Source organism: Eretmochelys imbricata, chromosome 5 (genome assembly GCF_965152235.1).
Source record: "Eretmochelys imbricata isolate rEreImb1 chromosome 5, rEreImb1.hap1, whole genome shotgun sequence".
Classification (NCBI taxonomy): Eukaryota; Metazoa; Chordata; order Testudines; family Cheloniidae; genus Eretmochelys; species Eretmochelys imbricata.
In genome coordinates this window covers 126486585-126630763 of record NC_135576.1, presented here as the reverse complement: position 1 = coordinate 126630763, position 144179 = coordinate 126486585, and the positions used below count along the sequence as shown (strand labels likewise).

At 45.3% G+C, this 144179-nt stretch overlaps 2 protein-coding genes and 1 long non-coding RNA gene across 6 annotated transcripts; 1 reads left to right on the top strand and 2 right to left on the bottom strand.

Moving 5' to 3' along the window:
* Nucleotides 1-66116: 66116 nt before the first annotated feature.
* Nucleotides 66117-67492, bottom strand: LOC144265314 (uncharacterized). The gene is made up of 2 exons (XR_013346244.1): nucleotides 67039-67492; nucleotides 66117-66395 (listed from the first exon to the last, which is right to left on the bottom strand). It is a non-coding gene; the product is annotated as an uncharacterized LOC144265314 (long non-coding RNA).
* On the top strand, nucleotides 67389-113540 carry GNE (glucosamine (UDP-N-acetyl)-2-epimerase/N-acetylmannosamine kinase). 4 transcript variants are annotated; one of them, XM_077817848.1, is made up of 13 exons: nucleotides 67433-67479; nucleotides 74897-75107; nucleotides 77182-77384; nucleotides 82481-82932; nucleotides 84615-84767; nucleotides 85473-85685; nucleotides 86515-86602; nucleotides 87182-87392; nucleotides 90147-90276; nucleotides 96135-96356; nucleotides 98172-98354; nucleotides 99356-99472; nucleotides 106525-113540. In XM_077817848.1, exons 3-13 carry the CDS (start codon nucleotides 77221-77223, stop codon nucleotides 106758-106760), a joined length of 2169 nt encoding a protein of 722 aa, XP_077673974.1. In that variant the 5' UTR covers nucleotides 67433-67479; nucleotides 74897-75107; nucleotides 77182-77220; the 3' UTR covers nucleotides 106761-113540. The 4 variants fall into 4 exon arrangements, with proteins under 4 accessions (XP_077673975.1, XP_077673974.1, XP_077673973.1 ...); XM_077817847.1 differs by having other exon boundaries at nucleotides 74897-75421; XM_077817849.1 differs by lacking the exon at nucleotides 74897-75107 and having other exon boundaries at nucleotides 67389-67479.
* Nucleotides 113534-143616, bottom strand: CLTA (clathrin light chain A). The gene is made up of 5 exons (XM_077817851.1): nucleotides 143306-143616; nucleotides 129896-129933; nucleotides 127612-127729; nucleotides 124729-124840; nucleotides 113534-113990 (listed from the first exon to the last, which is right to left on the bottom strand). Exons 1-5 carry the CDS (start codon nucleotides 143529-143531, stop codon nucleotides 113819-113821), a joined length of 666 nt encoding a protein of 221 aa, XP_077673977.1. The 5' UTR covers nucleotides 143532-143616; the 3' UTR covers nucleotides 113534-113818.
* Between the last annotated feature and the right edge of the window lie 563 nt (nucleotides 143617-144179).

The following is a 144179-nucleotide window of genomic DNA, read 5'->3' as shown; positions in this document are numbered from 1 at the left end:
ACCACCTGTGGGTGTCTCCTGGCGAGACATGGCTCCGCACTGCCATGCAAAGTGACGCAGGAGAGGGGAGAGGAAGTGTGGGCATGGAGAGCGTGCTCCAGGAAACCCCCGCAAGGTTACTGCCCCATGAAGAGGGGCCATGTTATGTTAAGCAAGGCTAAGAGGTGGAAGAGAGCCAGAGCAGGAATTAACCCTAACCCAGAAGAATAACCAAGGCCCCTGAAGTATTAAATAGCAGCTGAGGTTTTCAGCCTGAAAGTGAGGCTCCTAAGTTCACATTTAGGTTCCTAAGTAAGTGGCCTGATTTTCAAAAGCACCCAGCAGCTCTCATTGGAGCGTGTGAGCCTTCTGCTGGTGATGGGGGGGCATTGCAGAAGTGCTCAGCATTGGCCTAACTCTGCTCCTATTTTGAAGCTGATGGGTGTTTAACCCAGGCTGTCAAGCTTATGCTCAGATAAATTGGTTAGTCTCTAAAGGTGCCACAAGTACTCTTTCTTTTTGCGAATACAGACTAACACGGCTGCTACTCTGAAACAGGAGAAGAGCTATGGTCAGCACGAATCCCCTTGTAAAGCTCTGAATTGCCTGTAGGAAACAGGCATGTTTCCTGATACAGTGTCAGGCATGGAGCATCTTCCTGGATCAGACCTTCCCCAGGCTAACCTCTCCATGGGATCTGGCCCAAGTTGGGACCATTGTCAAGAGCTAACTATGTAGACTGCTATTCACAGTGCTATTCACTCTAATCCTTTTCACATGCAGCACCGTGGAACAGCCTAATACAGGGTATCTGCTGCTGAGTGTCAGTTATAAATTGCAATTGTAAGCAAAGGGCCAAAATTCTAGCCTTCACATTACAAAATAAGGCTAACAAGCTAGTACACTCAGATGAAGTCAGATTTGTGAAGGGGGCATCTTCTAGAAGACAGCAAGCCAAAGCATAAAGGTACCTCAATAGCCTGCGGAACTCACCGTCACAAGATATTGCAGAGGCCAAAAGGTCAGCAAGATTAAAAAACTTTGTACTGGGCAAAAATCCTGTGGAAGTTTGGAGTGAAAATTTAATATAAGTCTCAGCATCTTTGCTCAGTGTAAGGAAAATGCTGAATATCACACAGCAGGCAAAATAGAGCACCAGCCTTTGTGGTGGTGCATCAAAGGAAGAGACGGTCCTAAGTCAAGAAGTTCAGATGCAAATTTCAAACACCTCATGATTCAGGGTGGGGGTGAATCAGGCGTCTTTAGTCTCTGTTTGAATTTCAAACACCCTCCTAAGTTCAAGGGTGTTCAGCCCTGAGGTTTTTGTTTGGGATCTTCTCAACCAGAAAGCAAGAGCCAAGATTAATGGCACTATCCAAACACAGTTGTAAAAACTGTAGAATCAGTGAGTTGTGTGACATTCACATTATCCTGATCCTCGTCTGATCCTTTTTTGAATCTCACTAAATTTTTGGCCTGGGTGATGTCCTGCAGCAATGAGTTCCCCAGATTAGCTATGCATTGTTCAATAACCTATTTCTTTTCATTGCTTTTAAATGTATTGCCTTTCAATTTTATTGGCTGTCTTGTATTAGGAAAAAGGAGCTAGTTGCTCATCAGATTCATTCGTAGCTCTCCTAATCTCCATCACACGTTTCACCTGCCATAATTTATGCTTCTTACTCTTAAGTTCAGTTGGGCTGTATCTCCATGTTTCTGAAGGATCTGGGCATGGCTGATGTCTTTGAACCTGCCATTCAACTAAACTTATTGTTTCTTGGTTCCCTAATTCCTTCTGAGTTTTGAATGAGCATGCCTTCTGTGACTGTTAGAACATACTTAAGCACTCTGTACTGAGTGTAAGGATTTTGTGGCAGATACCAAGCTGGGAGGGGTTGCAAGTGCTTTGGAGGATAGGATTATAATTCAAAATGATCTGGACAAACTGGAGAAATGATTTGAAGTAAATAGGATGAAATTCGGTAAGGACACATGCAAAGTACTCCACTTAGGAAGGAACACGCAGTTGCACACATACAGAATGGGAAATGACTGCCTAGGAAGGAGTACTGCAGAAAAGGATTAGGGGTCATAGTGGACCACAAGCTAAATATGAGTCAACTGTGTAACACGGGCGCAAAAAAAGCAAATATCATTCTGGGATGTATTAGCAGGAGTGCTGTAAGCAAGACACGAGAAGTAATTCTTCTGCTCTACTCTGCGCTGATTAGGCCTTAACTGAAGTATTGTTTCCAGTTCTGAGTGCCACATTTCGGGAAAGATGTGGACAAATTGGAGAAAGTCCAAAGAACAGAAATGATTAAAGGTCTAGAAAACATGACCTATGAGCGAAGATTGAAAAAAAAAAATTGGGTTTGTTTAGTCTGGAAAAAAGACAGGGGACAGGATAACAGTTCTCAAGTACATAAAAAGTTGTTACAAGAAGGAAGGAGAAAAATTGTTCTCCTTAACCTCTGAGGACAGGACAAGAAGCAATGGGCTTAAATTGCAGCAAGGGTGTTTTAGGTTGGATATTAAAATTCCTGTCAGGGTGGTTAAGCTCTGGAATAAGTTGCTTAGGGAGGTTGTGGAGTCTCCATCAATGGAGATTTTTAAGAGCAGGTTAGACAAACCCCCGTCAGGGATGGTCTAGATAATACTTAGTCCTGCCATGAGTTCCGGGGACTGGACTACATGACCTCTCAAGCTCCCTTCCAGTCCTATGATTCTATTTTAATTTTCTCCCTTTAGACTTTAAAGCGTCCCTTTTTACTGCATTCCTCACTTTTGAAATCAAGTACGCTATACCACTGGAAATTCTTGCTATGTTGCTTAGTTACATAAGTCACCCACTCAGGAAACAGAAAAAAGTCCCATGGGACTTATGTAATTAACCAACACGAGTTGTTGAATACCTTCAGTGAAATCACCAGCTGAAGAAATTCACAAATGTTTCCTAGTAAACGTGAGGGTCTCATTACCTTTTCCACACACAGTTCACGAACCAGGAGCAAACAAGGTGAATTTTGTTAAATAAATTATTCATTGCAAATTATTTACTCAGCCCAGAAGCCATAACTCAAGCAGGGAGAGCCAGTAGGCAGATGTTAAAGTACTTTAGGAAGGAAGGCAGCTCCCTCTGTAGAGCTGAGTGAATAATTCACAGCAGATAATAAAGATGATGGATCTAGCTTCTTTCTCTGTTTGCAAATTTTCTCTGAGCTACTTACCGTTTTATTGAATTTAGGGACGCAGATTCTGCCAGTTCCACTCAGGTGTAGTGCCTTCCTCTTACCAAGACGTTTCAGGTGAAAGGTTTTTTTCGTCAGAACACATGGTTTAGTTGAAAACATTTTTGGACTATGTTTTTCTGAAATATTTCAAACTGAACAATTGGGGGTGGGGGGTGAGGCAGTAGGAAGTAAGTTATTTTTTTCAAAAAAGAAATTTCAAAATACTGGCACAGTCCCCCACTTTCTCCTGCTTTTCACCTGCTCGGCGACTGGAGAAGTTGTGAAATAGTAAGAAAGTGTGAAAATGGGGCCAGGGGAGTTCTTCATCCAAAAAAAAAAAAAAAAAAGTGGTTGGGAATTTTTTTCCATGAAACTTCTCGCAGGACAAAGGCCCATTTTCCACCTGCTCTCCTTAGCCTACAAGCACTCCCCTTGATTTCAAGGGGGCTACTTACAGAGAGGCTTCTGTTCAGGAAAACCTCTCTGTTCACTCCAGCAATTCAGCAGATGCTTTGGTTTAAGCATGTCTTCATTGAACTCCATGAGACTTGAGCATACATTTAAGTGCTTTCCTGAATCTGTGTGAGAGAGGAAAAACTTGTCTATATTTCTAAATCATTGCAGTGAAAGGTTCTTGGGGCCTGTAAGGGAGCGGACTCACCCCCGTGGCACCTCCTGCTGGTCTTAGTCAGGAATTAGCTCATCAGGCTCCAGAGCGCCCTCTGCAGGTCAATGATCTGCCTGTCCACTGGCCCCACATTCCTCCCAGACCCTTGTTTCCTGGATGGCTGCACCCTGGCAGTACACCCAGTGTCCCCACACACACACCCAGGGGAACCCCCACCCACTATCCCCACCTTACCTCAGTGTAAGGCTACTGGCAGTCACCCACTAGCCCCTTGTATTGGGACAGACAGCAGTGTAAAAGCCACGCATCACCGGCAAGGAGGGGTTTGGACCTGCTGCCTCAGCCTACCCATGGGCTGCCCCCTTTGCAACCCCAGTACCTGCCTGGCCTTCTTCTAGGCTGCAAGCCTGGGATTTTCCAGGCCAGAGCTGCCCAGCTCCCTTAGCCTTTCCCCAGCCCTGCTCCAATCTAGGTACTCTCTGCAGTCAGGTCCCTCCCTCTCCAAAAGCAAGTGAGTGTCAGCTCCTGGCTCACTGCCTACTTCTAAGGCCAGCTGAGCCCTAATTGGGGCGTGGCCCCAGCTGAGCCTACTTCCCTTCTCAGCCTGGGCTGCTTGCCCCAGCCTCAGCCCCAGCCCTCCCCTGGGCTGTTCTAAGCCCCTCAGGGCAGGAGCAGGTGTCTACCCCGCTACAGGGCCGATCTGCAATTAGACTGGGCAAGGGCTGGTCTAGTGGCTAAGACATTCGAACGTGGCCCAAGTGACTGACGTTCAGCTCCTGGCTCTACCACAAATTTCTGGCATGACCTTGGGCTAGGTACTTAGCGCTGAGGTTTCAAAAGTAACTAGTGATTTTGGGTGTCCAACTTAAGTTTGAAGAGGCACAATTTCCAGAGAATAGGTGCTCAGTGCTTTCTGAAAATCGGGTCCCTTTAAGATGTACCAAGCCGGGTGCACAAAACCCAGGTACTCAAAATCACTAGATGCTTTGGAAATGTAGGCCTCCAGCCCTCTGTGCCTCAGTTCCCCAATGTGTTTAAGCCCACTCCAGGGATTCTTTGAGATCTGTATGTACAGAACCTTTCCTGCATCTGCTAATAGAAAAGCCATGAACTAAGCTAGATCTCTACAAGAAAATGTTCTTGAGATGCTAAAGTTGAGACTCAAAGGCACATTGGTTTCCTGCCCCTCACAATTAGAGAACATGCATTTAAAGAAGGGAATGATACATGTGTTTGCTTCCTCTTTTCCGCATGCTAAACATCTATATTTGGCTATAATTAAACACAAGTTATTACAGAAGCATTGGCTGTGACTCCATAATTAAGGCCAAGTTGAATTTTATAAATAACAGAGGAGTGCCCGTTGGTAACAAATAATGCAGGAGCAAATTCACGCTTTATTACTGATTTGTTGTAACTGTTGAATGCCAAAATCCTGTACACACAGTTCAGAAAGATTGCAGTTGGTCAAAATTCTAATACAAATCTGATCAGCGCAATTACAACCGGCCCAGATACAATTACTCACTAAATGGGAGTTCACATGAACAATGACCTTTCTTAATATCGCCCATTAGCTTGGAGTGAATGTGCAAAGATTAGATGCCAGGGCCAGTTCCCCAACTGATGTTAATCAATTGTAGCTCCCTTGAAGTCAGTGGTGCTGGCCCTTAGTTTAAGTCAGTTGCTCTGCTGAGGTTTATTCTGGGGGTTCTAATCAGAGCTGGGTGCTAAATGGTTTTCCCACCTTGCAAAAGTGTTTGAGATTTCCCATTCCACCCTTGGGGTTTAGCTGGAACATCAAGTTAACCCGTTTCTTTCTCCTTTCCTCCCCCTTCAGCCTTTCGCCGCCTGTAAAGAAACCTTTTGTTCCGCATTCATACCTTTAACCCTTCCCAGAATTCTTTCTAATACATACAACAGCATTAGCAATATATGAGGCTGGTGTTTACTCAGGGGACCCCCCGGGCGGGGGGGGGGGGGCAGCCATCTTGTGACAGTCCCCCCCTTTGACCCCGAATCAACACTTTATTATGGGGGGGGTCACCATTTAGGTTTCCACCCTGCCTCTGGCACGGTGGCTAGTGTCACCATTGCCCTTCTACACAAGCAGCAATATAGCACAAACAGAATTGTTAGGGTGAGAACAATCGCATACCCTAGCCAGTAGTGGCTTCTGGCTTCATTAGTAACATCACATAACTCGTCCCCCTGTTGGCATAGATACCCCAGCCGGATGGCTGTGGCAAAGGCAGCTTTCTCCAGATTAAATGTGTGCTGCAACATGGTAAAGGAGGAGGCATCTGTCTGGAATACAGTCAGTTGTTCCCGGGTATGCGTCAAGGGCAGGAAAACATTGGGTGCAATCCGTGAAAAATTAAACACAACATAGTTAGAGATATTCACCATACTTTTCATAACTGCGGGCCAATGCACCGAAAAATCTTGTGCCTGAGAGTGTAACAGCAAATTAAGGGGCACCCTGGGGTAGGTGGTCCTCCAAACACATGCAGAGGTATTGGTAAACAGATGGGCCTTAGTGGAGGCATATCCCGATGCCTCCCCTTCCCAGCAGATGCGTTGACCCACCTCGTAAAATCGGCCTGGCATTGCCTTTTCTTTACATATCATTTGAGGGGGCTCCATAGATCGTAATTGCCAGGTGTTGCCCTCTGCAATCCATATATGCTGATAGTCAGAAGATGTAGTCAGCACATACCACTTAGCCATGTCATTGGGGGGAGCCACCTCCCACATGTTGCGATGGACCACCCAATCCCAGATAATATGTGATGCCACATTCCCAGGATGCTAAGCCAGAATTGCCGCCCCTGTCAATGGATAATTGACCTTTTCTTCCACCATGGCCAATTCTAAACAGCGGTAAAATTAACAAAGGAGGACAAAAGCATCGGACACCCAAGGATTCCCATAGATATGTGCCACCATACATACATTGTATCACACTAACAAATTCTGCAGGCCCAAAGCAGCAAGAGCGGTCCCACCACTCCTGTTCAGGGTGTCCCTGGGCTCTCGCTATTACTGCCTTGTCCTGTTAACAAAGCAAGAGGGAAAGAAAGAGAACAACACAAATGCGCCTATTGCGGAAACTGAGGCATGGATGAAAAACTCCCTAAATTATTAGTTGTCCCATTACAGCCCTCCCTGGCTTTTGTCATGGATGTTGTTTGCCTCGTTTAGGAGGTTACAACAACAATATTACGACCCAAGATCAGTAATTGCTATTGCTTGCCAAAGAGCTTCCTATTCCACTTCCACTCCAGGCCACCACAGGAGGAACAGGGTTCATCCCCATGGGATCCAGGGGAGGTTCGGGGCAACCCACCAAGTATTTTGCTGTGGCCCTGCTGTGTCTATTCGGACTATGCACTGTTTTCAAGGCACTTTCCCTTTAACCTTCCATCACACTACGGCTCAGGCCCCATCAGCAGCTCGAGCCAGGGAGAGCCTTTGGAGGTATTTTCCATCCTCAGCATTATAATCATCCAGATAATCCCATGGACAGCTGGAAACCCGGATGGTCCAGGCAGGTGGCTGGTCCACAACTGAGGCCCACGATGCCATGACCAGAAATCTAGGGAGAAACATATGTTTTGAGCTGATTGGCATGTGCCAATTTTAGTTTACTGGGTAGCTGAAGCTGCTGCACTACCGGGGAGATGTGATTCCCAATGGGGTACGGACCCACCCACTTGATGTCTAGGGTGTGGGCCACCTTCCCCAGCTTTTGCAACATTATCGTATCTTCAATTTGCCATCCCTGGATGTCTTTAACAACGATTCCCTTACACTTGGCCTTTTCCTTATCTAAAGCGGCCTCTATGGCTTTGCGGGTTTCACATAGCTCCTCCCTCATCTGGACAAAGCTGAGACTTTTTTGGTTGTGGCAAACAGTAAATGTGATTATTGGTAAACACAGTACTTACATTACATTTACATTTGTCTACTAGCGGGTTGCTAACACTTCCATCCTCCCAAAACACTTCTTCCCAGGAATTAACACATACACATTGTCCATTATACAGTACTTTGGTCTCATTATCCAATTCATCCCACATACAGGATCCTAGTGAAATGTCTTTACTACAGGGATCTGGAGCAACAGGCAAGGACAAGCACACCCACTTTTGAGAAGTCCCTTGGTACAACCTCTGGTGTTTAATAGCTTCCCTTCCTCCCCAGCCCACTGGCTCAAGGTCTGGGGTAGCCAGAAGGATTCCATGTGCCATATGAGGAGTGGGCTAACTTTCCATATCCTTGTTTCCAGAGCTTGTTGGTGTGCGTTTTTAACAACAATTTCCCCAATTAAAAAGTCTGGCCTTATTATGCCAGAAGCATACTGCATCCATTCGTATTGATAAGTATCAAACAGTGATCTTTTGCTTTGCTTTAGCAAGTGCATCCAAAACCTTAGTGTTTCCTGATATTACCCAAAACATTTTGTGTTCCAAGGTGGACAAAGCAAGTGTCTGCATTTCAGTACATCCCATGTGCAATAGCAGTATGATTTTTCATTTCCATTTGTTTTTGTATTCGGCTGTCCTGTAGCTGGGACAGAGAGCTTAATTTATTCTTAGTCACCTCCAGGTCTACAGTATTTATCATCCCTGCTCCAAAACCAATTTCTCTTAATATGGTGTCTGCTACCTGAGGAGGTTTCCCTGCAGCATTTGATACACAATAGTGCTAGCAACAAGACAAACAAATCAAGACAAAACATAGAACACAGAACACAATTTCTATTGTAACAGTAGATTCATGGTATTCTGGGTTGCTTTTCAGCTGGTAGTAGCTTTTCCTGTTTTTCTGAAAAACGAAAAGACCGTGTTTCTACCCCTTTTGGGGGTGGCAGATTATTGCTTACAATATTCCTTTCTTTTACAAATATCCTTGCTGATTGCAGGCAAAACAGAGGCATTGCCCCATATTTTCCTGTGTTTGTTCTATAGGCAGGCCAGATTTCAATGGCTTCTACCTTTATCAGTTAGGTAATTTGCATTAACACAAATGCTTTCTGAGGTATTGTTTCATATTCTCTGTGTATATATAAAGTCTGCTGCAGTTTCCACGGTATGCATCCGATGAAGTGAGCTGTAGCTCACGAAAGCTTATGCTCAAATAAATTGGTTAGTCTCTAAGGTGCCACAAGTACTCCTTTTCTTTTTGCGAATACAGACTAACACGGCTGTTACTCTGTAGCTTGCTTTTGGGATCCAAAGCCATCAGCAGCTCAGAGACTCTGTCTTAAAAGAGACACAATCAACTTTCACCAGAGTTTTGATTACTTTTAACTTTTAACTCCTGCTTCCAAAACACACAGTGATCTAAAAGAAAACACAGCCTATTGTGGCTCTCTTTGGAACCCTAATAGGATTTTAATTAAGTAGTATGGTATGTTTTTGCATTTCTTTTACCCCTTTTACAATATACACTGGGGGAAATACACATTCCTTCCATAATTTAATTTCTATAACATTAGCCATATCAATTTTTATGTAAGGAGTAACTGTTTCTTCTGTGCTCACAGAATTTTTATGTACCCTTAGCAAAGTGACAGTTTGATTACACAGAGCCACCTTAAGGCTCAGTGTGGGGCAATGTCTTTCTCTCTTTTCCTAGAGCTCTTATCTGCTATTTTGTCACCAAAAAACAAATTCAAAATCTTTTCCCATTCTCCTGGCTTTGACTCCCCTGCTGCAGCCACGACTTTGGTCTTTATTTAAAAATATTTTAAATTTTGTAAAGCATTGAGTTACCTTAAGGGTTAAATGCTAAATACCACAGTTAAACAACACTAGTTACCTGTGTCTGGCAAAAAGTGTTTCTCGATCTTGCAACTTTGAATGGAAGATTCAAATGGCTTTTAGTGTTATTATTTAAAACAACACCAATTCATCTTAAACCTACAAAACAAAGATTATACACACCAGGAGTGTTCTTTTAGCAAATTTGACTGACTTGTTCATAGTCAAATGGTTTCACTTAGATAGTCTCTTTGCCTGGATTATTTACAGACATTCCTTTGGGAAAAGGGCCCATTTTTCCTTCAGAATGACTGCACAGAAACCAAGGATTCTCTTTTTATAACACTTTTCCTTTTTAACACTTTTACAACGTTCAACTGCTTAATTTCCTCCAGCCTCTGCAGAGTTAACATCTCACTCTTTCCTTAAATCACTTGCTTATCTTTCCAAATCACACCTTAATCAACTCAGATTTTACCATTCCAAATACTATTTCAGGGGTCTGAATTCCCCATGTTTGCACTTACTCCTGCCACTATGCCCTCAGAGCTTCCAACCTGTTTTCCAATTTCTTTATCTGTTGCCTGCCTGCTTGTCTGGGCCCAATCCTTTTTTTTCTCACTGCACCGTCCCTTTCCACAGATACAGGCTTTGTTCCACTACAAATTTAGCAAGGAAGGTGGGCTCCTTAATTAGCCCCCGCCCCTCCTGATCCCTTTCCTTAAACAATATCACTCACAAGGGTCACCCGAGTTGTCCCCCATGAGGCTTGCCACCTGGGCAGAACGCACAGCCAATTAGTGTTTTAACTGTTTAATTTCCTTTTCATGGTGGACACACTGCAGTTGGGGCTTATTCTGGGTACAAATGGTCAAATCTTTGAGTCCCTGAAGGACTGGTACTTGCTTAGCCAGTGTTTCCAGGTGGGTGCATTCCGCCTTTTCCGCCTGGAAGTCTTGTCTCAACACCTGCAACTTATCCTGGGCATAGGCTTGGGTTGCCGCCTGGTTAGTAATTTGCACTTTCAGTTGCTCAATTTCCACTAGCTGTCGGTACACACCTCTTCCCTTCTCCCTAATTCCTCTTTCTGCCCCGACAACATATGATACCACATGGCCACCGCAGTCCATATCAATCCCATAGCTGGCCCTAGATTTTTACCCTTCTGCTTCTCATACTCAGCATACAGGTCTAACAAATCCTGCCAAGTATGCATGCTTCTCTGGAGCTCCGCCACAGAACCCCAGGGATTGTATCCCACTTTGGTGAGAGGCCTCTCCAACCGGGAGAGGTCCTCACCACACTTTGAAAGAGGCAACAGGGTCCTGTCCCTTTTTGCTGCCTCCCCCATGGCACGTGCATCCAGTCCCCCAGCCTCCCGGGACTCCACCATTGATGCCATCACCCACGACTGAGGGACTCCCGAGTCCGCAGCTGTACTCTTCTGTTTCCTGAACCTATTATCACAAACCGTTAGTACCACTCTGAAGGGCTTTTCATCACTTGAGATTTCACGCTGCCCACACTGGCACCTGGGCTTACAATGCTGACCCCCTCCTGGGCCGGAGGGAGAGACACTAAGCCTCCCTCCGTATTACTCGGTCCTCTACCACCAAGGGTCCATACACCAAATCCAAAGCCCCATCCCTGGCAGAGCGAGAAACCCTAAGTTCTCCTCCTATGCTCAGTCATACTACGACTGAGAGTGTAGGCACCGAGGATTATTCCTTCCGCTTGGAGTTAGGGTCTCTAAGCCCTCCTCCGATTACCTGGTACTTCTATGGCTGGAGGCCCACCTGCACCCTTCCTCCAGTGACTGGGGTGGAGAGAGGAATGCTAAACCTCTCTCCGGTTCTCTGTCATGCTATGTTTACCCCAGGCTCTGTGTACCAGTTCAAACCGGCCGGCCATGGCTTCCTCAACTTTCCCAAAACACACCAGCTTCAGGGCCATGAGATGCTTATTTTTCTCTCACTGACCTTGTGGGGGGGGGCAGCCTTCTTGTAAAAAGAAACCCAGGTTCAAGCCTCTACCCTGCCATTCTCCAGCCTCTGAGGGGAGTGCCCCAACCGCCAGCCTATTGCCCGTTCAGGAGTGGGGCTCTCTCAATTCTCTGAAGTCAGAGAATTTCAGCCCCACACTCCAAGATGTTGCCTGCACTGTGGGGTGGAACATCTCTTGGCTGAAGACCAAGGTCTAGAACCTTGGAGCTGGACCACCAGAACCCACAGTGCAGGTGGGGTTGAGTACCATCGAGAGCGCTGGCACGTTCTCCTGCCTAGGCCGCAAGCAGCGTTCAAACAGTCAAAGCGAACCAGGTGTCCTCTGAGGTCTCACCGCCTCGCGCGTGAAGTCCGTGTCTCGCTTATGGGCAAAAAAACATCTTTGCACTGAGACAAAGTTCAGGATCTCTCAGCGCTGTGGACTTCCTGTATTGCTCTATGGGTCAGAATCCTGAACCCTCCCACGGGCAGACATGGAGTGCCTAGAGGCACTCCATATGTGATTTGACCGTGTGAAATGTCACACTCTCACACAGCTCTGGTCTCCCATCAATCGCTCATTGCGTTCCAAAGCAGAGTTGCAGTCTCTCCAGCCATGTCACCACCCTGGACAAAATCACCCAGCACCCGGTGCTCTCAAACGCTCCATGGACACGTAAGATGGTGCATGCCCTGACCCTCCCAGGCACCACCATAGAGATTCTAGGGTTCGCAGGATTGAGCCAGATCTGGGAACTGCAAGGCCAGCACCTGTAGTCACTCTGGCTGGTGCAGTAATCCTCCATAGACTATGGGGGTGTGATGATGATCTCTTTAATCTCTCCTGTTCCACTTAGTATTCATAATTAGTCATTGGAGCTTGGTTCAGGCAGCGATGTGAGAGGCCCAGAGTCAAGCCCTGGCTCTGAATCAGGGACTTGGGTCTCCCACATCCCCCTAAGCCCAAGGCTGTTCCGGGCTCAATCTCTCTCATAGAATCATAGAATAGAATCATAGAATACCAGGGTTGGAAGGGACCTCAGGAGGTCATCTAGTCCAACCCCCTGCTCAGAGCAGGACCAATCCCCAATTTTTGCCCTGATCCCAAATGGCCCCTTCAAGGATTGAACTCACAACCCTAGGTTTAGCAGGCCAATGCTCAAACCACTGAGCTATCCCTCCCCCCCCCTCTCTCTCTGGTGTCCTGACAGAAAGTCCACCCTCAGAGAGCTTCCTGGGGGAAGTTTTGACTAAACTGATACTTCCTGCAAAAAGTTTCCTTTCAACAAGTTGGGGTTTTTTCCAACTGTATAAGGGGGTCCTGGCCCTTTAAGACCAGAGAAGGTAGGTACCCTGTTCCATGGGTTCAGGGGAAGCGGATAAAAGCAGTGGGCCCTGTCACTGGGAGGGAGGAATTTGATGACCGGGAGCAGTCGGTGCCTGGGACAGGCATGGTACAGACCATTGCTCTTTCAAGGGCCTGGGGCCAGGAGCCTTGTAGGGTGGGCACGGCAGGGCTCTCCTCTTTCCCAGCCAGCGTAGGCACATGTTTAGGGTTATTAGAGTCACCGTGAGAAGATCAAGAGATTGACTGACTGGTGGCTAGTCGTGTGAGTCAGAAGGAGGCTCCAAGGCCAGGCCAGCGAAGGGGAGCTGCTACTGAGGGAGCAACTGAGAGCCCAGAGCCCCAGGGTGTGACATGCAGCCCACAACCTGAGGGGAGAGTCTATGGCAGCTGAAGGATATTTAATAAACTAGCCATGAGAGCAGGGAAGCATTGTTTTAAGGACTCTGAGTGTGCATTATTTTTGGAGCCTCTGAGGAAAGCTAAGGCAGGGTGACTGCAGGGCCATGTCAGGCCATGACGGGGGCACCCTGGGATGACACCTGTCCACACCAACAAAAAAACATTTGGTTGAAAATTTCTCAACTAACTCTAGTCTAACAGCAGAAATACAGCTGTTAATGGTTAGAGACTCCTGGAAGGTGTCAAGGTGGTGGAGAGGATGGAGGAAAATGGACAGTTAGAGAGAGTTGGAACTGGAAAAGTGGTGAATATTTTTGTCAACTTTTTTGTTGTCATTTTTCATCACAATTTGAAATTTTAATGAAAAACTTCAGCCCCATTTGACAACGTTCACCCAGCTCTATGGCTGGACCCTAAAAAAACACAATACATCACGAAAATGTCAATTCTTTTCTTTTTTTTTTTTTCATTTAAAGTCAATATTTCAATGACATTTTTCATGGACATTTTGGAATTTTAAAATCTGAGCTGCTCAGAAAAGATTTTGCAAAAGAGAGAATAAAGTGTGTCCTAATTGCTGAAAAGTGTTTTTGTGAGAGAGTCTCAGTCACTTAGCCCATGGCTGCTTCACGGTCAGACTTTTCAGCTCACAGGTGGGACGTGCCGATAGCCGGCAGTATCAACAAACCTGCCCCATTAACAGCCAGTGGGAGTGCTGATACTGAGGAGAGCAGAAGTTGGCCCCATCCTGGAAATGTATCAGCCAATCCTAGCAGAGGAACCGACTTTCTAATGTGCCGGGGAGGTGCTCCCTGCCCCCGGCTCCGCCCGGGCCCTGCCCCCACTCTACTCCTTCCCCCAAGACTGCACCTCTGCCCCACCTCTTCCCTCCCCATTCTTCCCCCTTCCCCTCAGCGCCCCCCGCACACTGTGGAACAGCTGATCGCCGTGGGCGGGAGGCGCTGGGAGGGAGAGGGAAGAGCTGATAATGGGGGTTGCAGGTGGGTGCTCAACACCCACCATTTTTTCCCCTGGAGTACCCCCGGCGTCGGCGCGTATGCGTCCTGGCACAAAACCCTGCTTGCCTTGTTCCCCGAGCAGAGTTTGGCCCTTATAACATTGTGGCTATGTCTACACCATAAATGCAGGGTGACTGCAGTGCAGGTAGGCACACTCTGCAAGCTTTCATCTGGTTAGTGTGGGTAACAACAGCAGGGAAGAGTTTGAAGGAGAAGGTGTTCATTTTGCAGCTGTTGATGGGGAACCTCTCAAGTGCGGGAGCTAGCCCAGGAGAAAGCACAAAGGCATTTGTTTGAAAACATAACAAGCAGGCGATGGAGGCCTGACATCGTGGGCTGATTGGAGGCTGGAGCTGACATCTCGGTGGTGAATGGGATGAGAGGAAGGGTGGGGTTTGACTGTGTAGGGCCTTGAAAGTGAAGATGTGTTTGCAATAGAGGAGGGGGACCTCATGAAGGGACGCAAAGAGAGGTGTGTCCGTGGTCAAAGCAAGGGGCTAGGGAAATGATCTGAATGGGGGCAGGGTTGCATTAGTCAAGGCTAGAAAGAAGGATGCTGCAGTAGTTGAGATATGAAATGACGAGAGCCGGGACAAGAGTTTTAGCTATGTGGACGGAGAGGAAAGGCCATATCTCAGACATGGTGCAGAAAGAATTGGAAAGACTTAGACGTAGCTTGGATTTGAGAACCTAGAGAGAGGTCTAGTCCCACGCTGCCTGCGTGGGACATGCACGTGTCTCACAGAGAAATAAACAGAACACTATCTGCAGCTGCCACTACTAACTACATGGTTAATGGTCACTCTGCCACAGCCCGGACAAACTGAACTATGTTATGGCAGCAGTAAGCACTTGGCTTGAACCACTTTCCCCGTGGAGGTTTGCAAAGCAACCATGATTTACAGCTCTGACTGCATCATTACAAACTGCAGTTGCTTTAGCATCCTGTCACATGCTCGGGACTCTAAATTTGGCTTGGCTTATCTTAATAGAGCCATTTCCTAGATACGTGCCCTGGTCACATCCTCAGGTCACATCCCCCAGACTAGCTCTTTTTTTGTGTTTGGTTTTGGGGGTTTTTTGGTACAGTGACATGCTGGGCGGGGGCTCCGGTGTTTGTTTGTCTCTCTGCCTGGTGACCACCAAGGCTCACTGCCAAGCTGTATTCTCAAAATTTTATCTTTGGAGGGCGCCAGCTAGGGAAAGATTGAGTTATTGCTCAGCGTGGTTTGGGGATACTTTGAATGCGGTGTTTGGTACATCAGTGTTTTTGAAATACTGTAGTAAACATGCCAAGAGAAAGGGATGGGTCAATTGTATAAACCAAAAGGAAAAAAACAACATGAGACTCCGGCAGCTCAGGGATCATACCCTTGTTGGATATTAGGATATAGATGCTGTACTTCCACTAAAGGCCATTGGGGGTCAGTGCTGCTCCACAGAACTAGGTACCAGCACATTAATCTGGCTGTAAATAAGGTGATTTAAAGGTTGAAGGCTCACGGTGGGTAGTTTGGAATATTAGGGCAGCAAACATACGCTTCTGCAGCTAGCAGAATTAGAGGGTTTTCAATGGAGGCTGCACTGTGCTTGGCGCTGTACAAACACACTGATAATGGTCCCTGCCCCAAGCAGCTTACAGTCTAAATGAACAAGACAGAGGGAAGTGACTTGTCCAAGGACACATCTGGCAGGTCAGTGTCAGAGCCAGGAATAGCATCCCGGTGTCCTGAGTGCTAGCACAGTGCCCTAGTCACTAGACCATGCGGCCATAACGATTGTCGTTGTTCAGCTTTAACAAGGTAGACTTAAGTGTCTTCTATTGTTAGTTCATTCTGTCACTATTAGTAAAAAGCCATCACTCTGTGTGTTTGTTTCCTCGGTTCATTGTTTCTTATCATGGGCACCATAGTATTATTCAACAATCTCTTGTCACCTTCCTTTAAATAAAATATGGTACCTCCTGAATCCGACCTTTTGCAAAATGTTTCCACCCAACACATGCAGTCCTGCACCATACCACCCCAAACACAGTAATCAGCAGTGGGATGAACGCCCTGCATCTTCTCCCAGGGGACTGTGAGAGGTTAGAGTTAATGGGAACATATCGTGGCACAGATTGCATGGATGCTGAAAACAATGCAACTCACATGATCTAACCAAGGCAGATCAGCAGCATCCCCAGTGGGGCTGCCATTCTCTCCGTCCAACTAGTGAGCACGACCCTGTGGGTGTAAGGCCAGTTCATTAACTAGGGCAAATGCACGTTACGGACACAACTGTGTAACATACACTAGGGGGAAAAATCGCAAAGCCCTCCAAATTAATAGATTGGGTAACTTCAATAGAGCAGAACAGTAATAAAGTTTATAATGAATCATTAGCCAGCCAAACAAGTCTGTGGGGAAGCTTGTTTAGAGCAGAAGTGCTCAACGTGATTTTAACCAAAAGGTGGGGGGCAGGGGTTTCTTGAAATCTGCAGGTTTATCAAAAATCAACACCCTGACCAACCTGCCCCACACCCCCCCCAAAAAAAAATCAAAACAATACTTTGTTCCCTTTTTAAACTGGAGTTTCTCCTTCAGCTTGGTCTTCAAAAACCAAAACGAGACAAAAGTTTCATTTTGAATTTTTAGTTTAAAAAAAAAGTTAAATGAAAAATTTTAATTAAAATTTGCCGCAGCAATAAAGTTGGATTTCTCAGCCAGCTCCAGTGTTGAGATTTAGTTTCGCCACCTCTGACTTGCTCGTGAATCATCAGCCCATCCACCTCTACTCTCAGCAGATACCAGTAGAACATGGCTGGGTCTCTTCTGCCATGTTCCTCTGTACCAGACATGGACTGCTCACAGAGCTTGCTGTGTTCATCAGAACGTCTCTTAAGCTCTGCCAGGTATGGCTAAGGATATCGTAAATAGGGTATTTTATACACTGCCACCTGTATCTCAATCTGCCATCTGTAGAGTTTGCCCTCTTGATTCCTCTTTCTGAGGAACAATCTGTAGATGCTGATGGTTTTATGTTGATCTTCTTCACTGTCTGTCTCAATCACTTACAATCTGGGCACAGAATTCTTTTTCTTTGACAGCTGGAGTTGTCCATCTGTTTTCTCCATCTAATTGGATGTGAACACGGTCACCAGGTTCTAGACCTGGCAGTTCTCTTACATCTGTTGCAAAAGTGTTCATAAGCTATTTTAGCCTTGTTATCTGAGTTGGCTACTTTCTTCATTTCTGGCCACATTGGAAATAGGTTATTTTCCAAAGCTGGAACAGTAGTTCTGAGTTGTCTTCTCATCAGGAGTTGTACTGGACTATATCCAGTAGCTGCTATTGGTGTTGATCTGTAACTCAGAAGAGCAAAGAATGGATCTTCCTGCTGTAGGATTTTCTTGGCATTCTGTACAGCTCCCTCAGCCTCTTCATTTGTTTGTGGGTAATGTGGGCTGCTAGTAATATGATCAAAATCATATTTCGTTCAGAAGGACTTAAATTCTGCAGCAGTGAATTGTGGTCCGTGGTCCATCACTAGTTGTTCTAGAACACCAAACTGAGCAAAAGCGCATTTCAGTTTCTCAGCAACACTCTGACGTTTTATGTCTTTCAAGTACATTTTTGAGCTTTCAGGAAATTGAATGCGATGCTGGGCTCCATGACAGAGTGTCTGCTACTACCAGATTTTTCCCAGGATCATATTTAGCAATTGCGTTAAATTGCACTAAGCATAGCCAGAAATGTTGGCATCTCAGAGGTGCTTGATCCAAGTTTTCAAGTGGCTTATAGCCTGTTAACAGTGTAAACAAACCCAGTTGACTCAGACATCTCTAAAAGTTCTCACACGCCCATGCACTTACCAGGCACTCCTTTTCAATCTGTGCATATCATTTGTCTGCTTCTGCGAGTGTGTGAGAACAAAATGCAACTGGCTTCCACTCAGAGCCATGTTGTTGCGACGATGCACCACCAAGGCCATAGCTGCTTGCATATGCACTGATCATTGTGGGTTTGTTCACATCCTGATTCTTGAGAACTGGAGCTGTTGCGATCATTTATTTTATCTTTTTTAAAGGCAATTTCTTGATGTGGCCGCAATTCAGTGGTTTTGTCACTGTAGAAAGATGTTTTAGGTGTCGACCAAGGTAATTTACCATTCCCCACTCTGTCTCAGTTCTGGTACACTAATTGGTGCCTTCAATTATCTAATTGCCTTTACTTTCTCAAGGCTAGGACTGACTCCAACTTTGTTTGTCTGTCAGAAAAATTCAATTTGGGGGAGGCAGAAAATGCATTTTTCCTTGTTTAGCTTCAGACCAGACTGATTGACTCGGCTTAGGACTTCACTGAAAGTTTTGATGCGTTCTTCCATCGAAGATTCATATATCAGAATATCATTCATGACAAGTATAACTCCATTTGTGTTTAACAGTTTTAAGTTAAAAGTTTGCCATCAGTTAAAAGTTTGCCATCTTTCTTTGGAAAATTTCAGGTGCACTGGTAATCCCAAAAGGTAACCTTCAAAAGCAAAATCTCCCAAAGGGTGTGATCAGTGTAGTCAGTTTAGCACTTCCTTTGGCTAAAGGAATTTGCCAGAATCCACCTGAGGCATCCAGTTTGGGCAAAATTGTCACTCCTTTCACTTTGTGGAGGAAGTCATCCAGTGTTGGGAGGATAGATTTTTCTCTCCCAACTGCTTCACTGAGTCTTTTAAGATCCACACAGATTTTCTTGATGATGCCAAGCCATTCCATTCCCTTTAATTCCTTTTCCACTTTATGAAGAAACTGATAGGAATCCCACCACAGGCACAGACTTTTCAAACTGCCGGGAGGTGCTCGACCCCTGGCTCTGCCCCAGGCCCCACCCCCACTCCACCCCAAGGCCCCACCCCTGCACCGCCTCTTCCTGCCCAGTTCCGCTCCCTCCCTTGAGCACGGTGTCCCCGCTTCTCCCTCTCCCTCCCAGCCTCCCTGTATGCCACAAAACAGCTGTTCGCGGCAGGCAGGAGGCGCTGATCCACAGGGCCACTGACGGGCAGGAGGCGCCCGGGAGGTGGCAGAAGCTGATGGGGAGGCACGGGTCTGCCGGTGGGATTTTTTCCCCCTGGGTTCTCCAGCCCCAAAGCACCCACAGAGTTGGCACCTATGAATCCTGCAATGTGTATATACACGATATGGTTCAGCATTGTCTCTTAAGGTTATTTGTACTGGGTTTCCCTTCAAAAGTCCATCGAGTTCTTCCACCTTTCTCACTCGGCCCATCACGGTTGCCACAATGTGGCAAACAGGGTTGGTGGTCTTTGATCCTTTGATTGCATGCACTCTGAATGCAAAGCTTTTGCCTTTGTAAGTGGTTTCTGTGGTGAACTGGCCCATGCAGTGCAGAATCCCTCCAGTGCTAGTCACAGGTGTGTCATGTGACTTCAGCTTTGGGAGGAGTGATGGTGATTTGTAAATCCCTTCTGAGATGACTGTGTCATCAGCTCCTGAGTCAATTTTAAAGTCAATAGTCTTGCAAGAAATATTCAATTTCACTCTCCCAGGCAGGCTCTGCGTCATCACAAGTGAGAGATCCCAGAAACAGTAGCTCTTGGTTGTCTGTAATATGAGTTGACTGCTTTGGCATGGCAAACAGCTGCAAAATGTCCAGATTTCATGCATGTATTACACATGTGCCTCTGGCTGGACATGTGTCCTATCTTGGGATGTGACTTTTTCCACACCTTGAGCATGTAGGTTGGAATTTGTCTCTCTGAGTTTGGGAGTTCTCTCTTCTCACCTCGGGGGTTTTACGATATTGATTTTTAACATTGGTTATAGCTTCAAAGCTAGTTTCAGGTTTTTCGACTTGTCCCTACCTTTTGTTCTGTCATTTGATGAATGCTGATTGCTTTGCGCTCTGCATAACGGTGGCTAGGGTTAAATCTCTCATCCGTGGTAGCTGCTGTTAATCCAATAACCAGACTGTCTCTGATATTTTCCTGTTTTGCTTCCCAAAATCAGTTTTCAGCCGATGTATGCAGAGCTCTTATAAAACATTCAACACTTTCCCCTGGTTCTTGAAGTCTCTGGTTCCATGGCTCCTCTTATACATAAGCACCTCCATGGCAGCTCTGTGTACTCCTGTCCTCCCCATGGCCCCCCTCCTTTCCTCTGTATGTGGAACACAGGCCTGGGCTAATTGGGTTAAGCTTGCACTTGGGCATCCATTCATGCTGCACACAGAAGGCCAGCAGCACACTGAGAAATCATTGGTTTGGTGCCGTGCAGGAGTATCTGCTTCCTTTTTCTTCTGGGCCTGACGTCCCTTTGCCAGACCTTTCAGTCGGATATGGGTGACAGTAGCTCCACCCTCTTCACTTCTTATGGCCAGAGCATTGGTTTTGGTGGGCTGGGGTCCTGTGGATGGCCTCTTTCTGGTCCCAGTCATATCCAGCCTGGCATGGAGATAGCACGTAGCAATTTCTATACAACCCTTCACCAGCATCCTACAAACACATCTCAAGGACCACATCCATTGCCTTTAAACTCCCGGATGAGCAGAGCTGAACATTTGTCCCCTCTAGTATCAGCCCAGTGATTAATCCATCACGTATATTTTTATTGCAATAACTGTGTGTTGCTTATCATGCTCCTCTTTGCTCAGAAACAGCTCCCCAGTTTATCGGCAGTAAGTCTCTCATGATTTATTTTAGCCATCGAGTGTGATACAGCTACAGTAACCCTGGGCTGACATGTCTGCTGGGGCCCACTCAGCCTGGTGTTGGGGATGTATAAACCCTACATGGTAACACTCCCTAAGAGATTAATAAACAGAGACACTCTCCCCGACCTGTGCCGGTCAACTGACCAGCAAAAAGTTGGGCTGAAAGGCTGCAGCTGGGGGAAGGAGGAAGATGCCTCAGCAGTGGGCTGGCAAAGAGCAGCCCAGAGATTAGAACCACAGGGCCCCTGGGGTGAAATTGCAAAGAAGAGCAAAGCAGGTAAGTCCTGCTGCAAGAGTGGGTGGGGAGGAGAACTGGACTTCCCAGGGCCTCTGGAAGATTACAGCATAGACGTTAAAGACTAGCCAGCATAGTACAGCAAGCTCTAAGTGTACCATCAGTGGGGCTGGGACAAATCCCGTGCACAAGCCTGACCCCACATAGAACAGGATGGGATCACACCACTGCTCCCTTTAACTGTCACCTTCCAGGGTCATTTTAACCACCGTGGCCTCCTAGCGATATGACCAGTTAGCCAGAGGATTCACCCCTCAAGAGCCTCATCAAGCTACTTCAAGGGGAGGTTTGGGCAGAGACAAGGAGCACTGCGGGCACAGCATCTGTGACTGTGAAGGGAAGCAGACACCGTGTGTCTTGGGTGGCCCTTTCTGGAGTGGGGAGGACGGGCTCCAGAGCAGCATTTTTTTCCACCCAGGGGTACGACCCAAAAGTGGGTCCCACGAGTGTCGGAAAGTCCATGAACAAACTTTCAACATAGATCACATTTTGCATGCAATTATTTTTAAATAGATGCCGCTTTTGCTTCACCGCATGTGTGTAACCCCCATGGTCCCTGGGGCTAGGTCCCTGGGGCTCTGTGTGCAGGTAGCTCAGGGAGGGGCACTGTCCCTGGTACGAAGGGGGAGCCAAGGACAGACTCAGAGTCTATTCGGTAGGGTGACCAGATGTCCCAATTTTATAGGGACAGTCCCGATATTCAGGGCTTTTTCTTTTATAGGCTCCAATTCCCCCACCCCCACCCCTCTGTCCTGTTTTTTCATACTTGCTATTGTGTCACCCTAAAGGGCCAGAGGAGAGACACTCTGCAGAACCACAGGGAGCCACTGAGCAGGGAGGATCTTTGGTCCTTTCCCCCTTGCAAGTCCAGGGAAAGGAGCACTGGAAGGAGCTGCAGCTGAGCAATGGGATGCCCTCTGGGCCCCTTGAAGGAGAGCCCCATGGGGAGCAGTGACCATGGAGCAGCCCTTTCCCACGCTGAGGTCTGGCACCTGACTGAGGTACCCTGACTTGTGTCAGAAAGGGGCCCTCACCCTCCCCATGAAGTCTAAGGAGGAGAGCCCCAGGAGGAGCTGCAGTCGGTGGGGAGGGAGAACCTGGGATTCTGGTTGTGAGATGGTGTGATCTCGTTGACCAGCAGCCGGGCTGAGTGGGTGGAGTCATCAATGGGGTGTCATAATGCTGATGACCTCATCTCTCCACGACCAATCCCAGCCACTCAGTATCAGGGCATGGCAAAGAAATGGGTGGCCAAGGGCAACTCAGTATTTTTCACACCATAGAGAAGCCCCTTTCCCAGCAATGGCCAGGCTTCCCCAGCCAGAACCTATTGGTAGGGATTTATATAGCTGTGTTGGTAAGACAGCAAGGAGAATTACTCTCATCCTCTGCGGTTTTACCCAGTTGCTACAGGGGTCAGGAAGGACTTTTTTCCCCCATGCATAATTGGACTGGTGCATTATTGGTGTTCCCCCCTCCCCTGCTTTTGAAGCACTGGGCCACGTGGACAATGCCACTTGGACTGTAACCTGAGGTGCCTCACAATGCTTTGCTGCTGTAGCTCCTAGCCTGGGCTCCTTAGAAACAGCATGCAGGTGACACCCTGAGTGTCTGGGTGTAGCTACAGTCCTGGGATCGCAGCAGCCTGTCAGCAGCACACCAGCCATCCTCTGGCTTCCTCCAGCCTTGGTTCTCACTTGCAGGGTGACCTCAACACACTCCCCATCCCAGATTTCCCCAAACAAACAGATGTTCTGCGCTGTCCAGCCCATGCCTCAACAGTCCAGCTATATTAGGTCTGTTGCACATCTAAGGGGATCAATATACAACAGCCTGCTACCTTAAATAGAATTGCCCAAACAATTCATAACACTGGATTAGTTTTAATTAAAGAATAAAATAAGTGTATTTACTTACAAAGAGATAGATGTTGAGTAGAAATAATGTGGCATTAAAGTCAGAAATGGTTACAAGAAAAATAAAGATAAATGGCTTTCTAAACTTAACAAGCTAGACTGAGTTCACTGTAAAGTTCCTTACCACATGTTTCCAGTAACATTGCTGACCAAACTCTCAAGCCAGGATCTGCTCCCAAAGTCCAACAGCTGTTTCCTTTTTCTTCATGGGTGAAAAGAGAGAGATGGGTAGGGGAGAGAGAACCTGGGGTGTTTTTGCCCCTCACTTTTTTAGTCCAGTCCCCTTTTGAGATGCATTTTCCCTGAAGGTTACCCCTCAAAGCAAGTTTATTCAAACAGTAAAGATGGCCATGTGGTGTCTAGTCATGAAAGAGGCTGCATGCTGTTTCTTCTCACTGCTGTTTGCTGACATGCAGATTTTCCTTGGCTCCTATCTGCCCCCTCTCGCTATCTGAGGACTCTGTTTACAACGTATATGCAAATTGAAATAAGCACAGATTCCTTTGTTTAAGACCTTCTTCACCAGTTCTGCCTAACTGGGGCTACATGGGTTTGAACATGTGCCACCAACATCATCTGGGGAATATATAAGTTTATAACTTTGCATATAATGTTGCTACAAATATTTCCTCTCCCCTCCCCACCCCCGATATTATTGACCAGCAAGTTATTAGTTTTCAGATGACTCCTCACAATGCGTATTATGCACAAAGATTATTACAATGGTGTGTAGGGTGTGAATACAGGGGGGCATTCGGTCACAGCATTTTAGTCACCATCCCTGAAAAGGGCTCATGGCGTTTCCTCTGCACAAACGGTAGAAAGCGTGAGGATTTATTATTATTTAACACTTATATTGTGGTCATGCCTAGAAGCTGGCTAGACCAAGGCCCCATTGTGCTAGGCACTGTATAATCATACAGCAGGATGGCCCCTAACGCAAAGCACTTATAACCTCCCAGGAAAGCACTGGTCCCTGAACAGAGGAGTGAAACATAGAGCCTCAGATTGAAAGTCTGATGTTCTACCCACAGGGTCCTAATTAAAGGGGGTGTTGCACAGCAATGTTGTGGGGAAACTATAGGCTGTTAAATACAGAGCAGTTTGTGAGGATGGTGGGGATCTAAGCGTGCATCTACCAAGGGGCTGACCAGCTGGCAGAGTGGTACAAGCAGCAATTGGGTCCTGGAAGGCATGAAGAACATAGGGGCAAACAGGGGCAGCAATATGCCAGTAGGGGCAGCAATATGCCGACACAGGGGCAGCAATATGCGAATAGGGCCACAGCCCAGACCATGAGCTACCCCATGAACATTTAGCAGAGATCAGACATGGGCAAATACTTGCCCAGCCCAGAAGCAAAGGGGCAGCCGGCAAGGTCTCAAATGGGCCTTGCAGGGAATTCAGAGCCTTCCATACCCCCAACCCCAAACCAAGGAACATCTGTAGCTGGTACCTGCTAACAGGAATGGAGCACCTCCTGGTGCTCCAGTGCTTCTAGCCCACTGCAGCACACCAGCATGGAGTGTAGCTTGCTGCCAGTGCCTCGTGGAAGCTGAGCCACGGTCCCACTTCTCCCCGTCTCTTTTTGGGGAAGCAGCTAGGGAGCAGTCCCTGCAACCCACTGAAGGCAGGGCTGGAATTCTGACGGGCTCTCACATGGGCCAAGTAACCGGGTGGGCGCCCCATGGCCTTCCACACCGTGGACAGCCAGGAAAAGCCAGGCAAAATCTCACCAAGGACCAGATCTGAAACCCCTTGAAATCAACAAGCCTTTCCCAACTGGCTTCAATGGGCTTTGGATCATGCCAAGACAAATAAAAGCAAAGATGTGTTTTTAAAACATCCCCACCCATTGCAAACAGACGCCATCTATGTTTACAGGGATTGGCAATCCAGGACAGGGCAATTTCTCATTCTCTGTGTTAACGTCTAAACAAATATTTGCACAAGGACAATAACCTTTGAATAGCAGCAGGTTTATGGCCATTAGGAGGAAATTTGCATCTCTGGGATTGCAGGAAAGGAAAAGCTATCTCTGAATCATTCACTATTTTTAATTCATCGGGTTAAATAGTACACTGGTCTGTGCCATCGCCTAAGGGAGCAGGAATCCATATTAGTAACAGCAATCACAGTCATTAGCAGCAGCAGCTCAGAGTGGTGATATGAGCTTGTGACTAGCTTGGGACTCAGAGGACCCAAGGTCTGTTCCCAGCTGCTTGCTGTATGTGACCTTGAGCAAGTCTGAAAGCTCTTTGATGCAGGGACTGTTTCCACAGTGCATTTGATGGTCTGCAGATGCTATTTTAACCCAATTAATTGCCTACAAGTCATTACTGTCTTATACAGATAAGATGAGATGTCCATTTTTCTGCCAGTTGCCTCACCTTCCAGCACCCTCTTTGCCTATCAGACAGGCCACAACAGGTGCAAAAGACACTGAAACTGGAAACTGTCTAGGGCAGGAATTGTCATCTTTGTTATTGCTAGTGGAGCACCTAGCCCAATACGACACTGAGTGAGTGAGTGAGTGGCACCCCTGTAATACAAATATATAAGAATAATACACAGGACTGACGATGCACAAAACATTTAGCTTTGTGCGAGAGATGGAGTGCAGGGAAAAAAACAGTGCAGAAAAAAATGCAGACAACTCGCTATCACAAAAGCAGTAATAAAAATAAGCTTTGTAAAGTGGGTAAAGATTAAGGCTGCAATCCAGCAACACCGTTAAGCACATGCATAATTTCAGACATGTGACTAGATGCATTGATTTCAAGGAGAATAGTTGAATACGTAAGCATGTGCTGAATTTTAAGTGTTTTGCAGGATCTGGGCCTAAATGCAAATGTTCCATTCTTTAAAGATAAACAAATTCTCATTCCTACATAAAAAAAGCCATTTTTACTGGCACTATCTGCAGAGAAATAATAGTAGCAGTCATGCAGGCAGCCTGCTAGGCCTACCCTGATCCATTGCTAGATTTCTTCCTATATTTAGCCTCTTTGGGGAGCATATATTTTGTGTCCTTTCCATTTCCTTCTCAGATACTTTTAAGGGTGCATTTATTACCCTTTCCTGGGTGTAGGATGACATTTCTGTCATACAATTAGAGCCCAAACCCTTTGCCCAGCTCTAAAGTGGTATGCATTTAGAATGACTAGCTACAGACTAAATTAGCTTGGGAGTCAATATGAAATTAAAGCCACTTTCCCAGTAAAAAATGGGATTGAATTTTGGACTCCTGAAACATACCAGCTTGAGGACTTTCACCCTCTTATCTACCTGCAGAACAAATGCACCAGCTGTGATGCAGGTGGGTTCCCTGATATGGAAATCTGGCCTTTAGGAACAGGACTGTGACCAATAATTCATTTTCCATGGGCCAGTGATTTTCAGCCATGACGGACCCAAACCCAATCAGTGACCTAGAGGTGAAAGGAAGCTGTATTGTCATTCCAGACATGAATTCCCTGAGCCCCTGAGTTCTGAAAATTAACCTGTTCTAAGAGATTTGGAACTTCAGGCTGGAATTTGTGTAAGTTACCAAAACAGCACAATGACTCATTCTGTTGCCATTGAATCTTTTCCATGTGACTAATACAGATTTATACTAGGAAAATCAAACAGCATTTGCATGAGATTCTTGAGAAGAAAAGTTTCAAGCCGAGGTGGAGCCCTAAAAGACTGCTTCCTTGAAGTCTATGAAGAGTACCTGCAGGGAAGGACTAACTACAATGTGTGGGTGAGGAACTCCTTAGCAATCAAAACTATTTAGACCCAGTGCTAAAATAGGAATGTGACTGCAGAGGCAATGCTATGGCCAGGGCCATATAGACAGTCCAACTGCGGTCCTTACCCCTGTAAGCAGTGTCAGGATGAGCTCCACCCCAACATCTGGTGGTGAGGTATGGCAAGTTGTGGAAAAGAACTTCAGGGGCTGATCTCATTTGCATAGGCACACCCACCCCTCCTAGAATGAAGCCATAGCTGCCCAAATGGTCACTTTGGCTCCTGTGGGATCCCCAGTGTCTCTGTTATTGGGGCAGGAAGAATAAATTGTTATTACCCTGATTATGGGAACTGTGCTTGGAACTGTACTTGGCCTTTTGTTATGATGGAGGGACTCACCATCAACTAAGTAGCACTCGCTAGGCAAGGGTCATGGGTTCCAAAACTGTGTGAATGGATAAAGGCTGGGGACAAGTAGTAATACTTGGTGGTATGGGCCCCCTGGTGAGGGCCTTACATGCTAATTGCACTTCTTCCTCTCTCTATTGTGGAATATCAGAGCTAATTTTGATTTCATTAGAAGTCTAATTACAGGCTGCTGAGCTCACCTTGGGCTAATAGTGCACCAGCACTGAGGCTCCCTTACTACAAGCTGAATTCACCAAAGAGCTGAACTGACTAAGAGCTGAAATCACTGAGTGTTGTGTTAAGTAGTGGGGGAGCCTGAAGATATATTGTGGAGTAGTTTGCGGGAGGCTGGAGTGCCTTGTGGACAGGCTGTGGAACAGTTCATAGGATGGTGGGAGCTGCTGGTGGGATGTGGAGCAGTTTGTGGACTGGCTGGTGGAGCAGTTCGTGGGACGGTGGGAGCTGCTTGTGGGCCACGGAGCTGAGCAAAGCAGTTTGTGGAGCGGCTGGCGGAGCGGAGCAGAGCGAAGGCCTAGGGAGCTGTGGGGCGATCAGCTTCAGATCATGTAAGGTGCCTCTTACCTCCGCCCCCATCTCCACCCAGGTTGGGAGGTAAAGCTCTGTAGATAAACTTTTGAACTCTGGGGCTGCCCTGACCAGGGACAGAGACTTTTGGGTCATTGGACTTTTGGGACTTTGGGTGATTTGGGGTTGCTGGACTCAAGAACCAAAGGGAAAAGGGCATGCCCCAATTTGCTTGGGGTGGGTTTTTTGCTCATGGGTTGTGTTATGAATCCTGTTGGTGGTGTTTCCCCAACATAATGCCACATTGTTTCTCTCTGTTATTAAAAGGCCTTTTGCTACACTCAGACTCTCTGCATGCGAGAGGGGAAGTATTGCCTCTTGGAGGTGCCCAGCGGGGGTGGTATATATTTGTCCCAGGTCACTGGGTGGGGGCTCCAGCCGGTTTGCATTGTGTTATTGGAATGGATCCCCTAGATATTGAACCCGGCCCTTGTTGCTGCCAACTCTGACGGGCAGAAGAGTTACACCCCTTTACTGACTTCCTGGGTAATCTTCCTGCTGCAGTCCTTCTCTGTGCAGAGATGAGCAATAAGGGCCCCGATTCTGAATGGCACTTAAGCACATTCTTAAAACCAAGCACGTGCGTAACTCCAATTTACACCTAATGAAGTGCTTTCTTCAATTGGAGCCTTAGACTACAAGCATCTTGGGGTGGGGCCTGCCTGTGATGGTCTGTTTGCACCAAGGCTCTGGTCCTGACTGGAATCCCAATACTGCTGGCAAGAACTCAGCTGGCGGGAGTTCCTGTCATCTAGTCCACGCTGCACAACAGGTAGAGGAAGATGCTCCTTGGAGGAAGGAGATCCTCTTGCTGCCCTCTATTTCCGGGAGAACAGTGCTCTAAAAGCTAACAGACCATGGGTCAGAGCTGAGCTGAGGGGCCCACTGGTCTTCAAAACCCTGCGCAGCCTGAGGGAACTGCATGCTCGATCACTGCCGTGGGAGATCCTATGCCACTGCGCTGGTAGAAACCATGGGCGGGGGTGGGGAGGTGGGAATACTGTGGAAAAACAATCCAGACTCCAGACTCGGCAGCTCCCTTCAGTCCTATTTACAATTCACTCCATGCCCGTCCAGGAATCTCCCCTAGCCCCTGAGCAGAGCCCCCTGCAAGACACCATTAGCTTGCATCTGTTCCTATTGTACAGATGTAGCAGCGTGAGGTGGGTGAAAGCCGCTGGGCAGGCAGATAAAGGGAATGGTCTCAGAACAATGCGCCTTCCGTCAATTTTTAGCAAGCCACACCTTTGTTTAATTTAATAAACAGGTTTTAAATAGCTTCCTGACAACCAGTGCTTCTTGTTACACTAGAAACCAATCCCTGGTATCTGAGGTTGGAGTTGGCCTGTGAGCTGTTCTTGTTGGTTTCTGGACTAGACTGGGTTTTGTAGGATTCCTTTCATAGCTGAGATGTCTATCTCAGAGCCCTGAAGGGGAAAGGCTGTGCAGGTAAATGGCCCAGTGATTTGCACTTTTCAATAGCTCCCACTTCTCCTTGGACATTAGTACTTGCTTTATTGGCCAGGGGATGGGCGCTTGGCCTAGGGATGGCGTTGCCAACCCCAGGCATTCAAAAATGAGTCAGGTTTCAGAGTAACAACCGTGTTAGTCTGTATTCGCAAAAAGAAAAGGAGTACTTGTGGCACCTTAGAGACTAACCAATTTATTTGCGCATAAGCTTTCTTGAGCTACAGCTCACTTCACTGTAGCTCACGAAAGCTTATGCTCAAATAAATTGGTTAGTCTCTAAGGTGCCACAAGTACTCCTTTTCTTTTTGCGAAAAATGAGTCAGGCTCCCAAAAATTAAGACATTGGTATAAAAATTGTGAAACGTTCTAAAGTGGCTTTTGGAGCTCTTAATTTATCTCCTGGTGTGAGAGCACAACATGTACTTTTAATTTTAAAAAATCAAAGCCGAGAGTCTCACTTAATCACAGCATTCCATAAGAACGGCCATACTGGGTCAGATCAATGGTCCATCTAGCCCAGTATCCTGTCTTCCAACAGTGGCCAATGCCAGGTGCTTCAGAGGAAATGAACAGAACAGGGCAATTGCTGAGTGATCAATCTCCTGTCACCCATTCCCAGCTTCTGGCAGTCAGAGGTTTAGGGACACCCAGAACATGAGGTTGCGTCCCTGACCATTTTAGCTAATAGCCATTATGGACCTATGCTCCCTCAACTTATCTAATTCCTTTTTGAACCTAGTTATATTTTTGCCCTTCACAACATCCCCTGGCAATGAGTTCCACAGCTTGATTGTATGTTGTGTGAAGAAGTACTTCTTTTGGTTTATTTGAAACCTGCTGCCTACTAATTTCATCAGGTCATGTATTCGTGTATTATGTGACAGGGTAAATAACACTCCCTTATTTACTTTCTCCACACCAGTCATGATTTTATAGACCTCTCTCATAATCCGCCTCAGTCATCTCTTTTCCAAACTGAAAAGTCCCAGTCATTTTAATCTTTCCTCATATGCAAGCTGTTCCATTCCCCTTATCATTTTTGTTGCCTTTCTCTGTGCCTTTTCCATTTCTAATCTATCTTTTTTGAGATGGGGCGACCAGAACTGCATGCAGTATTCAAGCTGTCGACATACTATGGATTTACATAATGGCATTATGATATTTACTGTCTTTTATCTATCCCTTTCCGAATGGTTCCTAACATATTGTTTGCTTTTTTGACCGCTGCTGCACATCGAGCAGATGTTTTAAGAGAACTATCCACAAAGATTCCAAGATCTCTTTCTTGAGTGATAACAGCTAATGTAGACCCCCATCATTTTGTCTGTATAGTTAGGATTATGCTTTCCAATGTACATTACTTTACATTTATCAACACTGAATTTCATCTGCCATTTTGTTTCCCAGTCACCCAGTTTTGTGAGATCCCATTGTGTTAAAATGTGATTGTGTGTTATTGTGGAATTGTGTGTAACCCCTCTAGAGGGAGGCGGGTGGTAATGTAATGCATCCAGTTATCAGTCCTGTGAAGTCACCCCCTGGAGAGGTTTGCATATACTAATTGAAATTGGATTCACCAGGGCCCAACTGACAAAGAAAGGATATTTGGATAAATAGCCTGTTTTTAAACAGGCTCAGAGCCTTCTTCCTGATCCAGAAAATTGACAGGACCTCTGGGTCCACGGAAGGCCCCAATCGTTAGGGAAGGGTTGGAAGGACTGGGCCCATAAGACTATGTGCTAGTTCTGAGACGAAGCTGTGAAGAACTTGAAACCACAAGGAAACCCTTATGGTGGGGTATGTAAAGATGGCTCCTGCCAGAGCCTATGTTAGGGTAGGGGTGATCTCTGGTAAGCTTATTAGCACGTGTGTAGGTTCTTTTATTTTAATATGTTTTTTCTATAGTGCTTTTACCTCAAGAAAAACACAGGCTTGCATGAAAACAGCTGTGTGGTGTCTGTCACTGGGGGCAGGCGCACTGTTAACTGTCCCTGAAGAGAAAGCAAGCCGGTATGCTTGGGCAGCCTGTCTCTGCTGAGAATAACACAGGGAGCTGTGCAGCCTCGAGATGCCCCAGTCGGGGGGGAGTGGGAATCTCCACCCAAGAAAGTAAATGGCTGGGGAGCTGGAAGACTGACCTTGGGTGCCTTTGCTGGACCACCGAGGGGAAATACAGGTGCAACTGCCCTGAACTTTGATGAACAGTTCCCTGCTTTCTTAGCAAGCTGGCCCCGCAATAGCATATTACACCTTTGCCCTGAATTCACCACTGGCTGCCAGTCACCTTCTCGGTGAAATCCCAGGTGTTCATGGCTGTCTACAAAGCTCACAACAGACCTAGATCCTGGGTACTCCAGAGACGATCTCTCTCCCTGTAACCCAGCATGCCGTTTGTCTAAAACCAACCAGTTTCAGTGACCCAGCTCCTGGGAGCAGATGGCAGGGTATTCCCACTTCCTCCCTTCACTCCCCTCGCTCAGAAATATAATAATCCAAAGCCTGGCCCAGTTCAGGAAATGCTGTAAGAATAGATCTCTTTAACCAGGTGTTTAGCTACAGGCTAGATGGGGAATTCTGCTGTGTACATTTTCAGTCTAGGTCCTCAGATTATGGAGTATTTGCTCCCTATGTTTGGGGAAACTTTTTTTTTAACACATGTCCAGCTATTATTAATAGGATGGGCACATTATGAATGAGGGGGAGAGAAAGGAAGGAGAAGGAAATAAGAGGAGGAAAGTCATTTTATCTCTTTTTCTCGACAGAGGGTAGGGAGGGTTGTGACAAGTAAATTTTAGGGGTTTTTTTCTAGAGAAAATCCTTCCCACACTATAGAAGAGGGCAGAACATTAGGATGTTTCCTCGTTAAGGCTGCGGGAGTAACAATCAAGCTAGTGTAATAGACAAGAGTCAAAAAACCCACACAAAGCAGGATTGTAGGTGTCATAATAAATGTTACTAACTGAAAACAACAGTGAGAGAAAAGTGGATCTCTGCTGCGGAAGAAAACTAAGCCTTCCTCTGTTAATTCCTGTGGAGCTAACACAGGTTTGGGATCTGGAAATCAGGAGACGGAAAAAACAAACGGAAGATGTGTTTCTCTATTATCTGCTTCTGTTGAAACAGAGAGTGATGAATCTTACAAACGCCAAAACACAAAAATCCAGTGAAGGTTGAACCCTTTTCCGGCCCAATGTCTTCAATGGGAGTTTAGCCTGTTGAAATACAGCAGGTTTGGGCCCTGTATAGTTAAATAATTTGGAACTATAAAATAGATAGAATTGTATACTCTGTACCTGACACTGCCATAAACTGAGGTTAGCAATTTCACAGAATTATATTCCTCTTCTATACAAAGATAAAACTTTGTGACCACAGGAGATGAATGATTTACCTCCCGCTTTGTACCATGTGCCTGTGTGTTCTTTCTGACAATCATCAAAAGGTTCTGATTAGATAATGTTTATGGTGCTAGGCAACCTGGAGAAGATGGCAGTTAGGATGCAGGTCCAGGATTACCCCCCTCCCCCGCCTTTTCTCATGGGGCTGTGAAAATAAAAAAATATACAGGAGAATGAACAGGGCTGAGAAATAGCTCAGGTTAGGCTCATAAGCATTAAGGCACATGCTTTAGCCCCATTGATTTCAACTGGACTTAAGTGCCTGCTTAAAGTTAACCATGTGCTTACGTGCCTTGTTGAATCAGGGTGTAATGGGGATGTTCACCCCAACCCACCCCTGCAGGGGTTAAAATGGCCCGAATGGGTGACACCTGGGTGAGGTGGCTATCCAGCCCTAATTGAATGTGAAGCCCAGATGGGCTTGTATAAAGCCAGGGAGAGGCACCCAGAGGGGGGGCTGCTGCAGGGGGAGAGTGTTGGCCATCCCTGGATTGAGAGATGGGGGTAGGAACAAGCCTAGGCAAAACAGCAGCCAGGGTGAGACCCCCTGGACCTTGGCTGCTGATTGTAGGGTCCCTAGGCTGGAACCCGGTGTAGCAGGCAGGCCTGGGTTCCCCTTCCAGCCACCGGGCAAGTGGCACGCACAGGGCAGTGGACTTAGCAGGCTGCCTGAGGCAGGGTGTTTGATACCCTGATGGGAGGGAGGCCGGGGGGCCAAGCCACAAAGAAGAAGCGCTGCACAGCTCATGGAGTGTGAGAGAGGCCACCAAGTGAAAGATTGGGGCAAGGGGCAGAGAAACCACAGGAGGAGGCAGCCAATTAGCAGCAAGCTAATCCCCAGATGAGCCACCAGGAGAAGCCACAGCAGTGAGTGAAGCCCCTGACACAGGCCCTAGTACTAAGGCAGAGTTATTTGTGTGTGTTAAGTTGGGTCCTTTGCGTTTGCTCTGTGTCTATTTTGCTTGACTGGGGGCAGGGGGAGGCTAGCAGTGTTTTGCTAAAAACTGCAGTATATGCCAATGGCCTAAGCAGTTAGCTGGTATTTTCATTGCATGCTATGAAAGATCCCACCCTGACACGAGCTCAGCCCCCTGGCTTGCACGCAAGCCAAGACAGACGGTCACTACCCCACCACACAGTGCCACAATCCAAAATGCTGCAGCCACGGTTCTGGCAGAAGGGGTCAGGCTGGAGGCTGTGCTGTGTCCTCTGAGAGGTGCAGCCCAAGTCAGAGGATGTGGAAATGGTGGCTCCCTGTCGTCATGCATGTTCCTGACAAGATGCTGGGTTGCTCCAGGGCTGCCCGTGACCTACACCAGAACCGAGACCCCCCTGTAGCACTCAGGGTGACATACCTGCCTGTTCTCACCAGCAGCCTGCTCTCAGCTCAACCCCTGCTTATGTTGGCCCTATGGTGGTTCTTTACTGAAGGGAAATCTTCCCCCGGGCCTTGCAAGCCCCCATGTGGTCCCTACACGCCACCACAGTCGCATATAAGGGTCAGAAGCAATATTTTCACTTCTTTCCACTTCTGGTATTGGCCAAATAGCATGCACTGGTTGTTTGCTCAATGTCATGCAATCAGGTACTGTGTTGTAATCGTTTGCGCAAGAGGGTGGGCAGAATTAGGGTCGCTATGGGAACCTTAACTCTTCATAAAAACAGCTGCATGCTGGGGTCTCTGTACTAAGCCTGGAGCACTATCGCTTCAAATGCTCCACAACCCTGGCCCTGCCCGCAGGCTCCGGGGCTATGCGGAGAAGCGGGTGAGCAGTCAGGTGGCAACAGCTGTGCCTCTCTGTCTTAGGGAGCAGCCTGCTTTGTTGCTGTTTGATCTGCTGAGCTCTAAGGAGTAAAGTAACGCCAAGCTTCAACCTTCTAGCAAGAACATTTTATGTTCTTATCTAACATCTCTGTGTATGCTGTGAACATGCGCTGAAGAGAAGAGAAAGAAACAAGGGAAGAGAAATTAAATAAACTCCATCGCAGCTGCTCTTTTGGTTTGCATCCCTCCCCTATTCCTCTTAGGAAGTGGAGGCCACAGCAGGTATCCCCCATGGTGCTGGGTCCCACAGTCCTGTTCACCACTGATGTTTGTGAACATCTGCCTCTCCTTCAGCGGCAGCCCCAGGCAGTTCTGAATGACTCGAAAGTCAACTTAGTTCATCAAAAGGGGCAGAATAATTAGTTTAAGTAATTACCTCTTGGGATTGTCCAAGGCTCCTCCAGGAATTGGGCATCTAGGACCGGATTTGCAAAGTATTAGGCACCTCTAAATAGATGCCTAGTGAGATAGGTACCCAGCGTTTTGGTACAAGCTAGCTGACTTGAGTTAACTAGCAATCAACTTAAGTGAAAAACCCAGTGTAGGCAAGCCCAGAGTGTATGACATTTACAGATGAGAGAATAAGGAAGCCTACCTCTGTGCTCAAGCCTAGGAGGTAGAGCTGGGGGGAAATGGCTGTCCTGGTCTGTAGCTCAGACCTCTGGGGCGGGGTTGATGGAAAGCCCAAAAGAGAGATGCACTTGGGAATCTGGATTCAAGTTCCTGCTCCAGATTCAGGACTCAAACCTTGGCCTCCCACCTCCCAGTGAGTGCCCTACCACTTGGCTATCAGTTCTAACCACGCTGTCTCCTCTTCATCTCAGACCAGAGACCTCTCCTGATGAATGGTTTGTCAAAAAAGGCACATTTCTGTGAACATGTTTGGTTTCACTAAACTCACAACCAGCTGGAGCTAGGAGACCTGAGTTCCATTCCAGACTATACCACAACCCCCTGTGTGTACCATGGGGCAGATCCTTCAGCGTCTATGGCCCTGGCCTTTTCCATCCCTTACATGGGAATAATACTTTGCTACCTCACATAGGTTTGATCCATCAGTGTTTGTAAAGCACTTTAGAAAAATCAGCTCGAAGGAGCTAGACACATGAAAGTCTAACTTAGAAGATTACATTCTGACACCCCAAAACCAAACCAAGTTGGCTACAGGAATTGAACCCTGGACTTAAAAGCAGGAGCATATATTACTTGAGTTGAAGGACAAGGCCTGTTAGCTTGGAGGTTCTGCCAGACTCAGACCTCTACCCATGGTCTAGACCTATGGTTCTCAACCTTTTCAGATTACTGTACCCCTTTCAGAAGTCTGAAGCCTGAGCCCCACTTCCCAGAGCTGAGACATGTAATTTAGCTACGTAAGCTCCCGCTGTGGCATGGGGGCCCAGGCAGTTGCCCTGCTTGCCACTCTCTAACAACAGCCCTGCACTTGTGCCCCACCCCCCTCAAAACCTTTCCTGTGACACACACATACACACCAGGGTTGGTGACCCACAGTTTGAGAAATACTGATCTAGATGAGTTGATGTACCCCCTGGAAGACCTCTGCGTATACCCAGAGGTACATGTACCTCTGGTTGAGAACCACGGACCTAGACACTAGCGGGAATCTACCCTATGCTACTGTAGATTACAATACTCATCCCACTGCTCTTTTCCAAAGGGGCTCATGCTGCAGATGACCAGAACACTGCAGATGCCCCAAATGGCCCTAAATCCTAGTGCTCCAGGTGCTGTCAGTCTTATACTAACAAATCAGGGCTATTATTTGCTTCTTTACGGGGCTTCCTGACTCCAGGAGTGAAGCAAAGCTGGAGCTGCCTCAGGGTCCTGTCTACATTAGAGAAATCGGCAGCAGTGTAAAACTGTACTGTCATGCTGTCTGGAGTGGCTCATGACTGTGAGTGCCTACCTCAGGGCAGACACCCCCAGTTTGGGTGTGTTCTATATGACGGAGGCAACCTAGTGACAGAGGATGTGGAAAAAGCTAATGTACTCAATGCTTTTTTTGCCTCTGTCTTCACAAACAAGGTCAGCTCCCAGACTACTGCACTGGGCAGCACAGCATGGGGAGGAGGTGACCAGCCCTCTGTGGAGAAAGAAGTGGTTCGGGACTATTTAGAAAAGCTGGACATGCACAAGTCCATGGGGCCGGATGCGCTGCATCCGAGAGTGCTAAAGGAGTTGGCGAATGTGATTGCAGAGCCATTGGCCATTATCTCTGAAAACTCATGGCGATCGGGGGAAGTCCCGGACAGCTGGAAAAAGGCTAATGTAGTGCCCATCTTTAAAAAAGGGAAGAAGAAGGATCCTGGGAACTACAGGCCAGTCAGCCTCACCTCAGTCCCGGGAAAAATCATGGAGCAGGTCCTCAAGGGATCAATTCTGAAGCACTTAGAAGAGAGGAAAGTGATCAGGAACAGTCAGCATGGATTCACCAACGGCAAGTCATGCCTGACTAATCTAATTGCCTTCTATGACAAGATAACTGGCTCTGTGGATGAGAGGAAAGCAGTGGATGTATTATTCCTTGACTTTCGCAAAGCTTTTGACACAGTCTCCCACAGTATTCTTGCCAGCAAGTTAAAGAAGTATGGGCTGGATGAATGGATTATAAAGTGGATAGAAAGCTGGCTAGATTGTCGGGCTCAACAGGTAGTGATCAATGGCGCCATGTCTAGTTGGCAGCCGGTATCAAGTGGAGTGCCCTAAGGGTTGGTTCTGGGGCTGGTTTTCTTCAATATCTTCATTAATGATCTGGAGGATGGCGTGGATTGCACCATCAGCAAGTTTGCAGATGACACTAAAGCGGGAGGAGAGGTAGATACGCTGGAGGGTAGGGATAGGATACAGAGGGCCCTAGACAAATTAGAGGATTGGGCCAAAAGAAATCTGCTTGAGGTTCAACAAGGACAAGTGCAGAGTCCTGCACTTAGGACGGAAGAATCCAATGCACTGCTACAGACTAGGGACCGAATGGCTCGGCAGCAGTTCTGCAGAAAAGGACCTAGGGGTTACAGTGGACGAGAAGCTGGATATGAGTCAACAGTGTGCCCTTGTTGCGAGGAAGGCCAATGGCATTTTGGGAAGTATAAGTAGGGGCATTGCCAGCAGATCGAGGGATGTGATCGTTCCCCTCTATTTGACATTGGTGAGGCCTCACCTGGAGTACTGAGTCCAGTTTTGGGCCCCACACTATAAGAGGGATGTGAAAAAATTGGAAAACGTCCAGTGGAGGGCAACAAAAATTTTTTGGGGACTGGAACACATGACTTATGAGGAGAGGCTGAGGGAATTGGGATTGTTTAGTCTGTGGAAGAGAAGAATGAGGGGGGATTTGATAGCTACTTTCAACTACCTGAAAGGGGGTTCCAAAGAGGATGGATCTAGACTGTTCTCAGTGGTAGCAGATGACAGAACAAGGAGTAATGGTCTCAAGTTGCAGTGGGGGAGATTTAGGTTGGATATTAGGAAAAACTTTTTCACTAGGAGGGTGGTGAAGCACTGGAATGCGTTACCTAGGGAGGTGGTAGAATCTCCTTCCTTTGAAGTTTTTAAGATCAGGCTTGACAAAGCCCTGGCTGGGATGATTTAACTGGGGATTGGTCCTGCTTTGAGCAGGGGGTTCGACTAGATGACCTCCTGAGGTCCCTTCCAACCCTGATATTCTATGATTCTATGATTCTGTAATTACATTTCACCAAGCCAGTGACAAGTACACACTCATGGATCACTGTAACATCTTACCATGGCATCACAGACAGTCCCCTTGGACTCTCCAATCTATCTTGCCACCCAGATAAGATGGACTTAGTGACAAAGGGTGACTTACACCAAAAATCACAATATTCAGGTTGCTTCCAGTCCCAAGAGACCAGTCACTTACCCCAGATCAACTGGTACCCTAGATCTCACACCAAGGACAACGCCTGTAGCCAGTCCTGTAATAAACTAACTGTTTATTAGCTAGGAAAAAGACATAAGAGTTATTTACAGATTAAAGCAAGCAAACACATATACACATGAGTTGCAATCTACAGACTAAGAGTGAAAGAGTTGTAGAGATCTGTCAATTCAAAATGTCTTTCAGGGCAGACCCAGGGGTAACCACTGGGGATCTCTGGCTTCAGTTTAGTGCCTCTGGCCCTTTGAGAGTTCAAACAGCAAAGAGATGACAAATTTTCCTGTTTCTTTGTTTTTATTTCCTTCATTCAGCCTCCAGGTCCATAGGACAAGCTTCCTTGCACATAGCATTTCCAAGGTCTAACAGGGCCATTCACCAATTCTTTGTACTGTGATGGTCTTTGATGGCCCATCTGATTTTGATAGTTCTTCTGGATGGTTGCATGGGGGCTGGGGGAGACACACTCTTCCCATCTGAGTTCACAAGTTCAGAGCAAACATTTTCAAAGTTATAAAACAAACCTTACATATTGCCTTATAGCCTGGAATGCAGACATGACAAATAAGATTAGTGCCTATAGCAACTTACAGACGTACATTAGAAACTAAACACTAAATACATTCTTATAAGAGTAATACCTATTTTGAGCAACACTAAGACATAAGTGAACTAGCCTGCTCTCCAGCTATGAGTTTGTCAGTTCCTAGCTAATGCCTGCAGCCTTGACCAGAGCCAGCATCACACACATCAACCACAGCAAACCCCTAATGCAGACATGTTACACCTGTGTAAGGCAGTCTTCATACCCGGGAAGCTCACTCCCATAGAGTGACACCAGTCCAGCATCTCCCGTGGAGATGGGGCCTAAAAAAAGACATCACAAGCTGTGTTTCCCTCAGCAAAGATACTTCTTCCTCGTGAAACACACACCTCTTACTTCATTGCCATGCCATTCGTAACTCTTAGTGTGATTGAAAAGCTGGGTCTGGCTCTGCAGAGCCCGTGGGCTCAGAAAAGAGAGCAAACAGAAGAAAACAGTCACTTTTTCTGGAAGAATAGAGGGGACCTGGCACCTCTGAGCAGCCTGCCACATGGCCCCTGAAGAATCCTGATCCTACAACAATACTGGCTCTTCCAGAAAGCTATAAAGGGCTCTGTTCTGGGCAAGCATGTGCCCCCCCCCAGGTGGAAGGGGATCCACCTAGATCGCATGTGCTCTATTCCCTTCAGGGCCCTAATCCTAGATCTGTTGCTGACTTGCCTTCTGACCATAAGCAATCCCTATAAGGCTGACATTTGCAAACCTGGGCACCTAAAGTTAGGCTCCTCGATCGGTAATTTGGCAACCTACGTAGAAATGGTCTGATTTTCAGAAGTGTTGAGAGAACCCACAAATCCCATTGAAGTTATCAGACCTCTTGAAAAATCACACCCCTTCTATTCAGATGCCTACAAATAGTTCAGAGTCAAAGCATAGGCGGCTGGCTTTGAAGTAACTGACCATCCCCTCGGTGCCTTCATTTACCCTGTAAAATGCATAATACTGATTACCTAGCTCTGAGGAGTGTGTGAGGTTTAATAACTCCTTGTAGAAAGCTCAGAGTCGTCCTGATAACAGAGCCTCTTGAAGTTCAAGGCGTTATTGTGATATGGCAAGTGTACATGCGTTGTGACAGGCTGCAGTAGTAATATAGCTGCTATGCTGCATATCAAGACTCTTGCACAAAGTTTTTAGTTTTTCGTGGGCATGTAAATTTCCCCCCCACTTGCCAGGTATTTTCAGGAGTGGAAACAGTCACAGACTTCCCCTCAAAACAGAGGCGAGAGCAGGATTGGTATGTGGGCATCAAAGCGGTAGGATAGAATCTTCTCCTGCTGGAGCTTATCAAAGCCAGATATCACAAGTGACCTTCAAAGCCAGACTGTGTCCTGCCAGTGTCAGGTAAGGACTTCCGGCATTGCCTTTTGGCCCTAGCTAAGGTGAAAGGAGCTGATAACTTGAGAGCAATAGGAATTTGTGCTGTTTCGCCCTGACTTCTGCAGTCGCATCTAAAGAACTGAAAAGATCACGAATCTGAGGTGGCTGGAGTGAGCAATAAGACCTTGGTTGGATCCTCTGCTGTGTCAGAACAGCATCCAGCACAGGTGATGTAGGGATGGGGTGCAGAAGTTGCTGTATGTTACCTTCCTTCCCTGCACCAGGCCTGATTTTGGAATTAGCTGAGGCCCCGTTAAAATTACCTTGCGCCATCTTGGTTGCAGCTGAAAGTTATAAGAGCTCTTACTATTCTGCAGGCTCTTTAAACGATCACTTGCAAGTGTGTCTGATTGTCTGACTTACCTGACAGTACTGGGTTGGTCAGACCTCATGATTGCTGCATGCAGTCACATGCTCTCGGAGAGCGCTTTACCACTGGCATTATTTTCTTTGGGCTAAGCACTTATCTCTACCCACATATTTCTCATTCCTGTTTGCCTTTATCTAGCATCAAAGAAACAGCATAGCTGTAAGATACTGTCTATTGGAGTTATGCTGTGTTCAAAAGTACTATTTTTCAATAAACAAATGATGGGTTTTTTTAATAAAGCACAGAACTCTATTGAATCCTGTGAAGATAACTCCTGTGCCATCCTCTCATCCATGCTGCTTCCTTACTATAATATATATGTACAAATGCAGCATTTTTCACGTCCTTGCTGCTTTGGTATATGCGATGAAGTCCAGCTCAGGCTGTGTAAGCCCTGGAAACCCCTTGTGAACGCGGTTTACTCAGGTACCTCTAGGTATCCTGCAAGTTCAGATAGGGCCTAAAGCTTTTCAAATTAGTCACACAAGTTTAACGACTCCTCTTTCTGGCACCACGCAACTTGTGTGGTAAACTAGCAGTATACATCGCTCTGGCAAAAATAATTGTGTATACACATTACCAGGGCCTGATCCAAAGCCCATGTGAGTCAGTGGTAGGATTCAACTTCTGTGGGCTTTGGATCAGTGCCTGTAGAATGCCTAGCTATTCTCAGTAGATCTAAAAGCGCTTTACAAAGGAGGCCAGTGTCATTCTCCCCATTTTACAAATGGGGAAACTGAGGCGCAGGGCAGTGACTTGGCCAAGGTCACCTAGCAGGCCAGTGGTAAAGCTGGGAACAGACTCCAGGTCTCCCAAGACCTAGTCCACGACCCAAATAATCTGATTCATGGTGTAACCTGAGGGCGATTTCTCATTTTGACACAGATGTTTGTTAGCCAGGCTAATCTGTCCTGTCAGCAGTTAGAGGTTCTTAAGTATTTATTCTGAGACCTAAAAATCCTAGCGTTTCTTCAGCTGTTTGAGGCCAACACAAGGCAAAAATGGGGTTGTAATCGGGTGTAAGCCAGGGCACAACTGAGCCCCACAGACCTTTCAGTCCCTTTACACTGAGTGACTAAGGTCTGGCCATAGGCACCAGGGAGAACACCTCTAAAACACAGCAGCTTTCAAAGTAGGACCACAGAATGTGGGCTGTACTTACAGGACTCTACTCTGGGAAGCAGTGACTCGGAAAAAGATTTGGGGGGTAGATAATCTGTGGAACAGGAGCTCCCAGTTTGAGGCTGTGACCAGTCCTGGGGTGCACAAACAGGGGAATCTGGAGTAGGAGCGGAGAGGTTATTTTACCTCTGGATTTGGCCCTGGTGAGACCGCTGCTGATCGGTTCTGGTGCCCACAATTCAAGACGGATGTTGATAAGTTGGAGAGGGTTCAAAGAAGAGAATGATTAAAGGATTAGAAAACCTGCCTTATTGAGAGACTCAAGGAGCTCAATCCATTTAGTTTACCAAAACGAAGGTTAAGGGGTGACTTAATTAGTCTGTATGCACCTACATGGGGAACAAATATTTAATAATGGGCTCTTCAATCTAGCAGAGAAAGGTGTAACATGGTACAATGGCTGGAAGTTTAACTCAGACAAATTCAGACTGGAAATAAGGTGTAAATTTGCAACAGTGATAGGAAATAACCATTGGCAGAACTTTCCAAGGGTCAGTGATGGAGAATCCTCCACAACAATTTTAAAACCAAGATTGGATGTTTTATCTAATAGATCTGCCCTAGGAATTGTTTTTGGGCAGTTCTCTGGCCAGTGTTATACAGGAGGTCAGACTAGATCAAAATGGTCCCTTCTGGCCTGGGTATCTATGAATCTAAGTAGGGGGGATTACTCAAATGAGTACAGGGCAAAACTAGAATGACTTGGGTCGGTCTTCACTGCAGCGCTAACTTGAGTTATCTTCACTCAAGTTACTCCTCTTGAGTTAGCCTAGCTCAAGTGAGAGTGGTCACACTTTAAATTATACTCAAGCTGCTGTGTTCACTCTGGGGCTACACTCACGCAGATGCAGTGCTAAGACTTCAGAGGTGTACAGCCCCCGGTTCTTTGTGTCCCACTAAGCTGCACCACTCTAATTCTTTCTCGGTGAATTGTGGGAGAACTTGCCTGGGCACACTGCAGTGTGGACCCAGGCTACATCCACAACTCCCCTGAGTGGTCATTTTAAAAGAGCTCCTTACGTAGCTGTAGAACAGGGGTGGGGAACCTACGGTCCACAGGCCAGATCTGGCCCGCTGCTTCATTTAATCTGACCCGCAGCAAGTCTCTGTGCACTGCAGGCCAAAAGCCCCAAGTCTCGGCTTCCCCTCCCCCCCAAACCCGCTGCGGGGCTGGAGCCGTGAGTGCTGGCTCGCCCCACTGCAGGGGGAAACTAGGGTTGCCAGGCCATTAAAAGTCCAGTCAGTTCTGCGCAGCTCCTGGAAGCGACCGGAATGTCTCTGCGGCCCCTAGGAGCAGGAGTGATTGGGGAAGCGCTGCACGCTGTCCCTGCCCCCAGTGCCAGCTCCACAGCTCCCATTGGCCAGGAACTGTAGCCAATGGGAGATGCAGGGGCAGCACCTGTGGGTGTGGGCAGCGCACACTGCACAGAGCCCCCTGGCCCCTCCGCCTAAGGGCCAGACATGCTTGCCGCTTCCGGGAGCTGCACGGATGCCAGGGCAGGCAGGGAGCCTGCCTTAGCCCCGCTGTGCCGCTGACTGGGAGCCGCCTGAGGTAAGCACCGCCAGTCCGGAGCCAGCACCCTGAACGCCCTGCCCCAGGTCGGACCCCCTTCTGCACCCTAACTCCCTCCGAGACCGCGCACCCTCACCCCCACCCCAAACCTCTGCCCCAGCCCTGAGCCCCCTCCCACGCCCAAACTCCCTCCCGGAGCCCGCCCCCCGAACCTCCTCCTGCACTCCAAACCCCTTGGCCCCAGCCCTGAGCCCACTCCCACACTCCAAACCCCTTGGCCCCAGCCCGGAGCCCCTTCCTGCACTCCAAACCCCTCATCCCCAGCCCCACCCCAGAACCCACACCCCCAGCCGGAGCCCTCACCCCCTCCTGCATCCCAACCCCCTGCCCCAGCCTGGAGCCCCCTCCCATACCCTGAACCCCTCATTTCTGGCCCCATCCCAGAGCCAAAGAGAAGCCCCAAGCCTCCATGCCCTCTTCTCCCCCCACCCTGCCCTGTGTGGAGCTGTGTGTAGCCCGAGACTGATTTTTTTCTGTGAGTCAATGGCCCCTGATAGAAAAAGTTCCCCACCCCTGCTGTAGAACATCTCTGGGGGGTTACACCCAGGCTGGTCTAACAAATGGCTTGAAGTAAATGGACAGGCCTCCTGATTCAAATTACCGCAGTTGTATAAAAGAGAAAAGAACATAAGAATGGCCATACTGGGTCAGACCAAAAGTCCATCCAGCCCAGGATTCTGACTACCGACAGTGGCCAATGCCAGGTGCCCCAGAGGGAGTGAACCTAACAGGTAATGATCAAGTGATCTCTCTCCTGCCATCCAGCTCCACCCTCTGACAAACAGAGGCTAGGGACACCATTCATTACCCATCCTGGCTAATAGCCATTAATGGACTTAACCTCCATGAATTTATCCAGTTCTCTTTTAAACCCTGTTACAGTCCTAGCCTTCACAACATCCTCAGGCAAGGAGTTCCACAGGTTGACTGTGTGCTGAGTGAAGAAGAACTTCCTTTTATTTGTTTTAACCCTGCTACCCATTAATTTCATTTGGTGGCCCCTAGTTCCTATATTATGGGAACAAGTAAATAACTTTTCCTTATTCACTTCCTCCACACCACTCATGATTTTATATACCTCTATCATATCCCCCCTCCGCCCCCTTAGTCTCCTCTTTTCCAAGCTGAAAAGAAGGAGCTGGTCAGAATCCAAATGAGCGACAAGAGTCAACCACAGCTTAGTGTCAGAGCAACAGAATCTGATTGAATCCAGTGCTTGGATATTTTTCAGTTGTATTAGTACAGTGGCCACTATTAAAAGGTGAACATTTACAAACAGCTTTCCCCACAGAGGTCTTGGAATCTCCTATTTTACATACAGGAGAAAACCTATGGCATTCCACATACCACCTTGTATGGGAACTGATTGCAAATGTTGGCTTTTAATGTCCTCACGGACTAAAGTCATTATTACAAATGTCTAAATTGTTCTCTTCAATAAACTCGTTGGGTTTTTTTTTCTCTATTAAAATATATTCCAAGCATAAAGGACCAAATGTAACTGCACTTCAGCTCATGGATCAGAAAAAGGCAAATGTCAAAATAATTTAAACAAATTGTCCTACAGTGGCAGTGACTATTAGCTTAGAACTTACTAAACTTTTGTTAAAAATGCCTGAGTCATTTTAAAATGCAGTGTCACGGACCAAGAGAAATCATAGAATCATAGAATATCAGGGTTGGAAGGGACCTCAGGAGGTCATCTAGTCCAACCCCATGCTCAAAGCAGGACTGATCCCCAATTAAATCATCCCAGCCAGGGCTTTGTCAAGCCTGACCTTAAAAACTTCTAAGGAAGGAGATTCGACCACCTCCCTAGGTAACACATTCCAGTGTTTCACCACCCTCCTAGTGAAAAAGTTTTTCCTAATATCCAACCTAAATCTACCCCACTGCAACTTGAGACCATTACTCCTTGTCCTGTCCTCTTCTACCACTGAGAATAGTCTAGATCCATCCTCTTTGGAACCACCTTTCAAGTAGTTGAAAGCAGCTTTCAAATCCCCCCTCATTCTTCTCTTCTGCAGACTAAACAACCCCAGTTCCCTCAGCCTCTCCTCATAAGTCATGTATTCCAGTCCCCTAATCATTTTTGTTGCCCTCCGCTGGACTCTCTCCAATTTTTCCACATCCTTCTTCTAGAGTGGGGCCCAAAACTGGACACAGTACTCCAGATGAAGCCTCACCAATGTCGAATAGAGGGGAATGATCATGTCCCTCGATCTGCTGGCAATGCCCCTACTTATACATCCCAAAATGCCATTGGCCTTCTTGGCAACAAGGGCACACTCTTGACTCATATCCAGCTTCTCATCCACTGTAACCCATAGGTCCTTTTCTGCAGAACTGCTGCCGAGCCATTCGGTCCCTAGTCTGTAGCGGTGCATTGGATTCCTCCGTCCTAAGTGCAGGACTCTGCACTTGTCCTTGTTGAACCTCATCAGATTTCTTTTGGCCCAATCCTCCAATTTGTCAAGGTCTCTCTGTATCCTATCCCTACCCTCCAGCATATCTACCTCTCCTCCCAGTTTAGTGTTGTCTGCAAACTTGCTGATGGTGCAATCCACACCATCCTCCAGATCTGGGCTCTCACAGGCCAGAGTGTGGGAGGAAGACAGGAAGAGAGAGCAAGGTTAATCGCAGACAGGACAAACTGGTGTTACAAGAAATGTGCTATCAACCACTCACCTCTGATGTATATGCATAGTGAGTCAATGGAAAAGCAGGTTCTGGTGCTTCTTGCCCCAAAGCAAAGAGATCTATATTGCAGCAAAGGTCATGCAAAGTTAAAATTAACAGTTAGCTTCCTGCCCCGCTGGCTGTGGGTTGGAAGAGCCTTCATGTGAGTATCAGCACTTAGTCACAAGAGTAAACTTCTGATAAAGCCAGGGCCCGATCTAGGTCCCATTGAACTCAGTGCTAAAATTCCTATTGTCCCCCATGGGACTTGAGACTCTAGTAACACAAACAGGGTGATTAAACAGGAGAAACAACGCAGGCTTAAAGGGGACAAAATGCAGGGGATGGACCACAAAAATGAAGTTAACTGGAGGAGAGCAGAAACAAAGCTGGGCTCCAGACAAGGAGTCTCCAAAGCAGGTGATCCAGGAGCCCCAAGGTCATCTGGATTCGTTTAAAGTAGGTGACCATTCCCTCCTAAAACAATTCTATCGGGCTGCTTGTCCCCATGTCATCTGCCCCGTGCCAGGGGCAGAGCTGTGCCGCTCCAGGAGCAAGGCAGGGAGAGAAGGTGGCTCTCCGAGGGTTCATCTGGGAGGTGTGATTCCCAGCAGGGGCAGATGTACCCACTAGCTCTGATCGAGCTAGAGCCGGTCAGCATGGGCGGTGGCTCATGTTAGCTCTCCCACAGGCTCTCAGCAGCTAGCCCATGCCGCTGCACCCACATTGCTATTTTTAGGCACTAGTAGTGGTCGAGCTAGCGCATGTATGTCTACCCAAGCTGGGAATCACACCTCCCAGCTGCTGTGTAGACATACCCGCATTCGCTGTTCTCTTCCGTGGCTCCCCTCCTGCACCAGGAGGCAAGTATCCTGCGCCTGATCCATACCAACAGCTGATTTCTCCCCGTCTCCCTCAGTCGTGCTGGCCTGGCCGATGCCTGGCTCCGCCATTCCCCACCCCTTGCATATCCACTCCCCAGCCGCCTGTGCAGGACGGGGAGTAGCAGCCCTATAGAATCTGCTGTCTTCCCTGCACTGGGAGCCACTGGGTGCCTAGCCCTTAAATTGGAGGGAAATACGAGGGCAGCCTTCTGCTTCTTTATTTCCCTCCATGGAGCCAGTGTGATGGACCATCCTGCTGGTAAGTGGGAGTTATTTTTTCCCAAATGACAGTGAAATCTGGCTCCCGGATGCAGCCCACTGATGAGTATGTGTGACAGGTCCCCCTCTGCCATTCCATGGAGATAGGCAGGCCCCAGTTACAGAGCCTTGGTGCTAGCTCTGGAGGTCACCCGTCCAAACCCTGGTGGACAGTTGTTACACCAAGCCTGTTACCATCCCATGGCCGGTAGGCTGTCATGCTGAAGGGACAAAGTGGATGTGTGGGGAGAAGGAACTTTCATCGTGATAGGTGGTGACCTCTGAGTCTGTGGGTGGGACGGTGTGGGGAAGCTGGCCCTGGGTGCTCACACTGCACCATTTGCTGGCTAAATAGAAGGCTACATTCTCCAGGCCCACTCATCTAACACCATTCATGGGCAGTAAATATACACCATGTGTGTCCCTTAAAGAGCAACACTGATATAACTATGGCATGTGTGACGCTAAGGAAAGGAACACTGAAAAGCAACAGCCCAGCTGTTGCACTGAAAACAAGAAAAGACACAGAACAGATGCTGTGGCAGGTAGGCATCACCTGCAGACACACAGATTTGCTTTGGGTCACTGAATTGTGCCTCCAACGTTTGTGGGTACTTATCTTTGTGTGCACAACAGGGGGCACTGCATGGGTAAACAGGTATTAAAGTGTGCGATTACCCAATCTGCATATACCAAGACGAAGCTGGTGCATAGACACACATGGCTGTGCCTAGTATGTTTTGCAAAAGCATTTTTTTATGCCTGTTCGAAACGCTGTTTGATTGTTTTTGTTTGATGTAAACCTGAGCACATTGAGAAAGAGACTCAAACCATGACCCTTTGAGTTTCCTTCCCTTGAGTTCTGCCTTTCTTGGATCTTTGCACAGTCATTCCTCTGACTCAAAGAACAGGAGGAGGCCTTCTCCAGGTGAGCTCAGGCTAATATGGCACTACTCCAAGGATCAAGGGCTGGGTCCCTGGCAGACTTACAGGGCAGTGTACATGAAACAAGCATTCGAGACAGATGAAAGAATTTACATCGAGGTAGTAACTTGAGACTGACGTAAAACTCCTGTAGGAGACAAATCATTGGAATGGCTGGAACTGCAGTTCCCATTATGTCAGATGAACTCTCAGTGGCCTTTGGAGAATAAGAGTCTTAACTCTGAGCCAGAGTGGGAAAGTATGTTGGTAAATTAGAGAGAATGGGTTTGTTTGTTCCTGTAATTCTCTGCTGGAAAACCTTAGCTTCAGAAGTCCTGCAGTTACTAGACAGATTAAATCATCCTCATGGTCGAACTGCAAAGGAAAATTTTTGCCAAAAATCCACACTTTTTAATAGACTGTTTATTATGAGTATGGGTCCAAATGCAGCTCTAAGTCTATTACATTCAAAAAAACATTTTTAAACTACATAAACGTCAAAATACACATGTGCCTATGTATATGTGATGGGAGGAAAAAAACAGGGGTTCTGTACTTGGAGGTGGTGACCCCTAGGAGGGTTGCAGACAGGTGACGGGGGTCATGAACCCCCTGCCCTTCCCATATTGCTAAATGGGAGGGCACTCCTGGCTACATCCAGATAGGAAAGGGTCCTGTTATAGAAAAGGGGTTTGTGGTATAGAATAAACTGAGAACCACTAAACCTCCCCCAAACATTGGTGCTGGAACTAGGGGTACTGGGGGTGCTGCTGCACCCCCTGGCATGAAGTGGTTTCCATTATATCCAGTGTTTACAGTTTGATTCAATGGCTCTCAGTACCCCCACGAGACAAACTGTTCCAGAGCCCCTGCCTCCAAATCATCCTCCTACAAATCAAAAACTTTCTCTCTTTATGCTGGAGATCCTGGCTGCTAGGTGCAGTTTTACAAAGGCTGTTCTACTCAGGGCCAAACTAGCTTTCGCTCATAGGTGAAAGAAGTCTTGGGCCCCCATTGAAATAAAGGGGAGTTTTGCCATTGACTTCAATAGGGCCAGGATTTCACTGAGTGTCGGCAAGAGATCCCCATTGCCTGTTGGTTGGTGGTTGTTTTTTGAGGAACATATTTAAGGATGCTGAGCAAAGTACATTTTTTAATGTACGCAGTATATTATCTGCCTTCTTAATCTACATAATTAGGTGTGGATTAGTAGGTATTCTTCATATGGGGTGAAATTCACTGGGCAGAGAGCCCATTCATGTGCACTTAAGTCCCTTTTTTGTGTGGGCTTTAGTATTTAAATGGTGCACTGTATGTAGTATTCACTGCACTACTGACCTTTTCATGATACGTATTTGTTCACATAGTATGAATGATTGTGTCTGTGTTTTATTAAGACCATTAAAAATAAGTGAACAAAGTTAAAGTTTCTCTCTAGCACTTCTTATGAATCCAGATCCTTCCGAGAGGTGGGGAACAGGGTTTGTGACATTGGAGCAGATCACTCGACCAGTAAATCTGGGATCCTGCCTGGCCTGGTACATTGATACCTCAAAGGAAGAAGATTAAAAAGTAATTAACAAGATCCCAACTCTCACTCAGGTGCATAGTGAGGGAAGGTGATTTCCTATTCATTAGCCTGTGCCACAAGGGCTTGCCAAGGTAACAGCTGGAAGGACACGTGTAGTTCACATAAGTACAAGTTATTTCTTCTTTACCACAAGAAAGGAAATCAGTATGCTCTGCACTATGGCAATGAAGATGTCGAGATTGTCAAATGGTCGAACGTTCTGTGACCGGAAATGTAACCAGGTTGTAAGGGGCCTAACCTGGGTTGCTCCAGTTGAAGACAAGTTGAGTGAGGCTAGGCTGTGCTGGTATGAGCATATCCAGTGGAGACCGGAGAGTTCTATCAGTAGGATGGTTCTTGCAATGACTCAACAGAAGATGAGCAGGGGGACACTAAAGACTTGGTACATGGACTGGATATCCAATGTGCACGACAGCCTGACATATGAGCATGAGTTTTGGAAGAAGGCTATAAAAGTCCCTGACCTCGACTGGGGAAGTGGCAAGAAAGAAGAAGACATGTATTGTAGCGTCTAGGAGCTGTAACCATGGACCTGTACTATGCGCTGTACAAACACAGAACAAAAAGTCCATGTGATTAATAGTCATAAAAATAACCCAGAGACAGAAGTAATAAAGTCCCAGCAAACTGTTCCGTTAGACTTGGACTGACTCAAAAGGCCCTAGAACAGCCAATCCAATTCCAGTTCAAAGCTCTCTCTAGTCCACAACAATAACTATTGTTGTCTATCTCCTGTCAGCGCACAGATCCAAATCCTGGTCCTTCACACAAAGCTCTGAGTAGCACAAATGGGACCATAGCAAGGCATGGGATTGGGAATGGGTCTGAGCCCAGACTTATCAAAATGACTGTCAATCCACCCATTTAAGAAGTGTTTGAACACATACAGCATCTCAAAACTGTCCAGTTTAGAAGCTCTTAGGAAGAGGAAACAGCTCAGACAGTGATACCAAAAATACCATTTAGACCCTGATAAATGGCAATTTGAATTCCTTTTAATAAAGGAAAGAGGAAGCAAGACTAGTGCCCTGTGTTATGATCTCACAATCCTGTCTGATACTATGGGAGTTGGGAGCCTGGGTGTCTCTGTCATTCTGAGCATAGTGCCCTGTCTAGAGCAGCTCTAATCAGCAGTTATTGAGAACCGTGGTAGAGCTGAACTGCTAACAATGCTGGGCATGTCTCATAAAATTTTCCGCCAGGTGCATGTGGTCAAAAACATCCTGGATTTCCCTTCACAACTCCTTCAGCTTTTCCTGTCACACCAGAACCAGTGAGCTGGTCTCTGCATTCATTGAAAATGTTTGCACAATGTTTGTAGCTTCAGGTGACTCTACATCCCGTTTTGGCCTGGGCAGTCCCTTTTTTAAGCTCTGCCCCGGCTGTCCCGACTTTTTTTGGCAAAAGTGGGCCTTTGTCCCTTTTGCTCTTGCTGATTTGATCCATTGATCCACTTTGGTAAAAAAAAAAAAAAAAAAGAAAGAAAGGTGGTGTGAGGTGCGGGCGAGCAGAGACACCAACTCCTTGAAGGGGGGAGGCCGGGCTCTGGTGCGGGGGAGGCAGGGTTCCAGTGACAGCTTCTTGCAGAGGGCAGGCAGAGTTCCAGCCACCCCAGCCACGCGTGGAGTGGGGGGGGCCTCAGACAGGCCACAGGGCAGGTTTGGGCCAGCCACATCTGGTGTCCCATTTTCCCTTTGGGAAATATGGTCACCCTATAGCTGTGTGCACACAGGGTAGCTGTGCATTCAAATGGCCAGTTAAACATCTAGGTGCCCCTTTCCTGCATTTGCCTGGTTGGCGCACCGTTCCTGGCTCTGAAGGCACAAGTGTGGTCATGTACCTACATGTGGAGTGTTGTCTGCAGACCTGCACGCACACATCCTCCATTTTTGAAAATGGGGCATTTCAGATTTCATTGTCCTCTCCTAAGACAGCCTTGCCTCAAAGGGAGACACTGTTGCCTAGTGGATAGTGCACTGGACTGAGACTCGGGAAACCTGGGTTCTGTTACTAAGCCACTACGGTGTGACCTTGGATCACTTGCTGATTCCCTGTTCTGTTCATTCCCTTTGGGGCACCTGGCACTGGCCACTGTTGGAAGACAGGAGACTGGGCTAGATGGAACTTGGTCTGACCCAGTAGGGCCATTCTTACGTTGAGGGAGTCACTTCACCTCCCTGGGCCTCAGTTACCCATCTGTAAAATGGGGACAGTGACCTCTCCTTTGTAAAGTGCTTTGAGATCAATGGATAAAAAGTGCTCTATAAGAACTAGGTGGTATTATGGTGTCCTGATGCCCAGCAGAGTATTGTTTTCTCTAGGTTTTTAGACGACTGGAAGCATGTGTAACAACTGCTGGAGGTTCAACAGGCCAAGGAAAAGCTCTGGCCCCGAGAGGGCAGATGGGGCTGAGAATCTACAAACCAGGCTTTCTCAGCCAGCCAGCTCTCAGGAGAAGGCAGCCTGGCATTCGCTGCTCCTTGGCAGATCCAGGCAGCTGAAGAGACTGCAATGACTTTAGTGGAAAAGTAAACGTGGTGTGTGTGTGTGTGTGTGTGTTTCCTCCCTCCCCAGGACTGGAAGGGGGAAGAAGAGAGTTAGCCGCTGGCCGGCAGGCATCTGGGCATGACTCAGAGCCCCGGTCTGACTGGCCGAGGGGTGGGGCGTCTGGGTCGGGGTGGAATTCAGGTGCCTCGCTCCAGCTCCACGGTGGCAGCTGACGCCGGGGAGCCCGCAGCGGCTCTGCTCGTCCAGCGCGGCAGGATGGGCTCGAACCTGCACCCTCGCAGGCAGCGGGGCGTCGGAGGGCCGCATGTAAGTGAGAGCCCGCAGGAGCAGAGCGAGCCCACAGGCGAAGGGGGGAGGGAGGGACACAGGATAACTGAACGTCTGCTTTAAACGTGGCTTCTCTGGCTTGCATGGGCGGCGGAGCATCCTGCCTTTCTCAGCTGGTGCGGGGAAGCAAGGGCTGGTATTTGCATTTCTCCAGTGGAGGCGGAAAATGCATGAAGGGTTTGTGGTTTTTTCCTTCTGTTTGCCGCTACAGTGGCAAGCCATGAATGGAGCGGGGCTTTGTCTTCCTCCCTTTCCTCTTCTCGGCCATGTGAGGCAGGTCTATTTCCAAACAAAGGAGCAATGGCCAGGAATATATATATCTATATACTAAAGGAGTGCATCTGAAGAAGTGGGTTTTTTACCCACGAAAGCTTATGCCCAAATAAATCTGTTAGCCTTTAAGGTACCACCGGACTCCTCGTGGCTGCAGACTAACAGGGCTACCCCTCTGATACTTAAAGTAGTGAGGTCGCTTTTAAAAAAAATACAGTCTAATTTGACTTGCTTGTTAAGTGATGTGGCTGCTTTAAGACCCTGCTGTCCTTGCTTCTTTAACTGAGCAAATCTGACACAGGTCACTGGAGTAAATTAATCCCCAGGCTGCAGAAAGAGGAAGCTCTGCCTTGTGCTGATTTGTGCTGGGAGTTGTTGTGGGTTCGGTTGTTTTGTTTTGTTTTTTTATGAGTTTTATTATAATCTGTGGAAAGCAGGCGACTTGTGAAAGTCGCCTGTCTTTGTTACAAGCCATTTCCATGCAGCAACCACAACAAAGTCGCAAGCACGAAAAATGCAGTGTTGCTGTTGTGTGATCTGTCACTCAGGGAGATAAATCTTGTGAAAATATTAGAGGAGGAAGGATGGTCCTGTGTTTAAAACACAGGCCTGAGAGCCAGAGGAAATACCAGCCCTGCTGAATTCAGTGAGTGTTCCCATTGACTTCCATAGGGCCAGGATTCTCTCTCTCGCCGCCCCCACCCCCGCCCCGGTTCCTATCAGACTTCATGTGTCACCTTGGACAAGTCACTTAGCTTTCTTGTGCCTCAGTTTCTTCATTTGTCAAATGGTGACAGTGATTAGCAGCTGTGAGGTTTGGTTTGTAAAGCACATTGAAATTCTTGGACGAAAGGCACTGTACATATGCAAAGTAGTATTCTTTTTATACAGCATCTATTTCCATCCGTTTTCGTCTATAGCCAGATGTTGGGACATCTGGCAACTTCCTAAAGCTGACGTTTTATTTCTTATCAAGTTATTTCCCCACCCCCACTCCCCCACCTCTGTACTCCTTGGGTGGAAAAGATTTCAGTTATGCTGCTCTGTTGATAGCACTTGGAGTTTAGGAGACTCCGATTCCAAGCGTGGTGTTAATAATAATAATAAATAATAAATAGTAATGATGTTTGTTATGACAGTGCCTGAGGCAGAATGGGACCCCATTGTGCTAGGCGCTGTACAATAGTAGATGGTCCCTGCCTGGAAAGTTTACAATCAAATTCAACCAGACAGCCAGGGTGGGGAAGGGGTAGACAAATAGTGTAAGCTATATTAATTCCACAGTTTTTTTGGGGGGAGGGTTAGTTAGGAGGAGATCAGTTAAATGGGAAGGGAAGCAGGGTGAAGGGGACAGAGGAGAGGAGAAGAAGGTAAGAGAGGCAGGAGTGAAGTCAGGCTGAGATGAAGAGACTGGGGGAAGGAATAGTTGGAGTTGGAGCCAATAGCCAGTCAGCAGAGGGCAGGAGTCTAGGCTGTTCAAGACCCCAGGAGGCATTGCTGTGCCTTCCCTGGGTTGGAGATGCTAGCTGTAATACCCGGATACTGCTCTGTGCCACGTTGTGAACTGTACTGTCCTACTGAACAGACACTGATGGGCCCATGCTCAGCATACTGAGGATGATGTTCCCTCCACCCATGTAAAGTCTGTGGGCCAGATCCTCAGCTGGTGTAAACTGGCATAGCTTCTCTGACACATCAGTGAAGCTACACCAATTTATACCAGCTGAGGATCTGACCCTGATTATTCAGGATCTGTGATTTGACATTCACCCCCCCCCCCCGTCCTCCCAGAATCTGAATGTTTTGTCACTTAACCTGGAATCACCCCTCTCCATTCCCCAGTGATTCCCGCAGAAACATGCTTTGCTGCCTCCCCCCCTAGCCTGGCCAGGTTTGACCTCAGCTCTAGCATCCACTGGGTTAGCAATGTACAGTTGTGTCGCAAAATGCAGATTCTGGAGGCTCCTTCTCCACTGGTGTTTGTTCACAGCCGCTCCCTTAAGTGACACTGGCATTGATTAGCCTCGGAGGAGATCATGGCTACAGATTCACCCCAGGTGTCCAGTCTGAGGAGAGTGCAATCTAAAAGAGGTTTTAGAGGTTCAGGAGAGGAAGATGTTTTTTCTAGCATGAATGCACAGGGAACCCGACAGACCGACCTTGGTGCCACAGCTCCAGCAACAATGGCCTTTGTATTCAATAAACGCCTTGATCCCACAGCTGGATCCATGTAAGCAGCCAGAGAACCACTTCCAAGATGCAGGCCTTAATTTATACCCCAAATTAGGGTTTGCAGAAAAAGCCTTCTAATGTCAGTGAAACTATTTCTGTGACACTTATTTTTTTTAAACAATAATTCCAATGAAAACAGCATGAAGTGCGAGTGGTAGCTTATATGATCTTCCCCGGTGTAGCCACTGTGGATGAAACTCAAGCCTAGCCTCTGCTCCATTGCATTAAGAGCATTTTCAGCTCCTATAGTGTCTGGCAGTAGCATTGGGGATTTAAGCTAAGACAGCTCATTTGATTTAGGTGTTATATGTCAGCCTCTGGCTACTGCTTGGAGCAATATTTAGGCCCTCGGGAGAGCGAGATTCATCCCTTTTCATCTGCAAGCAGGACAACAATAATATTTAGCATTTTAGGCCTGGTGTAGGCCCAGGAATTCCCAACCCTCCATGAGAAATAAATGCCACCACTTGAAACATGACACGTGTTCTAACATAAACAAATCATGTGTCTACGGCCCAGGCTCCCACATCAGAGCCTGTACAGCTGTGGATTTCCACTATATTAACACTAGCCCACTGGAGGATCAGGGCTTATCATAGGACAGTAGTAAATCAGGTGGGGGCATCTGCTAAATACCTGCCATTACAATAATTCTAGTTAAGATCTAAACAAAAGCCAATCTTCCTTTAAAAAACAAACAAACAGAAAGGCCTGTTTAACTTGATACAGGCTTTGATGCAAAGAGCTTCAGCATGGTATCTGCAAAAAGAAAAGGAGTACTTGTGGCACCTTAGAGACTAAGGTGCCACAAGTACTCCTTTTCTTTCTGTGAATACAGACTAACACGGCTGTTACTCTGAAACCAGCATGGTATCTGTCATTCAGGGCTTAATTTGTGCCAGCACCTCTAGGCTTGCTGCATCAGTTACGAATGAAAAAAAAATTGTTTAAACTGTGGCACCTAATGGCATGAACCCCGGCCCCCTTTTCATTACAAATTAAGCACTGCTGTCATAGTTTATAAAACCAGTGTGATCTAGTAACGCCTTTGGGATTTGAAAGTGAAATTAAACTGGTTTCCTTCGTAAACGATAAGGAGTACTTGTGGCACCTTAAAGACTAACCAATTTATTTGAGCATGAGCTTTCCTTCATATCGGATGTAGCTCACGAAAGCTCATGCTCAAATAAATTGGTTAGTCTCTAAGGTGCCACAAGTACTCCTTTTCTTTTTGCGAAGACAGACTAACACGGCTGTTACCCTGAAACCTGTCACTTCGTAAATGATGTTCTCCAATAATAAACATTGGTAAACATTGGTTTATTATCATGACTTTGTTAAGAGAGGGGATAAAACACATCCTACCCTAACAGTCCATTAAGGACCTAATCCAGCTTCCATGGACTTCAATGGAGAGACTCCCATTGATTTCAATCACAGCTGGATTATACCCTACCGGCCAGCTTGTGGCGGTGAATTTCTGGCCCTTGTTAGGAGCAATCTGAAGCCAGCCTGCCCCACAGGGAGTCCCATGTTGCACACAGAGAGAGACACAATGTCTCCTAGAGCTCTCTGCACTATGCAGGGGGCGCCTCCCACTGTGCCCAGCCAGCCATTAGAAACATGCAGCATGCACTACTCTTTGCAACCATTTTAGGTTGCCTAAGGAAATCTGGGGACTCAGAAGCAAAAGAGACATATGGGCAAAATGAAGATCTTCATGCTTTTGTGCATAGCCCTTTAAAAAAGCAGGGTGTCTTCCATGCAAATTAAAGAGAGGCACGCATGTATTGCACTGTTTTGTTAATCGGTATGTTTGGAGAAAATCCTATAACCTAGGACTGGCAATATAGTTACTGACCTGGGGAAAGAAAATGAATACTCATAACTTTTAAGAAATTAATATAGCCAAGTAGACTCCTAATCCTGCTCTGTCAACAGTAAATATATAATAACCAGCACTGGTTTTAAAATGTTCATTGTGGGGCGGGGGGGGGGGAATTACCTTTAAAACTGGTTTCTTACTGGTCAAATTTGCTATTGACTGATCTTCTCTGATGTCTACTAAATTATTATTATTACTATTTCTATATAAGAGTGTCAAGAGGCCCCAAGTCCACTGTGCCAGGTGCTGCACAAACAAATAGAGAAGTCCTGATCCTATTGAAGGCAAAGTCCCATTGACTTCAGTGGAGCCAGGACTGTGAGAAACAGTCCCTGCCCTGAAGAACTTATACGGTGTAAGTAGACACAACAAACATTGTGGGAGGGGAAACTGAGGCACAGAGAGGGGACGTGACTTACCCAAGGTCACCTGGGAGTCCAATGGCAGAGTGAGAAATAGAACACAGGTCTCCTGAGTCCCAGTCCAGTGCTGCATGCACTAGATCACATTGCCTCTCAGAACTGAACTACAGTTCACCAGGGTCCTTGGATCTGGGTTAAAAATGTGAAATATAAAATAGGGCAGCAAGACACAGTGTGATGCTGCATTTCTTATTATCAGCTTGTATTACAAAAAGATAATTTCTTTTTGAATATTACTTGATAATTTAAACTGAAAAAAATCATGAAGAACCATCAGTAGACGATCAGTTTCAGTTCTTCCCCCCTCAAGCAAATATGTGCAGTAATATCTGTCCTCAGAGCCTACTTTATTTAACATCGAGTCTTTCCCGCCAGAAGCATCACCAGCCTCTGTTGTTTTGTTGATATTGAGAAATGTATTACTGTTGCTTCATGCTTTATACTGCAGCTGGACCTAGGCTGCTCACGATGTTAGATTCCTGCGTGGCTGGCAGCGTGCTCAAAAGATAACACCAAGGTCACGAGCACCAGAGAAGATAAGTACAGTTCCACAGAAAAAAGCTCTAACGTGGATTTAAGGTCTGTGATGTCTTGTAGCATTCCTATTGTTTTCAACATAAAATAAGATTTAATTTTTGAAAAAAGGTTCTTGACGTTATATTTGTAAAAACTGAACTTCAATGGGAGTACGCACATGCTTAAGTGGTGTGCTGGATTGGGGTCCAAATAAACAGATAAAGGGTAAGGAATGGGATACAACAAAAAGGATATTATTTATTAGGCACAGATCAAGAGCCGCAATCATGGACATTACGCTGGTGCTGTACAAGCACAGAACAAAAGCAGTGAAATTGAACTGCTTCTTATTAATTCACAGTAGAAATAACTTTTCTTTTTAATGTTCTTCTTATGTGAGAGAATAACTTTTAACTCAGTGGAACTATCACATCCATAAAGCTACTCGTTCTTAAGTTTTTGCCAGATCAAGGCCTTAGGATACAAATAGCTCTTTATAAAACATAAGGTAGTGGTTTTTAATATGTTTTTGAGTTAATTTCCTTTTAAAAAGTCCTGCAGCCTTTCCCCAAGTTCCCACAGAATCTGGGGCAGAAATTCCATACATCCTGCTCCATCTGAAAGCAGTGGCGCCAATGGATGGAAGATTAGGCCCATTGACTGCAGTCTTGATGATTTTTAAAAAATAATCACACTTATTTCTCCGTTTTTGACATGCTGTTGTTTTAACCCAAGTCCAAGGACCCTGGTGTCAGACTTCAGGGTGGGTAGCAGAGCACTTAAACATAAAATGTCGTTCATTTTGAGAGGCAGTGTGTATGATGTAGTGTAGTGTTCAAGATGACATCAACTGAAAGCAATGAAAGAAAAATATTTCTGTTTTTCAGTTCTCTTTCCACGTTTGACAGCACTCTGTATCGTTAGTTTCACTGTTTCTCCTGAGCTGTCAGTTTCCTTTGTTGTGTGACAGACCCTTACATACAGCCACTCCCTGTAACCCACTCTTTTTAAAAAACTGACTAGATTCCAACCTGTTCAGTATTGGCTGAAGCACTCCTGCAAGAGACAACCAGTTCAGCACAAAGTGGAATTAATCACCTGTTTACAAAAGTAACGTCAAACCCTACTGCTGAGCTCAAAAAGTAGAGCTGGGACGAATCCCCTGCTTGGATCTGATCTGTACACAAATCCAGCAATTTGCTCAGGTCCATATTCACACAAAAGTCATCTGAAAACAAAGATTGATGATGGCCACTGCCATGAGGTGACAGCCAATGTTAAGTATGGTCCAGTTCCGCCCACCACCCCCTCACCCGCACAGCCTGCTTCCTGCACCCCAACTCCTAGCACTCATCTCCCACCCACCCTTAGCACGCATGTTCCGACCCGCTCCATTTCAGTAACCAGATTAATTTGCTTAGAGAGACAGCATAGATAGCATGCTAGACTGGAATTTAAGAGACGGGGGTTCTATTCCCAGCTCTTCTGCTGGTTGACCTGGGGCAAATCACTTACATCATCTCTTCCCTCCACCATTTGTCTGTCTTGTGTATTTAGACTGTAATCTTTTGAGGGCGTGGACTATCTCTGTGTACAGCCCCTAGCACAATGGGGCTAGGAACCCAGTTAGGGCCTCTAGATGCTACTAGAAGCCCCGATTCAGGAAAGTGTATGCTTACATCTATCTCTATTCAGCAAAGCACATGCTTAATTTTAAGCATGTGTGCTTTGCTGAATAGAGATGGAAGTAAGCCTATACCTAAGTGCTTTGTTGAATAAGAATGACATCCTAAACGGTCACAATACAGATAATAATTCTCTTCGCTGATAGATACAGAGGTCTGATATTTGGAATTTGGTAAAGATGATTATCCTACCCCTACTGCACGGACAAGGTCTTGTTTGGTTGTTTTCTTTGTGGGGGGGGGGAGGAGACGCAATCTTAGTGCCAGAGTCCAGGCTACATTATGGGTTTTGTGCAGTGTTTTAGGATGTAATGATGTCAGTTTCTCAATATTGAGCTGTATCAGACTAGAGCTCTTATTTGGCTTTTGTCCATTGCATACATGCTTTGAGTAAGGACAAGTAGCTCCGTTCATTCCTGTGTGGCTGCAACTAAAGATTTATTTTGCGTATGTTTATTTTCTGCGTAAATCATAGTTTGAACAATTTAAACAAGAAGGAAGTTTCCCTAAGTCAACTGCAGGGTGACGTTCTTGTAGGAGTATATCCTGGTTTGTTAGCCAGACTTACGTTAGCTGTTCCATTCAGGGCTGAGCCAGGGTTGTGGATTTTGACTCATGTTTACCAAGTTTATTGAAGCTAATGAAAATTGAGGCTCTGAGATATTGGTGTGGGTCAGGCAGGTGCTGTACATCCGTCCTCACACAGCAGTGCTAATTCACCCCAATACGTGCGACACACTGGCAGGGCGGCTCTACAGCACCTCTTGAGCAGATTGCCAGTTGTGTCCGGGTGGGTTTTTGATGTGCACAAATGAGGACAAGACAAGACCATTATATCCATCTTCACTTGTAACCAAATGAGCCTAGGGCTTCCGAGCTACATGCCTTAAGTGCAGGGGGACTGGACTAGATGACTATGGAGGTCCCTTCTAGTCCTACACTTCTGTGATTATAGGCCTGATCCAAAGCGCAATGGGAGCCTATTGGCTTCAATGGACTTTGGATCAGGTCCCTATCTGACTCTTCCACCCATGTTAATCCCCACAATGGGGGTTGCTTTTTCTTTTCGTCCAAATCAAGATGTCACTCTACAGCAGGTGCAGGCAAACTTTTTGGCCTGAGGGATGTATCAGGTTTCGAAAATTTGTATGGGGAGCTGGTTAGGGGAGAGGGGCGTGACCCGGCCCCCACCTCCTATCCGTCCGCCCCGCTTCTCGCCCCCTGACAGCCCCCCCCTTGGGACTCCTGCCCCATACAACCCCCACCCCGTTCCCTGACGGCCCCCCCGGGACCCCTGCCCCATCCAACCACCCCTTCTCTCTGTCCCCTGACCGCCCCCGGAACCTCTGCCCCTGACTGCCCCCCCGCCACCCTATCCAACCCCCACTTTCCTTCCTTACTGCCTCCCCGGGACCCCTACCCCATCCAACCACCCCTTCTCCATGTCCCCTGACTGCCCCCCACCGCCCCATCCAACCCCTCCCTCCTTCCTGACTGCTCTAATATTTTTCTTTGGTGCTTATAACAAGTAGTACTTGTTGCTTGGTACTGTTATAGTAAATTCACAGAGGGCAGGGGTGGGCAAACTTTTTGGCCCGAGGGCCACATCGGGATTCAAAACTGTATGGAGGGCTGCGCAGGGAAGGCTGTGCCTCCCCAAACAGCCTGGCCCCTGCCCCCTATCCACCCCTTCCCACTTCCCACCCCCTGACTGCCCCCCTCAGAGCCCCTGACCCATCCAACCCTCCCCCCTGCTCCTTGTCCCCTGACTGCCCCCACCCCCTAGCCTACCCCCACTGCTCCCTGTCCCCTGACTGCCCCCCCCGACCCCTATTCACACGCCCACCCCCTGACAGGCCCCCCAGGACCCCACCCCCTGTCCCCTGACTGTCCCCAGGACCTCCTGCCCTTTATCCAATCCCCCCGCTCCATGCCCCCTTACCATGCAGCTGAGAGCAGCAGGAGCTCGCAGCCCCGCCACCCAGCTGGAGCCAGCTGTGCTCCTGGCATGGCTGCAGGGGAGGGGTGACAGCAGGGGAGGTACTGGGGGCTAGCCTCCCTGGCCAGGAGCTCAAGGGCTGGGCAGGACGGTCCTGCGGTACATCCATTACTGAGGTAATTCATAGTGACTGCGCCCTAGGTACAAGACTTTCAAAAGTGACTAGTGATTTGGGTGCCCAACTTTAGATACCTTGCAGGGGCCTGATTCTTAGACAATGCTGAGTGGCTGTCCTTTAAAGTTCAGACTCCTGTTAAGGTGATTTAAGTTTGGCTGCCTCGTCTCTGCTGTGCCCAACGTTGCGAGTTGCTTTTAAAAATCTTGGCCTGAATTTTCACATCCCTGTCGTTAGTTAGGTCTCAATTTCAGTATAAATACACTTAATGCAAATGAAGAGTTAGTTATACAAAGGAACACGAAGTAGCTCCATCTTAGATGCAGTACATGCTGACAACTGGCTAGTCCTAGACGCTTTACTCAGGCAAAACTCCCATGCAAAGAAACGCAGCATCAGAGTCCCATAGCATAAATGAAATGTATGTTAAAATCACTTTTGTAATATGGTATTTGGCTAGTACAATGGTCTCCATAGCCATGAATTAGTGACTATTACACTGGTAATACGGTATGCAGGTCAGGTGTGGTACCCCCTTAGATGTTTGGTAGCATGCTGAGTGCACCACATGTGCTGAGGCACTTCAGGAATATGTCCATTTTTTTGGGACATATTCCTGAAGGTTTCATCACAGGACATAATCTTTAATTACATATTAATCTTTAATTCCTGGAGATTCCATGACAATCCTAGAGGCACATGCCATTGTAGGTACTCCAGCCGCCAGGCCTTTCGGGCTCTGGCCCTCAGTGGGTGCCCATACTTACTCCCAGATGCTGATGTTTAACAAAGGAGGCTTTTCTAGGACTGCTGGAAATAAATACTACAACTTCCCCAGGTACCACTGCTTTGGGTTACCAACAAAAAATGATACAACCCATAACAGGCCCCAGCCCAGCCTCTAAGAGCACTCCAGTCCAGTCGGATGAAGGTGGAGGTCTGCCAGCCCAGTGCTAGGGATGCTCAATCCAGGCCACCCCTTGCCCTGGAGTCAATCATGCACCAGCTGCAGCTCCCTTGGACAGAATCCAGTCCTTTTATCCCACATGTGTAGCCTCATTCAGGCCCATCCACACAGATCTCTATTTGTAGGCCATTAGGTTATCCGCCAGCTGCAGCTATCATGGGCCCCCTTGACAGCAAAAGGCTGCATCCCATTCTCAGCCCTTCAGTCCCAGCTCCTAAACTGACTGGCTTTGTCACTGCTGCTTCCGCTCCCTCTGGTGCTAAATCCCACTAACTTCCCTTTCCCAGACTAGAGCAATGAGGGAGCTTTCTGCTAACTGGATGTTGCATGGGAAGGTTAGCGCACTACCCAGTAAGGAGACAGCAGCGTTTCATTCACAAAGAGGGTCGCTGAATGTAGGTTAAGTAGAAGTGTAACTTTATTAAGCCCTGTGATGTGATTTGCCACCTCTGAGATACAAACCAATGGGATATCCAGGATGATCCTGAACCCGTAAAACTGGACAGCTCGTCATGTGCACTGAGCACCCATTCAGAGGTCCCAGGATGGCTACCTCAAACAGGATGATCCCAGGACAACCTGGACAGGTGGCTGTCCCACCTGTGGACAGTCCTGTCCATGTGGCTGAGTTGCTGCCAGCCTAATTTCCCAGGTTCCCTATTCCACTGGTGTCCTGTCCATAACAGTCCCTCCAGGGAACACTGGCCCTCTTGACTCCAGTTCCACTGAACATGATACAAGCAGGTTCATTACGATACTTTTCATGTCGTCTTCTGCTATTGCTTGTATTAACAAGGTCAGAGAGAGAGAGTATTCACTTCAAAAAAATTGTGGCTAGCAAAGCTAGCATTAGATGGACAGGCGCACTCTCCAGGAGAAATTAGCCAGTGCCTTTTATCAGTAACAGGGACAACGTTTTAGGATATTAAACTTATTGAATGATGCAAAAATACGGTAGTTGTGTTGGTTCTGCCATGTGCCAATTTTATTATTTTCAGACCACCTTGGTAGACCTCTTGATTCTCTCTCTCATATCCTATGGGCTCTTGATACTTTCTGCTGCACTACCCACAGCCTCCATGGGCTACAGGTCATGGATATTGAACCTGCAGTAAATTAAAGAGAGGATTGCCCACTTTGTAATATCAAAACCCCTCTGAGCGACTGGGGGATGCAAATCAAGAACTGGAGAGAAGTGTTGTGCAAATAAGGTCCCCACCTCCTGAACTCTGCTATTCCTTGTCCAGAATCTGTCCCTCTTCCCACAATCTCACACCTGGGCTGCAAGGGTTACTACAGCTTTGCACAGGTACGAGAGGGGAGGAGAAGTCCAACTATTCTTTGTCATCCCTGAGACCCCAATCTGGCAGGGAGCCCTATGATGGCCCCACTGCAGTCAATTGGGCTCTGCATGGGCACAGGGGTTCATCTTCACAGAGATCATTACAGATTTGGAGTGACCAAGGCTTGCTGAAGCAGGGCAGGGTAGAGTGTTGCCTCTGTCACTGCCTAGTCTTCAGTGGTAATAGTGGGGCCTGCTCTCTAATGCTCTAGGGATGTGGAGAGAGTTCCCTCAGTCTTTGAAGTAGGAGAGGATGCCTTGGTCCACATACCTGATGATGCAAAAAGAAAAGGAGTACTTGTGGCACCTTAGAGACTAACCAATTTATTTGAGCATGAGCTTTCGTGAGCTACAACTCACTTCATCGGATTCATACTGTGGAAACTGCAGAAGACATTATATATACAGAGACCATGAAACAATACCTCCTCCCACCCCACTCTCCTGCTGGTAATACCTTATCTAAAGTGATCACTCTCCTTACAATGTGTATGATAATCAAGTTGGGCCATTTCCAGCACAAATCCAGGTTTTCTCACCCTCCGCCCCCCCCCCCCCCCCCAACTCACTCTCCTGTTGGTAATAGCCCATCCAAAGTGACCACTCTCTTTACAATGTGTATGAAAATCAAGGTGGGCCATTTCCAGCACAAATCCAGGTTTTCTCACCCCCCACCCCCCCAAAAAAACACACACACAAACTCACTCTCCTGCTGGTAATAGCTTATCCAAAGTGACCACTCTCCCTACAATGTGCATGATAATCAAGGTGGGCCATTTCCAGCACAAATCCAGGTTTTCTCACCCCCCACCCCCATACACACACAAACTCACTCTCCTGCTGGCAATAGCTCATCCAAACTGACCACTCTCCTTATAATGTGTATGATAATCAAGGTGTGCCATTTCCAGCATAAATCCAAGTTTAACCAGAACGTCTGGGGGGGGGGGTATTATGCAAGGTAGCCTATTTCCCCTTGTTTTTTCCTACGCCCCCCCCCAAGACGTTCTGGTTAAACTTGGATTTATGCTGGAAATGGCCCACCTTGATTATCATACACATTGTAAGGAGAGTGGTCAGTTTGGATGAGCTATTGCCAGCAGGAGAGTGAGTTTGTGTGTGGGGGGGTGAGAAAACATGGATTTGTGCTGGAAATGGCCCACCTTGATTTTCATACATATTGTAAGGAGAGTGATCACTTTAGATAAGGTATTACTAGCAGGAGAGTGGGGTGGGAGGAGGTATTGTTTCATGGTCTCTGTGTATATAACGTCTTCTGCAGTTTCCACAGTATGCATCCGATGAAGTGAGCTGTAGCTCACGAAAGCTTATGCTCAAATAAATTGGTTAGTCTCTAAGGTGCCACAAGTACTCCTTTTCTTTTTGCGAATACAGACTAACACGGTTGTTACTCTGATACCTGATGATGTGAGGGGGGGCGGGGAGGGTGGCAAAGCAAGAGGGCAAGTGTTCATCCTTATAGGACTCTTTCTTCTTTCTGTTTTAGAAAAGATTGAATTGCGGGCTGCTGGACACACCATTATAGTATAATACCTCTGTAGACAGTCGATTAAAAGGCTAAGGATTCTGCATAAATAAACCCCTGCAACTCCGCAGATTTCCACAGACTGTTTTTGCGGAATGCGGATCGGATGTAGATACAAATGTTATATCCACACAGGGCTCTATACATAAAGGATCATTAATCCCCAACACACTTAAATCCACGTGTGTATTTCTTGTGCAGCCATGAGAAACATTCAAAACATATCTTTTCAAAAAAGGCTAATTAACTCTGAAAGATCATTAAACTTTTCATTCCAGTGAATGCATTTTCACAAAATCATATCAGGGACCAAAGAAATGTGCAAAGGACACAGTGCACTAATGTATAGTGACATTTTTAAACATGCATAGAGTTTTAAGCAATGTGCACAATATACATAAATATTCACTGTTATGCAGAAATTTATGAAAACAGCTCAAGTCTGCCAGGAATTCAGTCCACGGTCCCTCCCAGCTGCTGCTTCTACCTCCGATCAGCATTTCAAATTAGGATCCTCACGGTTGTAATGGTAATCTGAGAAGAAGGCATACTGCAATTATGTATAAGTCACTGGCGCTTTGAAAGGCCATGACTCACTGTTGCAGCACAGCTCATTTTGGGGACTTACTGTATGTCCTACAGTTAATTCTTTTGCTTTCCACAAAACTCAGTGAAGTGAGACGCTGGAATTTTTCTGAAGACAAACCCTGCAGTCGTTATTCAAGACTGACTCAGGCAAAACTCCCCTTCAAGTAAATAAAGATCTTAACTACATAAACACTTAATATTTGTCCCGTTAAAGTTTTTATGTTCATTAACGCGGCTGCTACTCTGAAAGCTGCTAAAAACTACACCTCAGAAAGGGTATGCTCTTTCCTCCAAAGAAAAGATAAGTGTGCTCCAGTCCACATGCTCGCCATTTACACATGCGTCTACCCTCTTCCAGACACATCAAGCAGCAGCAGCAGAAATTAGGGCTAATATGCTTGTGATGGAAAGAGACAGAAGTGTAGGGGCACAGAGCCTCTCCACTTGCTATATTGATGTGTGTTCATCAGTGCAATTTTGCTTGAGAAAATAACCCAGAATGCAAGTACCTGATGCCCACAGGCTAGACAGGATTGATATTTCGTTAGCACCAGAAGATTTGCCACAGCAAAGCAGACTCTCGGCTCACCTCTCGAGTGCAGTAGCTAGCCTTTGGTAAAGGCCAGTACGTGATCCATCAAAGGAAGAGTCACAGTCATAAATACTGACCCTAGCCAACCACACATTCTCCATTCCTGCAACACAAAGACTGTCATGGGGGTTGTCCCCAAAGCAGAACGGTGCCGGACATCGATTACCAGGGGATGGGAGGCTGGGGAGGGGGCGGGAGGGGCTACGAAGGGCGCCCCCCCCATCTGGATCTGTGAGGGGAAGGGCCGCGCGCCCAGGGGTTGTGGGCGGGGCTAAGCTCCCCCACGCCGGGGGCTGTGAGGGGAGGGGCTCTCTGACGAGCCGCCCGCCCCCCCAGCCCCGGCGGGTCGATGATTCGGCGCTCGCTGCGCGCGCGGCCCGAGCCGGTAGCTGAACGTGCCGAGCGCCTCCATCGCGGCCGAGCGGGGTCGGAGCGGAGGTGAGGCGCGGGCGGGGAGTGTCGGGGCTCTGGCGCCATCGCCTTGGGGGCAGGGCCCGTCCCCCTCCGGGAGATAGCCCCGCCCCTGCCACAGCGCGTCACAGCCCCGGGCGGGGGCAGGGCGAGACCCCCATGCGCGGTGGGGGGAGGGATCGCAGCCCCTGCTGTCGGGGGGGGGGGGGGTAAATGGAATGACCCCCCCTCACATACACAGGATGAGGGAGGGGTCTCAGCCCCGGCTCTCAGTGGGGGAGGGTAAAGGGAATGATCCCGCCACCCACACGGGGCGGGGGAGACTCAGCCCCTGCCCTCAGTGGGGAGGGGGAGACCAGGGGACCCCCTCACAGGCACCCTCAGGATTTGGGGGCAGGGACTGCTGTTTCTCCTGGGCCTAGTTTCAGGTTGTCTCTTCTTAGTTCCGTGCCCGTCGTGTGATTGCCCAGTTTCCTTCTTGTTTTCTCCCTGGGTTAAAGAGCCACCTGCGTCTCCAGTGCCCTGGATCCAGGAGAAAGCGCAGGGGCTGTCATTTACGGGTTTGTTAAATATTTCTTTCACTTCCTGATGAAAGCCAACAGGCCCAGACTGGCTGCGGTCAAGGTGGGCTGAGCTGATTTCTCATGCTGTCTGACTAGCTCTCCCCTATATTGAAAAGAGAGGGCTCCACTGGTCACAGCCTGGAGAGAGAAGTGGTTGTTCAGACATGAAAATCCCAAACCATTGAAGACTACATAGCACCAAACCAACACCTTACATTCCACTGTGGTTAATTCGTTCTGAAAGATGTTATACACGGAAGGCACTGAGTGTCCACTCCTCTACTTGGCTTATGTGGAAGCTGAGGTTACAGAGGACTTTTCAGAATTGGGCATTTAAGGCCTATTTAATTTTGTGGCTGTTTTTCCATTGGTTTCAGTACTGCAGAATAGGCACTTAATGCATAAATTAAAGGTATGTAATGTAAAGTATAAACAGATTTTACTAGTTTTTATCTATGCATCCCCTGCCAAGATGGGTCTACATTCTGTGGCAGAGGTGGCTCCCATTTAATAGTAGGGAAAGCTGCTTCAGAGCACAGTGTAAGGAAACAGCTAAAAAGGGTTTTGCCTATATCTTCTCTGCCAAAAAAGGTGTGGTTTTTTTTGTTCGTTTGTTTGTTTTTTACAGAAAGAGAGCTAAGGCACCTTAGTTATCTTGCTATAAAATCCTAATAGAGACAAGCTTTTACCATGGTGGAGCTAGGTGAGGTCAAACCCAGGTAGGGATTATTGTATTCACTTTGGCTAGCTACATCACAGTAGAAATTTCTTGGGAGAAGTTCAAACACACAGAAATCAGATCTCAACTCTCATCTCTTTTGAGCCTATAAGGGAGAATAACTTCTGTCTGTGCTCTTAATTGCTTCTTGCAATGTGTCATCCAATTGAAAGATTCTATTTCTTTAGAACTCAGAATCCGAGTACAAGGCCACCACTGAGGGCTTGTGTATAGACCAGCTTTAACTATACTGACACAGCTGAAGTGGTGCAGCTCACCTAGTATCATTGTACCAATAACTGCCCACACGAGGGTTTGTACTGATAAAAGTATATGGGTTAAAAATAATCATACCCCTAGCTGAAACAGTTATATCAGGACAAAAAACTGTTCAGATCAGTCCTAATTATTGTTGTAGTTTCATTGTTGAATCCAAACATTACAGAGGTTAAACTCAAAACTAAAAATAATGCTGCTGCGGGTTGATTGAAACTTATTAGTACTAAATATAACTGAAATGCTCTTCTACAGTACAAATTTCTTTTGTTTCTAGCCAACTCAGAGCAGGTGTCATAACAATCTGCCTTTGATTTCTGCTGATACTTTACAAACTAGTTGTAAGAGGCCATTGCTATAGCAGGCAGTAGCTGATCATTTAAGTTTAAAATGTCTTGCTATGCAGATGTGCAATCTGTCTACTTAATTTTCTACAGATTGGTCATTATTGTGTGTCTCAAGAGATTCTTTGACTTCTGGCATCCTCAGGGTGAATTCTTTCATCATCTAGGGTGGGCGATCTTATCTAGATATTAGTTGAATGGCCTTAGGATATTAAAATAAGAGTTTTTTCCAGAAGGGCCTGGAACGACAGAATACTTAATTGAATGGAAAGCTAGAATAGTTAATTGAACCAATACTACTTTTTAAGCCTATTTTGCATAAATAAACAGATAAAAATCCTGTCTCAAGGGAGTTGGGGTGTCTGATGTTTAGCGCACATGACTTGGAATAAGGAGACCTGGGATCTGTTCATGACTTTGTCACTCCTTCTCTCTGTATCCTTGGAAAAGTCAGTTCACATCTTTGTGCCTCAATTTCTCCAACTGTAAATAGGGGAATACGTATTCACTTTTATAAATCACTGTGAGATCACTGTTTGAAAGTCTCTATGTATTTGTAATTTATTAGTTAGACCAAAGGTTCTCAACCTTTTTCTTTCTGAGGTTATTGGAGGTATTGATAATAGTGTAGCCTGGAGAAGATGGAAAGCAGACTGGAAGGGATCCAGGATGGAGTTGAAGGAGAGGGATTTAAGGCAAAAGTTGTAGACGGAGGAGTGTGGGGGAGGGTTCCATGAGTTTGGATTTGAAGGGAGATAAAGCAGTAGTTGGAGTCAATGGGAGAGCCTTTTTGAGGATGAGAACACTACAGGACCCTGTAAATTCCCAAATTGCAGGATTTGCTGTGAAATCTGCACCTTGCGATAGTGTTGTGGTCCTGAATCTTAACTTTTATTTAAATGAAATGTTCCTTTCCTCATATTTACAAAGATATACTTGGATCATGTTTTCAAGGTTAAGTCAATAGAGCGTTGCCTGTCTAAGCATGCAGATAGCTTGAACGATATCTGAGAGTTACAGACTGCTCGATTCCTCTAAGCGGAGCAGCCTTTCATCGGAAACCTAATGACAATTTAATGTTAGCACTATTTCATTGCTGATCATTTTTGCACAAAGATCTAGATGATGTGCTTATCACAATCCCAGATGGCCTCTTTCAACTCTATAGTTGCTAAAAGCCCCAGCTATTTCTTATTCATTCTCCTTTGACAACTTCTATGATGGAATTATGCATTGTCAGTAGAAATATCTGCAGCACATTGAAAATGTGGGGATGGCATAAACTAAATTGAATTTAGTATAATGGTTTATAAAAGGGACTACTTCGCTGTGTCTATTCATATTTATATTTCCTTCCTGTTATAAAAAGGGGAATATTTAGTAATGAAGTTGCCACAAACTTTGCAGTCAGCTGCAGAATTTAAATTCAGTTTGCTACAGGTACGTGGGGCCTTTGGGAAGATCAGAACAGACTTCTATTATGAGAGGAAAGAACCAGAGGGAGTAGAGAGGCTAAGGAGGGGTTAAGAGTGAGGTCATGAAATAGGAGGGGAAGGGGACTCTGGAGCAGGTGACAGGGCTAGGGGAGAAACCTTGCTGTTAGTGATGAGTTCTCTGAGTAGTAGGATTACTAAACTCAACTAATCAGCTGTAGAAAGTAGAAATAATGTCCATCTGAGAAGATAATAGTCTACTGCTGCTTTAGAAAAAGTGGAAATGTCTGTGACTTTAAGTGGTCCATTTTAGTATTGCTTTGCTTGCTCAAAACTTGGGGCAAACTTTTCCATCCCCTCCACTTGGGCTCATCTGACTTACTCTTGACTCATGCAGTCTTAGCTAGGGCCATTATCTGCTTCTTCAGAATATAGCTCCAGCAGTAATCTCAATATTAGCCTTCCCACAAACCTCAGTTGTAGAGGGAATGTATAAAGGTTAAAACAAAAAACCCCAGGAGATTAAATCTGGTGCAGTATGCCCGTTAGATGAGACATTAAAGACAATCCATTGTAATGTAATGAGGTGTATTGTACCCTTGACATAACTTGGCCCACAGAGTACTGGAGGTTAGCTCTTTGTTTTGTTAGGTATTATGCTTTTTTAGCTGAGGAGTTAGAAACCAGTCTGTGCAGTGATTCAGGAGTTAAACATGATTTACAGTTTCTTTTTAAAAAAAAAAAAATGAGCGGGGGTTAGAATTAGCCAGTGGTAGATAGGAGAGCTGCTGCTTATACATTAATATTTAATCCTCTTTTACCTTCACTGCAGTTTGTGTAGAGGAAGTGAAAAGTCGGTGGAATTCGCCAATGGAAGTTAGCATAGCTTCTTTTCATATATATTAATATTTAATCCTTTTTACTTCACTGCAGTTTGCATAGAGGAAAGCGAAAGGTAAGGTTTCCAACTGTATAAAAGAGAAAATAGATTTGTCATGCTGGAGACATAATTACATGGATAGCAGTGGTAACCCCTTCCTGACACGGAGGGAAAGTAGAGCTTCTGGTTTGGGGCTCAATTAACCAGATCAGGTCTCTTACCCCATAACTAGTTTGAAGTCTTGAGTTTAAAGCACTGAAACGCCTGAAGGAAACTAGTTCCTGACTGATAGTTTCTTGCAGCCCGCATAGCCAGAGCCCCTACATGTCACATGTGTGGTTTTTCAGGGGAAACTAGGTGCAATTGCTCTATAAAATTCTCAAACTGGAAATGTTTCTGAGAAACAGATTGAGAAAAGTCAGCTAATTGAACTGGCCTGTTGTGTTTTGCTTAAGCTTAAAAGGATAGGTTTAAAAATAAATCCTAGATTTGGTAGCCTGGTGTGTTCTAGCTTTTTCCATTACCCTTTTAATAAAAGGAACTGCCTTTATTGCCCAGTAAATGATATAATGTCTACCACTGACAGCCTGTGTTGTAAAAGTTGCTCAGTTCATTTTTATTTTTCTACTTCATGTTTGTTTAAATGTGATAGCTTTTCATATGTGTCTTTGAATGGTCAAACTTCGTAAATACAGAAAACTTTTCCAGCTGCACTTGAAATTGGGCAAGAAGAAATCTAATTCTTAAGACTCTAAAGAATTTCAGAAGGATAGTAAAAGTCTACTTTGAAGGATGGCCTAGTGCTAGCTTATTGCACCAGCTGCCAAATGGAGGGTCAGAGTTTGAATCCCAGGGCCTTTCATTTAGTTAATTAGGGAGTGGTGGTAACATTCTTAACTCTTGTGAGTAGTGCTTTGTGCTACTTACATGGCAGCCCCTAAGCAATGCTCTAGAGGGTCTGAAATTCCTGCCATTGCATAATTAAGAGAAGGGCTGGTGCTTGTGCCCAGATAGATAGCAGAGATATTTGGTTTGGCAGAAGGAAGCAGCCTTTCAAAAGTGAGTGTGAAATCAGTCCTGCTCTGGTGCAGTGTAATTAAAGGCTCTGTCCTGCCTGGGAACTCACTGCCTGGCTCTTAAAAGGGCCCAACCATAGGGGTGGTAGTAGTATGTGTGGGAGAAGCCACAGAAGGAAGTTAATTGACATACCTGTATAGCTGTACATGCTAAGTTGTTCACCTATTTATCAAAACAGAACAAAAATGTTTTTTAAAATGTATTCTGTTTATTTGATTCAATTGAAGTTGAACAGTCCTGCTTCTGGATCATTCTGGAAAAGTGAAACCTTTTGTTTAACATGTTATTACACAAAAATGAAACACTGAGAAATATTGTAGGAGATTTTCAGTTCCTAGTTTTCATAACTTGTCAAAAGGACATTATTATAATTTTAAAAGCTGTCCTGTTTCAAGAAGTGTGTTAAAAGTAGCTTTCGGGTAGTGCACCTGCTACCAAGTTTCCCCTACCTATTTTTGTGTTTTCACAACCACAGGTTTCTATTTCTACAAATTTCAGAGCGGCAGCCGTGTTAGTCTGTATCCGCAAAAAGAAAAGGAGGACTTGTGGCATCTTAGAGACTAACACATTTACTTGAGCATAGTACTCCTTTTCTTTTTATTTCTACAAAGTATGTCTCCTCTGTTGCTGTGTGTAATACCCACACAAACAGCAGGGTAAACTGACCAATGAACTCTTATGAGGAAACAGTGAAACCGAGGCTATGTCTGCACTCCCACTTTTGTTGGTATAACTTATGTCGCTCAAAGGTGTGAAAAAACACCTCTTTGAGCGACACGAGTTACACCAACAGAAGCGCCAGTGTGGTCAGCGCTATATCTGTGACAGAGCGTTTCCCACTGACAAAGCTACCGCTGCTCTTTGGGGGTGGTTTAATTATGTCAAGGGGAGAGCCTACTCCTATCTGCATAGAGCGACTACACAAGAGATCTTACAGCAGCGCAGCTGCATCAGTACAGCTGTGCTGCTGTAAGAGCTCTAGTGTAGACGTGCAAAAATATTTTTCTCTAATCTTTCAAGTATAGTAATCGTAAGTGTTACTTGTAAGAACAGTAACTACAGAAGGTTTTGAAAAGAGGTGTGGCTTTTAAATTGACAGGTTCACTTTTAAAATACAGCCCACATTATTCCACTGAACTGCATGATAGTTTTTTAAAATAATCTTTGATTCATTTCCAAAAAGTGATATAAAAATATCTGATTAAAAAAGAGAATGTGGTGTTCTGTTGTAATATTACTGTAACCTTGATGCATTTTGGCCTATAAAGAGATATGCATTGGCAGTACAGTATTTGGCCACGTTTACAGAGAGCCTCCTCACAGTAACTGAAATCTAAACTCTTCATTCAGGATTTTAGGAAACTGTAGTGACTCAAACTAAAGTTGGGAAAAGTTAATGAGGAAGACAAGATGGTCTGCCAGTGAAGATAAACTTTAAAAGGCAGCAACTTCAGATCAAGACATGGCTTTGCTAGAAGCAAGTCTGCTGATCTTAGGAAGAACTCAGTTTCTATGAGTGTTCTGATCTAATTAGCTTGATGTTATACTGTGCGTGTTCATGAACTATCAGGGTTGAGTGATCTCAGGACTCAAGTTAACAGAAGCAGGATTTGCTATGGAGCAGTGAGGAAAAGAGGTCTGTGACGCCTTGGGAAGGCATAATAGAAGGAAGTATTTACCTAATATATTAATATGAAGCCACAAAAACTGAGTCACTTCTGTAGGAGGATATAACTTTCTTATTTGACTATTAGTTAGCAGGAGATTGAAACAATGTAAGAGTTTCTGGGGAGGAGGATATTTATTGTGCAATATGCACAATATGACAGACTTCCCAATATTTGTTCTGTGTAGCTTACCTGTTTGGAAATGACAAGTGACCTTTTGACAACAAGAGACTAATGGTGTGTAGGTGGGGGCAGAAAACATTCAGGCCCTGATCCCACAGCCCTTTAACTCCTTGTTAACTTTTCAGGCCCTTGGTAAGCATTTAATTAAATATACATGCCTATTACAAGTTGACTCCTTTAAACCACTCATGGCATAGGAGGCCAGGTACACTGTGTGCAGTGATGTGAATTCAAGTATCTTGTGGTAGATTTCTCCTTTTTTGACTTCTAGTGTTATGCCTTTATTTTTCTCCTCTGTGTCAGCACTTCTGCACCAAACTGTGAGCTGGCACCTTTCTCAGCCCTGTTCTACAGACATTCACTGAAGGTTTCCTGCCTCAGGATGCTCAGCCTTTACCTCTCCCCAGAGGCCACTCCTGCCTCCTTTATATCCAGATTGGGGTAACAAGAGTCTTCAGTGGATTTGACTAATACACTGAACCCTTTCCCAGCAGGCTCAACACCTGCTAACAAGGTGAGGGGTGTTAGGTAAACCCTACCAGCCTCTTACAAACTTTTGTGTGAAACTGGAAACTCAGATTTCCCTCACTGAGTTTCCTGTGGATGGCTTTCCCATGGAATGAAAAGAAGTTCAGCCCCTAAACACAACAGAGACCCAAGATCTGACTTCTACATTGTCTTTGGAGCCTCTGGTCCACTCCAGTCTCCACAGCAGTACAGCTCCAACGGAGAATGAAAGGAAAACGCCTGTCACCTTTTGCTCACCCTCATGGATCTGTAGAAGCCCACTGTGGAGATCCAGTTCCGCAGAATCCCATGGAATGGGGAGTAAGTGTTTCCTTGCCCCAGTCTATGCCCCTGATCTATGAAGATCTCTGAACTGAATCCCTGTCAATGAGCTGAGACTTAACTGATCTTCCTTTTCTGTTGAAGGGGAGGTTCAGGGTAGGAAAATGAGTGGTACAAAATTTGTCTTGTTTTGTGAAGCTTGTCATTTAAACTCATAAAATACTCCATTACAACATTACACCAATATAAGGAATAATCTGATCATTCTTTTTACTTTGTCTTGTTCGTGAAGCTTGAACATCTGTTTAAAAAAAGATCAGATATAATGCCAGTTTATTATATACAGGTACATTAAAATTAGGGGACTGTGTCCTGTATTTGCACGTGTGTGTCAGGGGAAATAGGAGAGAACTGAGTATCTAGTAGTAGCTGAAGAGTGATAAGAATTATGATGTTTTAGAGCCTGATTCTGATCCCAAGATGGTTTTACACTGGTGTAATTGCATTGACTGCAGTGGAATTACTCATAACTTACATCAATGCAAATGAGATCACAATCAGGGTTATAGTTACAAGCCTGATTTAGTGGCAGCCCGTCACTTACATAGTGTTTCTGCATTGCTGATAAAGGAGTTGATGCCTAATTTTTAGGAACTACTTTCTTCTGGTGGTCACATAATGTCTTTGTTAGTGTAGCCCTGGTATCTCCCAACAGTCCTCCCCATAATGGGGTTTTGGGATATGACTGTCACCCAGGAAGATAGTATTAACTTTGCACTTAATCTGATCGTTTCAAAGCATTTTGCAGGCTTTTAATTACAGTTGAACCTCACAATATGTTTGCATCATTATCTCCATTTTAAAGTCAGGTAAACTAAGGCTCAAAGGTGTTAAACCTTACATTTTTCACAAGTGTCCACAACTTTTGGATGCCTCAATTTTTGAATGCCTAACCTGAGACTTTTTGGGCCTGATATTCAACAAAACTGAGCATCCACAGCTCCCATTTTAAGTCAGGATAGCTCCACATCTCTGAAAATCAGACTTTGCATCACTCGAATTGGGCATCCAAAATTAGTGGATATTTTTGAAAATTTAGGCCTTCGTGACTTTCCTAAGGTTACACAGGAAGTCTGTGTCAGAGCCAGGAATAGAACCCAGGGGTCCTGACATTCAGCCCCTTGCTTCAATCATAGAATATCAGAGTTGGAAGGGACCTTAAGAGATCATCTAGTCCAACCCCCTGCTCAAAGCAGGACCAATCCCCAATTTTTTTTGCCCCAGATCCATATATGGCCCCCTCAAGGACTGAACTCACAACCCTGGGTTTAGCAGGCCAATGCTCAAACCACTGGAGGAGGGATAGTTTAGTGGTTTGAGCATTGGCCTATTTAAACCCAAGGTTGTGAGTTCAATCCTTGAGGGGGGTCATTTAGGGATCTGGGGCAAAAATTGGGGATTGGCCCTGCTTTGAGCAGGGGGCTGGACTAGATGACTTCCTGAGGTCCCTTCCAGCCCTGATATTCTATGATTCCAATCACTAAACAACTATTTTCTTTGTGAAAGCACATATGCGCGTGCATTTACACACATACAATCTTAGATTATACCTATAATTGGAAGCATGTTTTTCCCAGCAAGGTACCTGTTATCTAAATGGTAATCTTTTGATCAGTTAGCACTTGTCCAAATTTCCACACTGGAATAGCATAGCATTCTACTACATGTCTTTCATTATTTAAGCATGCAATTTTATGGCTGTACAGAAAAATACTAATCCTTGCTTTTTGTTGTTTCAGGAACTGTATTTCAAGAATCTTTCAAAACAAAAACAAATCATGGAGAAGAATGGGAACAACCGAAAACTTCGGGTTTGCGTTGCTACTTGCAACCGAGCTGATTATTCAAAATTAGCTCCTATTATGTTTGGCATTAAGGCGGAACCACAATTCTTTGAGCTTGATGTAGTGGTGCTTGGCTCCCATCTGATTGATGACTATGGGTAAGGTGGAAACTTGCATCTCTACCATTTTGTTAGTGGCAAATCCTTTTCAACTTGAGATCCTATATAAAGAATGGTACGTTAGTTATCTCTTAGAGAAGCAGGAAATGTTCATCCTTAGGACTGGATTTTGGGACCCACATATGTTCAACCAAGTATTGTTTCAGATCTGAAACATTAGACCGTGTTATCTATTAACATTCAGTAAAGGGGAAAATGTCCTTGTTAGGCTGATCATTCCTCATAGACTCATAGACTTTAAGGTCAGAAGGGACCATTATGATCATCTAGTCTGACCTCCTGCACAACGCTCTTTCAAATCAATCTTGTAATAATACCAAACTTAGTACTTACTTAGCGCCTCCTAACTGAGGATCTGAGTACTTTGGCCAGGTTTTTCCAAGGTGATTGAAAGTCTCTGGGAATTGAGCCCAACTCTCTCAGGCTACGTCTACACTACAGCACTTACACCGATGCCGGTGCCGCTGCACCGATGTGGCTGCACTGCTGTAGAGCTTGTGGTGGTGACATTCTAAGCAGACAGGAGACAGGTCTCCCGTTGGCTTAATAACTCCTTCCTCCACGAGAGGCAGGAGAGCTTTTCCTGCCAGCGTAGCGCTGTCCACACTGGTCCTTAGGTTGGTGCAACTTATGTCACTCAGGGATGTGGATTATTCACATCCCTGAGCGACAGAAGTTATAACGAAGTAACCTGCAGTGTAGACAAAGTCGTAGGGCTTGACTACACTTGCAGGTGTAGAGCGCTGGGAGTTAAAGCAGCCTTTGGAGACTGCAGCAGGGAAAACACTGCCATGTGTTTACACTGTCAGCTGCAAGCGCACTTGCGTGGCCACCTTAGGAGCTCTTGCAACGCCACAAAGAGCAGTGCATTGTGGTAGCTATCCCAGTGTGCAAGTGGCTGCAGCGTGCTTTTCAAATGGGGGAAGGGAGGTGGAGTGTGACGTGTGTGTGGGGGGGGGAGAGACTGTGTTTTGGGGGGCAGAGTGTCTGTCAGCATGCTGTCTTGTAAGTTCAGACAGCAGCAGACCCCCTTCCCCTCGTCTCTCACTCTCACACACTCACAGCAGCAGCGTTCCACAGTAATGGTTGCTTTGTTCCAGAGCAGATAAGCAGCCAGCTGTCAGAAACAGAGCTTTGAAAGGGGATTTCCGCATGCCTACAGCTGAGTTCAAAACAATGACAAGAGTGGCCACTTCAGGGGATTATGGGACGTTTCAGGAAGCCAGTCACAGCGCAGCAATGCAACATGTGGTCCACACTGACACCTGGGCTTTTCAGCTGGGGTGCAGCAAGCTTTATGCTTCTCGTGGAGGTGGATTACCAGGGGTGCTACAGCTGCAGAGTCCAGGCGCTCTATGTGCCTTGCCAGTGTGGATGGGTCGTGAGTTAGGGTGCCCAGGGCTGATTTAATGTGCTCTAACTTGCAAGTGTAGTCAAGCCCTTAGGCTGCTATGAAAATCCAAGCCTGAATAAATATAAATTAATTTAAATTACTCATCTTCCTAGAAGTGATTTGCCTTCTGTTGTAACAAGTAATAGTTATGGTTGCTGTAATATTGTTCTCTATCTTTTCCAGTTTATTCTGAGCATGTTGTATCCCTTTTATCAGTTTCTAAGCTAATAGAGCTAGAGCCATGCAAACACTCTTGAGTACACATCAGTCCTAAATCCCATTTTCAAAAGTTACTTAGGCATGATGGAGACTAAATTCCATCAACTTTCAGTCTGACATAGGCTCCCAGGTGCCTAAACCACATTTGAAAATGGGACTTTGGCTCCCAAGTCACTTAAGTACTTTGGAAATCTTTACCCAAAGTCTGTTAGAAAACAAAAAAAGAAATGGAGTACTTGTGGCACCTTAGAGACTAACCAATTTATTTGAGCATGAGCTTTCGTGAGCTACAGCTCACTTCATCAGACATCTGATGAAGTGAGCTGTAGCTCACGAAAGCTCATGCTCAAATAAATACAAGTACTCCATTTCTTTTTGCGAATACAGACTAACACGGCTGTTACTCTGAAACCTGTTAGAAAACAGTAATTTTGTCTGAGAAAGTTAACTTTGTCCAAACAGCCCACATCTATTTCTAATGGCAGTCCCATGTTCTTGTATTCATCTGGTGGCAGGAAGGGCTAATCTGATGGACTGGGCACACTGTGGAGCGAGAGGAGTCTGTAGGGTATATGGCCGTTCCTGCACAACCAATTAGGAAGGCTTCTTCCAAACAAAGACATTCTTGTAGGTTGAAACGCTAAAAACTAGGGCTCTCAAACGATTAAAAAAAATCACAATTCATTATAAAATTAAAAAAAAAAGTCGTAATTAATCAGTTTTAATCACACTGTTAAACAATAATAGAATATCAGTTTACATTTATTTTAAATATTTTTGCATGTTTTTCTACATTTTCAAATATACTGATTTCAGTTACAACACAGAATACAAAGTGTACAGTGTTCACTTTATATTATTTCTGATTACAAATATTTGCACTGTATAAAAGATAAACAAAAAATAGTATCTTTCAATTTACCTCTTGCAAGTACTGTAGTGAAATCTCTTTATCATGAAAGTGCAACTTACAAATGTAGAATTTTTGTTTACATAACTGCACTCAAAAATAAAACAATGTAAAACTATAAGTCAGAGCATGAAGGAGCATATGAATGTTTAGCACATCTGGCATGTGAATACCTTGCAACACCAATTACAACAGTGCCATATGAATGCCTGTTCTCACTTTCAGGTGACACTGTAAAAAAGCAGGCACCGTTATCCCCCATAAATATAAACAAACTTGTTTATCTCAGAGATTAGCTGAACAAGAAGGAGGACTTGTATGAAGTGAATTGAAAAATACTATTTCTTTTGTTTAATTTTTTTTATCTACTCCCAGGAAAGTCAGTGGACCTGTTTACACTCTCATTGAAATAAATGAGAGCCTTGCCTTTGATTTCAATGGGAGCATGATTGGGCCTGCTGTCTCTTGTGACTGAAGCAGCAGACAGTTAGTTAGCAGCAGGCTGCCACTGCAGAGTAAGTCTCAAACAGATTCCCCTTCACAGGGTCACCATCATTCCTGCATTGCTCAAGGTGTAGGGGGACTTTGGGCATTGAACCATGAAAAAGACTGCAGCCACCACAATTGCTGCTGCTGATTGCTAGGTATCAGTGAGGAAGGCACTCACAGAATGTCCTAAAGCTATTGAATATGAGGATGCAGTGGTGAGTGGAGGGTAGTTGTAAACAGAGCCAAAAACATAATGCAGAGGAAACTATTTAAAGTGAGGAGGTTGAAAGACAGTTTTTTGGGAATAGTATCAGCTCTGAACAAATCATGTAGGAGGTCACTGGCCAAGATTTATCCTGCATGCACTTGCAGTAAGAAGAATTTGGGAGTGGCAAGAGTGGCTCTTTGGAGCTCAACAGAAGAATGATTTCCTCCCCTGCTGAGGCTGAGCTCCTTGCCGTGCTTGTAACCGTTGCTCTGCCACCACTCTTGCCAGCCACAATTTTTAACTTGCAACATGCAAGTGGACAAGTGGATTCACCAAGCGTTAAATCTGTCAAAATCCTTCCTCCAAAAAGGAAGTTTGCTCCTTTCCACTAAGGAGGGTGAATGGATCAGTTCTCTTAAGGAAAAGAATTAGAACCCTTTTGATTTCTCATCTCTCATTCCAACCAGAGAGTCTGGAACATTTATACGGTCAGGTATAATGAATATGGTATGCAAGTGCATCACTGTACACTTGTAATCAGAACAGCCGTCTTTTCTCCTATTCTCCTGCCTCTTGTCCTTCATTCCTATTATAGATTACAAGTGTGTTTGTGCAGGTGATAATGACTCCAACATATCAGAAATACTACGGCTTTCCCATTGTGGGTTTAAGCTGCTATTAGTACTTGTCATCTCAGCAGCATAAAATGAACCCTCTCTCTGAGGCATTGCTGCGCCTCCTGTGGCAACTATTCAAGGTCTTATAACGGTCTTCATTTGTTCCTGGACTTAGTTCACTTTCTGTTAGTTTTAATATAATTCCTAACATACTCTAGAAGGCTGAGGAACTGCTTGGTCAGGCAGTAAATTGGAATTCTTATATCGATAGTAGTGGCTCTTCAGCTGAATAGCAATGGGAAAAATACGGTACAAGGGAGAAAAATGCAAACAGCCTTACAGCTGCTCCCCCTAGTGTATATACAATACGCAGGTCTGCATGCTAGCTATCACTGGTCCTGATGCGTGGTAGCCCTCTGGAAGCCTTTCACATGTAATTTAAACTACAGAGATGTGATGGGGAAGTCTGCTAACTAAACTTCCTTTTAAGCCCCCCACACCCTCGAACTCTACTCTGTGGAAGAAGCTCAACCTTTTCCTCTGCTACCCAGCCTGTGTAACAACTTGGTAGAGTTGTGCTAACTAAATATCTGGTGGTGAAGTTTAAAGTAAATAGCTTATGGTTAAAGAGTCTTTACTTTTTCTGGGCTTGTGATATTTAATACAGGCTTTAAAATATGTGAAGTCTAGTAAGTATTTAAAAAAATAGATTCCTAGAAGTCCCATGTGCTTACAGCCTTTGTGTGACTCCTTTTTAAAAATCTGGTTTCTTGGATTACTTCTTTTCTTTTGTAATCTGTAAGGTGCTACTTTAATTGCATGGTGTAGAAAGCAGGTCACTGCTTTCAAACTAGGCTGCTTAAAGTTAGGCACCTAAATCAAAATGGACTGGTTTTCAGAGCTGCTAAGTAGCCACAGTTTCCACTGAGGTCAGTGGGAGCTGTGGGTGCTCAAGCACACTGCAAATCAGGCACATCTATGCTGCTGCACAAGCATAGCATCAAGTACTATCTTAGGCACCCTAGATGGAAAATGTTGGCCTCCGTGAACAAGGATCATTACAAATTTGAAAAGGTGTCTCCCACAGAGGGAGAGAATCTAGCTGCTTCCTCAGAGTTAGTTAATGGGCAAACTGGTAATGAAATGCTTGTGTGCCATTCTGCTGTCATAAGATATGTCAGCGTGAAAGCAAGCAGTATTGCAGTTTGAGCATTTATTTTCTTTCGCTCCTCTCTTCAGTAACACCTACCGTATGATTGAACAAGACGACTTTGACATTCACACGAGATTGCACACCATAGTGAGAGGCGAGGATGAGGCAGCCATGGTGGAGTCGGTAGGCCTTGCATTAGTAAAGCTACCAGATGTTCTCAACCGTCTGAAACCTGACATAGTGATCGTTCATGGGGACAGATTTGATGCTCTGGCACTGGCCACATCTGCAGCTTTGATGAATATTCGGATTCTTCATATTGAAGGCGGGGAAGTCAGTGGGACCATAGATGACTCAATCAGACATGCCATAACCAAACTGGCTCATTTCCATGTGTGTTGCACAAGAAGTGCAGAGCAGCATTTGATATCCATGTGCGAAGATCATGATCGCATCCTCTTGGCTGGCTGTCCCTCATATGACAAGCTTCTCTCCTCCAAAAATAAAGACTATATGAGTATTATACGTATGTGGATAGGTGTGTATTGCACTTCTGTTCAAAGTTCATAAGATTTCTGTAGCAGGCAGACATGCGTTTTTGTTGGCATTCCCATGAAGATGAGACAGGATTTTATGAAGGGTACAAGCACATTTTGACAGTCTCCCACCATAGAAAAACATACAGACCCAGTAAACACAGACGTAACTGAAAACCTTAGTATGCTGGTTTTCATAGAATGCTATTCCCTATGTCTTTTCCCCTGCTCTTTTTAAAGCAAAATGCCCATATGCTCTGCCTTTCACACTTTAAGGAAATGTGCATATTATTTTGAGAACAAAAGCTCTTGGTAAATCAAAGGGAGGAAAAACAACATAAAACTTTCAAATGTTATCATACCAAAACAGTCTGTTTCCAGGGCAAGATTAATAACAAGGCCAATTGGTCTGTAGCCTGGAAGACTGAGAAATAGGAGCCCCAACCTCACATATTATTTAACATAATTACATCCCATCAAATATCAGATGTAATGCTTAAATATTCAGGAGCCCCTTCCTCTCTAGAGACCCAAATGTCACATTTTGACTGTGTTGGTTTCTTCAAGAAACTCCTTCATTTCTACAATTTCCATTCTTGTATTTGTAGTCAGGAGAAAGTAACCCTACATGACCAAAAAAAGAGATTGTCTTTAACATCTAAAACCCTATTGCTGAGTCAAAAAACAAGAGTCAAATTTGCTGAGTTCTTTGTTAAAAAATAAATTAGAACTCAGAGCTATTTCTTTGATACACAGAGGTTCAGAATCTTGTTCATATCCTTTATAACCAGACATCAGGGAGCAGGTCTGACCTAATAATGTTAGAGATTGTGCATGGAACTAATTTGAAAAAAATCAAGGGAATTTACATGCTGTACATTGTCTCCTGCGCAGTACAATACAGTAGCATGATCTGTTTCAGAGACTTGTGTTGTATGTCATCTATTTACTTTCAGATCATTCCATAAAAATCAGCATATCTTGTTCGTGTTTGACAGGAAAAATTCTTCAGTCCCTGTCAATTGGGAACTGGGTTCTTGTTAGTTCAATAGTTCAGTCATTTTCAGAATAAAGTAAAGTGAACCTGCTCCTCTTTATAACAAGTGAAGTAAAGTATTTATGGTAGTCACTCTCTCATTTCTTTTAAGCAAATGGTGAAAAATCCATCCCTTGAGGCCCAGAAGACCATCAGGAAACCTGAATAGACAAATGGATTGAAAGGAATACATGATCACAATGAAAATCTCTGTCAGATCTGCCTGTTTGTTGTTGTGCCGCAGCCTCAGGGTCAAATTCTGCTCTCATTCACAATAGTGTAAATCCAGAATACATTAATTGGCTTCAACTGAGTTAATCCAGTTTTATGCTGGTGTAACTAGGGGCCTCGGTCTGCGCTCAAAGTACTCTTGTAAAGTTTTAGGACCCAGTATTGCAGTTGACCCTGTGCTGGGGCCTTAGACAATAACAATTGTTCTGAGTCTTACTTACAGTGATAAACTTCAAACCCATATTCTCCTGTCGCTCCCTTATGTTCTCATGTAGTATTGGAACTAATTGTACTAGAAATCAGATTTTGCTGTCTAGGACTTCAGGAGGTTTTTGTTTCAATGGCTTCAGAATCATTCTCCCACCACAACCACCATGCTGCTAATAAAACAGTCTCTTTTGGGCTCCCTTTAAACAGGTGAAGATGTAAAACCTAGAGATTACATAGTTGCTCTGCAGCACCCTGTGACCACAGATATTAAACATTCCATAAAGATGTTTGAACTAACGTTGGATGCACTCATCTCCTTTAACAAAAGGACACTAGTTCTGTTCCCAAATATTGATGCAGGTGAGTGAAACAGGTACTTTTTATACATGGTTTGGTTTTTGTTTTTGTTTTAAACTGGTGAAGAATTGCCCTCCAGGTTTTCAGAACTCTCTATGGAGTCACTTCACCCTGTGTCTCACTCCTAGACCTCTTAATCCACCTGCATCCATCCTTGTTCACTGCAGCCCTCCCATCTGACTTCCTCTTTCCTCTCTGCATCTTCACTTGTGCTACTTCATCTACCCACATGGAGGTAGCTTAGTGATGTAGGTATAACGTTTGAACTCACTGGAACCATGTGCTGAATGCAGGATCACCTTCGCCCTTCAATCTTCTGAGGAAGATAAAGGGAAAGCATTGCAATTTTGGGGGACAGACAAGCTATTTTGCTAACCCACGGGCTCTAAAATGCTTAAAAATGTAATAGTAATGAACTGTTTTCACATTGGATCTCGGACTCACAGCTGAAACCCTATGCTCAATGACACAGCTGTGAAGAGTCCTGTGGAGGGCTGGTGAGCAAAGAGTGGTTGGGAACATGTACACAGAACGGGTGAGGGCAGTCCTAGGAATACCAGCCTTGCTGCTTTCGCAGTACTTCTGTGTTAACACCAATGACAGCTACTAACATGTAATTACAGTGTATACAGTAGCCCCTTCAGTAGCCACAGTGAAAATTCAACTATCGGTTAACATTTTGTTCTCAATTGTTGGCTTTTTCTACAGGAAGCAAAGAGATGGTTCGGGTGATGAGGAAGAAGGGCATTGAGCATCATCCCAATTTTCGAGCAGTAAAGCATGTTCCATTTGAGCAATTCATCCAGTTAGTGGCACATGCTGGTTGTGTGATTGGTAACAGCAGCTGTGGTGTTCGAGAGGTGGGAGCATTTGGAACCCCTGTCATCAATCTGGGAACACGTCAAATAGGAAGAGAAACAGGTATGTGTTTGCTGCTAAGTTCTCTGCTGAATTAACTTCCTGGGTGTTGGGTACGGTCATGTGGTTGCATCATTACAGAAGCTAAAGTCTGAGTTTAACAAGCATGCCAATTTTATTTTTAATGGACATTATCACAGCAGGGCAATTTTGACCTATCTTATTAACTTCACTGATCTGTTCCTTCTGTCCTGATTATTTTTGTAGTAAAGCTTTTTATCTATAGTCCAACTAAAATAAATATATGAAGTGGCTTCCACCTGCCAGAATAAACCACTGCACGTTTTCTTTATGGGTGCCCGTACATGTGACAGGCATAAAACTATGTACTCTGGTATGATCCTGAAATTTTAATATACACGTACACCACAACCAGCAATAGGTATAAAAAGCAAATGTATAGTTTTTCTTCACAATCACACAGGTGCCTCAGATAAGACATAAACAACAGTTTACCCTCCTGTTCTCTCTGTTGTTCTTATATGTGGGAATTACACTGGAGTCAATAATTCTGTTCTCTGAGTGCTTTGCAGGCAGAATACTGTACCGTGACAGTTTTGCTATTGACTTCAGTGGGAGCAGGTCCTAACAGAGCAATGTCAGCGTAGCATCTGCATGTACGAAGATGACACATACAGAAGTAGGGGCACTGTGTGCACGTAGGTCATGTTCCTTTTGAGTAGGTGTGAGGTCTTAACACATTTTGCCAGGACACACAAGTAATTGCTTGTCCATTTCAAATTCTGTTCTCTTCTGCCCCAGCCCCCCTCCTCCAATTATTTATCAAGTAGCTGGCATGCACTAGAATGACATTGCATTTTTGATTATCTAGGTGAAAACGTTCTTCATGTTCGTGATGCTGACACACAGGACAAAATACTACAAGCTTTGCATCTCCAGTTTGGAAAACAGTATCCTTGGTAAGTATATATATCCACCCACTGCGCTTCAGGGGACCAGAGATAAGTCCCTTAGTACTGGGGTGGAGAATAGACTTCACCATATTTATCCAAGGTTAGCTCACCACTCTAGGAAGAAATAATCGTCTTAGATATCTTACTACATACAAAGGAAAGAAGTCTGCGAATCTCAGAATCGTACAGCGTTGGCAGCTTGGAACTCATACAGCAAAGCTCTGCTGCAAATGGCTTGATATTTAGGATTCAGTATCAACATATAGAATTCTTTACAAAAAAAAACAAATAATGCTGTAACCTTATGGAACATGGTTAAACGAGAGCCCAGGGGAAAAAATGATGGTAATTGCACACTTGTGCTACCTGTAGCTGGATAACGCTCAACCCATTCCTGATTGTTAAAGCATCCAACACATCCTGTGGCACACTCACAGAGACTTGATATGCATTATTGTCATGGCAGATAACGTTATAGTTATTAATAACCTTTGAGATGTGAAATATTGTGGCCTTCTATTTTATAAGTGCTTTACAGACTTGCTGTTTTGCTTATACTATAATTAGTGCTTTTTTATATTACAGCTCAAAAATATACGGGGATGGTAATGCTGTTCCAAGAATTCTGAAGTTCCTCAAATCTATCGACCTCAAAAAGCCACTGCAGAAGAAGTTCTGCTTCCCTCCTGTAAAGGAGAACATCTCACAAGATATTGACCATATCCTAGAAACCCAGAGTGCCTTGGCTGTGGATCTAGGCGGAACAAATCTCCGCGTAGCGATAGTCAGTATGAAAGTAAGTACTATACCATGCTTTTATACATGTCTATAAACACCACTGTATTCTATGGGAAAGCACTGCACTGTGGATAATGCAATGCCACCCTGTCCCAGGGTGAGATCCCACGTGAGCTGATGAAGTGTGCCTGCTGCTGTGTTCCTTTATGGACTGTGCAGCTGGCCAGGTCTGCCGGCCAATGAGGATCAAGGCAAAGTCATGATCCCACTGGCTCCTTCTGTCTGAGGAGCGATGCGCTCGCAGGGGAATAGACAGGGAGCAGTTCCTGCACTTCCCTGAGCACAGGGACTGCAGTTCAACTTGTGTCTTTATATAGCCCACACACAAGGGGAGAGACTCCTGGTGCCATTTTCCTCACTTCCCACACCACCCCGTCATATGCCTTTATAATGGACATGCAGAATATCTGAAAAAAAGAAACTAGACTCCAAGGATAATTCACTGAAGAGGAATGGATGGTTCAGGTCATGTGATAGGGAGTTTTTCACCTCTGTCAACAGTGAAAACACAGCTAGGCCAAAAGTTGTTACTTTCTGATGGCTGTTGGATCAACAGTAGGTGATAGTTCTCCATTTGATACCTGAGAACAGGAGCCCAGCACTCTAAACCATCATCAGAATAGAAAGTAATTGGCACCCAGGCTGGCATTCTCGGAGAAACCCAGGACTGTGTAAGCCTGGATACTAACCTACCCCTTTCTCTCCTAAAAGTGATTGCTCCAGAACAGGTTAGGGCATGTTGTGGGGCAGTATGGGGAAAAGTGCACCATCACAGCCTGCATGGTAGATGTTCTGTGAATAAAATACTTCAGTCTCCAGGGCTGTCAGCCCATCACCTTTCACCACCAAAGAATTCATGGAACGTAGAACATTTTTCTTTGGCCTAGAGTTGAACAGCTTATACACAGCTAGCTCATTTAAGTGACGTTTCCCAGAGTGGGTGGAATGCCTCTGGGGCTGGCATGAAGAACTAGCCAGGGAAGCACAAATAGGCCTCTCAGTTGTTTCCCAGAAACTTTAGCATTAATTTAAAAAAAAAAAAAGTGCCTAGCTGTTCTGATTGTGAAGAAGACCTTGAAAATGTGATCCAGGCATAACTAATGAAGAGATGTTGGCAAAAAGCCTGAAACAAGAGCTCGGAAGTGTTAACTACCTCATTCAATTGACTGGGTACAACTCAGGTACCAATAATGATCCTTTAAATTTGGTCACACTTGTTAATGATTTCACCACTCAAAGCATCTAACACAGGCGAGAGTGTGTTATAGTGCGAAGATCTACACAGTCTATTCTGATCTACTGTAAGGGTATGTCTAAGCTAAGGAGACCACACTTGCATAGCTAGGTCCCTGTAGCTACAGCGGCATAACTCTATCCTGTGGATGCAGCCTACACAGACAGAATGAGTTTTTCCATTAGTGTCGGAACACCACCTCCCTGAGCGATGGTGGCTACGTCGACATAGCACATTTACCCTGGGGTTAGGTTGGCATCACTACAGTGTTCAGGAGTCTGTGGTTTGGTTTGGGGGTTTTTCGCACACCTGGCAGATGTAGCTATGTTGATCTAGCCCTAAATGTAGACCAGGCCTGAGTGACACCCTGTTTTTGAGCATGCATTTAACAACATATGGCAGAGCTGAAGGTGCAGTTGGTTTAATTTCCCTGAAGGGTGGGACTCAGTTGCTGAAAGTTTGGAAACCATTGCTTTCAAAGAGCTTTCAAGATCTTCTGGTAAAACCAGAACAAAGAGATTACCTCTAAAAACTGTCTCTAGTTACTTTTTTTATTTGTTCCTGAAAAAACAAAAACTGGTGGAGGAAACTAAATGAAGATTAAAGGAAAATACAACACCATCATTGATCTAATGCTGACATTTGAGTGCAAACCAGCACTCAAATGTCAGGAAATTCCCAAAGCTGAAGTTGCTTTGGTAACATTAAGGCAGTCACATGGTATATATACAGCATGGTCTATTCCTTTTCCCCTTGTAAACCACAGTGTAACATTCTGTTACCAGAAAATACACAGGATGTGCTTTGTGACAGAGATAACATCACCAGTTCACTTTTGAAATGTATTCACTTCTTAGTGGTTGATCTTGCAAGCTTACCATTACATTAACTTTCTTTTTCCCCCTGCACCCACACATAATGAATGCTTTCATTGTTTTAGGAGTGTTAAGTTATAAAAATCCTCCTCTCCTTCATCCCCCCCACACACACATCAGAGATTACATTACTGCAAAAAATGTTTCAAAGACTGATATTCAGAGTCAGCATTGCTGTATAAGAAACAATATTTATAACGAATGCCCTTTATAAGACCAATCCCTGCATCTGAATTCCAAGTATGTGTCTACTTAAGTTTCCTGTTGCCAGTAAAATAGCAATATTTATGACACCAAACAAACTTTTGTTTTATCATATTTAAAACTAAAAAACACTTCCTTTTTAATCCAGCCATTGATCGTAAAGCTATTTGAGTTGTCCCTTCCTCCCTTTCAGTGCTGGGACAGAGCGAAACCAGATTGCTCATGGGTGCAAGGGGCCTGCCCACACAGATAATCTTGCAGGGTCAGGGCCTAAGACTTGTATCTTTTTTTTCTCCCCAGTTGGAAGTAGAGCTGTGGCCCTTTGAAAATATAAAATTGTTTTTAAAGCTGATGGGTCTGTAGTCTAAACAGAAGAGAAGTCATTCATTTTGCAGGGCATTTATATAAGTGGACAAGCCTGACTGTTTTTCCCTCTTAGGGTGAAATAGTAAAGAAATATACCCAGCTCAATCCTAAAACCTATGAGGACAGAATAGAATTGATTCTCAAGATGTGTATGGAGGCTGCATCAGAAGCTGTAAATCTGAACTGTAGAATTTTGGGAGTGGGTAAGTTAATGAATATTGAATTTTTCTTCCAAGATTTTAAACACTAAATGAGATTGTTCCAGTTGTGTTAAAAATTTGATCCCTCGCATTTTCACAGCTTTTATATTGACAGTTTTATTCCTTTATTTAGTGAGTATGATAAGGGATGCTTTTTAAATGCGTGTGAAAATGGGGGGCTGAAAACACAGCCTAGAGTCAGCTCTCTCTGAGTAGGAACTGTGAAAGCTATCCACAAAGCTATGCCAATGCACCTCAGTCCCAACCTGCAACACCACAGTATTTCCAGAACTAGTCATTTCATAAGAAGAACTTTTCATTCATGCTGATTTCTGTGGCTTTTGATTCTAGGGCCATGATTCTGAACAGCACTGCCTGACTGGTGTTGCTGAGGAGATACAGCCCTCAGGGTGGTGGGTGGCAAAGGTTGTTTTTTAACCTACCTTGACGCGGGGGGCCCAGCACCAGAATTTGAAGAGCATAAGTTAGAGCAGCCCCTGAAACTTCCATCACTGACAGACACTTCCTACAGTTGCTTGTGGCGAATAACTTGGGTGCCAAGCCCCTTGACTCACCAGAGCAGCATAAAGAGGCCAAAACAAAGTCCTGAAGTGATGCTTATGTCCGTAGAGTTGGAAGGCAAAATAGCTTTTCATTTGCTATTTCAATTTCACTGTAGCAGAAACGCATTTTAAATTATTTTGTTTATATTGTAACTGATCCAAGCTTTATTCCTCTTAATGACTGACTAAAAGCTTTGTTCTGAAACATTTATTTTAGTGGAAAGGATTCTGTTTAACCAGAATATTAGAACCTCATTCCATTTTGGCCAAAGACAAGTTTTGCTCTAAAACTGAAATTCTGATTTAAATCACATGGTATAAAAATATTACTGTCAACTCTTAAAAATTCGTATTTGCCATAATGAGCCTGGAAAAATTTCAATGGTGAGTACAAAAAAGCAAAAGAAGCAATGTACACGTGTGTGATCCAAATCCCTGAACTGAAGGATTACAAAAAGGCAATTTATAAATTCTTTATTGCCAGAGAGAACTTTTTTGAGAAAATTCTGTCTTAAATTATTATGCTACTACATTAAATAACAGGTTTTAGAGTAGCAGCCGTGTTAGTCTCGAAAGCTTATGCTCAAATAAATTTGTTAGTCTCTAAGGTGCCACAAGTCCTCCTTTTCTTTTTATGTTAAATAACAGAATCTTTCAGAATAATCTCAGTGAACAAAAGGTCCTGTTTGACATCCGATGTTTCACTTGGACTAAAAGTTTTCTGTACTTTTTCAGCAGAACAAACAGAGACCAGGAGTAAATTGGTCCAGCACCTCTGCAAGTCTCCTGGCCAAATTCAGCAGTGACTTAAACAGTGGCAAACTTCGGATGTTGAGTGTAAGGTAGTCAGATATTAGGTGTTAGTGACCAAATGGTGCGATTTGCATGGGTGTGGCATTCAGTGGGTGTGCAAGAGCCATGTAACTTACATGCTGAAAGGGAGGAGAGATGTTAGAAATAACATCTTTTAAAAGGGTTAATTTCTCCAGTGCTGTGCGCCTTGTCACCATGCACTCCTGTGCAGTTTGTGTGTCACCTCCTACCAGATCAGAGTGGTATTGTACATCCACTTCATTCAGGTGCAAATGATGACCCAAGGTGCAGGGCAGTGGAAAATCAGACCCAAAGACTGTGGGCCTGATTCTTCTCTTCCACTTGTGTTTGACTCTGTGTGCGCCTGAGGGGCTGTTTTGTTTTATCGCCTCCTGTTAGTTGCATTTCCTGTTACATTTCCCTTTCCTCCTCCTTGTGCAAATTGTACTCATTTTTGCACACTACTGAATATTAACCCAGTGCAAGCTGCACTGTGTACACCTATTTTTTTGTGATGAGACTTGCACAGCTGCTTATGTCACTGCTGAATTGGACCCAGAATCATAGCTGTAATGCTGAATTTAGTTGACTTGTCATGTGGCTTTTTGTAACTTTTTTTATAGTTATTGGACTGATTTTTCAGAGGTGCTCAACAATCAAACCACATGTTAATTTGTGGAATTTGTAATTCTGGTCTGTGGATTTGTGGACGATACCATTTTTGGAGTGTTCTAATTAATCAAAATCAAATGAACCCTTATAATAATAGAAAGCTGTCCTTTCCCCTTTAATCCTACAACTCTCAGTAGAGGGACCGTTGCAAATGGTAGCGTGGACCCTGATGAAAGTAAGCACTCCAGTGTTTAACAGAATCTTTTGATCTATTTAAACAAACCTGTTGGGCCTGATTCTGATGTAACTCCATTGGTTTCTCTGGGTCACTCCTGACTTACATTGGTGAGAGATCAAAATCAGGCCCATTAAACTTTTAACTGGCGATTTAAATAATATCTACCAAAGACCCTATTGTCCTTGCACAAATTAACTATCATAGTGAGTTATCTTTGCTCAATATCTGACTAATGACTTTCTGCTGAACGTTACTTTTCTGTACAATGCATGAATTTATACCCGTGACTTAACTCTTAATCCTTTTATCTAGTAGTTCCTGCTATTTTACATGTGGGAATGGATTCTGCACTGATTTAAAAAATGGATTTTCTGTGCCAAGCAAATCTGTTTTCTGAAGCTATATTCCAGGGTAACCAAATTAACTGGCTAACATAACCCCACCAGAATACCAGCCTTAGTGTGGATTTACAAAACAGGACATCATAAATTAATGCAGGTGCTAAACATCATTACAATTTAACAATATAAAAATAGTTTGCATACTGCGGCTACTTAAAATGTTACTAGCTGTTGAATTCATTGTATGTAACGCTTGGCTGTTTGGGGAGTATGATTACACATTCTGCTGTATGCATTGTACTGTGGTGAAGAAAATATAAGTAGTAGTTTGAAAATTAATGTAGCTTTCAAGCAATATCTTCTGCATATCTGCATGCTGTAACAAGACATGCTCCCTCTAATGTGGTAGTTTTAAATAAGTATTGTTGTTGGCTTTCTACAACACCCAGCCCCAGTCTGTCTCTGCTGGATATGTTGGAAATCAATAATAATCCTGGCCATAAAGTAGGCCTTCTCTCAGCTAAAGCCCTCTTTCATGCATAATGGGGAACATTTATAATTTGGCCATATGACCAAGTTTCAACCAGTTGGATTTGATTTAAAAAACCCACACACCATATATATAGTGGTGGGAACCATGTGATAAATGGATACATGATTCTTTTCCCTACCCCTTTGACTGCATCACCTGCACTCTGCCCACTATTCCAACCCTGGCAGGACTATTTTATTATTTAATTACATTAAAGTCCCAACTAGCCTGCCTAATACAGTCCCCCTCTATTCGACATTGGTGAGGCCTCATCTGGAGTACTGTGTCCAGTTTTGGGCCCCACACTACAAGAAGGATGTGGATAAATTGGAGAGAGTCCAGTGAAGGGCAACAAAAATGATTAGGGGTCTGGAACACATGACTTATGAGGAGAGGCTGAGGGAACTGGGATTGTTTAGTCTGCAGAAGAGAAGAATGAGGGGGGATTTGATAGCTGCTTTCAACTACCTGAGAGGTGGTTCCAGAGAGGATGGTTCTAGACTATTCTCAGTGGTAGAAGAGGACAGGACAAGGAGTAATGGTCTCAAGTTGCAGTGGGGGAGGTTTAGGTTGGATATTAGGAAAAACTTTTTCACTAGGAGGGTGGTGAAACACTGGAATGCGTTACCTAGGGAGGTGGTAGAATCTCCTTCCTTAGAAGTTTTTAAGGTCAGGCTTGACAAAGCCCTGGCTGGGATGATTTAATTGGGGATTGGTCCTGCTTTGAGCATGGGGTTGGACTAGATGACCTCCTGAGGTCCCTTCCAACCCTGATATTCTATGATTCTATGATCAGCGTTAGGGCCCCATTGAACGAGGTGCCATACCTTCCAAACCTTGAGCAGCTCCAAGCAGCTTTTTTTTTTTTTTTAGTATAACAGAATACCTTTGCAGAGAAATGTTTCCTCCTTCCCTTGACAGAAATGTTGAATTTTTCCCTCAGTTACACTAGTCTAAGGACTGGGGTCATCAGGAAGTATTCAGCTGTACACCAGTGTTAGGTTCATGATCCAGTACTTTGTAAGGTATCAGAGTGAACAGTGGGAGCTTTATTCCATTAGGAAGATTTTTTTTTTAAAAAATCTCCATTTTCCAGTAAGATGTCAGATGTTGAAATCCAGATGCTATGATCTATAGAAGTAAAAATGCAAATTTAAGTAATTTTAGAGGTTTCTGTCTTAATTATAATTATCCAGTCCATCCAAAGTCTGTACAATGTACAGGTAAGGGGTGTGAAATAAGAGGAATAATTTTTAAAAAATTAAGCCTCAAGCACTTCTAAAATCATTTTTCCTAACGTGGCATATTCCAAACCCACGATTAGTGGTATAAACGTTTATTTGCACTTGTTAAGGCTGACCTGTATAACTCATTCTTGTCATTGCCACTCATGAGGAATGCAGCTATTCCAAACTCATGCTGGTAACACCTTTATATCATGCCACACCATCATGTGTTCTCTGTTTAAAAGCAGTGACCAAAATGTTTATACTTGGGTATCTTAAGCTAGGCACCCTAGCATTTATTTAGACACCTCAGTAAGTGGTCCCACTTTTAGAGGTGCTTTGCACTCACGTTCCACTGACTTCAGGAGTTTTCATCCTTAAGTTTCCTGATCTAATTTTGTCTCTGCATACTTGTATTATTTGTTGATATTCATCCTTTGTAATTTGACCTCGGTTCCACTTTTTGTAGGACTCTCTTTAGTTTCAGATTATTGACGATCTCCTGGTTAAGCCAGGGCGATCTCTTGCCATACTGCCTATCTTTCCTTCGCAGTGGGATAGTTTCCTCATGTGCCCTTAATAACGTCTCTTTGAAAAACTGCCAACTCTCTTGAATTGTTTTTCCCCCTAGACATGCTTCCGATGGGATCTTACCTACCAACTCCCTGAGTTTGCTAAAGTCTGCCTTCTTGAAATCCATTATCTTTATTTTGCTGTTTTCCCTCCTACCATTCGTTAGAATCATGAACTCTTCCATTTCGTAGTCTTTCACCTAAGCTGCCTTCCACTTCCAAATTCTCAGCCATTTCCTTCCTGTTTGTCAAAATTAAATCTAGAACAGCCTCTCCCCTAGTAGCTTTCTCCACCTTCTGACATAAAAAATTGTCTACAATACATTCCAAGAACTTGTTGGATAATCTGTGCCCTGTATTGTTGTGTTTCCAACAAATGTCTGAGTAGTTGAAGTCCCCCGTCATCACCAAGTCCTGTGCTTTGGATTATTTTGTTAGTTGTTTAAAAAAAGACTCATCCACCTCTTCTTCCTGGTTTGGTGGTCTGTAGTAGGCCCCCTAAAATGACATCACCCTTGCTTTTTACCCCTTTTATCCTTACCCAGAGAGTTTCAACAAGTCTGGGGTGCTTGACACTTCTTTAAGATGGACAACTCCTTGGTATTATACAGGTTTTTTTATATGTGGTTAACGAGAGGCACAGAAGGGTTAAGCAACTTACCCAACACCGTCTAAAATAAGAAATTGAATTTTCAGCTGCTAATGATAACACCTCCCAGCTGGTTAGCTGGAACACTGAGCACATATTGATAAGGATGGTAGAATTCCGTTAGTTCTCGTTTCATATCATAACTGATGTAATGTATTGCAAGTGAGGCTTAGGACTGTTTTTGTTTAAATTCAGAAATATATCATTTAGTGTTTAAAAATAAAAATCCTGTTCCTCCCAAGGAGCAAATAGATAGTTGTTCCAGAGTTATTTAGCCTTAGCCTTGATTTTTCTCTTATGTGTTTTGGGGCTCAGGTATTTCTACAGGTGGACGGGTGAATCCCCGAGAAGGAATTGTGCTTCATTCCACAAAGCTTATTCAGGAGTGGAGTTCTGTTGATCTGAGAACCCCGATATCTGATGCTCTGCACTTGCCAGTCTGGGTGGACAATGATGGCAACTGTGCTGCTCTGGCAGAGAGGAAATTTGGGCATGGAAAAGGAGTGGAAAATTTTGTAACACTAATCACTGGTACAGGTAAGTGTGAGCTCCCGGAAATGAAAGCACTGAATTCCTGCTGTCTTTATGTCACAGAACAGCTGCATTAGTGAGGGCCTTCCTCCAGTTCCAACATTGTAATATAATTCCCTTCCAGCTGCAGAAAATGTAGGTCCGATCTGGAGCCATATGGAGTAGCTGAATGAGGAGCTCAGCTTGACACATCATCCTAGTAGCACATTGTGGCACTTGGACGGTGGGTCTGACATACTTATTTGATTAAAAAGATACGGACCATTTACACGGGTGTCAGTCACCTCCGCTGAAGAATCCTCACTTGTTAAAAAACAAAAAAGCCAGCCCAAACCAGTCTTGCATATGCATGGCTAGTTATGTCTCTACTAGTGTAGACTAGATGTTAACAGATGTAATCTGGGCTGACCTTGAGCTAAGGATCCTGACTTCGCACATTCAATATCACCACCGCTGCATTGCGCCACCCAGGCCTGCCCACTGCCATCCGAATTAGTGAGGGAAGAATGCTAATGAACAATAAACAATCCTTTGTAATGCAAATCACACTTTCATACTAGCTCTAGGACAAGAATTTTAGATGCACCACATCTGAAGGATGTGATTGACTTCTACTTTAGTATTTACAAGTTTTGATAAGATTTTGCTTCTTAAGGGTGATTTAAATATTTGTTTCATGCATAAAGAATTTAGGACTACTATCAAGGTTCCTTCCCCACTCTGAACTCTAGGGTACAGATGTGGGGACCTGCATGAAAGACCCCTTAAGTTTATTCTTACCAGCTTAGGTTAAATGCTGCCACCACCAGAGTGTTACACAAAGAACAGGGGAAGTGCCCACTTGGAAACGTTCCCCCCCGCCCCAATCCCCCCAAGCACTACTTCCTAGGGAAGGCTTGATAAATATCCTCACCAATTTGCATAGGTGAACACAGACCCAAACCCTTGGATCTTAAGAACAATGAAAAGCAATCAGGTTCTTAAAAGAAGAATTTTAATTAAAGAAAAAGTAAAAGAATCACCTCTGTAAAATCAGAATGGTAAATACCTTACAGGGTAATCAGATTCAAAACCTAGAGAATCCCTCTAGGCAAAACCTTAAGTTACAAAAAGACACAAAAACAGGAATATACATTCCATCCAGCACAACTTATTTTATCAGCCATTTAAACAAAACAGAATCTAATGCCTATCTAACTAGATTGGTTACTGACTTTTTCCAGGAGTTCTGACCTGCATTCCTGCTCTGGTCCCGGCAAAAGCATCACACAGACAGAGAGAACCCTTTGTTCCCCCCAACTCCAGCTTTGAAAGTATCTTGTCTCCTCATTGGTCATTTTGGTCAGGTGCCAGCGAGGTTATCTTAGCTTCTTAACCCTTTAAATCCCTCCTGGCCAGAGGAAAAACCCTTTCACCTGTAAAGATGTTTACCCTTACCTTTATATTTATGACAACTACTATGACAGGAGTTATGAACTCACAGGCTGTGACAATGTCTACATGTGCCCCTCAATAACCCTCTTTGGCTAAATAACTCATAAACAAATTATACCATGACATGGCCAATGAACTATGCATTATAGGTGTAAGTTCATCTTGCCATCCAGGGGCAGGGGAGACTTATGTATTTAATTGCACCAAGTGCATTAAGCAGAGAAGAGATTTGTAATGACTACTCCTTTATTTGGTCCTAATACAGTGATGCACAGATACATATATTTAACCCCTTCCCTTTTAAGATAAGGATATATAAGTTCCCTGCTGAATCCAGGCCATTACATGACTGTTCTTTTACTGTCAGAAATTTGTATATGCTTATAGGAATTGGAGGTGGAATCATTCATCAACATGAATTGATCCATGGAAGTTCCTTTTGTGCTGCTGAACTTGGACACATTGTGGTGTCTTTAGAAGGACCAGAGTGCCTGTGTGGGAGCCATGGATGTATAGAAGCATATGCCTCTGGAATAGCCTTGCAGAGAGAAGCTAAAAAACTACATGATGGTAGGTGTATTTTCTACCCTCTTTTTAACATAGTTGTTCAATCTTCTGTGATGCTGCTGGCAAATGCAAAGAGCGTCCAACCTAAAACGGCATTTTAGGCATGCCACTGGGGCAGCCATTTTTAACAAGCATTCTGAAGGAGCTTCAGCGATGGTAAAATTGGATCATAGGTTTAATAAGTGTGAACCTCAGTAGAGAGAGAGAGCATGTAGGGTGGGATTTTGGAAAGTGCTGCATTGGCCTAATTCTGCTCCCAATGAAGTCATAACCTAGCTTTAACTCATATGTATTGTGTTGAATTCAAAATATTCCTTAGAATTATTTTTTTCCTAGTTTCAGGGTTAGTAACTCCCCCCCTCCCCCCAGCAATTAATGCTTACAGCAGCAAGAGCACTAAAGTAATATATTGTGATACTTTTAAAGGCAATGTTACATGTGAGCTTTGGAAAATTATATTTCTCTGGACTAACACACCTTTGTACATCTTGGATTTTAGATCTCTCAGTGGCATGTGGCATGTTATTTCTACTACTGCAAATAGTTAACCTTCTTACTAGCCACTTGGCTGTTTCGCTATGTCCTGTTGATGAGCTCAGTTGTTTGTTCCTTGTGGAATTGGAACCTCTCATCAACAGCTCCCCAGTCTTGAATACAATGTGGACAGTTTCTGCTCTTAATTATATTTTACATCTATATTTGGAGTGATTGATTTGTAAAACAAACCAGTTTGCTATCACAATGGAACTGTCATAATTAAGGCCCTGATCCATCAAACAGCTACTCACATGAATAACTAGGCACCTGACTAGCCCCGCTGAGTTCAGTGGCACCACTCACATGTATGTTTGCAGCATCAGGGCCTAAGTGTGTAAATAAGGTCTGTCTTTCTAAAAGTTACCTTCCTTTTTACAGATGAATAACATAGATACAAACACCCTGTTATTCCAACTGCAGATTTGTTATTAATGTTTCCCTCTGGGCTTTCTCTTCACCCCAAATAGAGGACCTGTTGTTAGTGGGCGGAATGTCAGTGAAGACGGAAGAGACCATTAGTGCTGTGCATCTCATTCAGGCAGCTAAACTTGGGAATGCAAAGGCTGAGAGCATTCTCAGAACAGGTAAGAAGCTAGACCTAGGGTGGGAAACCCTCTTAGGGTATGTCTACACTACGAAATTAGGTCGAATGTATAGAAGACGGTTTTGTAGAAAGCGTTTTTATACAGTTGATTTTGTGTGTCCCCACACAAATGCTCTAAGTGCATGTAGTCGGCGGAGTGTGTCCACAATACCGAGGCAACTCTCGACTTCTGGAGCGTTGCACTGAGGGTGGCTATCCCACAGTTCCTGCAGTTTCCACCGCCCATTTGACTTCTGGGTAGAAATCCCAGTGCCTGATGGGGCTAAAACATTGTCGCGGGTGGTTCTGGGTACATATCGTCAGGCCCCTGTTCCCTCCCTCCCTCCATCCGTGAAAGCAAGGGCAGACAATCGTTTTGCGCCTTTTTTCTTGAGTTACCTGTGCAGACGCCATACCATGGCAAGCATGGAGCCCGCTCAGCTAACCGTCACCGTATGTCTCCTGGGTGCTGGCATACATGGTACTGCATTGCTACACAGCAGCAGTTCATTGCCTTTTGGCAGCAGACAGTGTAGTATGACTGGTAGCCGTCATCGACGTAGTCCTGGGTAAACATGGGAGTGACTCAGCGAGGTCATTTCCCTTGTTTCGTCTCGTGGCGATTCATAGAATCATAGAATATCAGGGTTGGAAGGGACCCCTGAAGGTCATCTAGTCCAACCCCCTGCTCGAAGCAGGACCAATTCCCAGTTAAATCATCCCAGCCAGTCCCGCACTGTCTTTTAATCTGCAGCTAGCAGAAGATGATGGCCAGTAGTCATACTACGCTGTCTTCTGCCGAGCATCCAGGTGTTGACGATGGCTAGCAGTCATACTGCACAGTCTGCTGCCAGCAAGATGTATATAGATGAAGTGGCTCAAAACAAGAAATAGATCAGATTTGTTTTGTATTCATTTTCTCCTCCCTCCATCCCTCTGTGAAATCAATGGCCTGCTAAACCCAGTTTTGAGTTCTATCCTTGAGGGGGCCATTCAGTTTCTCGCAAAGCCACCGCCTTTGTTGATTTTAATTCCCTGTAAGCCATGTCGTCAGTCGCCCCTCCCTCCGTCAGGGCAACGGCAGACAATCGTTCTGCGCCTTTTTTCTGTGCAGACGCCATACTACAGCAAGCATGGAGCCCGCTCAGATCACTTTGGCAATTAGGAGCACATTAAACACCACACGCATTATCCAGCAGTATATGCAACACCAGAACCTGGCAAAGTGATACCGGGCAAGTAGGCGACGTGAGTGATGAGGACGTGGACACAGACTTCTCTCAAAGCACGGGCCCTGGCAATGTGGGCATCATGGTGCTAATGGGGCAGGTTCATGCAGTGGAACGCCAATTCTGGGCTCAGGAAACAAGCACAGACTGGTAGGACCGCATAGTGTTGCAGGTCTGGGACGATTCCTAGTGGTTGCAAAACTTTCGTATGCGTAAAGGCACTTTCATGGAACTTTGTGACTTGCTTTCCCCTGCCCCGAGGCGCAAGAATACCAAGATGAGAGCAGCCTTCACAGTTGAGAAGTGAGTGGCAATAGCCCTGTGGAAGCTTGCAACGCCAGACAGCTACCTGTCAGTCGGGAATCAATTTGGAGTGGGCAGATCTACTGCGGGGGCTGCTGTGATGCAAGTAGCCAACGCAATCAAAGATCTGCTGATATCAAGGGTAGTGACCCTGTGAAATGTGCAGGTCATAGTGGATGGCTTTGCTGCAATGGGATTCCCTAACTGTGGTGGGGCCATAGACGGAACCCATATCCCTATCTTGGCACTGCAGCACCAAGCCGGTGAGTACATAAACCGCAAGGGGTACTTTTCAATAGTGCTGCAAGCACTGGTGGATCACAAGGGACGTTTCGCCAACATCAACATGGGATGGCCGGGAAAGGTACATGACGCTCGCATCTTCAGGAACTCTGGTCTGTTTCAAAAGCTGCAGGAAGGGACTTTATTCCCAGACCAGAAAATAACCTTTGGGGATGTTGAAATGCCTATAGCTATCCTTGGGGACCCAACCTACCCCTTAATGCCATGGTTCATGAAGCCGTACACAGGCAGCCTGGACAGTAGTCAGGAGCTGTTCAACTACAGGCTGAGCAAGTGCAGAATGGTGGTAGAATGTGCATTTGGACGTTTAAAGGCGCGCTGGCGCAGTTTACTGACTCGCTTAGACCTCAGCGAAACCAATCTTCCCACTGTTATTACTGCTTGCTGTGTGCTCCACAATATCTGTGAGAGTAAGGGGGAGACGTTTATGGCGGGGTGGGAGGTTGAGGCAAATCGCCTGGCTGCTGGTTACGCACAGCCAGACACCAGGGAGGTTAAAAGAGCACAGGAGGGCGCAGTGCACATCTGAGAAGCTTTGAAAACCAGTTTCATGACTGGCCAGGCTATGGTGTGAAAGTTCTGTTTGTTTCTCCTTGATGAAACCCCCCGTCCCTTGGTTCACTGTACTTCCCTGTAAGCTAACCACCCTCCGCACTTCCCTTTGATCACCGCTTGCAGAGGCAATAAAGTCATTGTTGCTTCACATTCATGCATTCTTTATTAATTCATCACACAAATAGGGGGATAACTACCAAGGTAGCCCAGGAGGGGTGGTGGAGGAGGGAAGGACAAGGCCACACAGCACTTTAAAAGTTTAAAACTTTAAAACTTATTGAATGCCAGCCTTCTGTTGCTTGGCCAATCCTCTGGGGTGGAGTGGCTGGGTGGCCGGAGGCCCCCCCACTGCATTCTTGGGCATCTGGGTGAGGAGGCTATGGAACTTGGGGAGGAGGGCGGTTGGTTACACAGGGGCTGTAGCGGCTGTCTGTGCTCCTGCTGCCTTTCCTGCAGCTCAACCATACGCTGGAGCATATTGGTTTGATCCTCCAGCAGCCTCAGCATTGAATCCTGCCTCCTCTCATCACGCTGCCGCTGCCTTTCAGCTTCAGCCCTCTCTTCAGCCCACCACCTCTCCTCCCGGTCATTTTGTGCTTTCCTGCACTCTGACATTGTCTGCTTCCACACATTCGTCTGTGCTCTGTCAGTGTGGGAGGACAGCATGAACTCAGAGAACATTTAATCACGAGTGCGTTTTTTTCACCTTCTAATCTTTGCTAGCCTCTGGGAAGGAGAAAATACTGTGATCCTTGAAACACATGCAGCTGGTGGAGAAAAAAAAAGGGACAGTGGTATTTAAAAAGACACATTTTATAGAACAAGGGGTACACTCTTTCATGGTAAAGCTTGCTGTTAACATTACATACACAGCACATGTGCTTTCGTTCCAAGGTTGCATTTTGCCTCCCCACAGTGCGTGGCTAGCCCCTCCCCCCTCCCTGTGGCTAACAGCGGGAAACATTTCTGTTCAGCCACAGCCAAACAGCCCAGCAGGAACGGGCACTTCTGAGTGTCCCCTGAAGAAAAGCCCCCTATTTCAACCAGGTGACCATGAATGATATCACTCTCCTGAGGATAACACAGAGAGATAAAGAACGGATGTTATTTGAACGCCAGCAAACATACACAGCAATGCTTTGTTCTACAGTGATTCCCAAGTATGTGCTACTGGCCTGGAGTGGTAAAGTGTCCTACCGTGGTGGATGGAATAAGGCTGCCCTCCTCGGAAACCTTTTGCAAAGGCTTTGGGAGTATATCCAGGAGAGCCGCGAATGCCAGGGCAAATTAATCATTAAATATGCTTGCTTTTAAACCATGTATAGTATTTTAAAAGGGACACTCACCAGAGGTCCCTTCTCCGCCTGGCGGGTCCGGGAGGCAACCTTGGGTGGGTTCAGGGTGAGAAACAGTTCCTGGCTGTCGGGAAAACCGGTTTCTCCGCTTGCTTGCTATGAGTTATCTACAACCTCATCATCATCATCTTCCTCGTCCCCAAAACCTGCTTCCATGTTGCCTCCATCTCCATTGAAGGAGTCAAACAACACGGCTGGGGTGGTGGTGGCTGAACCCCCTAAAATGGCATGCAGCTCATCATAGAAGCGGCATGTTTTGGGCTCTGACCCGGAGCGGCCGTTCGCCTCTCTGGTTTTCTGGTAGGCTTGCCTCAGCTCCTTAAGTTTCACGCGGCACTGCTTTGGGTCCCTGTTATGGCCTCTGTCCTTCATGCCCTGGGAGATTTTGACAAATGTTTTGGCATTTCGAAAACGGGAACATACTTCTGATAGCACGGATTCCTCTCCCCATACAGCGATCAGATCCCGTACCTCCCGTTCGGTCCATGCTGGAGCTCTTTTGCGATTCTGGGACTCCATCATGGTCACCTCTGCTGATGAGCTCTGCATGGTCACCTGCAGCTTGCCACACTGGCCAAACAGGAAATTGAAATTCAAAAGATCGCGGGCCTTTTCCTGTCTACCTGGCCAGTACATCTGAGTTAAGAGTTCTGTCCAGAGCGGTCACAATGGAGCACTCTGGGATAGCTCCCGGAGGCCAATACCGTCTAATTGCGTCCACAGTACCCCAAATTCGACCCAGCAAGGCCGATTTCAGCACTAATCCCCTTGTTGGGGGTGGAGTAAGGAAATTGATTTTAAGAGCCCTTTAAGTCGAAAAAAAGGGCTTCGTCGTGTGGATGGGTGCAGGGTTAAATTGATTTAACGCTGCTAAATTCGACCTGAACTCCTAGTGTAGACCAAGGCTTAGAATGAGAGAGAAATTCTCAAAGCTGTAGAATTGGTATTTCACCACAGCAGGCCAAATCCTCAGTACAGCTGTGATGTTTCTACAGAATTACACTTGAGTGAGGGATCTGGCCCTTTAGGCGTGGCGTCATGGATAGGAGTGGTACCAATGGCTAGTGGGGAATTGTGAAGAGAATGGGCTAGTGATCCTGTCCTGTCTCCAACAGACTGTTATCTGGGACAGTGTTAGAGATTTGGTTAAACAGATTACAAATTGCATGGTCATGGGACCCTTTGCTATTTCTTTTGGGATTTCCTGCTCCAGGGGATTAGAATATTAACACATCATGCTTTTCCTTTTCTTGTGGCAAGCAAAATAGCTCTGGCTTCACACTGGAAAAAAGGACAGGTTCTGATCATTCAGTATTGGTATGGGAAATTATGGGACACTTCAGTGATGGGCCAATAAATATATATGCTAGGCAACCAAAATGAAACCGTTTCTATGAAGCGTTGTTCCAGTTTATACAATACTTTACAATGCACAGTTTTTCTGAGTTTTCAAAACAAGCATTAAATGTAACCAGTTTCCTTATGTGTAACCAATATAGCCGACGGAGGTATTTTCTTTCCTTTGTTCTCCCTAGCACGGCGATATGTGTTGACTTCCTCTCTCATCTATATCATGGTATAACATTACCCAGCTATAAACAATTGAATTTTTCTTTTACTCTTGAAAGAAAAGAGGATGATGAGCACAAGTGTCCCAGCTAGCTGTCCCAGTATTCTACACTAACACTTTCTCTCAAGAAAAGGAATACATTCTGTTGTAATTCTGGTGTTCTGGATAGAAAAATTATAAACATCTGCCATATGGCATTAATTACTCCTGAGGGAATTCTACAGAAAAAAGTTAAAAATTCTGCTCACAATATTTTTAAATTCTTCAAATTTCATTTGTCAATAAATAAATGTAGAGGCTCCAGCGTGGCAGTGGGAGATCACCCTGCAGGGCCCTCCCACCCCCACCTCCTTGGGGCATGGACTTGGCAGTGAGACTGCACTGACTCTGAGACAGCACAAGGGCTGGGGCTGGCCCAGAAACACCCCGGGGCCCTGCCCCTCCATGCCTGGCACACCAGGATCCAAGTGTGGAGGGGCTTAGTGTGTGTGGGGGATCCAGGTTTCTGTGTGGCCCAATCTCAATGAACGGGCTCATTGGGGTGTTACTTTCACTTTCATAGAATATCAGGTTTGGAAGGGACCTCAGGAGGTCATCTAGTCCAACCCCCTGCTCAAAGCAGGACCAGTCCCCAATTTTTGCCCCAGATCCCTACATGGCCCCTCGAGGATTGACCTCACAACCCTGGGTTTAGCAGGCCAATGCTCAAACCACTGAGCTATCCCTCCCCCTGGGTGCAGGGGCAGTGGGACTCTGCAGTGGGATCCAGGTAAAGGTGATTGGGACTCAGCAGGTTTGGTCTAAGTGTGGGGGGATGGGGCTCGGAAGGCGGGGTCTGGGTCTAAGGGGCTCAGTGGGGGGGGTTGGGTGCTGGGGGAATAGGGCTTAGTGGGATTTGGGTCCAGGTACCGCTGTTTGGGGCTCAGTGTGGTGCGGGTTTGGATGCAGAGGACTCATCAGGGTGTGGGGTGGTCTGGGTGAAGGGGTGGGGGTCCTGATGCAGGGGGTGAGGCTTGGCGGGATAGGGGTTCAGGTGTAGGGGTAGGGTGACCAGATAGCAAGTGTGAAAAATCGGGACGGGGTGAGGGGTAATAGGCGCCAATAAGAAAAAGCTCCGAATCCCGGGACTGTCCATATAAAATTGGGACATCTGGTCACCTTATGTAGGGGACTCATGGGGGCGTGTCTTGGTGCAGAGGGGGTGATACTCATCAGGGAGGTCTGGGTGTGGGGGGCTCTGGATGCACCAGGGTTGGGTGGACCAGGGAGCAGCTCCCCATACAGTGACCACTCCCACTGTGGCTGAGAAGTGATGGGGCGGGAAGCAGGGGCAGGGGGTGTGGATCTTCCTGCAGCCTGGAGAGGTTTCTGGGTGTGGGTCCTTGCAGAGAAAGAGAAGTTGAGACTGGCCCAGCATAGGAGCCCCCAGCCGAGGTTACCCTAGCCCTGCTTCTGCCCCCACTCCCTCCCCACAGACACCCAAAACAACATGCCTGCACTGCTGGAGAGGCGTGTATGACTGTTCCTGCAGTTTCCCTTTGCTTCCCTATCAGAAAGTCATTTTTCTGCGGGGAAGCAAAGAAATCTGTGGGGGACATGAATGCTGTGCGCATGCAGTGGCACAGAATTCTCCCAGGAGTAATTAATGTGTTTAGAGACATTAGGTCAGACCCTGATGTTCAGATTCTTCTGTGATATTGTCTTTTTGCTGTAATGTCTCTTTCCTTTGTTTTCACAGCTGGCACAGCTCTAGGCCTTGGAGTGGTGAATATCCTGCACACCATGAACCCCTCTCTGGTGATCCTTTCAGGAGTTTTAGCAGGCCATTACGTTAACATCGTCAAAGACGTGATCCATCGGCAGGCTTTGTTCTCTGCTGAGACAGTGGATGTGGTTGTCTCAAATCTGGCGGACCCTGCTCTGCTTGGAGCTGCTAGTCTGGTGCTAGATTACAGTACACGCCGAATATACTAGGTACCTGGGGAAATTACCGAAATGGACAGTCCAGCTGTATAACTGTTCTGAGGGGGAAAAATACTGTGCCCAAAGTATTTCCTGCTGACCATCAGCTTTATCTTCTGTAGTAAAGCAGACTAGTGTTTTAGGTAGTTAGTTACTACTTCAGTATTTCCTTATTGTAGTAATACCTCTTTGTATTTTTTTCTACATTTTAGCCAAGTTCAGATGAAGTAATGTGCATTTCCATTTTTTTGTTCACCTCTGTAGCTTGGGAGCTCAGGTGTTGCTTAAGCAATGCTAGAAAGACTTATCCATAAGCACATTCCAGTGTTCTCCCGGGATATATTTGGTGAGGTGTGCCAAGTTCTAGACAACACTTGGGGACCCTGGTCCTGTCTCGTAACTATGTAAAACTAGAAAAGCCTGCAGACAAGTACTGGTTTGGTTTGACTCAGCTTTGAATTTCCTCGCCCTCACGCACAAGTGGATGTGCTGCAATCCTAACCCATAGGGCGTCATCCCGCTGGGTGGAAAGAACACAGAGGTTGCCTCTCAGGAGGCAACCGTGGCAGCCAGAGCTCCTCTCGGAGAAGGATTCTTTTTGTTGTTATTTATTTGTATTGTTGGTGCCTAGGGGTCCCAGTCAGGGATCGGGGCCCTGTTTGTGAAAAAGGAAAGACTGTCCCTGTCCACATAAGCTTACAAGATGCTACATGTGGCCAGACAAACTGGGGAGTGTGGGAACAAGGTAGCAGAGTGTCATCTGTGCCTCCTCAGCAATTGGCAATGACCAGCAGTGAGTTATTTGAATTTGACCTGTTCCACTAATTTGGATGTAGGTTAGGGAGGATTTCAGTTTCTCCGAGTTGCTGGTCTGCCACAGCATGAGTCTGTCCCATGTTAACATGCCAGGATTATTCACGCCTTCGTTGCCTGTCGGCTGGACTACTGCAGTGCAAGAGCCCTGAGCATGAAGCCATCAGCACTCAGGAAACTCCAGCTGGTACAAAATACTGCAGCACATCTCCTTGGAAACCCAGGCTACCACAAGCACATCAGACCTGCCCTCTGCTCCCTAAACCAGCTTCCCAGTATGGACTACTCAATCACGTTCAAGGTCGTGGCTCTTATCTTCAAGGTGCTCTGTGGCTTGAGCCCAAGGTATCTAAAAGACTGCCTAAAGTTCTGGTATGAAGATCATGATTGACAACTGCGCTCCTCTGGCACAATGAAACTTTCTACCCTACATGTCAAGCTTATCTGAGCAGGAGAGACAGCCTTCTCATGAGCCGGCCTGAGTCTGGAACAGACTCTCCAAGAAATGAAACTATCACAAACCTCCCCACCTTCCGCTCCAAGCATCAGAGGCATTTCTTGGACCATGTCTTCTCTAGCATACACGTGCACCTCCCCCCCTTTCCAGTATATCTGCGTGTATGCTAGTATAAAACTTCCAGAACAAAACACACTTCTCCTCATCGAGGGGGATGAGCAAACTGCCATGTGACAGAGGTTAGTCCCATTGCTTAATGCACTGCTGGAAGGTGCACAGATACTATGGAGCTGAGCACCCATATAGAACAGGCTAGCTGACGAGACTGTAGCTCCTCATCCAGGGTGGAGAGCTTTCAGCTCCCTGTATGGTTCTGTCCTGTTATGAGGATAACATGTAATCTCCCCTCCAGCTTGCTCCTGAATGAGCAATCCTGCGTCCTCTCTGTTATCTTCAGCCACCAAAACTGCCTGCAAATGGACGGGATCCCTCCTCCATTCTAGTCTGCAAGGATGCTGCTGCAGCTCTCAATGGAATGACGTTGCTCAAAGCCAGCACCAAGAACCAGCCCATTTCCCAGCCCCATGGGAAGTTTTTAATCATCTCAGACAAAGGCTTCTCTTGCCTCAGGAAAACTTCCCTTGTGGGGACCTCGCAGTGTGTCCTTCCTTGATCCCTCCTGAAATCTTCTGTTTCTCCAGACATTGAAAAAGCCAGAAACACTCTAGCTAGGACTCAAGAAATATTCAAGGAAGTGACAGGGCCCCTTCCCTCCTACTCTACTAGCTCAGAACCTTAAACACACCAGAGAGCTCTGGGGCGCTGAGCAGCGTCTCTGTGCTTAATCCTGAGAGCTGGAACTCTCAAGCAGCTAGGCCCTAGATGGTTGGGGCCACAGTGCCCTCCATGCAGGGCCCTCAGTTATGGAATTGGCTTTACCCAGCTCCCTGAGACTTTGCTGCCCTGCAGGGCCCTGAAAGGGTGGAGGGGCTAGTTTTCTTTTGTCACGCTAACATGTTAAATGGAGAGTGCTCTTTGGCAGATGGGGTTAAATATTATTTCAGGTGCCCTTGGAGAACCTGCCCCTCGTGCTCAGTATAAACTGGACAATAAATGTAAGCCCAAGCCTCTGCATCCCTAGGAGAGGTCTGAAAAACATCTCCAGGGTGCTCACTTACACCATACCAGGGCTGAGGACAGACCTCAGAAGAGGCAGTCTAACATGATGGCATCATGAATGGATGTGCACGCATGGCCCAGACTTCCTCAAGGCCGTTTGGGAGTTCATCCTGCAGGGAATATGGCCAGTGGGGCTTCCCTACCAGTGGAAGTCAGAAAGGTACTCTTGAGAAGGACAGTCAAACAGGGGAGAAGGGCAGCCAGACTTACTGGGATGCCAGCTGTGCAATTAGCCTTCCTGGAAATCTATAAATAAGTTGTGTGTCGTGGAGTAGCAGATTTGAACCACCAGCACTTTGCTGCAGCAGAGGACACTGCCCCCGTGCATGGGCAGAGGGCACAGTCAAGCCCCTAGGAGCCAGGCATGTGAAGTGGGCGCTGAACACCAGAGCAAAGAGAACAGTCTGTGCCCAGTTAAACATTCCAGTTAGCAACACAAGAATACAGCTCTGAGACCTTAGACTCCAACCCACGTTCCCCAATGCTCAGGTACTTTGCAGAGGTGCTGCATTCTCTTCTCTCTCAGACGGCCAGTATCTATCCCAGAATGACACTGACTGCACCAGGGATGGTCACTGTTCTCTGTCAAGGAAACAATCAAGATTCTACTTGCAGGGCCCAGTGTGCCCTCCAAACCTGATGGGGTTTGTCCCCCCCCTTTTTTTTTTAAGAGAAAGAGGACACTTAGCAGAGGATGTGGGATGTGCTGAACATTTCCCTAGGAGCATCCCTTTGATGCACAGTGGTGGTCTGAACAGGGTAGGAATGGCTGCATGTGAGATCCTGCCTGCTCTTCAGCAAAGTCCCCTCTCGGCTGCAGCTTTATGGGCATTCAGAGCTATGTGGTCCAAGGTACACACCTGTACTAAACAAGCGAGAGGGCTTGGCTTCCCTTGCGGCAGGGGTAGCCCAGGCTGTTGCAGATCAGAACCTCAATGAAGAACTTGTTCAGAGTAAGGTCCCTCCGAACGGGTGGTTTCACTGCTGCTCGTTTCCGTTACTCAGGCTTGCTGCACATCTAGCTGGGTAAGGCAGGGAGTAGAGCACACCAGAACTAATGCCAAGGAAGAGGCCATGGAGTTCAGTGATTGCATGGGACCAAAAAAGAGAAAATGGGAATGGGGGAGAGGGAGGGTGGATGATAGGTTTGGGACACTGAGCAGAGAGCCTTGCAGAGGCCCACCACTCTGCAAAGGAGTCCAAAGTGCCAGGGGACACTGGGCTGAGGTATGGGATAGACTGGCTTCACAGAGAACATCCCCAGTGAGCTCCCTCTTCCTAGGGTGGGGGATGGCCAGCTGGGCCAGTGGCAGGAAGGTGACAAGGAGGCCTTGTACCTGTAACATGGTGTGCACCGGTAAGGAGAGGTGGGGAGAAGTGCAGCCAAAACCTCAGCAGGAGGAGCAGTGTTTGGCCTCAGTGAGCCACACCAGTGCCATGTCTGGCCTCATGGCTCCAAGAAGGAGCTGCTGATTTATGACCTGGGCAGGTGGAAAGACAGCACTTAATGGAAGATTGGCCCTGCACTAGCCATACAGGTTAACCTGGAGCACAGTCCACCCTATCATCCTTAAACCAGCCCTGCAAACATGGTCCAAGGCACAAAGTGGCCTTACCTACCCTCTGCTCAATGCTTAGGAATGGGGAAGTGGCCAGGACTGTACCCTCTTGTCCAACTGGTGACTCTCAAGGGTGTGGAAGGTAGGCATTGCAAGGCTGCATTAAGCATTCAGTGGGGCCCTTTGTGTAAGTTCTGGGTCCAATTGTAATATACTAGGCTGCAGTGTTGGTATCCCCATGAATGAAGGAAAGAGACCAGTGGTGCTCCATAGTGCCATCTGCTGCTGGGCCAGGAGTAGCAGCAAAAGGGGTAGATGTTTTTCATAAATGGGTGGGGGAAATAAGGTCTGAGGGAAAGTTTGATCAGACCTGGGATTTTATGACCACCCCTGCCCCTGCAACTTTCTTCTCTTTTGGTGAACTTATGGGAGGGGTACTGTGGTGCAGCACTAGGGGATACACACAGGGCCTGCTAGTAAAGGTCCAACATCTCAAAAGTGCCTAAATCCCATTGATTTCAATACTAGTGAGGGGGCCTAGGTGTTTTAGAAAATTTCACCTGCTGTCTATCTGGCTCTTCAAGCACCTAAATACCTTTAAAAATCTGGCCCCAAGTGACTTGGGTACTTTCAAAAATGGGACTTAGATGCCTTTGAAACATACTCTGTGTTAATTGGGTCCCTAGCACCTGCACTGGGCAGGAGCTATGATGTCAGTGCAGCTGCTACAACCATTCTCCCAGGATTTTCCCTTTAGAAATCAGTGATGGTGCACAAAAAAGTCTTTTCAATTAAGTAACTGGGTGGGGCTTTGCTAGAACAAGATGGTTCAGCTTTTCAAGGGGCTTAAAGCACTTTCCAATGAATTGCCAATCTAGTGTGTCTGAATTACAGCAAAGTAGAGGGCATTGTTGCACTTGAATAAAAAACACAAAAAAAGTGTAAAGTTCACAATGCTGGGAAAGTAACATGGGGACATTTGATCTTTGTTCTATTGTGACATGAGAGCTGTATGTCTTGTCTGTTGTGTGGGATGCTGCGGAGTCATCTGTGCATTGTTTGTGACAGGGGCAGACTGTCTGCATGTATTGATTGCATATCTTCAGGGAACACATGCAACAGCTTGAAAAAAATCCTTGGTCAACAATGTTCTGTAGTACTATTGATGCTACACTGAACTTATAGGAGGAATGTTCCTTTTTTAGGCAAGAACCAGCGTTATGTAGTAAAAATGTTAGAAGCTTCAGTGAAAACACTGAAGACAAACAAGGCCCTTGTCTATTTAGAGTTGTTTTAGACAGGTAAGCCATCTGTAACTTAATTGGTAATGAGAATCTAATGGTAGGAGCATGTACTTGTCCTTGCAGATTTTGGTACTTTTACTACACTGTTTCTATATAGAAAGTCAGTTGAAAATGGTTTAGGAGCATTGCTCACTCATACTGAGCAAGATGAGTGGATTTACTCTCATTCATACCAGTTATCTTCCTACTATTTACTCTACGGTTTCTGGGTATTTGTTAAACTTTCAGTTATCTGGATAGTTCACTCATTTTAATTGTAATGTTGCATGAACTGTACTTTGTAACAGACAGACTGATGGGATATTCAACATGAAGTTTTAAACCCATGGACTTCAGTGTTTTTTTAAATTGCTTAATGAAGAGATTAAGTATTATCCCTTTCTTGTATCTCACTTTTTCCTGTTTGCCCCAAGAACTTCCCTTCTCCTAACATAATAGAGTTGGTTGAATGCACGTGTACTCAGCTACCACCACCTAGTTCACTTGCCTTGCCTTCCAGCTATTATACGAGGTAGTGGAAAGAACTAGCTCTCAGTAATTGCTCATACATAAGGAAACTAACATGGTTGGCAGTTGCAGTATATCCATACCTCCTTGCTGCAAAAGAAGTGTATATGCTTAAGCTGAACAACAGATTCTTCACCCTTCCCATTTGATCTACATTTGGACACTCTTGGGGAGCAATTGAAAATATTGGGAATTTGTCTCCAAAAGACAAAGAGGGGACTTGATGCAGTTATGAGCTCTTGCTCTACCTTTCTCACAAAAGTAGGGGCACTCAACAAAACTTACAAGTGGCAGATTCAAGATTGATAAAGTGCTTTCACATAGATTGTTATTCTTCCCACCCCCACAGTACCTGACCACTTTAATACCTTTATCCTACCACTCCCCTATGATGTCACTCCCTTTCCTCTCAGTCACCCCAGCTGGGCTTACAGGACATAGAAGCACATGGAGCAAGCCTACCAGCCTGCCCCTTTCCTATGGCTGACCAGCAGCTGTCTCTGAATCAGCAGGAAGGGAAAATAAGCAGGGGCCTTCAATACATTAGACCAGCAGATTGGCTGTGGGCAGCATGGCTCTATAGCTGCTCCTTTCCCCCAGAGCTTCCATCTGGCATGCTAGTTAGCAAAGTTAGCCAGGATGGAGCTAATGTTCCCAAGTCAGTTTCAACTGGTTGTTGCAGAGAGGTGCTTAACTGCTCAAGATTAGAGCCACAGGGGGCTTTAAAGGTGTGGTCATTGCCATCATGCAGCAAGGTAGATGTCCTCCTACCCACTGGTCTGTCACCTCATTGTAATGCCACACAGTGGGTGAGGCCGGTGCTTTAGATCTTCTTTGGGAAAGTTAAACTGCCACTATAACAAGGCTAGAAGTTTGCTCCTGGACACTATCTGAATTGATCATTTCCCCTTTAGAAGGGGAGATGGGGAAGCTACCTCCGTCTATGAAAAAAAGAGGACAGAGATGTAACTCTTTAACAGACCTTTAATACCAGTACAGTTGAGAGTGACATCTCAGTGCACAAGAGTACAGAGAGACTACAGTTCTGGAGGTTCTCTCCTCCCATTTGGGACAGAGGAAGGAAACATGAGGAAGAACATGCAATCACAAACAATGATCAACTCTAGATACTTCATGAGGTTTGGTCCAAAAAAAACACATTTAAACATAATTAATCCAATTACTGCAAACACAGCTTCTCTGAGTAAGGTTAAGATATTGCATTTGTAGTGTTTCCATTGTGCTTTTCCTTCAGCGAACCAGTGGAGCCTGCTTGAGTGAAATAAGGATGGAGCGCATGCGGGACACATCTTTTGCCTGCTTACTAGACTTGGGATTAAAGTCACAGAGCCGAGCCACACGTTCCCACTCGGTGCCTGGGGAAGTTTCTTCCACATCATTCACAAAGGCTTCTTCAGCTGCCCTAGAAGCAATCCAATATTACATGTTAATGGTGGATCTGTATGCCTCCTGGAAGCCACTCCTTTCCCTCCACAGAATACGGTTCAGTTTTACACATGTCATAAGAAAAATGTAACCTGACAGCTGCTTGAGAACATTAAGGCTTGTTAAGCTCCCCGACCCCAACCTTGGAGATGAACAGGTTGCAGTAATCTGCTATGCACAAGCAGTGCAGAAAATTGCTGTGTAAAATGTTGGAATACAGGTGTTTGGTTTAAGAGCAGTTATGCAATCTTCGCTTAAGTATGCACACAAAAAGTTTAAGACACTGACAGACAATTTAAAGCAATGCCTTGGTACATTTATTGTTTAAGCCTTCAACTTTTATCAGTTTGCTTTGGACATTTGCCAACTGGAAGTTTACCATCTACTGAAGTGCAAGATTGAGGAATAACTTCCATTTGGTTTACAGATACTCCAAGGCGTGCAGGCCACCGTAAAACTGTGTGCTGATGGTTCCCAATGGTGTAGAGAAGCAGCGTGGATTGAAGAGGAATTTAAGTCATAGCTCCCATGCTTGCATCTGCTATAGACTTACGAGGCATGTTTTGGCAAAGGGGAGGGTTACACCGAGTTCAGCTAAAAGGATAACATTTCCCCTTCTTTTAGCCCGAATGTACTCAGTGAAGTCTTTTCAACGGGTAGGTTAGCAAACAATAAGCAGTGTTATCCTTTTGGCATCCCTGTGCTGCTAGCAGCATTGCTCCAAGGAACATGAACCCTTTGGTGCCTAGGTTAAGCAAATTGTGGGGCCCTGGTAGCCGCATAAGGGCTAAAGCAGTAAGCACTTTGAGAGAAATCAAACCAAATCCATCTACTCCAACAAGCAGTACAGAGAAAGCAATGACAGTGATCATCCTATGGAAGGGAAGGGGCAGCACTGGGCACAGGGATGATTCGAGTACAAACACCACTGAAGACAAGGGTCACTACAAACACTGCTACTTCATGTGACAAGACACTTAAGGGGGGCAGTGAAGATTTTTACTTAACTGTTCTAGGCTGTAGCAAGGATGGTTTATGTTTGTGCTTAAAGGTGAAGAGAAGAAAAGAAACAAGGAGAGAAAGTTTAAGTCAGATATAGAAAATGAAAATGAGCTTAATGCAGATGATAAGCTAGCTGGACATGCACTAGTAGCTCAGTCTACATTCAGGAAACATGCTGCCAGTTTTAGTCTGCAGCCGTTACACGGCACATTTCCTTTTGCATTGGCTACATGGAGACTGGTACAGGAAACAAGTGTTTTAATACCACGTCTTTCAGTGGAAACTTCGAGACTTCAGAACAAGATCAAACACCACCTGTAAATCCAGCATTTCACAAGTCTTGGCTTACATCCACCTACAGTTAGGCCATCAATTCCACAGTGGAACTTCAATCTTAATTCACTCAGACAAAGCCATACTACTGTTCTCACCAGTACACCTTTAAAAGGTGCTTTAGTATCTGAAATGGTCATCTTTGAATTCAAGTCTATAAATGTAAGGGAAGAAATTAAAGCATATGAACAAGCCAAAAAAAGCCACATTGTAATCCTTAAACCCATTAGTGAAAATGCACATCATTCTTTGGGGGTTGGAAACCAGGGCTTTTACTTAGAAAAAGTAGAGCTAGACTGAAAGGCCCATGGGCTTACTTGTCTGTCTGCACACACAGCATTGTTCTCCAATGTTTGGCTGTCTGGTTTCATATGCTGCATGTAATGGTGCTTTCACCACTCTATCCTTTGGGAGATATTCCCATATGGGTAAATACTCAGATGAAACTGGGCGAACAATCCTAACTTCCTCTCCACCACCCCGATTGCATATTAAGGCCTACTTTTCCCACAATTGACTGCACAGAGTTAAGTGCTAAATAACTGGCTTGATTTTCAGAGGTGCTGAGCACTGGACATTCTCACTGACTTCAACACAAGCTTTAAGTGCTCAGTACCTCTGACAGTCAAGTTAAATCCTTTTAGACCTCCCTCAAATCAAGCCCTCCAGCCTCAAGTGTTTGTTTGTAGGAAAGTGTTGCTTTTCTATTGAAGATCTTGTCTGTAGAGGTGGCTAGGGCCAAAAAGCAGCATCTGGGTGAGAAAGTACCAACACAGGAGAGCTTTGTTACCTCCATGCTCATAATACACCTTAGTGTGCAACCAAACTTCCATGGGCCTGGAAGCAGGAGTTTAGTCTTGCTGTCATTTAGCAGTCTATTATTGGTGGTACACATGCTGCATGGGTTAGTACAAGTGATATCCAGTACGTCTCAGATGACCCTCTAGAGATCAAGGGGACATTTCACTCTTCAGTATTGCAGCTCAAATACCATGCTGTATTGTATGAAGAACTGCTATATATACACCCATCAGCCTCTGATGCTGGACTCCAAATACACAGTGTAATGTAGTCACCAGATATATTAACTGTCTCTGAAGGATAACGAAGAGGATCAGACAGATAATTAGTAGTTAGGCAACATACACATAACCAATCACGTCAGCGAAGGGTTGTTTGTAGAAAGCTTCATCTGCCACCCTGGGCAGCAAGTAGTCCAAGAGGAAGGCAAGCAGGCAGGAGAAAAGAGAGAAGAATGAGAAGCAGAGAATATAGCAGAAGACAGGTTAGGTAAAACAAGAGAACTGTATTAAACTAGATACCAAATCAGAGTGAATCTGTAGTTGGAGTCAATATGCTGAGCTGGAAAGTGACTAATATTCAGTTGCATGTTCTGCATCAAGTTTTCCCCATGGAGGAACAGCTCGACAAACTTTGAGATACCTAGCTGTAGACTGGAGACTCTGGACTAGTTCAGGGAGACAGATCAGGATGTACTGATTTAAACCAAAGCTGTGTAAAATCACTGATTTTACAGCAAGGAGGAAACCTTGATTTAAATGAATTTGTTTTCATTTGTACTTTTATTTATTTTCATAGAATCATAGAAATGTAGGGCTGGAAGTGACCTTGAGGGGTCATCTAGTCTAACTCCCTGCACTGAGGAAAGACCAAGTAAACATTGACCATTCCTGACAGATGTTTGTCCAATCTGTTCTTAAAACCTCCAATATGGGGATGAGAATTCCCTTGGAGCCAATTCCAATACTTAGCTACTTTTGAACTGTAAGGATAGTTAACTTAAATCTCCGTTGCAGCTGATTAAACGTATTACTTTTTGTCCTACTTTTGGACAACATGGAGAACTGATCACCATCCTCTTTGTAACAGTCCTTAACATATTTGAGAACTGCTACTAGGTTCTCTCCCACCCAAAGTCTTTTCTCAAGAAAACATGCCTTTTTTTTGGCCTTCCCTCACAGGTCAGACTTTCTAAACCTTTTTATTTTTTTGTTGCTCTTGTTGATTGCCAAAGGTTGACGGCCATTAAAACATTTTGATGGTTAGATATAGCCTTTACATTAGATTTGGTGCGTACCGAGGATATAATGCACCTATACGTCTTTATTTAAGCAACTATATAGCTTAATATACATTTAAAAAAAATTACTGATCATGTACTAGATTAAGAAAATTACTTGTGATGTGTCAAGTTCTATCTAGATGGAAATTCAAAATTAATTAGAAGTGCACTAAAACATAAGAAAGACATCAAAAAGTCTATCAAATGAGTTTGAAATGCAAATGTTTTATCAGGAGGTATTATTTGTAGTTTGTTAACTGATTTCTAGTTACCATGCCCTTTGAGATTTTAGAGCTAGTAGATTCTCGTATATCTAGTTTTGAATTCATAGATCAGAAGATGAAAACAGTTGAGAGTTGAAAAAGCAGGAAAGCTTGGTTTCTTAACTTTGAATGAACTAGTCATTGCACTGAATCATTTCAGTTTATTCTAGTCAAAGAAACACTCTCTCTGCACCTGCAAGGGACAACTGCTGATGCAGCACTTCAACAGATTCAGCCAGTGACTTCCACCAGCTCAGTGATTTGACTCTCTAAACCTGGAAAAAATGTTCTAGATTTCTGTATTTAAATTATTTTAAAGAGATCTATGTTAGGGTCTATGCTTTGTTTGTTTATTTATAATAAACCTGTAATTTAAAAAAATTTTAAATCAGATTTTTAACCACTCCACACTTCAGCGTGTATGTCCACTGTATTGGAGACCTATTTAGTAACTTTGGATGATCCCACTTTTCCATCTGGAAGTCTTACAGAAGAGCCATCCGAAGGGCTGTAAAGATGGTCAATCACACCCATTTGGGCCTATGCTCTTCCAAGTTCACCATTACCACAATGGAGGAGGGGAATGAACCCCTCTTTCTACACTCTGAGCTCATCCCCCAGTTACAAGTTCACATCAGTTATCTCAGGGTTTACAGTACCTGAACTCCAGGACCGAGCTAAAGGACAGGCTTTGATGACATTTTGAACTTCACTGTCAGTCTACCCAGCAATGTGTTACTCAGACCGTCAGCAGGAAGATGTGAGCAGTGTGGAAATTTCATTTGCATGAGAAACAAAGAGTAAGGGGTGTGTGCTAGAGTTCAGAGGGGAAGCCCTCCATTTGATTATTACAAAATATTACTCTTTCCAACACCATGGGAGCTTCAGCTCCTCTTCCACCTCACCAAAGAACCAGGCCTGCCTCTCTTGCTCCCATCATGCAGAGGCTTCTCACCTGGGAGCAATGGTTAGGTGAGGGAGAGATAAGGAGTTAGACTGACCCCCTTCCAATGAGGGAGTTGCCCCACAAAACTCGTTTAAAGAGATCAAGTGGACCATTTGACAAATCTCTGTACTTCCAACTCAGTTTTGCTATCTAATGGGCAAACGATTGACTGGTATGAGGGGTTTCATAGATTCATAGATATTTAGGTCAGAAGGGACCATTATGATCATCTAGTCTGACCTCCTGCACAACGCAGGCCACAGAATTTCACCCACCACTCCTACAAAAAAAAACCTCACACCTATATCTGTGCTATTGAAGTCCTCAAATTGTAGTTTAAAGACCTCAAGGAGCAGAGAATCCTCCAGCAAGTGACCCGTGCCCCATGCTACAGAGGAAGGCGAAAAACCTCCAGGGCCTCTTCCAATCTGCCCTGGAGGAAAATTCCTTCCCGACCCCAAATATGGCGATCAGCTAAACCCTGAGCATATGGGCAAGATTCATCAGCCAGATACTACAGAAAATTCTTTCCCAGGTAACTTGGATCTTACCCCATCTAAAACCCATCACAGGCCATTGGGCCTATTTACCATGAATATTTAATTACCAAAACCATGTTATCCCATCATACCATCTCCTCCATAAACTTATCGAGTTTAATCTTAAAGCAAGATAGATCTTTTGCCCCCACTACTTCCCTCGGAAGGCTATTCCAAAACTTCACTCCTCTGATGGTTAGAAACCTTCGTCTAATTTCTAATCTAAATTTCCTAGTGGCCAGTTTATATCCATTTGTTCTTGTGTCCACATTGGTACTGAGTTTAAATAATTCCTCTCCCTCTCTGGTATTTATCCCTCTGATATATTTATAGAGAGCAATCATATCTCCCCTCAGCCTTCTTTTAGTTAGGCTAAACAAGCCAAGCTCCCTGAGTCTCCTTTCATAAGACAAGTTTTCCATTCCTCGGATCATCCTAGTAGCCCTTCTCTGTACCTGTTCCAGTTTGAATTCATCCTTCTTAAACATGGGAGACCAGAACTGCACACAGTACTCCAGGTGAGGTCTCACCAGTGCCTTATATAACGGTACTAAAACCTCCTTATCCCTACTGGAAATACCTCTCCTGATGCATCCCAAGACGACATTAGCTTTTTTCACAGCCATATCACATTGGCAGCTCATAGTCATCCTATGATCAACCAATACTCCAAGGTCCTTTTCCTCCTCCGTTACTTCTAGTTGATGCGTCCCTAGCTTATAACTAAAATTCTTGTTATTAATCCCTAAATGCATGACCTTACACTTCTCACTATTAAATTTCATCCTATTCCTATTACTCCAGTTTACAAGGTCATCCAGATCCTCCTGTAGGGTATCCCTGTCCTTCTCTAAATTAGCAATACCTCCCAGCTTTGTATCATCTGCAAACTTTAGTAGCACACTCCCACTTTTTGTGCCCAGGTCAGTAATAAAAAGATTAAATAAGATTGGTCCCAAAACCGATCCCTGAGGAACTCCACTGGTAACCTCCCTCCAACTTGACAGTTCACCTTTCAGTAGGACCCGTTGTAGTCTCCCCTTTAACCAATTCCCTATCCACCTTTCAATATTCCTATTGATGCCCATCTTATCCAATTTAACTAATAATTCCCCATGTGGCACCGTATCAAACGCCTTACTAAAATCTAAGTAAATTAGATCCACTGCGTTTCCTTTATCTAAAAAATCTGTTACTTTCTCAAAGAAGGAGATCAGGTTGGTTTGGCACGATCTACCTTTTGTAAAACCATGTTGTATTTTGTCCCATTTACCATTGAGTTCAATGTCCTTAACTACCTTCTCCTTCAAAATTTTTTCCAAGACCTTGCATACTACAGATGTCAAACTAACAGGCCTATAATTACTTGGATCACTTTTTTTCCCTTTCTTAAAAATAGGAACTATGTTAGCAATCCTCCAATCATACGGTACAACCCCTGAGTTTACAGATTCATTAAAAATTCTTGCTAATGGGCTTGCAATTTCTTGTGCCAATTCTTTTAATATTCTTGGATGAAGATTATCTGGGCCCCCCGATTTAGTCCCATTAAGCTGTTTGAGTTTCGCTTCTACCTCAGATATGGTGATGTCTACCTCCATATCCTCATTCCCATTTATCATGCTACCATTATCCCTAAGATCCTCTTTAGTCTTATTAAAGACTGAGGCAAAGTATTTGTTTAGATATTGGGCCATGCCTAGATTATCCTTGACCTCCACTCCATCCTCAGTTTTTAGCGGTCCCACTTCTTTCTTTGTTTTCTTCCTATTTATATGACTATAGAACCTTTTACTATTGGTTTTAATTCCCTTTGCAAGGTCCAACTCTACTTGACTTTTAGCCTGTCTCACTTTATCCCTACATATTCTGACCTCAATAAGGTAGCTTGCCTTACTGATCCCTCCCTTCTTCCACTCCCTATATGCTTTCTGCTTTTTCTTAATTACCTCTCTAAGATGCTTGCTCATCCAGCTTGGTCTACAACTCCTGCCTATGAATTTTTTCCCCTTTCTTGGGATGCAGGCTTCCGATAGCTTCTGCAGCTTTAATTTAAAATAATCCCAGGCCTCCTCTACCTTTAAACCCATAAATTCTTCAGTCCAATCCACTTCCCTAACTAATTTCCTTAATTTTTGAAAGTCAGCCCTTTTGAAATCAAAAACCTTAGTTGCAGATTTATTTTTGTTAATCCTTCCATTCAGTTTGAACTGAATTAGCTCATGATCACTTGAGCCAAGATTATCCCCTACAACCATTTCCTCTATGAGGTCCTCATTACTCACCAAGACCAAATCTAAAATAGCATCCCCTCTAGTCGGTTCAGCAACTACTTGCTGAAGGAATCCATCAGCTATCGCATCTAGGAAAATCTGAGCCCTATTATTATTACTAGCACTCGTCCTCCAGTCTATATCTGGGAAGTTAAAGTCTCCCATGATCACACAGTTTCCATTAGTATTTACTTTATTAAAAACATTAAAAAGGGCTCTATCCATATCCAAATTAGATCCCGGCGGTCTATAGCACACCCCAAGCACTATCCCAGGGGAGGCTCTAATAGTTTTCTTCCCCAATTTAATTTTTGCCCAGACAGACTCAGTCATATCCATTTCATCGCTTCTTATTTCTTTACATTCTATCTCATCATTGATATACAGTGCTACTCCACCACCTTTACCTTTATTTCGGTCTTTCCTAAACAGCACATACCCTTCAATACCTGTAGCCCAGTCATGACTACTATTCCACCAGGTCTCTGTTATACCTATAATATCTGGTTTCACTTCCTGCACCAGTAACTCTAGTTCCTCCATTTTGTTACCTAGGCTCCTTGCATTAGTGTACAAACATCTTAATTTTTGCTGTTTAGCCTCACTCACATTCTGTACCCTATTAGGCACGGTTATTTTACTACCAGTATAACCTATTAGACTTGTATCTACACTGCCCTTCCTCCTACCTACAGCTGTATCCACTCTTACTTCATTTTCTTTCCACTCTATGCTTAATTCTGGCGTGGAGATTACCTGGACACCTCCCAACCATCTCCCCCAAATTCCTAGTTTAAAGCTCTCTTAATCAGTTGTGCCAGCCTCCATCCTAGAAGTCTATTTCCTTCCCTACTCAGATGAAGTCCATCCCGAGAGAACTGTCCTCTATCCATGAATGCCTCCCAATGGCCATACATCCCAAAGCCCTCCTTATAGCACCACTGCCTAAGCCATCTATTGATAGTCATAATCTTGTCACACCTTTGTTGCCCTTCTCTAGGAACAGGCAGAATCCCACTAAAGATCACCTGAGCCTCAATTTCCTTAAGCGTCCTCCCCAGCCTAGCATAGTCTCCCTTAATACTTTCCAGCGAGAATCTAGCCGTATCATTTGTTCCCACATGAAGGATAATTAGGGGATTCTTTCCCGCTCCCTTTAGAATCCTTTTCAACCTCAGGTCTACATCCCGTATCTTAGCACCCGGAAGACAGCACACCCTCCTATTTTCTGGATCAGCTCTGGTTACAGGCCTATCTATTCTTCTCAGTAAAGAGTCCCCAATCACATAGACCTGCCTTTTCCTAGTGACTGTGCTATTCTCCAGTCTATCCCCTGTTCCCTCTGGCTGCAAGTTCTTTCCATTCCCATTCTCCCTTGTAATCCTTTTTAACCCATCCTGTATCCTCCTGGGGCTCATATTTGGTGTAATCTCCATTAACTCTTCCCCTTTTCCTATAGGACTAACCTCTCTTCTCTTCTTCCTTGCCCTGTCACCTTCAGTGACTACCTGCTGAGCCCCTTCCTCATTTTCCAACTCTGCAAACCTATTCTTAAGCTCTATTTCTCCTTCACTAGCCCATCTTTTCCTCTGCCTAGTTCTTTTAGTCACATGCTTCCACTGACCACTTTCCTCACCCAGTCTCCCCTCAGAATTCCCTAGTCCTGCTTCCATCTGCAAGTCTGAGCTTTTCCCTTCAGATACCTCATGTCTTTGCTCCATAATCTGCTCAAACCCCTTCCTAAACTCTACCAGACTTTCCACCTGCATCTCCAAACCTCGGATCTTTTCCTCCATCAGCTCTATCAGACGGCACTTCATGCAGACAAAACTCTTACCAGGTGCCCCCTCCAGGATCATGTACATACCACAGCTTCCACATCCAGTCATCTTCATTGTGTCTTCTGCTACATGGGTCACTCCCACTGCCACCTCTGTATCTGTCATATCCTTCCCACCTAAATCCTGTTAATCTGGGAAACACAAACCACACCAAAACACCACCACCCACAGCAAAACCAAACCCAACACAAGCACCGCAAGACAAACTCCCCTTTCAAACTCCCCTGTTTCCAGCTCTGTTTGCTGGCTCCTGTGCCGCTGCAGCTGTCTGTGCCGCTGCCTGACTGGCTGCTACCTTTATAGGACCCCTAGTCAGTGAAGCCCCGCCCCCTAATCAGGGCTCAGCTTCTCTCCCAGCACAAAGCCCCTACAAACCTCTACACATACAAATACTACCAATACAAAAGGTTTATTCTTAAGAGCCCGACTTCTATATCCATTTTAAAAATTAAGACTATAGTAACGACTTTATATAGCATTGTTCAGCAGCTGAGAAGGAGGTATGGATCCGTGTTCATGTCGCATTCCCTGTCAGTACCTGGCCCAAGCCAGGGAAGCTAGTGATCCAATCAACGGACCAGACTCAGTGATGAATCCTGGTCACGTGCCACCTGAGGCATGCTGCGCATATGCAGAGAGAAACAGAGGTTAAGAATTATTGGCCAGGTTTACAGCAAGCCAGTGCCAGAGCTGGGAGCAGAACCCAAGACTCATCTCCCTGCTCGAGCCATTAGAACATGGCTACAAATTCAAGGAGGTCAGAATTATAATCAGAGAGTCAGATTTTGGGTCAAAGTCTGCCACACCACCATGCATCCTGTCACTAGAATGTTATTAGTATAGGAGGTCACCCCTCACTGGGGTATTGATACCTTCCAATCAAGTCTCTACCCACCCAGTTGGCAGAACAAGAGGATTTATTTAAACTTACCCCGTGGGGGTGCTGAAGTATTGAGAGGTTATTGTGGGAAAGCCAAAAAATATGTTCTTGCCAGCTAGGCTGAGCAGGCCAGTCACAGAATATCAGAGTTGGAAGGGACCGCAGGAGGCCATCTAGTCCAACCCCCTGCTCAAAGCAGGGCCAATCCCCCACTAAATCATCCAGTCAGCACAAATTAAAAATCTTACCTTTGTGCTGGCTCTAACTACACTGACATGCTAGGCCACATTAAGCAAGGTCACATCTCCAGGTGCCAAGAACATCCTCATGGAACAGACTACAAGATCTCTGATAAGATGAAGACACCCATTTACAACTAAGAACCCCCTTCACCAATTGAAATCTTACTGACAGTTCCCCTGGAGGTCCAAAAGCACTAGTGTATCTTTATTCCGACAACAGATAGAGACAAGTATACAAGATGCCAACAGCACTCTGGCTACATTTCATTCCTTCCACAACCAAACATTCCAATGAGCTGCAGAAAATCCTTACCTGTTGTTGGCTTTTGTTTTCTGTAGCTGTTCATCTTGCCTTGAATACCATTCTTCCAACTCCTTTATCGCCTTCTCTTTCCATTCTGCTTCCTGCTTTCGAGAGTTAGCATCTGCAGATTTAAGAGAGACCGTAACATGGCTTGTAAGCCAACGCCATGCATTTTGGGGCTCTTGCAGTGTTTGAAACTTCAGACAGGAACCCCATGTCATGATTAAAATGATGCACAAGTTAAGCGGTACTGTGACCCAAACTGATCAGACAAGGGAAGTGTAAAAAGAGTTTAGGCAGGTGCCTTGACATCTCCACACCACAGAACCCTTCAAGGAAGGGGTACCAGCAACTATCGCTTTATGCTGAAGACATTTATTTCCTGCTGAAATTTTCCTCATACAAGAGGCAAAATGTAGCCACTTCAAGGTTACCTCTTCTTTGAGGACAGGCTAAATGTGCTACTGAGCCTGGCTGGTGAAGGCTTGCTGCAAAAGTGGCCACATGCGATAGCCTTATGTTAATCCTATTTGCAGACTAGCTAAACTATTCCCCATGCTCCCAACAAGTCTACTCATACATAGCTACTACAGAGCCAATCTGAAGCTGGATGCAGTTTGGCTAATTACTGCATTTACTTTTTTTAATCCCTTATTTCCCCAAAGGGTATAAAGTGATGCAGTTGTCTTGCCTAGCCTAATGTATTTCCCTAACTTTTTACAGCAGCTGTACCAGCACCAGAATGGTACTTATTGGGCACCAGTGAAGCAGAGGAAGACAGATCTTTGTGGGACTTTGAATTTAGGAGAACAAGTTCAGTTAACATGCCAGGAGCTTTCATCTGGTTGGTGTCTACTGGAGAGCAATCCCATTAGCAGGCCACTTTCAAAACAAGATGGTACTTGTTGCTTTCCTCAACTAGGTTCTCAAAAACCTGGCTGCTTGCCAGAAGTAGGACTAGCAACCAAGGCAAAGGAGGAGAACAGTGCCAGCCAGGCAGTAAGGGGGTGATTGTCTTGGACAGCTCTGTGCTGCTAATAGCGTTCCTTAAGTCAAATACCTCTTCAGTGCCTTGTGAAGCAAACTGTGGGGGCCTGGTTGCAGGAAGCCTAAGAGGCATGCACACTTATCTTTCAGATAAGGCCAACTCCACCCACTCCAACAAGTAGGGCAGAAAAAGCAAGGATGTTATCCCACTGAAGGCAGGGGTTGCTACAACACTGCAATTTCGTGATATACCAGGAGAGCTATTGAAGTACAACACATTCTCCCCTGCTTGAAGCGAGAAGCTGGCCAGGTTGACCTGCTGGTAGACTCTAGGTGATAGCATTCACATTGCTTGGAAGGAATTCCTCAGTCAATTGACAGGTCACTAGTTTTAAACAAAGTTTTAAACCAACCGCTAAGATGGAGGTGGGCAAACTATGGCCCGGGGGTCACATCTGGCCCTCCAGACATTTTAATCTGGACCTCAAGCTCCCACCAGGAAGCAGGGTCTGGGGCTTACCCTGCTCCCGTGCTCCAGCCAGAGAGTGGGGTCGGGGTCTTGCCCCACTACGCACAGCTCCCAGCAGCAGCAGCAGCAGCAGCATGTCCCCTCTCCGGCTCCTATGCGCAGGGACAGCCGGGGGTTCTGCATGCTGTCCCCACCTCAAGTACCTCCCCCGCAGCTCCCATTGGCCAGGAACCACAGCCAACCGGAGCCACAGGGGCAACGCCTGCCGACAGGGCAGCGTACAGAGCCACCTGGCTGTGCCTCCTCATAGAAGCCAGAGAGGGGACATGCTGCTGTTTCTGGGAGCTGCTTGAGGTAAGCGCTGCCTGAAGCCTGCTCCCTTGACCCTCCCTTGTGCCACAAACGTCTGGCCCAGCCCGATCTCCCTCCCAACTCCTCAGTCCCAGCCTGGAGCACCCTCCCACACCCCAACCCCCAATTTCGTGAGCATTCATGGCCTGCCATACAATTTCCATACCCAGATGTGGCCTTGGGCCAAAAAGTTTGCCCACCCCTGCGCTAAGAGATCCTTTTGGTAATAAATGACTTCAATGCCCTAGTAAAGACTGTGCAAATGCAGTAAAATTGTAATGAGAGGCAACAGGCTTACACATGAACCAGCACCATGCTCCCCTCCATTTCTTGCTGGCAGAAGGGAGGCTGTTTTCCTTTTGACACCCATTAAAACACGTGGCAGGTCACTCAGATGTGTTACCTTCAGTTGAATGCCTTATGAAATTTGATCCAGTAGCAACAGACCCCAGAAGAGACAGCAAGGGGATGGTCCATGTTTAGCTAACTTGTATAAGCCACACTTACACCATACTCAGTATTTAGAGGCGAGGCCTTTGTCTTCCCATTGCTGCTGGACAGGGCTGAAGTCTTAAAGCAGATCCTGTCACCCCAGAGGTTCTGGCACATAGCCGTGCTAAAACCCCTTCCAGTCAGGCTGCAGAAAGAGGCTGAGTAGAGGCACTCTCTGCTTTGTATTTTCCTTTTAGTAGGGCTCTCTCCATGACAGGTTTCAGGCAGAAGGGTGCTGCTGTGTGCAAGACACCGTTCAAGTCTCCAGACGCCAATATGAAGGTCGCTATTGGTTAAGGAGGAGCAGTTTTGAAATGGCCTGAGAGTTCCAGTTCTGTTTTTTAAAGCTGGAAATCTCAGATGCTCAAGCAACTAGGAGATTTCCCCCTCCAGTGGGCAGCATCAAGCCAGCTCCGCATCAACAGGGAGTCTGATTGGGTAGTATGTTGGTCAGCAAGAACTGAGGGTTAAGAATTTAAGATGGCAGATAGGCAAGTGAAAGTTAAAAATTCAACTCTTGTATGAAGGAATCAAGATGGAATTTGAACAGCAAGCCCTACAAAGAGAGACAGAAACTTCATGCTTTTCCTTACCAAGGACTTCTAGGCGTTCCTTTTGCTCCTCTCTCCATTTACGGATACTTTCTGGTTCTGACTGCAGTCGATCCACATGTGAAATAGCGGCATAGCAGTCTGTTGGCCCATTGCTCTCCTTAAAAATGGAAAACAATTGGAAAGTCTCATACAAGAACAAACACTTTTAAATACCCTAAACACAAATGGAATGTGTTCCTTAGAAACGCCCAATAGCCTTCTCAAGTGCTAACAGGGCATGCCAGCAACAGATGCTTATAGTGGATTATGAACAAGGGTAACTAGCAAGGAGAGGCTTGCAGTAGGATTAGTGCTTTACTGGAGAAAGCAGCTAGAATCTTAGGCTAGGGAGCAGATTTGTACAGACAGTTGCAAAATTATGGTGGACAAGGTCTACTGACTGCTTTGATAAAAATGGAGTTTGGACAAGAGGTTGTGTTTGGGCAGGGGGGGACTAAAGAGGATAAACAAGCAATTAGAAAGAAAAAAGCAGCCAGGAAATTTCACTAAGAGGAGTTAATTAACATGTTCAAAGCACTGCAAATACCATTCATCCTCTATAGGTGGGTGTTCCTATTGTGGGGGGGGGGGGGGGGGGAGAGTTCCTTCCAAGGGTACAGTGAGTGAGAGTGCTGGAATTAGAACTAAGATCTCATTTTGCATCTCAGCCACGTTGCACAAAAAGGCCTGTTAGTATTTTAGCTTTCCCACTGCCAGTCACAATAAAAAGTCCACAGAGATCAGTTCTACATTTGCTTTGGAGCCTCAAGCGAGATTGAGGAATGAAGTGTTCACTTAGGGTGTAAGTGGCAGAAATTGAAGTGGCTAGACCAAAGGCCAACCACTCATCCGAACATGGTCATCTAATGAATCCTTTGCCCCAGGAAGTAACAGCATCAACTTGGACATTTCAAATTAACCACCAAGACAATTTTAGGTTACAATGAAGTTTAAGTATACTTAGAACATTCTTATCAAACCTATGACAGACTTTTTAAAGGGGTTTGTGGAGTGGTTTAGCCAGCCATATACACTACTGTCCCTATTTAGGAGAGTCTTAGCAATATCTGTTCTGCTTTGCCACTTGATAAAGCAGTATCCATTATAATTCTGTCATACTGGACAGTAATGGCCTATTTGTCTAGTGGTTCAGAACTCTGATCACAGCTTTCACCCAAGCTATTTTAAAGAATAGTAAACACAGAGAGTTTGGATCTGATAATGCAGTGAGCATAGGATACAGACTGGGTTTTATGTTAAAAGGAACTGTTTAATGTTAGGATACTTGTCTTAGTCAAGTGTTCTCTCTAGGCTTAGAAGGAAGGGATTTTTAATAAGCAAATATTGGTAAACAGGCATGATATACACAAATTGACAAATTTTTCCATTGATAACTGAAGTTAATAGATGGACAAAGAAAGAAAATGTTACTTGAGAACTTAGTTTGATTTAAGGATAGTTACTTTGCATATTTGGATGTGTGATGTCAGTGTTTTAACAGTGATAAACCTTTGATTTTAAATCTCAACGTCTACTAAAAAAAGAAAAGGAGTACTTGTGGCACTAGTCTCTAAGGTGCCACAAGTCGTCCTTTTCTTTTTGAGGATACAGACTAACACGGCTGCTACTCTGAAACTCAACATCTACTGTCATTAAATTGTCATGACACCCCCCGTAAGCCCCACAGCTGTGAAAATTTATAAAAATTCAACATGATTGCTTAAGCATTTAAGTTATAAAACAAACACTGAGTTCTGCCAAAATGAGTTCTCCCCTGCTCTTTATGGAAGGCCACAGAATCTTTAGCTTGTGCTTAGTCAATGCTGACTGTGATTAAACTTGTTAGTCAAAGCATAACACCTCTAGTAATGTAGTGCCAGCCCTAGGTACCAACTCAAGTCCTAACGTGGGACCTGAGTACATGGCAGTCCTCCCAGAGGAGGGCACGTTACCAATTCAAATAGGATGTCAACATGGATTTTTGCTGTAATTTGTCTTCCACCTGAAGATGGAGTGTACTCAAATTGCCCGGCAGCTATGGAATCTCAGAATATTACAAGATTTGAGACTGGATTAGTTTTTTCCCCTTCATTAATAAGTCAGGAGATTTAAGTGTAATGAAAAGGCAAACAGTGGGGAACATTTCTATTTAGATTAAGAAAGCTAGTTTAAGCTTTAGTTTAAGGCTAGAAACTGCTTTTGAGAAATCACTTAGAATACCTCCTAAATGTTAATTTCACCCAACAGGTTTTAATTGTTTGAGAGAGATCTCCTTTCAGTTTACCTGATAGAGCTCTCCATTCATCACCCCATCAACAGCATCTGTAAGGTAATGGTGACTGTAGTTAGACAGGTCTTGGAGAAAACATTAAAAATCACAATGCCAAAGCCTTAATATGATTAGGCATATTAATTGTAACATTTGCAGACAATACAAAATTACTCAAGAGATTGTAGTCAGCTTTGGACTTCACTATGAGTTACAAAGGGATCTCACAAAACTGGGTGACGGCAACAAAACGGCAGATGAAATTCAGTGCGATAAATTCAAAGTAATGTACATTGCAAAATGTACTCCCAACTATACATAAAAAGAAAAGGAGTACTTGTGGCACTTTAGAGACTAACCAGTTTATTTGAGCATGAGCTTTCGTGAGCTACAGCTCACTTCATCAGATACATACCGTGGAAACCGTGGAAACATTCATAAACCAGTCGGAGAACACTTCAATCTCTCTGGTCACGCAATCACAGACATGAAGGTCGCTATCTTAAAACAAAAAAACTTCAAATCCAGACTCCAGCGAGAAACTGCTGAATTGGAATTCATTTGCAAATTGGATACTATTAATTTAGGCTTAAATAGAGACTGGGAGTGGCTAAGTCATTATGCAAGGTAGCCTATTTCCTCTTGTTTTTTCCTCCTCCCCCCCCCCCCCCCCGATGTTCTGGTTTAACTTGGATTTAAACTTGGAGAGTGGTCAGTTTGGACGAGCTATTACCAGCAGGAGAGTGAGTCTGTGTGTGTATGGGGGTGGGTTTTTGGAGGGGGGTGAGGGAGTGAGAGAACCTGGATTTGTGCAGGAAATGGCTTAACTTCATTATCATGCACATTGTGTAAAGAGTTGTCACTTTGGATGGGCTATCACCAGCAGGAGAGTGAATTTGTGTGGGGGGGTGGAGGGTGAGAAAACCTGGATTTGTGCTGGAAATGGCCTAACCTGACGATTACTTTAGATAAGCTATTACCAGCAGGACAGTGGGGTGGGAGGAGGTATTGTTTCATATTCTCTGTGTATATATAAAGTCTGCTGCAGTTTCCACGGTATGTATCTGATGAAGTGAGCTGTAGCTCACGAAAGCTCATGCTCAAATAAACTGGTTAGTCTCTAAAGTGCCACAAGTACTCCTTTTCTTTTTGCGAATACAGACTAACACGGCTGTTACTCTGAAACCTGCAACTATACATACAAAATGACGCGGTCTAAATTAGCGGTTGTCACTCAGGAAAGACATGTTGGAGTCATTGTGGATAGTCCTCTGTAAACATCTGCTCAGTCGAAAAAGCTAACAATGTTAGGAACCATCAGGAAAGGGATAGATAAGACAGAAAAATATATTGCCTCTAGATCAATCTATGGTACATCCACACCTTGAATGCGGTGTGCAGTCCTTGTAGCCTCAGCTCCAAAAAGATATTAGAATTGGAAAAGGTACCAAGGATAAACAAAAATGATGAGGGGTATGGAACAGCTTCCAGATGAGGAGAGATTAAAAAGACTAGGGCTGTTCAGTTTAGAAGAAAAGACTAGTGAGAGGGATATGAGAGAGGTCTATAAAATCATGACTGGTGTGGAGAAATTGAATAAGGAAGTGTTACTTATCTCTTCACAGAACAATAATTAATTCCAGGAATTAATTCCAATGGAATTAACAGGCAGGTTTAAAACAAACAAGAGGAAGTATTTCTTCACACAACAGTCAACCTGTGGAACTCTGTGCCAGGGGATGGTTTGAAAGCCAAAACATATAACTAAATAATTCATGGAGGATAGGTCCAATCAATGGCTATTAGCCAAGATGGTCAGGGACACAACCCCATGCTCTGGTTGTCCCTAAACCTCTGACTGCCAGATACTGGAACTGGAGGACAGAAAATGGATCAGTTGATAAGTTGCCCTGTCCATTCCTTCTCAAGCATCTGGCACCAACCACTGGTTGAAGACAGTATACTGGGCTAGATGGACAATGGGGGAGACCCAGCACAGCCACTCTTATGTTCTTAGAGATTATAAAGCAGATGAGGAGTTGCTTAAAGTTTTGGTATAGTGTTGAAATGTGTGCAGTGATTCATACAATCCTATGCAAGTTTCACAAGGAATTTCTGTTCTCAATAGCTACCATTCAGTGAGCTAATGAGGCCGGGTTGTATGAAATATGTGATCATGTAATTACATATGCATGAGAGAGCCAATTGAGGTTGCGCAAGCAACCTTAAATCTGGAGTTTAACTTTTGAATGCTCAACTTCACAATTCTAGCAAAGTTCAGTTTTCTTGTATAATTACACCGCTGTAGAAACATGGCCTCTGCAGATGAATTTCAGTACCATACATTAGTTAATATTGCTGACTAGAAGTATGAATGGGATGTCCAAGGAGGAGGACGTACATGCACCTTTACAATGTCTAGACACAAAAGTAGTACTAAAATGCAAAGCAATTCTCTTAGTATTAGAAAGCAGTAAAGACAGAAGAAAGCAGTGAAAATGGTGGTAAGTTCCTTTCTGCATGTTAGTTCTTTGAGTGTCTCAAAATTTGCAACTGAATACAAAGTCAGCATACTGATCCCATCTCATCCAGGCATAGCACCATTACCTCTTCTGTATACAGTACCAATATTCACCACAAGCCAACACAAAAGCACGAAAATAGAAGCAGTACTAGAAGCCAAGCATTCTCTTATTGCAACTTTATTCAGGTACAGTGTTTGCATAATTCAGTAACAGCGGTCTGGAATAACCGGCTGCTTGCCAGCCTTGGGCCCAGTACAAATAATGCCGAGGTTGTGCAGCAGCCAGCCTTTGCTCTGGAAACATGGAGCATCCGTCTGCTTTCCTTAGGAGAAAAACTTAAATATAGCCTGCCTGGGAGCCTTTCCATCAGCCAACAATACCAAAGCTGCTCCGTGTGGCTTTGGAGCCAGTGGCAGATTCAGACAGGCTACAAGAACTGCCTGTGCCATTGCATCCTGAAGTCCCACCAGCAACCAATCCTGTTGTGCATGCTGGCACTTTGAGGGACCTAATCGCCTTGCTGTAACAGTCTCAGCTTGGAGCTGCAGGGAGAGGAGATCTGACACTCTGGTATGCAATGCATTTTGAGATGTAACAAATGAACCCCAGAGTCAATTAAATGTTAGTGGATCTGGGCTGCAGAAGACAGTGGCAAAGCCTGAAGAAAAACACTTGAAGCTGAAGCTCTGAGAGACTGGAGTTAGGGAGGTAGAGAACTTTCTTAGATGTCCCACTGTGTGTGTGTTGGGGGGGAGAAAGGAGGGGAAAGAGTGGGGGAAAAATGAGTCTTAAGAGCCATGAAGAATTTCCTCTGCACATTTCAGAGGTCTGCAGCATAAGCTAGGAGGGAGACAAAGGCCAAAGGAAAATATAGGGCTAGCTTAAAGAGGGGAGGAAAGACAGGTCCTGAAAGAGGACTTAGTGAGAAAATATTTTAATTCAGATTGCAATAGAGAGACATCTAGAAGAGCAAAAGAAAAGCAAGGAAATGTGTCTAATGTTTGATGCCCCAAAGGCCAGGCTGGGGTAACTCAAATGTACAAATCAGATTTGTGAGCTAAGGCTATGTCTTCACATGGAGCAGTTTAAAAGAGCCAAAGGCTCTTTATCTAGGGCATCAGATACTCAAGGCAAGGCCCAATTGGTAGATCAAGGATCTCTTCATGGATAACAGTTCAGAACCAATTTCATCATGTTTCTCTTTAGTATGACATGCTGCTCAGTTACCAACACAAAACCACATACTGTTAACATGAAAGGCCATGCCAGTTATTGCTATCAACTCCCACTCAGCCTTGTCATGCCCTAGTGACCATTTGGAAGTAATTGGATTAAATACTAAGTGTTCAGTGCAGTGCTCTTAATTTAGTCCATCCCTTACTAATCAGAGTGGTTTTCCACAGCACTGTCCAATATGGTTTTCCAGTTCATTTTCCAATGTGTCAGATATTATACTCAAGACTTCACACATACAGCTCAGATTCAGCATTTTTCCAACTTGTTCCATTACTCCTAGTTGCAGCCACCTTGAATACTCCTTTCCTTGAGGGTTTACTCTTTTGAATGTGTGTTCTAATCCCCATTCCAATCTATTAAACCAAGTTTTCCCCTTCATTACACAGAAAAGCCCCACGGCATGTGGAAGTGATTCTGTGGCACGCTCTCCTAGCAAGAGCATGATGAAGGCCTTTCATATGAAAGCTGCTCAACTAGGTCTCTACACATGCAGGAAGGGGAGGGTACTACAGCCACTCACAGTCCTGAAAAAGGGACAGGGGTTACCTACATCAGCAAACTGTCCTATTCCCCCCCTCCCCGGGCTTTCTGCCAATTTAGGAAACCAGTCCCTGCAGGGACCATGACAGTGCAGCCAGGAACCCAGGACAACATACAGTAGTTCTGTAGATGGCCATGGCTTCTAACAGGTGTTCACAATATTTGCATAGAACCCAAGATTTCTACAAATTTAGGGATTTGAAACCTCACCTGTACGGAGGCAGCCCACTCAAGAAAGGGGCAGGTGAGGAGACTAGGCGGCAACTTCACGTTTCCTGTCCTTTAAACAGGTTAGTCTTCTACCCTATTTTTCTGAGTAGAACATTTTACAGTTACCTGAGCCTTCCTTTCTAGTGTACTTCTAAAAGAGTTCCCTGAACTAGACTTCACAGATGACCCTACCATTTCGTAGGAGTGGTCTCTATGCGTATCAGGAAAACAAAACAAAAAATCTAGTGGAATTGGGAAATAGACTCTTCTTGCCTAATGTTAAATCATTAATTTAAACAGAAGTAGCAGAACAAGGGTTTCATTTTCATACCAATTACTTAAAGAAACCTGAAATAGACCCGGCTGTTAAAGAAAGAACAAAGAGAAGTCACCACCATGTTACCGTAAGTGTAACTGGCAGAATAAGCAACTGTGTTAGGAATACATGAGGCCTGCTTTCCTACTCAAGCTGTATGAGAGAGCTAGAGCTCATCTCCCCTACATAGCCAGCTAAGAAGCTCCATTTAATGACAACATATTTCCCCTTCTGAGATGTATTAGTTTGATTGTGAAACTTGACACTATTTATAGGACCAGAATTTCTTTAAAGGGCTATAATGGAACATATACCTAATATTAGACCGGGGTCGGCAACCTTTCAGAAGTGGTGTGCCAAGTCTTCATTTATTCGCTCTAATTTAAGGTTTCACATGCCAGTAATACATTTTAATGTTTTTTAGAAGGTCTCTCTATAAGCCTACAGATTATATAACTAAGCTATTGCTGTATGTAAAACAAACAAGGTTTTCAAAATGTTTAAGCAGCTTAATTTTTTTTTAAATGAAAATGCTGATCTTATGCTGCTGTCCCGCTCAGCCCGCTGCCAGCCTGGGGTTCTGTTCACCTAGGCCGGCCCCAGACTGACAGCCCAGGTCCTGGTGGCAGTCCTGCCCAGCCCACTGCCGGTCTGGGATTTTGGCCCCGCCCACAGAATGGCTACCTACCTTCTCCCTAGTTCTAGCCCATTCTCTTCCTATCTCTCTGCACTGAGCTGAGGGTGGGAGTGCACTGAGCACAGGACTGGGGGTGAAGGTGCAGGCTGGGGTGTAAGGTCTGGCCAGGAGCCAGAATGAGGGAGAGGGCTCAGGGTTGGGGCAGGAGATTTGGGTGTGGAGTGCTTACCTGGGCAGCTCCCATTTGGTGTGAGGGGTGCAGGTGGGAATGTGTGGGGGTGTGCAGGAGCTCCTGTTTGGTGCTCAGGGTGGGAATGTTGGGTGTGCAAGAGTTATGGCATGGGGGGGTTGGGTATGTGTGGGGGTTTAGGAGTCAGGGCATGGGGGGGCTGGGAATATGTGGGGGATGCTAGAGCCAGGGCTGGGGTTGTGTGGGGGAGGTGCAGGGGTCAGGGCAGAGGGCTGGGGGTGTGGGCTAGGGTCGTGGGGGTGCTCCTAGCCTCCTGCCCAGAGCAGCTCATGGCAGGGGGCTGGAGGGGATATGCCTCGATTCCACCCCCACCTCTTCTCTGACTCTGCCTCCTCCCCAGAGCAGAGAGCGCACTGCTTCTCCCCTTCCTCACAAGGGCCATCAGCTGATGGGCGGCGGCGGGGGGGGGGCAGAGAAGAGGAACCCAGCACACTGGGGAAAAGAGGCAGCAGAGCAGGGGAGCTTGCCTGCCCTGCAGCCGCCAGGACCAAGCTTTTACCAGCAGGAGAGTGAGTCTGTGTGTGTATGGGGGTGGTTTTTGGAGGGGGGTGAGGGAGTGAGAGAACCTGGATTTGTGCAGGAAATGGCCTAACTTCATTATCATGCACATTGTGTAAAGAGTTGTCACTTTGGATGGGCTATCACCAGCAGGAGAGTGAATTTGTGTGGGGGGGTGGAGGGTGAGAAAACCTGGATTTGTGCTGGAAATGGCCTAACCTGACGATTACTTTAGATAAGCTATTACCAGCAGGACAGTGGGGTGGGAGGAGGTATTGTTTCATATTCTCTGTGTATATATAAAGTCTGCTGCAGTTTCCACGGTATGCATCCGATGAAGTGAGCTGTAGCTCACGAAAGCTCATGCTCAAATAAATTGGTTAGTCTCTAAGGTGCCACAAGTACTCCTTTTCTTTTTGCAAATACAGACTAACACGGCTGTTACTCTGAAACAGGACCAAGCTTCTTTACCCTGCCCCTACCAGGGCTGGTGGCTGGGACCCGGCAGGCAGCAGTGTGCCATTAAAATCAGCTCGCATGCCATAGGTTGCCGACCCCTGTGTTAGTTCTCTTTGCAGTCATACTGTCAGACTACTCTGTCTATTAACTGGCTGGCTCCCAGGAGTGCACATTGCTGGGTAAACGATCTGCAGTTAAGATGTTATCCCCACTACAGCAAGTCAAAGCAAGGGCTGACTAGTCAAAGGACAGACAACACTGAACTTTTGGAGACAGGCCTTTCTACCTTGTCAATGTCCCATTTAAAAATATTATCTAATTAACATGGTTGAACTGTTTTTCCTTCCTTGCAAATTACACTAGTTAATAGAACATACAAGCTTACTCAAGTGTGATGGACATTAAGCTGTAACCCAATGCCCGGTAAACCTGCAAACACTAAGTTTTAAACAGGTATTCTAGAAAAAGTCAGCTCAGCAAATACCTCGAGCATCTTGCATCCTAACTGTGACACCTTTGCATTAACCCCAGATGAGGGATCATCATCAACTTCATCATCACAGGGGAAAAAAAATTAGTAAATGCACTTGAAAAATATGCCCTTAGGAAGACTTGATTTTTGTTTTATTCCACTCCTCTCTCCCAGCTTTCTTCATTTCAGTCAGCATTGATGGGGTGCAGTAGCAGAAGAGCAATCAAGACTATCCCACCTTACCCCCTATAAAAACTTCCACTACCTCCTCCATTACTTGGAAGGATCCAACTTAATACCCACAAGATTCTCTCCTGTGGAAGAGGTAATGAAGAGAAGACTCAAGTATCCCAGCCAGTCAGTTATTTAGGAGGAAGCCCACCTGAAACCTTCTGCTTTCTCCAACCCCACAAACCTCCAATTTCTATTATGCCTTTTTGTCCTGCTGCGAAAGAGAACCACAAGCAGAGGGTCTACAAAGTAGATTCCAGACCCTGCTCTCTCTCCCCAGAGAACAGTGAGTTACCCTTCAGCACCCATTAACTCTTACCAGGTTTTCAATACAATCCCTATCTCATAAGAGGGCAGCTGGAAGGCTACTGCTGCCCCCCTTCTCTTGCAGATGTTTGCAGAGGCTTCGGAGCGAGGTTACACAGACACTCCCAAAAAAAGCATATGTATGGGGGCTCCTACAGTAGTATATTAAAGTTAGGGCTAGTCTACGCTGGCAATGCTAAAGTGCTGTCACATCAGTGCTTTAACGTGGCTTGCGTGGTCGTGGCAGAGTGCTGGGAGACAGCTCTCCCAGCACTCTTAAAAAAACCACACACACACACCCCCCCCCAAACAAAAACCCACATCCAGCGCTGGTGCACTGTCTACACTGGCACTTTACAGTGCTGCAACTTTCTTGCTCGGGGTGTGAAAAAACACCCCCCTCCCCCCGAATGCAGTAAGTTTCAGTGCTGTAAAGTGCCAGTTTAGACAAGCCCTTAAACTACAGCATGTACAACTGCAAAAGATAAGTCTGAGTTCAGAAAAACCCAGCCTAAAGCATTTGCAGAAGCAACTGCAGACCAAAAATGCAACACTCCCAGAATAGTCACTTCACACTAAAAGAACAATAATGAGGTAGTCAGACTCCCTGTGAAAACTGGGAAAGTGACTGGAAAGAAAATTAGCAACCGAAGAGTGCCCACATAGTCTTCTTTAGACACCACTGACATCCACAGTAGGGACACCAGAAAGCAGTTTGCCCATCTCTGCTAGTAATCATGTTATATTTACTATTCTCCCATTAATTGAGTAGCAACTGTTTTGGAACACACTATACATGAATACGGCTAAGATTCTGTCACAAATATTTTTAGTAAAAGTGATGGACAGGTCATGGGCAATAATGAAAAATTCACAGAAGCCCGTGACCTGCCCTGACTTTTACTAAATATATCCATGACAGAATGTGGAGCCTGGGCATCTGCCATGGGCTGGGAGCCACAGGGGACCCCACCACACGAGGGACCAGAACTACAGGGTCCCCCTCCTACAGCAGCTCCCAGCTGCACGGGCCCCCCCCGAGGTGACTGGGGTACCCCACAGCTTCCTGCCTCCACAGGCAGCAGGGGACCCTGCGACTTCAGCCAGCCTCAGCTGGGAGCTGCAGAGGGCTTTGGAAGTCATGGATTCTGTGACTAAATCGCAGCCTTATGCGTGAGCCACCAATATAGCTTAGTGTGGTCTTGGTTTCCATAGTGTTTCTTATGGAAAGAAAAGACATGCTGATGCAGTTTTCTTGCTATAGAAGTTAAGATCAATATCCAGGCAGTTTATTTTCATAACCTGAACTGCAACACACAAAAAAAAGCCACACACACCCACCACACGCAACAGTTCTTTACGTTTTGTTCGACCAGAAGATCTTTGCAACCTTGGAAGACAGGAGATATCTACTTCTGAATAGTAGCTTGCTCTATGGAAAACTAAAGGTTAATTCTAGCTGGAGCGCTCCAGATAACTAGGCAGTTACTGCAGTTCAGCTGCCAGTGCTCAAATGGAGAACAATGAATCCTTTTGTTGTTTTAACCCTTTCCGTGTTATGTTCCTATGGCAGAGAAAGTCTAAAGCAGGGACCAACACCCAGTTGGCTCAGCTGTGGGAACAACTAGTAGATGGGGATGCGGTGATCTGGGGAACCAAGGAGAGAGTGGTGTGGATTGTGGGATTCCACACAGAAAAATAGGCACAGGCCCATCACTGGGGAAGGGGTGCCTAACGAGAGACATAGTGAGGATCAAAATTGGTCAGAAGTTTGATATGGCTCCATTTTTACACTTGTCCCATGTCTTGAGAAATCTTGTAAAGTTCCACCTTTCCTTTGATTTTTAACTGAGCAAGTGGAATTTCTTTTACATGCCCAAGCAGCCAGCTGAACACTGCCCTATTTTTTTTTTTATTTAAAAAGCATATATACAAGCTCCTCCAGCATACCCTTTCACAAACACCCAAGCTGAAGCTGGTGATTACTTTTCACTGCATAATTTCATTTTTTACATTGTAATTAGTTATTTCCTGTGGAGGTACCTATAATCTCATTTCATGACTACTGTATAAAGTCAGATTTTACTCTGGTAATACAGTGCCTTACATATAACTCAACCTATTTGGTATTGTTTGTAAATAAGGCAGTTAAATGGTTAAAGTTAAAAAAAGTAAATCCACAAATCCCCTGCTGCTGCGCTTAAGTATTTAAAATTAACAGGGTGCAAAAAGCAGTTTGCTTGCAGTCAGCCAATTACTTGTATTATGCAAAACTATTACATCTCACCAAGAAGAGTTGGACAGCTGTCCTGATACACTTTTGTTGTAACCTTTATGCAGTTTTATAGTCAGAGGTGGAACTAAGGATTCTGAGTAACCTCACCTCCCAGAGAAGCAGGTCAGTAGGAAGGTTCAAATTCTTGGAGTCATGAGAACTAATTACAGCAGCTCAAACTGAAAGTCAGCCTTCTGTACTGGATTTTAGGGAAAGAACACCCATTAAATTTTAATTCAAGTGGAACTGAATGACAGATCTTCCCAACTAAAATATCAAGTTCTATTTTATAATCCTCTCCTACTCATTTGTTCTAGAATCTATTAGAAACAGGATTTTGTCTTTTCTATAGGGATGTCAGAAGTGTGACTCTGTCATTTAAAAGAGAAGCTTACTAAAAAGTTAGAGTTTTTCATGTCAAGCCAAATTAGTTTTGGAAGGTTCACCAGGGTTCTCTGTATTAGAGAAGGATTCATAACAGTGAGATAGCCACACTATGGATGTGGAGCAAAGGCTGACTTTAGACCAATTTATTTCAGAGTTGCTCCACTGGAGAAAGGAAAGATTGCAGGGGACATGAGGAAGCGCCCCATAGGGGAAGTACTTCTCCGTAAAAATGAAGAAATTATTTCTTGCTTTTTAAACAGTCACTTAGGCTGGAAAAAAGTTACAGCTGTATGTCATTTAGAGACCTACTCATTCTAAGACATTAAAATCTATGCTTACATCAGTTAGGTTACCAAAGACTTCATGATAAAAAACAAGGTGCTTGCTCCTTATAAATTCATCTGCTGCTTATTCCTGGTTGAAGTCTGAGTGCTCTGTGAAGTCGCTCATCTATACAGGCACTAATTGCTATCAGAGCAGGATGGACTTGGGGCAGGAAATAGAAAACAGGACCAAACACCAGAGCTCAGGAAATGACTTAATGTAAACATCCCTAGTAGAAAGTTGTTAGAATACGCTGCACAGAAGGTTTTAGGCTCCATTATGAACACCGACAAAGAAGGGCTGCATCCGTGACTAGTTTAGAAGTAGCCCTTAATGGAATAGTAAGCACCATGGAAGCTTTACGTCTGGAAGTCTCATGCTCTTCTGGTCCACCTAGTCATCCCAGCTAGACTCTACAGAGTAGAAGTGTTCAGTTAAGGGACTATACGAGATAGGAAAAAAGCAAACTCAATCATCCAGTAAATCTCCAACTTCAAAGCTATACAGAAAGAGGATTTTTTATATTTGAGATGTTGTAATCCATCAAGTACTTAAAAAAATTACATTATTCAACTTAAAATATGGAAACAAGTCGCAAGTCTAGCAGTGTTTTAGTACCCATAAAAGTGTAATGGAGAAAACAGACACAAGGTGGGTAAGGTAATATCTTTTATTGGACTAACATCTGTTGGTGAGAAAGAGGTCACCTGAAGAACTGTGTAGCTCAAAAGCTTGTCTCTCTCACCAACAGATGTTGGTCCAATAGAAGATATCACCTCACCCACAGTGTCTCTAATATTCTGACACTGCTACACTGTATACATACATGGAGAAGAATGTAAGACCAACATACTCAATATAACTAATAAGTCAACAAATTTTAGCTTGCTGAGAAATACAAAGAGCACCTTTCCTTTGAAGAAAAAGCAGCATGTATTATGCAAAGGCAATTTTTCTAAGTTAGAAAGAGGTACAAAGGTTACTAAGAAACAATGACTGAAGGCTACATAAATTAAACATTAGCCCAGTGGCTAAAAAACACTATACTGAAAGAGGCGATCACAAATGCTTCAGAGCTTAGCTTGTCCTTGGTGGAAATAATATAAGGTATAGTATATACTGGATCAGTCAGTCTCATCTACATTTTTCAGACAAGCTGAACATCAGCTTCTGTTTGTAGACCTAAATGAAATGGCCAGATTTTCATAAGTGCTCAACATTCTCAATAGGAACTGCTCTTTTCTACATCTGGTTCCAAGTCTCCACTTCTCATCTAAAGAAGAATGTTTAACTAAACCTGGAGGATGCAACTCCAGTACTCGGGGCAATACTGGAGCTTGTCACTATTATCAAAGCTTCCTCCGTTAAATCTTTTCAACTTTATAGAACGTACTAATTTAGTGACATCAAGTCTGTGCTTCTATGCATCCTTCAGCTAAGCTCAGTGTTCCAATATCCATGGTACACTGGTCTATTTTTGTCTCAGGAATCCTGACCAATTCAGAGTAAAGCTAAAGATTCACAAAATTAAGACTGAAGTGTTAAATTCAATACAGGACCATCGTGCTGTTTTAAGCAGCACTATTTTGGTTTGCAAGTCCATAAACTGAGGCTAATAATGGTTCTTTCAAACCAATCACAAATAGATGGGGAAAGTACTGTTACTAAGCTACGGGTCTATAGTACTGAAGAATCTGTTTTGCAAGATGCAAGGAAAGTAAGATATTCTTAAAATATTAAACAGAATTCACTATTCATTTTAAAGCAATATTAATACTAGCAAACCAGAAATTCTACAATTTACAATATTAAGTTTAATTTAGTTGGGGATTGGTCCTGCTTTGAGCAGGGGGTTGGACTAGATGACCTCCTGAGGTCCCTTCCAACCCTGAGATTCTATGATTTGAAACTGCTAGATTTCATTGATTTAGTAATTTTTAAAAGGAACTATTTTCAAACACTTGAGGGAGAAATGATAATATCATGCACTGATATGGGAGGCTTAAACAGTGTAACACACTGAAGCGAAGGGCTAAACAGACTTTTCAGGACAGCGCATCTGCCTACAGAATACTTCTGCCTGGGGAATTCTGCTTTAGAAAAGATGCCTATTCATGTACTGTACAACCACGACCCAAAGCCAGACGTGTTGCAACTGCTGCCACTCTCATAAGGGGAGTGATGTTATTGGCCAAAACCAGTTTTATCCGTTCATCTACAGGATTCTAGGGAGAATTAGGAAGCTCAGGGAGGAGCTAGAAAGACTGAACAATGGTTACCCCTGCTTCTGTACACAGCTACTCAAGCGCAACGGCAATCAGGTGCTACCACAGAAGAGATCAAAAGGCCCAAAGGACTCGAGAGGTCAGACAGAGCCCCGGCCCCAGGAGAAGCCAAAGCCACAGCCACATGTACTGCGCCACGGTCACCTGGCCCGTGGATTGGTCTGGGCAGGTCCCGACTCCCGGGGCGACAGCGGTGGCTCTGGACGGGCCACGTCTCAAGCGTTGCTACAGAGCAGCTCGGGAGCGGCCCGAGTGACAGCCGGGGAGTGAGAACAAACCGACTGCAGCGGAGCCGCTGCGCCTCGCCAGACAGGGCGCCCCTGGCCCGGCCGCCGGGCTCGGCCCAGCCTCGCCGGAGCCGCACGAGCCGCCCAGCACCGAGGCCCACAGGGCAAGCCCCTGGCCCCGCGGGAATCGCCCCCGGGCCCGAGCGCAGAGCGGCCTCCCCCCGCGGCGCTGGAAGAGGGGCCCTACCCGGCGAGGGCCCGCCGTGGCCCTGCAGCCCCGCCGGCACCTCGCCGCTCTCCAGGATGCTGAAGCCCTCGTCGTTCTCGATGCCCGCGATCTCGCTCTCCTGCTGGGCCAGGAAGGCGGCGGCCGGGTCCTCCTCGCCGCCGCTCAGCGCCCCGTTGCCCACGCCCGGGCTGTCTCCCGCCGACGGCTGGGCGGGCGGCGCGCCGAACAGATCGAACTCGGCCATGGCAGCAACGGACACGGAGCGCAACGGCCGGGGCGCGAGCGAGGACGACTTCCGGTCCAAGATCAACACTTCCCCTTCGCTCCCCCCGGAAATCTAACGCCGGGGAGAGCCCGGCGGGGACTGAGGGCGCCACTCACCAATGAGCTGAGAGCATAGGGGAAACACTCAGCCAATCAGCTAGAGGCAGGGCGGGGATGACAAACCCGCACGTGACTCCAGCGGCGGCCTCAGCCGGGACTTGAGTGGGGGTGGGACCAATCAGCGTCCCCTCCTCCATTCCATTCCTCGCCCCCGCTAGGAGTAGGGCGGGGAGCGTGCTACGTTGTGTGGCGCTGTGTGTGCTCGTGTGCACCCATGGGAATTGCACGGCGGTCTTCTGTATACACGTGTCCTCTGTGGGGGTTACCTTGTCTGTATTCCGCGTGGCTCTGAGTAAATATGCGTGTGCACTCTGCTTGCACACGGGCGTGAAACGCTGTGTGTCTGTTACATTGTGCATTAGAGACAGAGGCGTTGGAGGGCCGGCTCGCCAGCTGTGTGCGGCTCCGATGCTGTTCCAGACTCCCCGCGTAGGGACAGCCACAGTCAGCCAGAAACAAAACAGTGGAAGTAGGTGGCCTGCCGCCCTTGTGAGTTTGTTAAAATGGA

Bases quoted from the DNA above. Each gene is read 5' to 3' on its own strand.
- GNE (XM_077817847.1), top strand. From the start codon at position 75,326: ATGAAAGGAAAACGCCTGTCACCTTTTGCTCACCCTCATGGATCTGTA. The intron at 82,933-84,614 runs GTGTGTATTGCA...CCCTTTAAACAG, and splicing joins TATTATACGTATGTGGATAG to GTGAAGATGTAAAACCTAGA. The intron at 84,768-85,472 runs GTGAGTGAAACA...CTTTTTCTACAG, and splicing joins GTTCCCAAATATTGATGCAG to GAAGCAAAGAGATGGTTCGG.
- CLTA (XM_077817851.1), bottom strand. From the start codon at position 143,531: ATGGCCGAGTTCGATCTGTTCGGCGCGCCGCCCGCCCAGCCGTCGGCG. The intron at 129,934-143,305 runs GTAGGGCCCCTC...ATTACCTTACAG, and splicing joins CCACGGCGGGCCCTCGCCGG to ATGCTGTTGATGGGGTGATG. The intron at 124,841-127,611 runs GTAAGGAAAAGC...TTAAATCTGCAG, and splicing joins GGAACGCCTAGAAGTCCTTG to ATGCTAACTCTCGAAAGCAG.